Genomic DNA, 144,179 nt, shown 5'->3' with positions numbered 1-144,179 from the left:
GAACAACTAGTTAGGTTTTATATTCTTGATTTGAAAAATTTGAAATACCAGATTGAAATGGTACTCTTTAATTAGTATAATGAAATCACACACAACATCAAAGGCATTCCTGTGAAATCAGTATCCCATGCCTGAGGCAACGAAGCTCAAAATGTTTTTCCTCAGTAACGTTAAGCCTATTTTCGAAAGAGATGTAATGGGAATTCGAGTTTTAATACGAGAATATCTTGGAAATGACAAGAAGTAATGGGCAATATTTTCCAGTTCTTCGCGGCATTGGCAGAGGGGTGATATCATCAGACCAGCCCTGTGCAAGTAGAAGTTTGATGTGGAGACTTGGCATCGAAATCTGGTGATTGTCACTTCTGGTTGAGGAGATTGGCTCCACTGCAACTTCAATAGAAATTTTAGGTGCTTACTTTCCGTCCCCATGGTTATTTCTTCTATCTTATCTGAGAGCATGGCTAATCTTCTGTACCTGCTTGCGGTGAAGTATTCCACCACAGGCAGAATCTGAACTATTGGGAGATCAAGCGATGCACGAGCTAAGGCATCGGTCATTTCAGCTAACGTTAGCTCAGAGTGACCTGGCACCCATATTATTTCATTTACTTCAGCTGAGACGGAACAAAAAATCGTAACGTGGCGATGACACGAAAGCCCCACCATGGTGTTCTAGCAGCTAAGGTACTCGGCTGCTAACCCGCAGGTCGTGGAATCCGATCCCGGCTGTGCCAGCTGCATTATTGATGGAGGTGAAACTGCTGTAGGACCGTGTGCTCAAATTTGGGTGCATGTTTTGAAACACCAGGTGGTCCGAATTTTCGGAGCCCTTCACTCTGGCGTCTCTCATAATCATATGGCAGTTTTGGGACGTTAAGCCCCACATATAAATCAATCAATGGGATTGCACAAATTGTATCAGAAGCTACAAAAGTGTTGAATACCGAAAGAGAATCAGTAAATGCTCGTGCCATGCTCTCATCCATCGGAAGTTTTTGTAGCACCTTGATGACAGCCATAGGCTCAGGTTGAATTACCGGAATGAAATCGGGTAGCTTCACGGTGAATGACCAGCCAAGCGACTGGGAGACTATTTCAGGGCCTGCCCTTTGCTCATTCACAGAAGCATCTGTAGCTATTATGTTACGTGTCTGCGTATGCACTAGGAAATATACTGACCTGTTCTGCGCACTTCAAGCACAATTATTCATCATCGTAAAACACTGCATGAAAAATTTACACAAACTTCCTTGCAAATGTGTAGTGCATACCACATTTCTCCGAAGACTGACAAAGGATAACATAATGCAAGCCGGCCTACTACTCAATAATCACGACTATTATAGCATAGTGGTTACGCTGCAAGTGTACCTGCAGTAGTTACACAAAGAGCGTTGGAAAGAGCTCTGGTGCTGCTTTTCTAATTTTCGCTGACTATCCTGCGCTTTCGGCGCAGGCCTGGCGGTTTTTTATTCGTCCGAAATTCTCTTGATAATCTTAGCTTAATTACGTAGAAAGCCGTGCGATGGTCACATGCGCAATAATTTCCACTGTAGTGTTGCTTACTATACTTTATCAGAGAGCAAAAAACAGATGCTTTCCTTGGTGGTTTGGGAAAGGGGAAGGAATGGGTAGGCGCGTTCTACTTACAGCGAAATCTGTTGTCAGACCACAACACGGGCCACGTGCGTGCCGTAGTTTTCTGCCGCTGCCGCTGCTACCGGTGTCCGTAACCACTATCGCACGAATTAAGAAAAAAGGTGGTGAGTAAAGCAAAAACACAGTGGGCTTTGAACCCAGACCCTCTGAAAGCCAGACCAGCATTCTGCTACTGAACCACACTGGTGCTAGAAAGTGCTTTGCAAACTGGCCTTGGGCAAGCTCGACGTCGGGAAAACAATCGCGTGAATATCAGTGATAAAGCGTTTTAGAAGAGCAAAGGAACAATCAGATGTTACATAATGCGAATCACCCGCAGGGTGGATTGTCGAATGCTCCAACCATGTACAAAAGCTTGATCTTGTTCACATAATCACTGTGGCGCATACCAGCTGTGAGAAATTGTGGGGGTTACAAATGTTTCCACCATACTTCTTCATTATCGTCAAGCAGAGTGCAAAAAATGTTGCACAAAGTTTCTTGCAAGTGTGCAGCAGGTACCACGCTTCTCCGAAGAACGAAAATGAATGGAATGGTGAATGCCTGCGTACTACACAATCGATAATGGCGTAGTGGTTCCCTGCAAGTGTGTTTGATAGTTACCTGAAGAGTGTTCAAAAAGGCTTTGAAAGGCCGTTGTTCAAACTTTTGGTGTGACAGTGCTGCACGTTCCACGCAGGCCTGGCGGTTATTTCATAGACGACCACGAGGTCACTTCAAGAAGAAATGAGCGTTATGTTATGTTCTTCGAAAACATTGGTTACGAGCATTCTCATCGGAAAAGAAGAGCAAGCAGTCAAGGAACTTCACCAAATAAATAATAATACGGCGCTACTTATATCAACTCTCTCTTGCTATATAAGCACAGTGCCTTTATCGTGAATAAACTGACAATAAAGACACCTTAGCTAGAAGGTATACTCTGAAAGCACACCAAACAAACCTGTTTTAAGATACTTGCACAAGAACAGTGTCACGAAAGCGGCTGAGCCAGAGAAAGAGACACGAAATACAGGAGAACTCAAGACTACCTCGTGGTTTGTACAGCCTTACGCACGGGCAAGAAAATATCCAAAAAAAGTACTAAGCAAGTGGAATGGAGAAAGACTGATCATAACTGTGCGAACGCGTGGGACTGAGACAACGTTAGAAATATTCAGCAACCATCGAGTTGTATGGAAATGACTCTGTTCTGATAATATTCGTCCCACCCATCCTATAGCGAATTTGTGCCACTTTTGCCTGTTGACGCCGCTCTTTACCACTTGGGTCGTTTGTACCAATGTCCCTTGACGAATTCCTCTAGTATATCATCACCACTTTTCATACATGAATGCGGCAATAGATTTGTGCATATATGACGAAATTCCATGCGGTAGTACATGTATCTTGCTCAGGTAGTCACACATAACCTGGATCAGGAAGAGAAATACGCACGGAACAAATTAGTCTAAGGCTCATGCGTCGAACAGTATACCTGTTAAGCAGAAAGGAACTTCAGTATAGGTATGTTTTTTCAGAGCAATAAAGTGATCGTACTGTTCGAGATACATTATGAGTGCCAAGAAAATAAAACTCTATTTCGCAGAATGATGGTGAAAAGTCAGAAAATTTTGAGATGCACACTTTTCAACGAAACGTAACAAGGTTTGCTACGTGCTTTGTTTTGTTGAACAAAGCACGTAACAAAGTTGTTATGTTTTGTTAAAAATTGGGCACACTCTTAACAAAACGTAACAACTTTGTTAGGTCCTTTCTTCAACAAAACAAAGTAATTGCAGCATTTGCTGTCCCGACGTAAAAATTACCATGCGTAGCTAACGTGATGCCTCTGTGCAATTACATTAGATGTAGGATATGTTCATTGTTATCATACTTAGCGTGTCGGTGTTAGCAGAGGTGACTATCCGTGTTAGCTGGCGGGTTAGTAAATGCTACCATTCCTACTGGCCGTGCTGTACTATGCTGTAATTATTACAGCCCTGCGAAAAATTTGGGCACAATCTTTATTTTGCAATCGCAACCTGATACCACCAAATCATCCCTAACGTATAAGCAAGAGTAAGGTATAGAAGTTCAAGTCCAAAAGACAGATCAGATGCCAAAGTTTTGACTGCTTACAGTTGCGGCATCGAAGTGGTACCGAAGTATACTAACCACCGCTTGAGAGCCATATATGGCCTTAAAGCGCCTGTTAGCTTATTTCGCGCTGAAGCCTTGATAATCTTGTGTGTACGTATGTACGTGCGTATGCGCGCTTGATTGTGCGTGGAAGGGGGGGGGGTGCTCGCACTTTGGTCTGTATTTACTTGAAGAATACCCAGAAGTAATTACAGCTCATTGATTAGTGAAACAAGGGAATCCCAAGCCATATTACTTTTTTTATTTAAGCTTATGTTTTTGGCAGTTATTTGTGTGGGTGACGAAATTGGAAAGGCACACAGTAACCGACTAGATGTATAACTTTTGTTGAGCAGTTGCAGTTCAGTAGAGTTAAATAGTCGTCCTAAAAAGGTGGCAATTATCTTGGTTGTGAGCATACCAACTTTGTTTTACTATTTCTCTCACGTTAGGAACTACTAAAGTGGGTGTAATGACAGTAACGTTGTCACCTATATTTGGAACGTAAAGATTGGATGCGGTGACGCTAGGCGCTCAACGTTAGGTACGATATAACCCCGACGCACGGGCACTCAGACGTTCTGTAGACAAGGGGATATATTCCGGGAAAGCGTTCGAGTGCTGTTACACGTGACAAAAGAGTAGAACTCCCTGTCATCAAAAAGTTCTCATAAAAGGAAATGCCATAACTTTTTTTTAACAAGACAGCCGAGAGCACACAGTGTACAGAATAAATCAATTAAAGGAAACGTTTCAGGATGCTAAGGTGACCTGTGACAATTTTTTTTTGCCTTGGGAAAATGTTTTCATTTGCAGCAGTAATGTGATTTAGAGAGCAGTGAAGGTTTCCTCTTGGTAAATGTGTACTCTCAAACACTCACATTCTATCATTAGCGCTGCTATGTTGGTGTTGGCAGTGATATGATGTGTTGTCGCACACACTCGTTGTGCGCCGTCGGGCGCGTGCTGCTTCTGTGTTCGGTGTGTGTTGTTATGATCGGGCCTGCAAATCGGGACCTACATGGACACCTCACCTACCAAATAATGCGGGATTCTAAAGTGCATACAAATGCACTGCACGGGACGCTCATCAACGTGCCTGCAGTATACGCTCTCGGCGTTCCACAAAAAAAAAACGGTTGGTGAGAAGTGCGTTCCAGGACCAGTATGTATAGAGCACGATGAGAGAGCACTGGGCTCTCTCTGGCCTTCTGCTGTGCACATTTGTTTGCTATTGTAGCGCGAAAGCGCCTCTGTGTGTTCTTTATAGACATTCCTAGAAATTAGTGCGCGCCCTCCTACGGGGGCTGCAAAGCAATATGGAAAACCAGAGCGCCGGCGGAATGTCGTCTACTTGCGGAAGTGTTGGCTGACCCCGTTTCCCACAGCGCCCGGGCGTACGAACGATTTGTTGAGGAAATGTCACACGTCTTATCCCAGTTTCAATCTGCACTCACAGAAGAGGCACCACGCAGAGCAATATGCAGTCAGGAAACACTAGTTTGCTTGCTTTATTATTGACTTGGTAAATTGCTGTCATACTCGCAAAAAGACCCGCTGAGTTGAAAATTTTTCTTTTTTCTTGACTTTCGCAGCGAGTCGTCCGTGCATCGTTGATCGTAGTTCCGGGTAGTGGAAGCTTTTGTCATTTGTTTTATTGTCTGTGTGACCGTACAGCTTCATTATTATTACTTTATGTCGTAGACTGTCACTCCTGATACGCTTCCGCGCAATACGCAGTGCAAGACCATGCACTTCGCGAACGATAATGTGAAAATTCCACTCCTATAAATGAGTTCGAGACCCTCAGTGCTGTGTATATTTGAATACCGATTGCCTGTATCAAATGTTGCGTGTGAGAAAGTTTGAACTTGGGACGCTGAGAGTAGTAAAAAGCAACTAACAGTACGTCTATAGAGCGGATAATTCGCGTGCAGTGTTTTCTTTTAAACAGCGTAAAACCTGCTGTCTCTGCGTGATTCCTGTTTCCACGACTGTGAGTTGGAAGGAAACAAACTTAAGAATTTTGAACCTGACTGCGCAAAAGGTCATGAATAGTTAACAACTGGAAGAAATATACAACGGAATGAACATCAATGTGCATAATTCACAAAATATTTCATTTTACTGTTTAAGCTCCCGTGATCTCTTGTTTCATTAAAGTTTATGATTATGTAAATTTAGCAAGTTGTCGTTTGTATACATCTGCCTCTCCAAGCTGCTCAAAACATACAACCATTATTCTCACTTTGCCAAAAAGTCTAAGGACAAAACATTTCAAGGACTCGCCTAATGCGTACTCAGAAGAAAAAATTGTGCATCATGAACATTCGCCCCACCGCGGTGGTCTAGTGGCTAAGGTACTCGGCTGCTGACCCGCAGGTCGCGGGTTCAAATCAAGGCTGCGGCGGCTGCATTTCCGATGGAGGCGGAAATGTTGTAGGCCCGTGTGCTCAGATTTGGGTGCACGTTAAAGAACCCCAGGTGGTCGAAATTTCCGGAGCTCTCCACTACGGCATCTCTCATAATCATATGGTGGTTTTGGGACGTTAAACCCCACAAATCAATCAATAAACATTCTTACGGTGCTAATAAGCACTCGCTATCTGGGCACAGATGGTTTAAGCCAGGAAACCCTGCTGTGGAAGGCTGTTAATGGTCAAATTACTTTAAAAGCAATGTTTAAAGCCTCATTCAGTGTGGGAAAGGTATAGACGGCCACAACAACACTTACATAGGCTGACAATGTGAAAGAAACTGACAGCGAGTGTAGCTTTTGTATCAAAAATCATGAAACTACAACTAGTGCTCTTTGCCTTGTCAGAGGAAAAGAGAGAGAGAGATAAATGCGCGAAGCAAGAACAGTTGAGGCTTCTGGGTTTATGGTCAATAAAAAGCAGATGAGATTAAACATTACCACGAAGTAAACAGTAAAATAACCACTACGTAACATAGCGAAAAAAAAAAACTCGCAGGGTTTCTCATGCAGTAACCCAAGGTGACCTGAAGGCGACAGCTGTCTGTTTTTGTTTGTTCAGTCAATTTATTGGTCCTCCCACCCCCCTGCGAATGTTTCTGCACCTAAATTGGCTTTGCACTGATTAATGACTGGAGGCATTCCAAACTTTCATCCCCTCACCTGGTTCTGCTTGGACGCCAAAGCACCCAACAGTCAATGTTTTTAGGCGAAAACCTTAGATGCTTCATCAAACGTGAAACTCGACCGTTTGCGTCCCGCGTCGGCGACGTAGAGTGATCGAAAAGAACCACTCCGTGATGACAACATATATGACGTCAGACATCACCGAAAATTGTGACGCCATCAAAACGTAACGTGACTTCACGAGATCACGTCATCGCATGACATCCGAGCTTTGTACAATGTGTTGTTATCATAGAGACAATGCAAAATCAGTTTCGCACTGCCTCCCTTTTTGGAGTCAGTGCAAACAACGTTAGGTACAGCAAGCTTTCAAAGGCCGGGGGGTACAAAAGGGGCCCTGGCCCCCTTCAAGTCACACCGGCACCTGCCCACGCCCAAGCTACACCAGTGCTTTCCCCCAGCCGCGACGCAACACGGGTTCGCACCAACAGTAAAACCCTGCGGACAGTCATAGACTGGCGGGTAGGGTCATTACAACGACTGAAAAGAAAGATAAGATGGCCTTCTCCATCAAATCACCTTTGGCGGTTGAATATGATACCCTGTGAGTTTATACCGAGGTGTTTAAGCCTCTTTCCTAATAAATTCGTGTAGGTTAATGAAGGGTAAGCTGTAAGTGTAAAATCCCAGCCCCGTAATCATAGTGAAGACATGGATAACAAAGGTCAAACTTAGCTGCATCACCACAAACATCGAAGCCATGAAGTAGCACCAAGAAATGAACAAATAATTTAAGTGTTGGAGTTTCACGTCACAAATTCATCATGCGATTAGGAGAGACGCTGTAGTGGAGGGCTCCATAAATTGAAGCGCACCGTCCTAAAGCATTTCCGTCACCATCGAAAATATAGCCGCCGAAGCTGGCATGCAACCCCACAAATCGCGGGCTAGCAGCCTTGTGCCTTAGCCACAAGCTTACCGTGGCGGGTAAGTAATCAATGAAATGTCCAGTGACGTAATATAACATCCTAGAACCGAGCAAGTGTGTCCGCCGTTTTTCTTATTCGGCATGTTCAGTGATAATTATGGTTATTTGCGACAATAAACACAGTCTAGTAAGCGTGAATGAAAGTCAGACTGATCATAAGAAGCGTTTCTTCACAATAGCAGCGCCTAACACCAGCCAAAACCACTCACGGTGCGCGATGAAAGCAGGCGAAGGCGGGAAAGCGTCATCTGCTCTGACCGCCGGTGCTCCGCTCTCCCATAATGCCCCAGCGCCAATCCACCATGGAAGGTGCGGCACTGCAATTCCTGGAAAGGTCCATTGAAACTGTCGAATCTTTGATGGTGCCTTCTTTTACCTTCACAGTGTTTATCTGATTCTGAAGACATCCGAAAGCAGCGAACCCACTCGCTCACCATAAAAAGATTTGCCTCCGTGGTGCATTATTTGGCCACTACCTCCCATTTGCATACGTCAGTGAACTCGCGGCCCTCAGTCCCTAGCGGCTGTGAAGCAACTGACCACGCTGGCGGCCAGAACTGCAACGCAGCAGAGGGTGCTAAGAATCTCTGGGTTCGGACAGGCTGCCATTGGAACCTCAATTTGGCAACGTTTAACATTATAACCTTATCTAGGGAGGCCAGTCTAGCTGTACTATTTGAGGAGCTAGTGGGTGTTAATGGAGTGTAATAGCACTCAGTGAGGTTAGGAGGTCAGATGAGGCCTATAGAGTGCTATCAAATGGGCACGTTCTTTGCTATCGTGGCGGCTCACAGAAGAGAACTGGCCGTTGGGTTCCTCATCAACAAAAATATAGCTGGCAACATGAAGGGATACTTTAGTATTAATTAAAGGGCAGGAGGTGTCGTAGTTCAACTCAATAAGAGATAGAAGATGAAGGTGGTAAAGGCTTATGCGCCTACATTCATTAATGATGCGTCAGTTGAAAGCTTCTGTGAAATAGTGGAATGAACAAGGAATATGGTAAAAACACCGTATTCTGTGCTGATGGGCAACTTCTATGCCAAGGTAGGGAAGAAGCATGCTGGAGACCAGGCAATAGGAGAATAGGGCAACGGCCCTAAAAATGCCAGAGGAGAGCTATTAGTAGAATTCGCAGAACGTAATTCTTAACGTATTTTGAACACCTTCTACTGAAAACGAGGGAACCGTAAGTGGACATGGAAGAGCCCTAATAGAGAGAGTAAGAACAAAATAGACTTTACAATGAATGCAAAAGCAGGCATTGTTCAGAATGTAGAAGTGCTTGGTAAGGTACGATGCAGTGACCACAGAATGTTACGCTTTCGAATTCACCTAGTCTTGAGGAAGCAACGAAAGAAGCTGATACCCAAGACGCCAATAAATGAGCTAGCATTGAGAGGGAAAGTACATGAATTTACAGTCTCGCTTCAGGACAAGTACTCGGCCTCTATTGATGAAACCAGCCTTAGCGTTGACGCAATGAATGATAGTCTGTCGATTATCATTGCGGAGTGGGTTGCAGTAGATGTTGGAGGTACGCTGGTGAGACAGGATACTGGGAAGCTGTCCTAGGAGACAAAGAATCCAATTAAGAAACTTCAAAGAATGAAAGCCTTAAGTACGACAAGCAAAATAGACTTTGCAGAAATGTCGAAGGAAAATAGGGTGAAAAGAACAGCAGGAACGCTAACCAGAGTCTATAGCCACCAGGTTTGCTACCCTGCACAAGGGAGGGGAATTGGGGAGATGAAAGATAGAGAGAATAGAGGGAAGAGAGATAAACAAAGCACCTTGAATAGCACTTGTGCACACACTCAGTCTAAGTTGATTACTAGCCATAAAGTAACCGATGTGAGAAAAGGTATAACATGCAGAAAATTGAACACGCTCTGAAGATTGGAGTAAGCGTCAAAGCAGTGAAGAGGCAACTTGGGATAGGCAAAAGTCAAATGTATGTAGTAAGGGACAAGGTAGGCAAAATAACTACCTATATGGATAGGATAGTTGGAATAGCGGAGGAGTTTTACAGAAATCTGTAAGCACGTGGACAACCAATACCTTACTATAAGAACCAGCAGTAAGCCAGATGCCATGTCACCAGCAATGATACAAGACGTCAGAAAAGCCTTGGAGAGCTTGCGAAAAAGCAATGGTGCTGGGGAGGATCAGGTAATATGACATCTGCTGAAAGACAGAGGACAGATTGTATTAGAAAAACTATCCACTCTGTTTACGAAGTGTCTCCTGACGGGACGAGTACTAAAATCTTGGAAAATGGCTAACATCCTCTAAATGCAGAGGAAAGGAGATGAGAAGGACTTGAAGAATTACAGACTGATAAGCTTGCTCTCCACCGTAGACAAGCTACTAACAAAGATAACTACTATCAGAATTAAGACAACATTAAAACTCAATGAACCAATGGAACAAGTAGGATTTCAAACAGGCTACTCAACAGTCACCCACATTTATACAATCCACCAGGTAATACAAAAATGCTCAGAATACAGCGAACCGCTAACATAGCCTTCATAGATTACGAGACGGTGTTTCATTCAGTAGAAATATCAGTAGTAATGCAGACACTGCGAAATCAGGGGGTTGAAGAAGAAAAAATAACTATCCTGGATAAAATCTACAGGGGATCAAGTGCCACCATAGTGCTTCATAAAGAAAGCAACACAATATCATTCAAGAAAAGTGTAAGGCAGTGGTATACAATCTCCCCAACGCAATTTACGGCGTCTGTACAGAACGTGTTAAGAGGCCTCGAATGAAAAAAGTTAGGAATAAGAGTTATTGAAGAGTAGCTTAGTAACCTTCGCTTCGCTGATGACATTGCATTGCTGAGTAACTCAGGAGAGGAATTACAACTTATGATTACGGAGCTAGACAAGGAGAGCAGAAAGGTATGCCTTAAATATAATCTGCAGAAAATGAAAGTAATGTACAAGAAGCTCGGAAAAGAAATACGCTCCGGGATAGGTGTGAAATTGTAAAAGATGACGTCTACTTAGGACAAAAAGTAACCGCGGAGCCGAACCAAAAGCTTGAAGTAACTAGAAAAATAAAAATTGAGTGTAGCACATTTGGCAAGCACTCTCATATCACGACTGGTAGATTGCTACTATCCATCAAGGGGAATGTATGTAACAGCTGCATCATGCCGGTACTTAGCTACAGAGCAGAAACCTGGAGACTTACAAAGAGGTTACAGCCCAAATTGAGGACTATGCTGCAAGCGATTTTAAGGAAAACAGTACATGTAACCTGAAGAGGCAAGAAGAGAGCAGAGTTGATCAGGGAACAAGCTAGGGTTAGTGATATCATAGTTGAAATCAAGAAGAAGAAATCGACATGGGCCAGGCATGAAGCGCGTAGGCAGAATAACCGCAGGTCACTAAGGGTTACTGACTGGATCGCAAGACAAGGCAAGCGGGTTAGGAGGACACAGAAAGTTAGGCTGACAGATGAGATTAGGAAGTTTGCGGGTATAAAATGGCAAAACCAAGCACAGGACTGAGTTGACTGGTGAAACATGGAAGAGGCCTTTATCCTGCAATGAACGTAGTCAGAATTAGGATGATGATGATGATGATGATGATGATGATGATGATGATGATTATAAGCTGAGCGTTCTAGAATTGGCCAGCGAAAATTCCTTCCCTCATAGTGGTTTGCGGTGTCCACAAAAAATATTTTTTGGCTGTCTTTTAGTGAAATTTGCGTTCCTTGAAAATTTTATCCAGTTTTCGATATTTTTTGTTTGTCTTCGTGGCATTCTGTTTCAGCCTCTTTTCAAGTTACTTCATATGTAGCCCAATGTCTCAAAAAAGAGGTATGCTACATTTTATATTCCAGCCTTCACACAGTCAATGACAAGCAAACGGCTACGATAACTGGCAGCAGATTTCATTGTTTCGAAAGTGATTTCGCGTATAGAGAAGTATGATAAGCACGTCATGGTTATTCTACGAGGCACCAAAACGATAATCGGTGGATTATTGCGAAAATCACTCTGGTTCATCGTTGATTAGGCTCCTTCTCATTGGTAAGAACAAACCTCCAGAGCCACTACGATATTCTCCTGTCACGCGTACTTTAATATTACCATTCACTAATCTAAACAGGTCGAATCAGACGATACCAAGTGCACAAGATATTGCGTGTGACTGTCCTCGTTTATTGCACATAGCAGGAAACCTTGAACATTTCCGCTTTAGCATTTTTGGAGCTTCACTGTAGTACACCTGCTTAACTGAAAGGGAGGCGTTTGAAAACTTGCCCCGTATGTGCATGTTTCACTGCAAATGTTGTCGAAAGACAATATTTGCGTGTGTATGGAGTTAACAAAACGTTTATTTGGTGTTCTGTGCGAAACATCGTTGAATGGTATTCTGAAAGCACTACGTTAGAGAGTCTCGGTCCGTGCAGCGAAGGTGAAAGAGCGCGTCGAGGCACGTTAGACACGAGCGCTATCTGGCAGTTATCTTCGAAAACGAAGGAAGGCATGCGCGTCCATGGAAAAAGATGCGTGCCTGTGTCGGAGGCGATAAAATGTACAAAGCAAGGTCACAGGCAGGTGCCACCATCGTGTCGTCTTAGCAAAGCGTTGGAAACACTTGCCTTTTTGAGCATTGCGTTGCACTGTCAGCGCAGCGTGATAAACGCTACACTCCTTAGGATCACTTATGTGTAGCTTATGTAGTATAAACACACACGCAAAATATTGTCGTGTTGTTATGGTACCTCAGATATCAGCAATAATTGCTTTTTAATTGACAATAGCGCAAGTATGAAGGCTAAAACTTGAGCAATGTTGGTGGGTGCTGCGGAAGACGTTGGCCACTTGGGGTATCGTTTGGTGGCGTTTTTGGTACTGTTACGGTGGACAAAGAGACAAATGTACGGATAGACAGACTGAAATATTGGTGTCGAAGGTCCCAAGAAAGACTATTATCTTTAAAAACCTCAATGTATCGGCCAAGTGAAGCCAGTGGCATGTAGGGAGCTTTGTGTCCGGGCTGCGTCCGGGCCTTCAGATGCTGCACCCATCGATACGACGAGAGGGCACCGCTGGCGTAGGTAAACTAAACCCAAACGAAGCCTTTTTTTTCGACGATTTTATATGTAACACTTCAGAACAGTAAGCATAAAAAACCGCTTCTTTTATTTTAGGCATCCAGAAGCATGCACAGTGCGGACGGATAGAAAATTGGAAAGTGACGCCATTAAGGTGGCAGTGCGGATAAGAAAACAGTCGCACCGCACTGCTCGTGAAAGATACACGGATATGTTGTTACCAATGAAAGAAAGTTTACTTAATGCTGTCCTCAAGGTATCACAAAATTTTCAGCTACATAAGTACAGAGAAGTTAAATGTATACCTTACTTACACCAGCGAAAATTTCGTGCAGTTCGACGTGCATATCGGCCAGCACTGGACAGCTTCTGTGCTCCACGCATCTGCGTTGGGGCTATGCGTAGTACATATCTTGTATGAACATCAACGCTGATGCAGTGGTATCCTTCACTGCTTTACATGCTGAAACGTTGCTTACGTGGTCTTTATATTAATAAACATCTATCGAGTGATTTGCATAAAAAAGATTTATTGCTGCAAGCTTGTGTGATTAGTGTTGTCATTTCTCTCGGCCTGTATGCGGCATCACAACTTACTAAAGTAAGTATGCAAGATACCTATGAGCTTGCAGCAAGCAGTTTACAGCAATTTACTATAGAGAAACGAGAGAAATTTAGAAAGGGGGTTGCTGCAGCGAGCCGGCGCGTCCATGACATAAAGTCAGACGACGATGGTGTCGGTGGTATGCGAAATGCAAGCTGGCTATAAACACCTTTGTGCTTCTGAAAACCATTTTATTATGCACAGCAATAAATTATAAGAACAATATTCATAGTTGTTATTTTTTCAAAAAATATAATTGGGAGTAAAAGGTGGTTAAAACCTTTTTAAATATAAGTAAAATAGTAGAATTTCATTCTTTGTACAACAACCGACAAAACCCAGACAGCGCCATCATCGCATGCAGTCTTTGTCCCCATTGGCACTATGGGTATGTCCCTCCCTTGGCCAAGTTTCAAGAAGTTTCAAGTAACATCGAACTTAGAAGGCTAGTTTATTAATAAGTAAAAGAACTTGTTATTGGGCTAGTTGATACAACACTTCAAAAACACTATTGTGAGCGCAAAGACACGATACACTCACCCACACACACCAAGGCATCAAACACGCAGAGTTCTTTTAAAAAATGTGAAGCATTTCTAAGCGAACTTCGACAACTTTTACCATAGATGTCTATCATCTATTTATTAAGCCGCCCATGACATTTACCTTTCCTAGCTGTTTCCATATTGGTATCTATACCAAAATTGGTATGCGAAACCATGACGTTCCACGAGCATAACTGAGTAGTCATAAGATAAAATCTAGACATTTGTATTATGAATTTCATGATTTACATTTCATGGTCTTGCTGCTCTTGCGGTCGTTTCACTCACATGACATATTGAAAAACTGGTATGGTAATACATGACTGCATGGTGCAATAATTGCAGATCCTAACGTGGAAATCAAGACATGAATGTCATGTAAAACGTGACAACATGCAACGCTCATGATGCGCTCACCACCGTTTCGTTACCTTCGGGCGTACCAAACTTGATATAATGTGACGTGAATGAACGACGAAGTAAAACGACACGTCCGAAAATGATAATCATAATATTCATGCCGTATAAAACGTGACCACATGCTGCGCTGATAACGCGCTCACCGCCGTTTTGCTTGCTTCACATATACCAAATTTGGCATTACGTGACGTGAATGGACGACGTACTCAAATGCCAAGTGCAAGCATGATAATCATGACATGCGTGTCATGTAAAACATGACTGCGTGCTACGCTCATAGCGTGCTATCGACCATTTATCTTGCTCCACATATACGAAATTTCGTATCACGTGACGCGATTACAGGACAATGATGAATGACACGTCCAAACATGATATTCATGATATGCGTGTCATGTAAAGCATAACTATATGTTACAATTATTGCGTGCGAGCAGCTGTTTTGCTAGCTCCCCATATACCAAATTTACGATGACGTGACGTGAGTAGACGATGAGGGTAAATGACACGTCCAAACATAATGACCCGGATATGCATGTCATATAAAACAGGACTACCTGCTACTCTCTTAGCGTGCTCGCGGCCATTTCGGTGACTTCACATATACCAAATTTGATATTACGTGATGTGATATGACGGCGAACAGCATTGCCAGGCGCAAAGATCAGAACCATCATATGGAAGTCATGTGTGGCATAATTTACGAGCACCTCGTAATGTTGTGCTGATTTTAAAGTGACATATAAATCTTCGTCATTCGGGCTTCGCACAACATCGATTCCCACTATACGTGGGATCTGCCAATTTTTTTTTGAAATATTCATTGAAACGATGCTCAGGAACGAAAATTGTTCGTTAGTTCGTTCTTGAGTTACAGTGATGTCTGGTAAATGGCATGCGGTGAAGCCACACTCCAGGAGCTCTTGGTTCAATATCCTCCCAGAGGTGTGCGATGCTATAGTGAGTACTATATCAATGTTACTTAGAATCAGAGTGGCTTTAACGAGCAGTGAAGTGCGGATTACTAAATATAGGAAAAGTTACGGCGGATAACAGGGTTATTACAGTTTAGATTGGTTTTATGGAAGGTGAGCGATATAGAACACTATATAAATGCTATGTGTGTCTTTCTGCACTTCCAATAGTAATCCCTAACTATACCGACATGGGTATCAAACAAAAGGAAACCGCGAGTGCTCTGCGATGGCACGTGTTTCGCAGACATCTGGTCACGTCAATAAGTCACGTGACTTTGTGCATCTCCCAACAGTCAATGGTAGGTCCCCAACCATGTCGACATGAATATCAAACGAACGGGCTTCGAAGCACCCTTTCGAGAGTACGTGCGTAGTGCACATCACACATCGTTGAAAAGTGAGTCCCGTGACCACGTGCAACTTTGTTAACTCCCGTGAGTAATGCAATTGAGTTCTGAAGTTACCCGCAAACTTTTCCTTCAGATAAATTATGAAGAATTTTTTGTGGCTTCGTGCTACAAATGGATGGTTGTCTTCTTTCTCTTTCTTAATTCGATGCGTAATTTCAAACAATGCCACCATTCGCATCAAAGAAAGATCGTGATATTTTGCGATGGCCCGTGTTTCATGTATGCTAAGTCACGTGACTTCATGCATCTCGCACCATTCTATGGGTGGTTGCCAGTCATTCTACACAGATATAAACCAACAAGCTTCGAAGCACCTCTTGGGTAGTATATGCGTCGCACACGTCCTACACCAGCAAAAGTGAGTCACGTGACTATGCGCAACTTTGTGCATACTCATGGGTGAGTTCCAAATATGCCGACAGGAGTGTGAAACTAAAGGAGATCGCGCGTGCTTTTCAATAGCACGTGTTTCTCTGATGTCACGTCACGTAAGTGACGTGAATTTGTGCACCTTACACCATTGTATGGGTGGTTCCTAACCATAATAATCAATCAATCAATCAATCAAACAATCAAAATTTTTGATGTTCAAGATTTTGTACATAAGGTCAAAAAAGGAAGAACTGTAGAAAAAGTCCAACGTTCATCAGATTGACATAGCTCCGTTTCCTCATGCAGCCAATGGTGGCTTTGTTCTTAGTTAAAATAGTAAAAAGCATGGTACACGTACAGCATAGTGAAGTAGAATAGTTCATAGAAGTTCATTTGCACGCGAATACTATTGGAATAAAGATGTAATGAATAAATTTAATAATAAGCAAGTATAAACTGCAGAATACAACTGAAAGACGCATTTATATAACGTAGAAAGAAAGTGCAATACCAGAAGCATACGATCGAATGTTGCCCACATTTGTTTTATGTTGTTCTGAGATTCTATCAGGTTTTATGTTGTTTCTTATGCTGATAACCTGCTATAAGAATAGGTTTAGCATTTTAGTTTTGTTTAGTGTTAAAACATTAACATTTTGTTTGTTGAAATAGGTAATTAGAGAGTGCAGTGAGTGACAAAGATGCTTTTTTTCATAAAGAGTGCGAGACAAAAAATTCACCACGCAGCCTGACAGCAATATAAATATATGCACTTTTATTTTCTTGAATATCGACGAGCACTACATATAAAACCAGCTTTTATAGCATATCATTCTTGCTTCTTTGTAGTGTTTTTAATTTGCATATATCACGAGATTTTATAACTTGAAATCCCCGAAAAAGTTCTTCTGCATGTTCGGAGAAAAGAACATTTGATATGTCTCGAATCGCTCTCTTTTGAAGTGTTTGAAGCATCTGTATGTTTTGCGCAGTAGTGTTATTCTATATAAGTGAGCAATAACTGACGTGTGGATGAAAAATAGCATAATAAATGAGACGTTTAATTCGAGATGGTACTACGCTTCGATAGCGATACAAGACACCGACAAGTTTTTGTACTTTCGAATAAACAGTGCCAACATGGATATCAAACGAAGAGGCTTCGAAGCCCCTCTTCGACAGTATGAGCGTTGCGCATGCCAGATATTGACGAAAATTGAGTCACGTGACATTGTGTAACTTTCAATACCCACATCCGTTACTTTCAACAGTGCCGTCACTCGCATCAAATGAAGCACTATTGCGGGTTCTCTGCGATGACACCTGTTACGCGTATGTCTGCTCAGGTGATTTTGTGCATCTTGCACTAGTATAAGGGTGGTCATTAAGCATTCCACATGAACATGAAACGAACGGGCTTCGGAGCACCACTTCGGTAGTACAAGCGTCGTGCACGTCTGACATCGATGAAAAATGATTCACGTGACCTTGCATAACTTTGTGAATATACATGGGTAATTCCCATCAATGCCAACATGGGTATCAAACGAAAAGAGATCGAGAGTGTTGTGCGATGACACGTGTTTCTCATTTGCTAGGTGACGTGAGTAAGTGACGTGACTTCTTCACTCTTGCGTCAGTCAATGGGTGGTCCACAATCATATCGACATGGATATCAAACGAACGGGCTTCGAAGCACCTCCGCGAAAGTATGTGCGTCGTGCTCCCTAGACCGCGATGAAAAGCGAGTCGCGTGACTATGTGTAACTTCGAAAAAAATCCATGACTAAGTTCTGACAGGACCGACTTCAGTATCAAACGCAAGGAAATAACGAGTGCTTTGCGATTGCACGTGTTTCGCCGACATCAGGTCGCGTAAGTTCATGAGTTGTTCCTAAGCATATAAACCTGAATTTCAAATAAATAAGCTCAGAAGCAGCTATTCGATAGTACGGGCGTTGCGTGCGTCATACGTTGACAGAAAACTAGTCACGTGACTATGTGAAACTTTCTTAGCCTGCATGAGTATTCTGCAACTTTGCCAACATGGGTATGAAACGAAAAAAAGATCGTGAATTCTTCCTGATGACGTGTGCTTCGCGTACATCGGGTCACGTGAGTAGGTCACTTGGCTTCTTCTATCTTTTACCAGTTAATGCGATGTTCCTGATCATATTGTCACGGGGTCGTGACGTGGCCGAAGACAGGAGACTTCATGTTGGGATTTAACTGTTTATTTGGGCGAACCTGTGCCCGGTAAACAGAAAGTCCAATTACAGCAGCGGTCTCGCACAGATAGCAGTCTCAGACTGATAGCGGCGAACGGAGCGTCGGCCTTCGATCAAAAAACTGACAAGCGGCGAAGCGCGTCGGCATTTATACTCTTGCCGCCGAATGTTCTAGCGTTATTGCTGGCGGTGGCGTAGGTTCCAGAACAATCTGTACCGTTCGCACAGTGGGCGTGATCTTATCGAAATGATCTACTACAGTCCGGAACCTTCTAGAAAACTGCAGGCGCGGTTTGCGCTGAGAATCGTGCGGTGTTTTCGAACGATAACAAAAACTTTGGAATTGGAACGTGGCATTGCCCCCCTCTGAAAAAAAGGCATCGTCCCGATGCTTTAACTAAAGATGAAAGTACAATAATATTGCAAGAAAGTACAATGAATAAATTACGATAAAACAATAATACACAAAAAAAACACTAGGTCAGTTTGTTAACGCGCATGAAACGGCTTGAGGCGCGTGACATGGACGACTTCAGGTCGCGATCGGCGTCGTTGAGAGTTCGTGATGCCGTCGGGGACAACCTCGTAATCAAGTGGGCCGAGCCGTCGAACCACCCTGTACGGTCCGAAGTACCGTCGCAGAAGCTTTTCACTTAGTCCACGTCGGCGTATCGGCGTCCACACCCAAACACGTTCACCGGGCTGGTATTCCACGAAGCGTCGTCGAAGGTTGTAACGGTGGCTGTCGGTCGTCTGTTGATTCTTGATACGGAGACGCGCAAGTTGCCGGGCTTCTTCGGCGCGTTGAAGGTACTCGCTCACATCGAGGTTTTCTTCGTCGGTGACGTTGGGTAACATGGCATCGAGCGTCGTTGCCGGGCTCCTTCCGTAGACCAATTTGTATGGCGATATCTGCGTCGTCTCCTGCACTGCCGTGTTGTATGCGAAGGTCACATACGGAAGAATGGCGTCCCACGTCTTGTGTTCGACATCGACGTACATTGACAGCATGTCGGCGATCGTCTTGTTAAGCCGCTCGGTGAGGCCGTTGGTCTGTGGGTGGTACGCTGTCGTCCGGCGGTGGTTTGTTTGGCTGTATGCCAAGATTGCTTGAGTTAAGTCGGCAGTGAATGCCGTTCCTCTGTCGGTGATAAGGACCTCTGGGGCGCCGTGACGTAGGACGATATTTTCGACGAAGAATTTAGCTACTTCGGATGCACTGCCTTTTGGCAGGGCTTTTGTCTCGGCGTAGCGGGTGAGGTAGTCGGTAGCTACCACGATCCACTTGTTTCCGAAAGCCGACGTCGGGAACGGCCCCAGTAGGTCCATACCAATCTGCTGGAAAGGTCGGCAAGGTGGATCAATTGGCTGCAGAAGTCCCGCTGGCCTTGTCGGCGGTGTCTTGCGTCGCTGACAGTCCCGGCATGTTCTCACATAACGAGTGACGTCGGTGGTAAGACGTGGCCAGTAGTACCTTTCTTGTATCCTCGCGAGCGTGCGAGAAACACCGAGGTGCCCTGCCGTCGGATCGTCGTGAAGGGCCTGCAGGAGTTCTGGTCGCAGAGCTGAAGGCACCACAAGAAGGTACTTAGCTCGAAGCGGTGAAAAGTTTTTCTTTTGTAGAAGACCGTTTCGTAGAAAGAACGACGCAAGTGCGCGCTTGAATATCTTCGGGACTTCGGCGGTCCTGCCTTCGAGGTATTCTATTAGGGCCTTAAGTTCCGGGTCGGCCCTCTGTCGTTCAGCGAAGTCGTCGGTAGTTATCGTTCCTAAGAAGTAGTCGTCATCCGGGTCGTCGGGTAGCGGTTGGTCGACAGGCGCACGAGAGAGACAGTCGGCGTCGGAGTGTTTTTTGCCGGACTTGTAAATGACAGTGATGTCATATTCTTGAAGTCTCAGGCTCCATCGTGCGAGGCGACCTGAGGGGTCCTTCAAGGTGGCTAGCCAACACAATGCGTGGTGGTCACTCACAACTTTGAAGGGCCTGCCGTAGAGGTAGGGGCGAAATTTCGTCGTAGCCCAGATGATGGCGAGGCACTCCTTTTCTGTTGTGGAATAATTTGCTTCTGCTTTGGGCCAGAGTATTGTCGGTGGTGCGGTGACGTGCGGCGGCTGGGCGACGTCGAACGCGAAGGGCTTCGTGGTGTCCACCGAGTTCCTGTCAGGTAGTCGGCGATGTCACGTGGTCGTTCTCCTGGCTGCGGACGTGGTGCATCGACGGCGAAGCCACGCAGTCCCATCTGTCGGTACTGGCAACGGCGGTAAGTGTGCCCGGCCTCGCCGCAGTGGTAGCACAGTGGGCGGTGGTCAGGGGTGCGCCAAACGTCGGTTTTCCTCGGCGCACTGCGCTGGCCCGCTGGTGAACGGTAGGTCGTCGGTGGGGGTGGTGGCGGCGGTGGTGTCTGGCGACGGAAGTGCGACGGGGCGGCGTTTTGGCGTGGACGGGGAGGAGCGTTGTGGCGCACTGCAGCGGCGTAGCTCATAGTTTCAGGCTCGGGCAGCGGTGTATGGGGAATTCGAAGTGATTGCCGAACTTCTTCTCGCACAATGTCGGCAATCGAATCCACTTGAGGTTGCGCCGAAGGCAACAGTTTGCGCAGCTCTTCCCGCACGATCGCTCGGATCGTTTCACGCAGGTTTTCGGAGTCACTGGTTTGAGCAGCAGCGCATTCTGGAGTCAGGCGACGATTATACTGTCTGGTGCGCATGTCAAGGGTTTTTTCGATGGTGGTCGCCTCGGATACAAATTCTTGGACGGTGTTTGGTGGATTCCTCATTAGTCCCGCGAAGAGCTCCTGTTTGACCCCTCGCATGAGGAAACGAACTTTCTTCTCCTCAGGCATGTCTGGGTCAGCGTGACGAAATAGGCGGGTCATCTCCTCTGTGAAAATTCCAACCTTCTCATTCGGTAGCTGAACCCGGGTCTCTAGTTGAGCAGCGGCCCTTTCTTTGCGAGCGACGCTCGCGAACGTTTGCAGAAATGCGCCGCAGAAGACATCCCACGTTCGGAGCGTGGACTCACGATTCTCTAGCCAGGTCCTTGCGGTGTCTTCCAGGTAGAAGTACACACGCCGGAGCTTTTCTTCGTTGTCCCAGTGGTTGAGGGCGGCCACACGGTCGTATGTTTCTAACCAAGACTCCGGGTCTTCGAACGATGACCCATGGAAAATTGGTGGTTCCCTGGGTTGATGCATGACCATCGTGGGCAGAGATGCGGCGGTTGTCATTGTCGCTGCAGTCGCGGTCATGGCCTTGGTCTTCCGCGCCTTGTCTTCTAGAATCCCGTACTCCGGTGGTAGCCCTTGCTGTCGGCGGCTTGTTCGCTGCTCCTGGTTTGCGTCGGTGTCTTCTCCGCGACGTGGGCTGGAGGTGCTGCTTCGTTCATGTACCGGACGCCCCCGTCAAGCCGTGTACCCAGCACCTCCACCAAATGTCACGGGGTCGTGACGTGGCCGAAGACAGGAGACTTCTTGTTGGGATTTAACTGTTTATTTGGGCGAACCTGTGCCCGGTAAACAGAAAGTCCAATTACAGCAGCGGTCTCGCACAGATAGCAGTCTCAGACTGATAGCGGCGAACGGAGCGTCGGCCTTCGATCAAAAAACTGACAAGCGGCGAAGCGCGTCGGCATTTATACTCTTGCCGCCGAATGTTCTAGCGTTATTGCTGGCGGTGGCGTAGGTTCCAGAACAATCTGTACCGTTCGCACAGTGGGCGTGATCTTATCGAAATGATCTACTACAGTCCGGAACCTTCTAGAAAACTGCAGGCGCGGTTTGCGCTGAGAATCGTGCGGTGTTTTCGAACGATAACAAAAACTTTGGAATTGGAACGTGGCAATATCGACCTGCATATCAAACGATAGGGTTTCGAAGCAGCTCTTCGATAGCACGTGTGTCGCGCAAGTCACGTCCTTAGAAGCTCGCTATTTGGCACAATAAAGATAATAATTTATTGTTCAACAGAACTGATCAAAACAACAGACAAATACTTAAACAAAGAGTTGGATACATTGCATATTTATTCTACTTGAATCATTTTGTTTGAAAGTGAAACTAATAAATGAGGATGAAAATTCACCTAATAAATGCGAAACATCTTTAGCGAGCTCGTGTATCAATCAATCAATCAATCTCTCTTTCTCTCTCTCTCTCTCTCTCTCTCTCTATATATATATATATATATATATATATATATATATATATATATGTGTGTGTGTGTGTGTGTCTGTGTGTGTGTGTGGGCACGCGTGTGTGTGTGTGTGTCGGGGAAGGAAGCGCAAGCGAAAAAGCACGACGTACGACGAAACACTTTCAATAATCACATACGTTTCGGCTGGTGGGCCAGCCTTCGTCAGTGACACACTGACGAAGGCTGGCCCACCAGCCGGAACGAATGTGATCATTACAAGTGTTTCGTTGTACGTCGCGCTTTCTCGGTTTATATATATATATATATATATATATATATATATATATATATATATATATATATATATATATATATATATATATATATATATATATATATATTATATATATATAATTTTTTGAGATAGATATCTAACTGGCAAAATGCCAAGGAATGTACAGGGGAAGTAATTAGAACCAATGGAAAGTAAAATAAGAAGAAAGGAAAGTGGGTGAAAAAATAACTAGCCGTGAGCAGGAATCAATGGTCTACCACTGAGCTATTACGACGGCTATTCCCCTAGCCACTTTATTGGGTTTATATGTGAATTTACACGTGGGAGTGTCAGTCAGCGCCACCTGTAGCCATGGCGGCGAGTGTGGTACACTCTCTTTATGAGCCTGTATGGAGTCATGTAGCACGTGAATCGTGTAGCACGTCATGTAGCACGTGTGCACGCGAGCTGGCAGCTGACCAATAGTCCCTCGTATACAACCTAACGGCACCAAGTCTGCCAGTACGGGACCCTCGTTAATAATTAATTGAAAGAAGTGTATAACTAAGGGCTCGTTTTTCTGTGTTCTGACACGTTTTAATCAGATCTAACAGACAATAATGCCAAGGAATGCATAGAGGAAGGTATTAGAACTAATGTAATGTAAAATAAGAAGAATGAAAAGTGGGTGAAAAAACAACTTCCCGTGAGCAGGAATTGAGCCTACGACCTCCGAATAACTCGTTCCATACTCTACCAGTGAGGTATCACGGCTTCTATTCCCCAAGCCACTTTATTATGTTTACATGTGAATTTAACCGTGAAAGTGTCAATGAGCGCCACTTGTAGCCATGGCGGCGAGTGTGCATAATCAATATATAAATATGTATATTTCCGTCTACAATTTTTTACCTCTCCTCGCCCTCTTGATACCGGGAACTGTACGAAAAATTTATATGACATGGCTGCTTGTCGAACAAAAGTGGCAAGCCCTAACGTGGAAATAATGACAAGCATGTAATGTATATCCATGCCCGCATGCCACGCTCAAGATGCGCTCACAGCTATTTCGCTAGATTCAAATATACCCAATTTGGTATTACGTGACGTGAATGAGGAATGATAGGACTGGTGCGATAATGATAATCATGACAAGCGTGTCATACAAGAACATAACTTCGCTAATTGGTGTTCCTGGGATTGAAGAAGCCCGTCGCCTAGCTTCAACTAATGCCCACAACGAGTGTGACTGCTAAGAAATTTCACGGTTGTTTGACAACGCTCGTCTGCTGATTCACTAAGATCTTCTAAAGCAGCATCTCGATCAGCGTGTAGCAAGCCGATCGTTTCCTACTGGCGTTCATGGTCGTGAATGTAGTCGTCGTGACAGACCCCTATTATACAAGCTTAGAGTCGGTTTTGTGTCTGTGCGAACGATTATGCCGTCAAAGACGTGCTGGTAGTTCAATAAGTACGTCGTTTAGCTCCTGTGAGACACTAAAACACGTCAATTTAGAGTGCCCTCAATTCGTTGTTTAGCGAGCACTACTCAAAAAGGTTAATGGACTCATTGGACTTAAATGCACGATCTTTGACAATTTCTTGTTCTCAGTAGGATGTGCTTCTAGGTGTGACCAGGCCCACTGAGTCAGTTTACCTTTCCCACCGAATGCAGACTTGGCATCACGTTTATAACACCTTTCATGTGTCTCTTTACTCTTTTTTGCGTGTTTTTTTTCTTCAGTTTTTCAATTTCTTCTCTATCTTTCCTCGATGCTCCCCCCCTCTTTTTGAAGAAACAGGCATTGTGCCCTTATAGATGGCAGTTTTCAGCCTGCTTTCCCACCCCTATTTTCACTGTCGTCATGTTTTCTATACAATCAAATCAAATGAATAAATAAATAATACACGCCACGCTCACGGTGTGCTCATGATCGTTTTCCTAGCTTCACATATACATAATTTTAACTTACGTGACGTGAATGGATGACGAATGCAAATGACACGTCTAAACATGATAATTATTATATGAGTGTAATTCAAAACATGAGTACATGCTACACCCATAGCATGCTCTTCGCCGTTTCGCTAGCTTCACATATACCAAATTTGGCATTACGAGACGTGAATAGATGACGAAGATAACGAAACATGATCATGATGACATGTGTTTCACGTGAAACATGAATACTTGACATGCTCATGATGTGTTCGGAGTCGTTTCGCTAGCTTCCTATAACCAAAATTTGCTATTCCGTGACGCGAACGGACGACAAAGGTATATGACTTGTGCAAACATTATAATCATGATATGCATGCGATGTAAAAACATCACTACATGCCATTCTGCTCGCAGCGATTTGGCTAGCTTGACACATATGAAGTTTGGTATTACGTGACGCGAACAGACGACGAAGGTAAATGACACGTCTAAACAAGATAATTATGACAAGCGTGTCATGTGAAACATGAGCACATGCTACGCTTATAGGGCGCTCGAGGCTGTTTTTCTAGCTTCACATATACCTATTCCGGTGTCACGTACCTGGCGTGAATGGATGATGAAGGTGTATGACTGGTGCAAACACAATAATCGTGGGATGTGTGTAATATAAGGACAAGACTACATACCACTCTAATGATGCCCTCGTGGCCGTTTCGCTAGCTTCAAATATACTATAACATGTATTACGTAATGTGAATAGTCGAAGAACACTGATACCAGGCACAAGCATGATAATCATGATATGCAGTTATGTACAGCATAATTTACATTCCTGCCACTGCTGGTGCTGGTACTGCAAACGTTAAAGGTGCCGTCGTTACGCGACTATAGGCATTTCCGGTGGAGGCGAAAATGTTGTAGGCCTGTGTGCTCAGATTTGGGTGCACGTTAAAGAACCCCAGGTGGTCGAAATTTCCGGAGCCCTCCACTACGGCGTTTCTCATCATCAAATGGTGGTTTTGGGACGTTGATTGATTGATATGTGGGGTTTAACGTCCCAAAACCACTATATGATTATGAGAGACGCCGTAGTGGAGGGCTCCGGAAATTTAGACCACCTGGGGTTCTTTAACGTGCACCCAAATCTGAGCACACGGGCCTACAACATTTCCGCCTCCATCGGAAATGCAGCCGCCGCAGCCGGGATTTGAACCCGCGCCCTGCGGGTCCGCAGCCGAGTGCCTTAGCCACTAGACCACCGCGGCGGGGCTGGTTTTGGGACGTTAAACCCCACATATCAGTCATGAAATCAACGTGACTATAGGCAACATACTTGCATATTCGCATCATAACGCTGTGCTAATTTTAAAGTGACCCATCAAACTTCCCCAGTCGTGCCTTGCATATCATCAATTACTATTGTACGTGGATTCTGCCGGTTTTTTTCCGTCGGCTGGACGTGTACCCGCAAACTTAAAAATACAGATTCGATGCATTAGCAATTGAACTCTCCGTGTGGGCTTTCGCTCGTCCACATTGCATGCTATTTATGATACCTGGAAGTGTTCTCTAGCACCCTACACTACCCTACAAGCACTTGTTCATTTGCTTTGATGTACCGATGTGGTTATTCGGGCTGGTGTGTACATGATCAACGAAGCGAAAGACATTGCAGAAGACGGGGCAGTGAAACAGATGGATAAAGCACTGTCCCAAGTTTTGCGCTGTTTATCGCTCTGTTGGTGGACCCAGGGACCGTGCATAGAGTTGGCCCTTGGGGAAGTTCCCCAATACAGCATTTGGGGATACTATGATTTGGTTTCCGAAGGACATTTTTATAACGAATATACCATGCAATTCGTTATTGTATAAATCCATCTGGATAGATTGAGCCCTTTTAGTACGCTCTTGTAACTAATAATGATCGTATGTTAAGATGGCTTTGGTAGAAGCGACATTTGAGGAAGAAATTGCTGTTTACTTAAAATTACTGAAATGAGTACACTCGTTGATCTATAAGTTCTGTTTGGTTGGCAGCACTCAGTGACAAAAGTTGTTTCACCGAGCTAGACTACCCTTCGCATGACGCTGCAGTTCAGGACAGTGACTGCGAAAAAAAAAGTGTTCAGAAAAGTTTGTCTGAAGACTAGGTGGAACACATTGTAAGTAAAGGTTGCGCTTCAACGTTAAAGACGAAAAAAGTTAACTAACACAGACAAGTTCTTTAACAAAGACAAAGAAATATTCACGACTTCACCGGGCATCGCGAAGAAACAGCATCGGCGGACGATGCTCAAGGAGGCTGCTGGAAGCTCCATGCAGCAAGTGCACCGCCAGGACTGTGGGTCTTATGACGAGCACACCTTTTATATCGTAGACGCTGTGCTAAACGGCAACGACATGTGAAGGACAGTCTAGCTTCGTGAAACAGCTCGTCTCACTTAGTGCTGCCAACCTAGCAGTAAGCCCTGATATATCAACGAGTGTACTTATTTGAGATCGTTTTTCATGCTCGCGTCTTCATATCACATCCCGCCGCAAATGTTCTTATTGTTGGTTGAAGAAGCTTTTGTTCTGATGTATAGTTTTGTTTATTTTTGTCTGTTTGTCGGCAGACACTACAGACTGAGTAATATTTTAATGTGAAATACGCACTCTTGCCATGACTACCAAAGACAGCTTGTAGTATCTCATAAATAAATACAAAAAGAACATATTTATATAAGCAGGTATTATTTGCTCGAACTTTCGCGTCTAATTAAGCCTACCCAATATTGACTATCAGTAGTTCCGATGAGTGCACTTTCAAAAGGCCATGTCGATTCAGATGTATTTAAACATTAAAATATTAGTTTGAACATTCTACAAATGTCCATCCGAAACCAAGATAGTAGTCACAAGTGCCGTAATGGTGAAATTCCAAAAAGCCCACTGCGTGCATGGTAGCGGTGTACATCCACAAAGCGAGAAACACGCCCCGCCGCGGTCGTCTAGTGACTAAAGTACTCGGCTGCTGATCCGCAGGTCGCGGGATCAAATTCCGGCTGGGGCGGCTGCATTTCAGATGGAGGCAGAAATGTTTTAGGCCCGTGTGCTCACATTTGGGGGCACGTTAACGAATTCCAGGTTGTCGAAATTTGCGGAGCCCTTCACTACGGCGTCTCTCATAATATTATGGTGGTTTTGGGACGGTAAACCCCACATAGCAATCAATAGAGCGAGAAACACCACAAAACACAGGACAGTGATTCATCCACCTCCGTCAAGGTCCTGTGCTTTGTGCAGTCTTCCACTTTGTTGATCATGGGCCTCGCATAAGCACTTAGGCCATCAAAGCAAGTGAAAGTGAAGAAGTACTTGTTGGGCAATATAAGTGTGCTAGCTAACACTCCCATGTATGTATAAATAGCATGCAGTGTGGACGAATGTAAGTAATCTCATATAGTTCAACTGGAAATGCATCAAATCTGTGTTGCTAAGTTTCCGGGTAGAATTACAGACAAGAAAATAGGTGAATAGGCGTTAACCTTAGCTTCTTTAGTTTGGAATAACATTTTGCAAGTACAATTTAGAAGGTAGCGTATTCTATTCTTTCTTGAAATACTTTGTATGTTCCTTTCTTCAGTTCCATCAAACAACAAGGTGTTGCGATTATCGTACCAAACAACGAGCTTCTAAAGACGTGGTATCCAGCGGAGTTGCACTATCAAAGAGCTGCTTTGATGATTGTTCGTTTGATATCCAGGTCGAAAGTGTCACGTGGGCGTGACGTGGCCGAAAGCAGAAGACTGGGCGTTTGTATGAAACTGTTTATTTGGGCTAACTGAAGCCCGGTAAACAGAAAATTGTATTACAGTAGCAGACCTACAGTGCTTGATGATGATTGATTGATATGTGGGGTTTAACGTCCCAAAACCACTATATGATTATGAGAGGCGCCGTAGTGGAGGGCTCCGGAAATTTAGACCACCTGGGGTTCTTTAACGTGCACCCAAATCTAAGCACACGGGCCTACAACATTTCCGCCTCCATGGACCTACAGTGCTAGCAGCGAACTGAGCATCGGCCGTCGATCAACTGACAAGCAGTGAAGCTCGTCGATATTTATAAGCGTGTCGTCGAATATTAAACGCTATCGCTAACTTCCATGTATGTTCCAGAATAATCTGTGATGTTCGCGAAGTGGGCGTGATCTTAACGAGATCGATAACTGGGGTTTAACGTCCCAAAACCACCATATGATTATGAGAGACGCCGTAGTGGAGGACTCCGGAAATTTCGACCACCTGGGGCTCTTTAACGTGAACCCAAATCTGAGCACACGGGCCTACAACATTTCCGCCTCCATCGGAAATGCAGCCGCCGCAGCCGGGATTCGAACCCGTGACCTGCGCATCTTAACGAGATCATCACCTACAGTCTCGAAGCCTTTTGAACACTGCAGGCGTGGTTTGCGCTGATTATCACGTACAGTGTAACGGGCCCTTAACAAAACTTGAGTGAAGAAAGTGGCAGTACCTCCCTCTGAAAAAGACATCGTTCCGATGCTTAAAACAAATTACGGAAGAAAGACGCATGCCGAAAATAACAATAAAGCAAGAAAGTACAATAAATAGGTAACACCAAAGAACCCCAATAACAGAGAAACAACAAATATTACATGTAGTCAATAGGTTTGTTAACGCGCACAAAATAGTTTGAGGTGCACGACATGGATGACTTCAGGTCGTGCACCACGTCGTTGAGTGTTCGTGGTGTTGTCGGGGACAACCTCGTAGCCGAGCGCACCGAGACGTTGAGCTACCCTGCACGGTTCGAAGTACCATCGAAGAAGTTTTATCACTCAGTCTTCGTCGGCATATCAGCGTCTATACCTAAACGCGGTCACCGGCCTGGTATTCTATGAAGCTTCGTCGAAGATTGTAAAGGCAGCTTTCGGTCGTCTGCTGATTCTTGATGCGCAGGCGGGTAAGTTGATGAGCTTCTTGAGCGCGCTGAAGGTAGATGGAAATGTCGAGGCTTTCTTCATCAGCGATGCTTGGGAGCATGCCGTCAAGCGTCGTTGCCATTTTTCTTCCGTAGACCAATTTGTATTAAGACACCTGCGTCATCTCCTGCACCACCGTGTTGTGTGTGAAGGTCGAATACAAATGGATCGTGTCCCACATCTTGCGTTCGACGTCGACGTACATGCCCTGCATGTTTGCGATGGTCTTGTTTAGCCACCGGTGATGCCAATGGTCTGTGGGTAGTACGCTTTCATCCGGTGCTGGCTTGTCTAGCTGTATGCCAAGATCGCCTGATCGCCTCTGGGGCACCATGACGTAGTACGATGTTTTCTACGAAGAACGTAAGCACTTCGTATGCACTGTCTTTGGGCAGGGCTTTTGTCTCGGTGTAGTGGTCTAAAGTAGTCTGTAGCTACGACGTTCCACTTGTTTCCGACATCTGACGCCGGGAACGGCCCCGGCAAGTCCATGCAGATCTGCTGGAATGGTCGCTGAAGTGGTTCAATGGGCTGCAGAAATCCCGCTGGCCTTGTCGGCGCTGTCTTGCGTCGCGGGTAGTTCAGGTATGTACTCACGTATTGAGTGACGTCGGTGGTAACACGTCGCCAGTATTACCTTTCTTATTTCCTCATGAGCGTGCGGGAAACATTAAGGTGTCTTGCCCTCTGATCGTCGTGCAGGTCCTAGTGTAGTTCTGGTCGCAGAGCTGAAGGCCGCCCAACAAGGTACTTGGCTCGAAGCAGTGAGAAGTTCTACTTTTGGTAAAGAGTTCACATCAAGATTGACGCAAGTGCGCGTTTGAATACCTTCGGAATAGCGGCGGTCCTGTCCTCAAAATATTCTACTAGGTCACTAAGTTGCGGGTCGGCTCTCTGTCATTCAGCGAAGTCGTCGGCAGTTATCGTTCCTAAGAAGCAGTCGTCATCCAGGCAATCGTGTAGTGGTGGACCGACAGGGGCATGAGAGAGGCAGTCGGCGTTGGAGTTCTTTCTGCTGGGCTTCTAAACAACGATGATTTCAAATTCCCGCAGCCGCAGACTCCTCTGTGCAAGGCGACCTTAAGGGCTCTGAGGTAGCTCGCCAACTGAAGGCGCGGTGGTCACTCACAAATTTGAATGGCCTGCCATAGAGCCTGGGGGGGGGGGGGCAAAATATCGACGTAGCCCAGATGATGGCAACGCACTCCTTTTTCATTGTGGAATAATCGGCATCTGCTGTGGAATGCGACCAGCTAACGTAACTAATAACCCTTTCCAGTCCTTCAGTCCTCTGCACAAGAATGGCACCGAATCATTCACTGCTTGTGTCGGTGTGTATTTTTGTGTCGGTGAATTCGTGAACATACGCAAGTAACGGGAACGTCTGTAGGTGCTGTTTTAGTTCTTGATTTGCTTCCTACTGTCACAATTTCCACTTGAGCTCTACGTCGGTCCTGCTGAGGTTTGTGAGTGGATCGGCAGTGTGGGCGAAGTTTTTGACAAACGGCCTGTAGTAGACGCACAGGCCGAAAAATCGACGCACTGCCTTCTTGGTTATGGGCGACCAGAAGTCAGCGATGGCAGCTGTTTTCCTGGGGTTGGGACATACTCCAGACTTGTGATCCCGTGTCCTAAGAACAAGAGCTCTTAGTATGCCAATCGACACTTTTCTGGCTTCAGAGGTAATCCGGAGGTCTTGAAGGCGCCAGAGACGCTCGTCGAAGTTGTAAACCTGACGACGTCATTTAAGTAAACAATATCACACTGCCATTTTAATCTTGCCAGTACTGTATCCATAACGCGTTGAAAAGTGGCAGGCGCCGAGCAAAGACCGAGGAGCAGGACCTTAAACTCGAAAGGGCCGTCTGTTGTTATAAATAATGTTTTTTCTCGCTCTCTTTCGTCGACTTCAATTTGCCAATAGCCAGTCTTGAGGTCAACCGACGAAAAGTAGTTCGCGTTATGCAGCCCGTCCAGCGCATCGTCGAGCCACGGGAGAGGATACATGTCCTTTACGTGATTTTGTTCAGGCGGCGATAATCGACGCAGAAACATAGGGTTCTATCCTTCTTCACCACAGCGAACGCCCACGGGCTATTGGACGGTGGATAATGCCATCGCATTACATTTCGTCGACTTGCCATTTTACGGCTTCGCGTTCTCTAGTCGAAACCCAGTACATACTGTGGGGGAGTGGTGTGGCATTTTCTTCCGTTATGATGCGACGTTTCGCGAATAGGTTCTGCTGAACATTTGATGACGATGAAAGCAACTTTTGTATTGCTGAAGCAGGGTCTTGAGATGTTCTTGTTGTGGTTTGGAAGGCTCGGATTGACGTTGAAAGCTGATGAAGAGGCTTGGTCCTTGTGTGCAGGTTTCGCAGAATCGGTGAGGGCCAAAGTATTGGTGGCTTCAACATTTTCTTCAATGTATGCGAACATTGTGTTTTTTTCACGTACTTATGCTCGTTGCTGAAATTCGTGAGCAAAACTGTTGCTTCGCTTCCCCGCAGCTCGGCGAATCTTTTTGTGACGCAAATATTGCGGATGACCAACAAATGCCTGATGCCTTTAACAACGCATTCAAGGTCATGTGATCTTAGAGTGTCGACTGAAATAATGACACTAAAGCTAAGCAGAATGGTGGCTTGTTCTTCCAGCACATTCGAGGCGTGTTTCCCTGACGGCATGTGCAGTGGTAGTGCTTTTTTGTTGATAACTTTGTTATGAGGTCTATGACCACACCATGGAGGCACAAGAAGTTTATGCCAACGATGGCATCTCTAGAGTAACGCCGTAGGACAAGGAAGCTTTCGGAGTAAATATATCTCTTAATGGTGACATTCCCAGTGCATATTTCTGCCGGTGTTACTAGATGACTTCAAGCAGTGCGGAATTTGGGGCCTTCCCAAGCTGTCCTAACTTGCTTCAACTTCGCAGCGAACAATCCACTGATGAAGGAAGAGTCGGCTCTAGTATCGACGAGAGCGGTGACGTTGTGGCCGTCGATGAGAACGTCGAAGTCGCTAGTTTATCACTTTGCGTTGGAGTTGGGTCATGGCATTTAATCATGGCTACGTCGGTTTGCTGCGCTTTTTCCATGTGGCGTACTCTGGTATTCTGCTCGCCAAGATTCCACTTGATTGATTGATATGTGGGGTTTAACGTCCCAAAACCACCATATAATTTTAAGAGATGCCGTAGTGGAGGGCTCCGGAAATTTTGACCACCAGGGGTTCTTTCACGTGCGCCCAAATCTGAGCACACAGGCCTGAAACATTTTCGCCTCCATCCGAAATGCAATAATTGATTTGTGGGATTTAACGTCCAAAAACTACGGTGTGATTATAAGAAACGCCATAGTGGAGGGCTCCAGAAATTTCCACCACCTGGAGTTCTTTAACGTGCACCCAAGTTTGAGCACACGGGCCTACAACATTTCCGCCTCCATTGGAAATCAGCCGCCACAGCCAGGATTTGATGCCGCGACCTGCCCGCGATCCTCCCCGCGAGATAAGGGTGTGCGAGGGAGCGTCAGCCCCTGCCTATATGCGGGGCAAAGTACGCGTGGAGGATGAGAGCGCGTATCGCCGTGCGATGTGGGGACGCGCGCTCACAGCGCCATCTTGCTGGTAATGCTGAAAACACGATGATTCTCCCTAAGTCTCGTCAGCACAGGCAACTGATATAAATAGCGTGCTGTTTGAACGTTAAAAGACGTTCTCCTCGGTGGCTCAGTGGTTAACGCCTCGCATTCATGACGCAGAGGTCCCACGTTAAATTCCACGTGCCGTAGTCTTTTTATAAATTTTCATGTGTTTTCATATATATATATATATATATATATATATATATATATATATATATATATATATATATATATATATATATATATATATATATATATATATATATATATATATATATATATATATATATATATATATGAACGTGTTTATGTAATGGCTATCGCAATATAAGCAGCTCCACCAGGTGTCAGGAGGTCGTGACGTGGCCGAAGGCAGGAGACTGGTGGTTAAGATCACAATGTTTATTTGGGCGTACCTTTGTCCACTAAACGAAAAATCATATTACAATAGCAGACTTCCACTGATAGCGACGAACGGAGCGTCGGTTGTCGAACAGCTGAGAAGCGGTGAAGCGAGTGAGCAATTATACGTGTGTCCTTGAATACTCTAGCGCCACTGCTAGCGGCCACGTAAGTTCCAAAATAATGTATATTGTTCCCGAAGTGGGTGTGATCTTAACGAATGAATCTACTGCAGTCCGGAAGTTTCTGTAACACTAGTCACATGGTGTTTTGGGACGTTAAACCCCACATATCAATCAAGCTTCTCGAACACTGCGGGCGCTTTTTGCGCTGAGACTTACGTACACTGTAATGGGGAGATAGCAATGCTTGAGGAATAAACGGGGCGATATGGTTAAGGACGTAGTGGAGGGCTCTGGAAATTTTGACCAGCTGAAGTTCTTTAACGTTCTGCAGAATCTAGCACGCGGGCCTACAGCCTTTTCGCCTCCGTCAAAAGTGCAGCCGCCGCAGCCGGGATTTGATCCGGCAACCTGTGAGCAAGCAGCCGAGTACCTTATGTACTAGACCACCACGGCGAGACTCGTTTGATACCAGACCTATTTATAGGGACGAAGTTGCACATAGTCACGTGACTCGGTTTTCGTCGACGTCTGGCGTACGCCACACACATACGAACGGGCTTCGAAGAGAAGCTTCAAAGCCCGTTTGTTTAATATTTATGTCGGTGGTTGGGGACCATATGTAGACTGGTGCAAGATAAACGATGTCACGTGATACTCACCTGGCCTTACATCCGCGAAAGACGTGTCATCGCAAAGAACTCGCCAATTCTTTCGTTTGACACTCATTTTGGCATAGTTGAGAATTGCTCATGAAGGGGTACGAAGTTTCACATATTCACGTGACTCACTTTTCTCGATGTCGCACGTGCGGAACGCACATACTATTGAAGAGGGGCTTCGAAGTTTGTTCGTTTGAAATCCATGAAGATACGGTTGCGGACTACCCATGAACTGTTGAAAGATTCACGAAGTCACATGACTTACTCACGTGAGCCGATGTCTATGAAACGCGTGCCATCGCAAAGCACTTGCAATCTGCTTTCATTTGATACCCATGTCGGCATAGTTAATAAATATAATGAAGATGAAGACAGTCGCACATTGCGTTTATATAGGATAATTTATATGGTAGTCTATATCACCTACCTTCCATAGACTACCCTTTACACGAATACCCCGTTATTCCACCTTTTCCTAGCTTGTATTTTATACTCCACACTTTATTACACATTAAGCCACTTCGATTTCAAGTAACATTGATGTGTTGCTCAACATGGCATCGCACACCTCTGGGAGGATTAGAACCACGGGCCCATGGAGTGTGGCTTCACCGCATGCTCTTGGCCAAACATCAGTGTAACTAAAAAAAACCAACGAAGAAGCTTTGTTTCGCACATTTTATTCTTCAATAACCCTATAAATTCAAAACTTCAATGTTATTTGACACTTCTTGAAACTTGGCTGATATATTGAGATATAATTATTTTAAAACGTCTGCCTTTCAAATATGGTAGTGTGCTGCAGCAAAGGTCTAAAAAAAGCTGAAGGGCAAATGTCCACGATTTCCGGATATGCTATAAAAATAGGTGGAATTTTTCGGAAGCCTTAATTTCTTAAAATTTTTCGCCATTTAGCAGATTCGAGGAAGCCTAAGGTAACTTTAACTGGTGGTGAATGGTAACGCGAATTGCAAGCGACCTTGACATAGTTTTCAGCTGGCAAGGCTGAAAAGCCACGATTTACGACTCAGTTATCGGTAAAACACCAATGTAGCCTGTCTTTTTGCCCTATTTTGCAACATGTCTTTATTTTTTCTTGCTGCGCTAGACCATTCGATAAAGTTATCCACTAACTCAATTTGTTATTCCAGATAAGGCTAGAACCTGAAGCACAGCTTCTAAACGAGAAAATAACGGCTGTCATCTTTTTTATAAACATACTGTGTTCGCTTTTTTATCAAGAGGGGGCAGGCGATACGCATAAGTTTGACGCAAACCTTTTTTTTTTCACAAGAAGTTTAAAAAATGAAAGCGATGAAGCAAAGTTGTTATGTCCTGTTTCTTTGCATAGCATGGAGCTGTATTTCATATCCTCTTTTTTTCTCATGTTATTACTTTTACGCTGATCACTGGCTCGTGCAGCGCTATAAGCTCCTCTTCCTGCTTCAATATTGGCTGCTGGTTGTGACGCATAATAACAAACCTGTGCAATACGAGCATTCTGTTTTGTTTTGAAGCGAGTTGGATGAACGCCTACATACTTTTTGCTATTGAACAAAAAGCCAGCGGGTATGCAACGCTATGAAATCATCATATAGCCATATAATTTCGATTGGGAGCACTAACCTGTTACCTGTCACCAGCAATAAACTATTTCCAACTGATCGCTGTAGGAGTCTACTCGAAGAGTAATTATTGACAGCAAAATTGGGTACAGCAAAGGTGCCAGGTAATAGAAAACCATTCCTGGAAACTTAGAGTGGAAGTGGGGAACACTTCTAGAAAAAGGCCAAAGCTCTAACAGTCCTCTGCTACGGACTGAAGCTTAAAAAAAGAAAACTCACCAGACCTTTTTTATCTTCGTTTCTTTTTTTTCTGTATTTTTTAAGAAAGAACTGTCGGTTATTCAGTCATCTGTCGGCTTTTGTAATAGTTCTGACGTCTCGAGTGGCAAGAACCAGCTCGCATGATTCTCGTGCAAGAACTTTACAGCCCGCAAACGCGGGCCGTAAAGCTTCGATAACGTAGAGCGGATAAGCGGTACCACACATGCTAGTGAACGCACCGTGATCGGCTCACAGGTGCAGTGGCGCGCAGAGCATTGAAAAAGCTGTGTGCGCGTGGTGGGCGGCTCCCGAGACCGAAGCGCCACGCGGCGGAGCGTACCCCACTGCCGGCGCCCCGGTCCGCGAGCCGCGGAGTTGCGCCCGGAGCTTTCACGAGGTTCGCAGCTCCGTCGAGGTGCTCCGGTCTTCGCAGCGCTCCTGCACAGTTGCCTCCTCCTAAAGTTTGTTCGACCCGAACTTCCCCGGCGCGCACTGCACGCGTTGCTTGCGGGAGCCGCTACTTTAGCCGAAGTTTCGGTGTGTTCAGGGTGGCATCGTGGCTGACCAATAATCACAGCAATCGTTGCCGTGGACTGCGTAAATCTGGACTTTGTCATTGAATTTATTATTATATTCCGGCGGAACATACATAGCGGTCATCTCGATCTTGTGCGAATGTTGGAAAGCTCGTATCAAGCTCCGGGGTGTCCAAGGTAAGAACAAAACAGTTTTAAAATTTTTTTCTCGACTGGCAAACTTTCCTGCCGCTAAAACAAGAAGTGTTATATGTCTGTCTTTTTTTGGAAGGATCAGAATATATTTCGATCTGCTGATAGCGTTATGTGTGTCCAGAGTAGAAATGGCGAGCATGATATATGCATGTCGTTTCCTCTGGCGGTACATGATTTTATTTTTTAACGTTTTATTTTACTGGCTAGCTTTTGATGTAATGACGCACTTATTCATTTTTATTAGTGTTTGGTTTAAGACTTTGTCGTTCTGTACAATCCCTTACGTTGCTACTCTCATATATCTCAGTTGCAAGAATTTTTGTTTGTATAGATGCTTTACATATCATATGCCTTCTGCTACTTGGTTTTCATACTCTTGTTTACTCAGTACCGGCATAATATTCTCCAAATATGACGAAGACGTTGTACACCTCTAAAGACACGTTGAATCAAATACTTGAAATAGTACATTATCTCACATCTGTAATGTACATAATAAATTAATACGGTGGTATTTTGTACATTTACACATTGTACTGAACATCTAAATTCAACGCGTCTAAATGCGTGCAAGCTGAATCAAATTTACATTCGTACACTAAGAAAGTAGTTTTCTAGGTGCTTGGTAACTGCGGTGTCATTTACTGTCGCACATTTTGAAGCCCTGTACTTTGGCCGAATATAGCTTAAATTTAGTCTAACCCTTTCTGCTAATTGTTACTTCACGCGTTTGATGCTTCGTTATTATTTAGTTTGTTCCAAGTAAATTTCTTCAGGAATAAAATATCAGCTTTTTTTCATTCTACATTTGCAAAACATTGTAAAACTGTTATGAGAACGCAGCAGAGTGCACAGTTTCGTGCTCTTCTAGTCAAAGCACATCCATGCAAGTCCAGGTTCGTGGTTCAAGCGTTCATGGTACGCATGACGTCAAGTACTGAGCACAAAAAATAGCACCCCAATGTTAGCATAAGAAATCAAGTTGTCCGCTATTAGTTTCTCACGCAAGGCATATTCAAAAACAAGAAAAGTGTGCCATGATTCAAAATATTCGCGTTGCCATTCGTTCCTTCAACTAAATTCGCATTAGTGTTTATATATGAGCGTTATAACTTTCAGCAGGAAGAGTTATTCTCATGCATTAAAATGAGAGTATTTTTTTTGCAAGCACGCATCTCTGAACATCCATATTAATATATTGATTTTCTCGCTCTACGAAAAGGTCTACATCTATGAAAGCTTTTTTTTTTCATTTTGAAAAGAATCGTACGCTAAGTGATTTTCTAGAGCAAATAAAATTATCATTATTGCAGTCTCTTGTGCGAATTAGAAGGGTACTCATAGAGAAACGTTCACACTACGTGAGTTGTTAGAACGCCATTTAAAACAAAAAAGAAATACCGGACTTTCTTATTTGCTATATTGTGATAATTCTTTGCTGGATAACAACAGATGCCTACTTATAGGTGCTAAAACTTCTTATAAACTGGTCACGTGCATCTGTTATCAACATTACACGGTAGCATCAGAGTCGTACACCAGCAGCTTTTTTTTTTTGGCCTTTTTAGGAAAGCCAAAATGTCTTTATTTTCTTTATGTATTTATTATTACACATTTGTTAATTTTTCTTTTATTTATTTATTTTAGCAATTTATTTATTTACAGGGTTCCTGTTGGCTACAGAACGACTCGATAAGTCGGAATGGGTTACATAAAAGTAAATATAACACACTGAGAATGTCCGCAAATCAATTGCGGAAATTATAGTAATGCCGCGAACACACAAATTTAAGCGCCGTAAAAAAGAATAATAGAACTTATGGCATGTAATCGCACGTAATACATATGTGAATGCGTACTATTGTCACATTACAGCCAGAAAAAAATGAGGCAACGTCACCGAAGGTGATATAGTGGTACGGCATGCTGCAGGCTCTCTAGATTCACTAACAATGAGGTTACCGTCTCTGCATCCACAACCTCACCAGAGAGCCGATTCCACTCACGTACAGGTCGGTTTATCAACATGCTAATTACAAGCTTTTGTCTCTGAATAGAGAACTACTTCAAGACGGTGGCTCCCAAAGCATTCACCGAACCCTCCGCATTAGCCACGCATTCAATTATTCAGAAAATTTAAAGAAAAAAATTCTGTTCTCTATTTACTCAGCTCAAGCAGTTACCAGTCTTCATCAAAAGACGTTTAGGTCTATCAATCAATGCCACTTAATTGTCTGCTTATTATGACGTTCCAAGTCGTTACATTTTCAAGTTTTGCCCTTTAGAACAAAGCATCTTTCGTAGTGACTCGTCTGTTAGATTTAGTTATATAATTAAAAAGTAATTCTTGTTGTTTTGAAGTTACATCTTAAGCAGAAAAACTCTGGTGGACTTGGGTGCAACGCTGCGACTATCGTACACGTTTTCTTTTTTTAAGCACTTCAAACTTGATTAGTACGTATATCGGGAGGTTCATTTTTTGCACCGTTTTTTCTAATATATTAGCAGTGAGGCCTACAGCATGACTGCACCCGCAACCTCAAAATAGTCAACGTGCTAGATGAGCATGTAAACCAGATGTCTGTCAATACTAGGAAGAAAACAAAGACAGAAGGCAGGGTAATCAACCTGAAAATATATGTGGGGTGTCCTACGCTGGTGGATTGGGAAAGATGAACAGAAGGATGAAAAATAAAATAACAGAAAAATGTTGGGTAAATTGGTGCACGCAAGTGGAATGCATTACTTAACCATACGAGTTCACGCAGGTCGATCAAGCTCAAAAAGCATGACATTGTTTGGTTCACTGCCTGGACGGTGGAGATAAGATTAGGACTGTGTTCTACAGTAGCAGCAGTACCAAAAAAGTATAGCCTACAGTCCAGTTGTCGCAACGCTCATAGAGAAGTGATGCATTTTTCTATTCAAATGACAGGCAGTGATATAATAAGTTTTCGATAGTTTCTTCATTGCCACAAGCCACGCGTGCTACATAGTAGCGTCTGTGTTTCTGATGAGCGCACACCGTCCTCCGGGCCACTCTGAGCTTAAACCGACACTCACCAATACTAGTAAATGCATTACCGGAGCTGGATGGTCATTAAAAATGCTTTTATGAACGAAACACTAAGGAAATTCTGTCTCTAAATTACTTTCCTCTTAGATTCAGGCTAATGAGTGCACCACGCGATTATCACTCACAATGATTGGCGGTGGCAAGAAAAAAAGTGAACAAAAGTTATATTCTAGCATAAACAATACCAGTTCAATCAATGTACTTGTGCAGTGCCACTCGCTTTGCGAAGGGCCTTCACCTAAATTTCGATTCCCCAAGCATGCTTTGTAATACAAACAGGCCGTGAGGAGTTCACCGTATAGCTTATAACGTACCGGGAGTCGTACGTTTGCAGTGTTGGTCGTGACTGATGCTTCGGGCTGCTCTAGAGTGCGAACCAATAGGCCATCCTGGCCGAATCAATAGGACTCAGTCTGTAAGTGATGTTTCCTAATAACTGGTGGCTTTCGCTATTGTTATGACCCGCGTCGAACTTCGCCGACACTACCTTGAATGAACACTTGTTGCGCAATCTTTTATTCTTTCAATGCGAACAATTTTATACAACTTACTGAAGGTGGAGTACTATTCACAAAAACTTGATACTTCATGAATGATCCTAAAAGCTAATTTCAGCCAATTCTGATGATACTCATATTAGCAGAATCGACCGGCCATTGTGAAATGTCATTCCCAAACAAGATCTTTTGAATTCAACAACTGATTTCTTTGCGTAATTTAACAAAGAAAAGGCCAGGGTGCAAGAACAATGCGAAGACAGGAAGCACGCACAGGACTATACATACGTATCTTCGCAGCGGACTTCCCGAAACTTCACAGTCCCAGCTTAATAAACTCTGTTATATCTTCAGCAATAAATGGCACAGTCCTTCCTTGCTGTTCAGCGTAATGCCACCACTGTAGCTAGTCCTTAAGCTACTGGGCTAACGACCCTAAAAGCACAAGTTTGATCCTGACGGCGGTGGTCGCATCTTGATGCATGCAAAAGGCTAGAAGCCAATGTACTGGGCCATGTCAGTGCACGTCAAAAAACCCCATGTGGTAAAAACTATCCGGAGGCTTCCATTACAGTGCTTCTCATAATCTGAGACCTTTTGTGACGATAAACCCCAGAGAAACATGTTGAGCTTAAAACACATTACAGTTGTGATTACAATGAATTATAATCAGGTCGCAAGGAGAGGTGGTGCGGGATGGTTTCATTCAGGTAGGTATTTTTTTGTGCAATTGCACCAATTTTTAGAGACCCTTAATATCCTCCTAAAATGCCAATAACGAACGAGTTTTTCTCTCCAGACGTTCTCCGTCTTTTCGGTGCCATTCGTGACGCCAGTAGTCTATTCACATGCCGCCACAAGAAAATAGGCTCTCTATGTGTTCATATACAAGGAATATGAGCTGTGAATTGTCATCAACCCTGCTTCGCAGTGCAGTCACACGCCCGTTGTGTCATGTATCGCAAGACTAACGTGCACGATCAACCGATTCGACTTCACTAAGTTTTGTGAATTCCTCTCCGTGCATGCCTAGATAACAGCGCGTAGCCGAAAATTGTCAAATACCGACATGCTTTGCGCTGACATTCTTCTCGCGTTTTATGAAGACATATCAAACGAGTAGAATATTACCTCTGTAGGAAGGATGGTGAAGGTAAAAAAAGACTCACACTTTTGTCCTTCAGGTCGGTGTGGTATAAGGGCCCTTTAACATATGCTCGGCACAGTTGCCGATCTGAGCATGCGTATGTATCATGGGATCACGAGAGTCAGCGATGGAAGGTCTGATATTGTAAAAGCAAGAGCATAGCCACTAACTTGGGGTACTGCTTTTGAAAAAAAAAATCCTTAACCATTGTACGCCACATTGCGCTCAACAGAACATCGAAGCTTTGCCTTTTAAATTTTTTATCAAACTGCTTTCTTCCATCTCTATTTTTGGTGGCCTTGCCTTTTTAATTTTTTATCAAACTTTTTATTTCCATCAATATTTTTGGTGACCTTCTTTATTTTTCATTTTTTCACTTCCATTTTTCTTTCAATTCGTAAGCTTTTGTTTGCGAATTTATTTAATTTCTGTTCATTTCTTTCTTCGTTCCTCTGTAAGGCACCCGTATAAGAAATAAAATATTGTGTTTAGACTGTTGAATAATTTAATTTCACTCCCCCCCTCCTCGTCGCTTTATGAATCCCTATCATTCATTTCGCTCTTTCACCGATCGAAACAGACTGCTTGTTGTCAGTACAAGTGCCGTACTGCATACATGTACAGTCGGCCAAATCTTTAGATATCTTGTATGAGTGGCCGTTTTCTCAGTGCACCTTTGACATATGGCTGAAGTAAGTTCTGATGAATAAAGGCCAAGAATATGCCCACCAAGCATATGTCAACGAATAATTTTTTTAAACTAAGTTTCATGAGATGGCGCTGACAAACAAGAAGGTGACCGCTGCGTACTATAGCTAAAGTTTTGACCGACTGTACGTACATACATACAAATTAGACTGTGCTCTACGTTACTGTCTTTGCCAACCATGTAATAGTAATCATATTACAACAATATTTGCAAGCAATATTTCGGCCTAGAGATGGCATGGGTGGTGTGAATGAGGGGAAACGAGCACGGCAGCATGTTGCAAAAGAAAAAAGTGCTATTATTTGTGATTTATAAGTTGCCCCTCTGCGTGCCTAAATATTTCTGCTCACAGAGGGTTCATCATCCAGTGACCGGGAACTCGACACCTAAGCTCCACAAGAACGACATCAAACGCCAACACCAATATAAGGTGAGTTTATCAGTCATCAACATTGTCGTGCGTTGTCTGATTTAGATGTGTGTCTCTTTTTGTTATTCTTAGGGAAACCATCGCCAAAATTACTGGTCATCGGAAAAGACAAGCGAGTGACAACTCGCTTTTCTTTTTCGATTCTAGCTACGTGACGTCCGAGAGATCGAGTGACGCTGATGGTATACGTGTCTTGCCCCTAATGATAAGGGCACACGCACACGCGCCCGCACACGATAGCTTTTGCGTCACCCCCCATTTTAGGAGAGGGGAATACGGTTGTTGGCAAGAATTTTCAAATATGCCGTGAAATTGCGTGAGATGTAAGCTCTAAAGCTGTAAAAAGCTCGGCACGTGGTACACCTCTTCCACTGGTAGCATTTTTTTTTTTCAATCCCCGCCTCAGTCGTCTAGTGGCTAAGGTACTCGGCTGCTCACCCACAGGCCGCGGGATCGAATCCCGGCTGCGGCGGCTGCATTTTAGATGGAGGCGGACATATTGTAGGCCCGTGTGCTCAAATTTAAGAGCACAATAAAGAACCCCAGGTGGTCGAAATTTCCGGAGCCTTCCACTACAGCGTCTCTCATAATCATATGGTGATTTTGGGATGGTAAACCCCACATATCAATCATTATTATCAATCATCATTTTTTCAAGCTGCAAAGATACTGCTTGGAACGTCGTAGTAAACATAGCAAGCATTTCCTTTGTCTCATTACATGGATGTAGACTTTCTTCATGTTCTTCGTGCGGTAAACCGTGGCACGTCATCGGACACTACAGAACTATTATTTATATTTAGCGTATTATATTGGTGTATTATTTAGTTCGTCATTCTTTATTGAAGCGCAAGTATCAAATGACTCATTGAGCAAAAATGTCGGCGCCTGCCCAGCAAAATGACGCCTAAATTCTCATTGAAAGTGACGCAACGTCATGTGCGTGCTTTGAGAAACCTGAGTGGGCAGAATGACAACACCGGCTGTCGCACCAAGTGCTACGTAGGTCTCTTGTCGCGACGCCGCCTCGTCCTCGCTCTCGAAGGGCTGAGTTATCGAGGCCTCCTTTGTACAGGCATGCTCTAGTTCGTGTTATAACTTCGCCGCGGTAATCACTTCAAAGAAAAGCGACGTATATGTAAACAATAAATTTGAAAGGGAAAGTGTAAGTGTAGCGTAGCAGGCCTCACAGAAACATTATGCCACTTTGGCACCATTAAAAATGTGTACGCCGGGCTTCACAATTAAAATATTGTTCCAAGTTGGATAATGGGCTCAAACAGATTATACAGGCTTTTTATATAAAACGCAGACGATATTTCGCACTCTCTACATGTCTTCCTTTCTCTCAATCCAACACACAATAGTGTACTTGGCTGCGGTGCATCCGCCGCTTTTAGAAGCCGCTGCTGCTTTCGCATAATCTGCACACCAGGCGCCTGCTGCCTTGTGGCTCGTGAATTCAATCAGACATCATTGGATGCAAAGCAGCTCTTTGACACAAATGTGTAACACTGTATGTGCTCGCATTAGAATTTGGAGCGGTGCCAAATAGGTCACGCCGGAGCTGCGCGTTGACGTCACACTTCCCTCGCACGCTTCGCCAGCAGTTGTGCGCTGACGTCACTGTCATCCTCACCCGCAGCACGCTCACCGCAGCGCCGGCAGCTGTCGGCTTCTTCGCCCACTCGCAACACACTTCTTGTTAGATTGACCCTCTGCACCGCCCGCAACGCTTAACCGCACGTCGAGTCGTAAAACTCTTCCGGCTTGTTTATCTTCGATGAAATTTACATGAAATCCAACCCACCTTCCAAGTCTTTGCGTTTTAAAAAGCGTTTACTTGAGTAAACGCTACACCGAGTTTGCCTTCACATCATTCTTTCAGCATCCACGTCGACGCCCGTTTCAACCGGGTCTACGCCGCGCGCACCGCTGCTGCTTCGCATCCCATCAGTGTTTCCTTCAGGGAAATGGCCCATATTTTTTCGCACTTAGAACTCATAGTTGCTTAAATGCCCTCGCACTCCTTGTTTTGAGGGTGCGTGTGAGTGGGACTTAAATTTGAGCATAGGCTGGTGTAACATATTGCTCAGTAGTGACATAAGTGGAGTTGCCATTTATTCGTTTTTTTCTGCGAATAAGGCTTGAAAAGCGCATATGTTACTTACATTGTAATAGCTTGTATCGAATATATGTTATTTCTCGTCCCTTCATTCATTTTTACTTGCCAAAAAACGTTCAACATGTTGATTCGATCACTGTAGATGAGGTCAATTGCCGACGTTTGGGCATATTGATTCAATCGTTCATCAATTTACGCTAAGTAAGGTAAATAACAAAGTGCACAAGTGTTCTGGTAATCGTAATACGTAATCGTACACCGGCTGAAATATTGTTCAACATGATGTAGAGCAGCATGCACGTCTTAATTTTATCATGTACCATGATGCCAGCGAACTCAACCTCGCGCATGATTCGGTGGTGACAGTACATAACTGAATTTGTATTTAGATTTCAAAATATTGATACATTAGGGGCAGTAAAAGTCATGCTTTTTAATGATTTTTTTTGAACGTGGCAAAAAAAAAATGTGCAGGACGTTGTGATCTCTCACTGAGGTTTCATTAACGCTTCTGCGGGACTGGTTTTTTTTTTAAAGACGATCGTCTTTCTTGCGGAACTTCGATAAAAAAATTTTAGTCTGTCTGTCTGTCTGTCTGTCTGTCTGTCTGTCTGTCTGTCTGTCTGTCTGTCTGTCTGTCTGTCTGGCTGGCTGGCTGGCTGGCTGGCTGGCTGTCTGCCTGTCTGTACGATTGTCTGTTTGTCCACTCTTAACGGCACCGGGTGCTTGAAACGGCGGACCCCATCTGCAGCGCCCACCAATGTTCCTCAAGGTTTAGCGTTCATACTTATGCAATTATCAATTAAAAGACAATTATTGCGCATGTCCGAGGCACCATAACATCGCGTATATGTTCTGAATGTGCGTCTTTTATTAGAAAAGGCATACATAAGTAATATTAAAAACCGTAGTGCTTATCACGCTGCACTGACCATGCAACCCTTGCACGAAAAGGCGAGTGTTTCCAACGCTTTGCTAAGACAAGCAACGCTTTGCTAAGAAGAGACGGTGCTGGAACCTACCCTTCGCCTTGCGTTCTAGACCTTACCATCTCTGAGACGGGCGCGCACAACCGTCTCAGAGCCACGCGCTCCGTTTTCCGAAAAAACTGCCACATGGCGCTCATGTCTCACGTGTGACGTGACTTGATGCGTTCGTTCGCCTCCGCTGCGCACTCGAGGCACTCTAACGCAGCATCTCCAGAATACCATTCACCGATATTCTTGTGCAGAACATCAAATAAATGTTTTGATCACTCTCTCCACACGCAATACTGTCGTCTTTAGACGATATTTGCAGATTAACGAGCAGATAGGGGGCTAATGTTTTTTATGTTTTTATTTCTTCTCTTCTCTTGTGTTTCTTACATTTATTTTTTTCTGTCTCTTATTTTGCTATCTATTTCTGTTAGTTTCTGTTGTCTGTGTTTTTATGTCTTTATTTGCTTTCTTTTTTATCTTTCTGTCTCTTTCTATAATTTTGGCTTCTTTTTCTTCTATCTTTCACTTTCTTTGCATTCTACTTCTTTCTTACTATCTGCTTTACGCGCTATTTTTTGTTTGAAAGTTGCGCATACTGTACACGGTAGTCGAGCTTGCGAGCTTGTCCAATTTCTGTGGGGCTTTCCAGATTTCCCTGGCGCGCATAACACTTGCATTACTGTGCACAAACTACCGACAGCTTTAATAGCTTTTCTGTAAAAGGAATGAACAGAGTGCGTAGCGGTTCATGATGATGACAGTTTTCCAAGACGTAGCACGTGTTACAGAGAGCCTCAATAGCCTCGCTGTTAAATACTAGGAGCCCTTGAATTTTAGGAACAATGGGGGCAAGCGAAGCTTTTCACATGCGTGCCCCAGAAACCATCAACAGTGTACCTGTTGAAGGCCGTAATTACACCGCCGTTGCTGTCGGCGTTGTAGTTTGCTTATCCTGATGGGTATGTGCCACAGAGATCGGCAAGCTCCACATGCGTGAAGTCATCAGCTCTCCGGAAGGCATACAAACAAACAGACAAAATTACAGACAGACAGACAAATTCACAAACAGACAGACAGACAGACAGACAGACAGGCAGACAGATAGATAGATAGATAGATAGATAGATAGATAGATAGATAGATAGATAGATAGATAGATAAATAAATAGATAGATAGATAGATAGATAGATAGATAGATAGATAGATAGATAGATAGATAGATAGATAGATAGATAGATAGATAGATAGATAGATAGATAGATAGAAAAACGAAGTCGAAACATTCTGTGTTCTGTTGTTGATGCTCGATTAACCACCTCTTCGTGCAATAAGCTCTCCTTAATTATAATATTGAGAAACTGTACAATACATGAGTTGTAAGACTTGTTCGGTGAATTTCGATAGAAATACCGGACTTCCGTGAAGGCAAATTATTCCAAAACTACTACGGAGCAAAATTAAGAAAGGAAATAGCAGTATGGCGCCACTAGCACCACTATTTAACTAGTCTTCGCAATGCTAAGTCAGTGAAGCTGCTGACACTAAACTGATCGCTAAGGTTTCAACCGTTTCGTCTCCACCGAAATGCCTCCCCCACGGCTGGCATCGAACCCCTGACCTTTGGCTCAGCAGCAAAACACTGTAGTCACTGATAAATCAGGGTGGACAACACAAAAAGTAGGTGGCGGGAGAAGAAGGAAGAGCTATTTTTTGTTGTCACCTTTTCGTAGTGTTGTATATTTTGTGTTGAACAATTGAGACGCAGTATACCGCTTGGCTTGTAATTATAAAGCGCCAACAGTGAAAACTGCCTACCATTCACTTTGTGAGTTTATCTCGACAAAATGAACTCCCTAGATATAATGGCACTCTTTTAATTACCGGTACAATCGTGTCTGCCGGCTGGTTGTATCTATTCCACTCTCATGTCAATGAACGTTATGCAGTGCCAGTGGAAAAGCGAGCGTGTTGTGTGGCGAAATCTTGGCTTCATTTTAAAGAGTCATGTTGTATGCTCAAATATTTACATCTCCGTTGTAAGAAATAACAACAAAAATGAGTTCCACATTCTTGCAGGTTTCGCTAAACAGATTGAAGCCTTCTTTTTTGTGAAAGCTTCAGGTGGGCATTTTTTTTTGCGCTTTGATAATGCGACAGTAAAATTAAGTGTACTTTTAGACCATTCAGAATGACATACTTACATCAGCACATGTTAGAATGAGGTAAGATTTCTAGGTGTCAGATTTATATATCTTGGTTACACTATCGCATAAGATAAATCGTGGCAATCGGTAGCCCACTCCATCCATACTGTCAAAACATATCCGAATAATAAACAAGCAACTGTTTATACGTTAGATGTCTTGCATTAAAATTGGCAAATGTCGAGTATGTTGCAAATACCTTAGACTTCTACAATTTTTGTAGGGGTTTTTTTGTCCCTAATGAACAGTATGATTATCAGGAATGCTGCTGTAGGCAGATGAGAAAATTTCGACAATTCGGATTTTTTAACGTGCACCCAAATGTAATCCCACCGGACTAAACAGTTTTAGCTTCTGGAGAAAATGTGGCTGTCACGACTGGCATCGATCCCGAGAACTCCAGGTTAACACATGAGCACCGCAATCACTAAAACACCATGGTAGGTGTAGCTCAGGTTTGCTTGAAAGGACAGACACGCTGATCACAAGAAAATGTAAATATGGTATTTTGACACTTTAGAACCCAAACCCAGAGCCTTCTTCACAATCCTCAGATTTCTAGGCAATCTCATGTGCAAGTGGTCTATGTTACGAGAACATGCAACTGAAGTCTTCAAATAAAGAAAGGGCGCTTCTAGTGTGGCACATTTTCTATCAGTTAGCGTGAATACGTGTAAGTCAATTGTCAATTGCCCATTCTGACTTACATGCAAATGGTTTTACTAATTGTGATAAGACTGAGTAGTGGTAGACGGCTAATTGTCACGTGACGTGTGCACTCTGTGCCACGTGGCGGCTGCTTGCAGGCGCCACCACGTAACCGCAATGCCTGGACGTTCTGTGCTATATCTTAGGGGAAATACGGTAGGGTATATACGAAGAAATCACCTGACTCTGGTGCTGCACTGAATGACATCACTTTAGGCAAATCTCGAAAACACGTTTTGGGTCTTCTGCAGAAGTAAGTTGCATAAAGAGTTCATTATGTAGAAGATATCATGACCTACCATCACGTGTAATGTGTGTAAAGCAGCGGATGTATCCGGTAAAATACCCATAAGTGTGTGAAAAAAATGAAGGCCCCGAATCTTCACGATTAGGGAAGGCCAATCACCTAGAATTTCCACCAAAGGCAGTCGCATGTGCCTCCGATAGTGTGATTCCTCCCATATAGCCACAAGCGCCCTTTTCCGAGTGTTCTCCATATTCAACGAAGAAGTAGTTCTTGACACTACTAATAATCGATCAGCATACAGATAATGTACGGAAGAACGCGCATCGGCCCTGATTACGACTTTCACTCGCCCCCTCCTCCTCCTCCTCCTTTATGCTGGGGGGTTTCTACCATTACACCAAAATTACGATATGGTTCTGGTCGTCAAAAACAGTGCGAACATGCCATCGTGGTGCACCGTTTTTGCTTTTAGACGCGTAAAAGCTACCTTTACCCCCCTCCACGCAATGAGAGAGATACGTCGTCTATTCGCTTTTTTTTTTTTGTCGAAACACAACCTTACACTTCAGCTCAAACTGCTGGAATTTCCCTCAGTTTACGCTTTTGGCATTGACGTTATCTCTGTGGATGCTAAAACAATTGCGCGCTTCAATCTTTAGGCTTACAGAATTGTGTTTGTAATAGACATTGTGCTTCAATAAATTCGCACATGCGTTCAGCCACTGCGCGTCGTGGTTTTTCTGCAACAGTGAAGGGTCAGATCATCATCTACTGCGACTGTCTCATCATCCAACGTGTGCTTTTTTATATACTCGTCGATTCTCCCATTGCTTTTTCTTCATCAATTTCGGCCTTTTTTATTCTTTAGTATTGTTTAGTACTTGAGTACATCTGTGAAGACATCCCACAAAACTCCAATGCAACCAATTAAAACAATACTTCCATTTCATTTGATTCTGTTTCAAAGTTTTAATTTACAGATATACATCAGGCCGCATGGCGCTAGAATAGTGGGAATGCAAAAAAGGTGGATAAAAAGCGATAATAATAACAAAACTTAAAAAATGAAAACAACTAGCAAAAAAGGCAAGGCAATTAACTATGTTTGAGTACAGGTACATGTCCTGAAACATGGAAACAAGTTATCAATTGAACTAAACGAAACTAAATCAATTAACACCAACACTGTAAAAAAAAAACCACTTTTGAGTCCGTGTCAGCCCCACTGAAAGAGTTCTTACACTCATATAGGTATTAGGCGTACATATTTACGTAGCAATAGAAATTAGACGTTATTTTATTAGAGAGAGTCATATAACAATAATGATAATAATAACGATATAATTAATTGTAGGACTTATACTTTCCACAACAACGATATGATTGTGAGAGACACCGCAGTAGGGAGCTGCGGCCATTTCGACCACCTGGAGTTCTTTAACGTGCACCCAAATTTAAGTACATAGTCCTACAACATTTTCAACTTCATTGAAAATTCGGCTGCCGCGGCCAGGATTTACTAGGCACAAAAAACGCGATAGAAACAAAAGAGAAGCATATACACTCCTGTCTATGAGACGTGGGCTAGCTTTCAATACTTTTTCAGTGAGACTAACGCCGTGCAAAGCTTACTAACATGCCCATACGTCCGACTGTCATGGTTTGCTTTCTGTGATTTCTAGCCGCCACTATTTTTTTGAGCTGACGAGTCTAGAGAAAAAAAAAATGCCAGCTCATTAAGACGTCAAAGCCGCGCGCTTCGACGCTTGCCGGCCTGTATTTTGTTGTCATTTCGAACCACGCCGGTGCAGGAAAACTTGAATTCTGAAGGCATTAAGCAAACACGATGGGTTATTTTGCCTGAATACAGAAGAAGCATGCGGGATGACGGCAATGCGAAAAGAAGCGGAATGCAAGGATTCGCAGCCCGCTTTTTCTTCCCTTGGCGCATCACTTTGGCGGGATGGCTAAAGTCAAAGACGCCGATGTTCGCGCAAAAGGGAGGACAAAGCCGTATCAGAGAAGTCAGCCCTCTCACTGCGCTTGTGATCAGGTATGAGGACTAGTCTCTTTCTGAGCGCTGGTGCTCCATTCAATGTATCATTTTTATGCTTCATTTCATTGACGTTTTGCGCTACTTATTTATTCAGCTAGTTAATTTGTTATGGCATCGTTACTAAGCGCTTAGGTTTCGAGCGGAAGGAAGTGCCGCTCTATGAAATGTTTTTAGGAGCAAATATGTCTGAGAAAAAGAATAACAAGCAAAAAATAAAACAAAATGTTTCCAACGTCATAGTTAGGCATCTTCAAGGCGGCGTCACTACAAAGAAGTTGTTAAAGTAATCTTGCCATTTTTTTCATAAGCCAGATTTTATTCCAGACCGTGAATGTTTCTCAATATAAACTCGCTATGTTTAAAGCACTTCATATTTGGACATGAGTTTTCTAGCTTTTTGTCATCTACTTTATTCTCATAGTTTTGTCATTTGCGCACTCTAATTTATTTTCCTAAGCGAGAAGAAACAAGTACATTTCATTTCTTTTTGTTGTGAGGCTTTATTGGCAGTGTGGGAGGTCGTTTTATTAATCTTGTCACGTTTCATATAACAAATCGAGCTCAACACTTACACCAATTTCATTTTCTTGCAATGGAAAGCAGTTGAGCGGTTTGCTTCGTAAACCAGCTCGTCTTGTAAGTTCCACAATGACGCATTAAGTTGATTGTTTACAACCCCCTCCCTCTGCCCTCATTCCACGCATAAAAAACTATTTATACAGTCTTCTACAATACGTCGAATCTGTTGGTGGATTCCTTCTACTGATACATCGTATTCTGGTGTACGGTTGTCAGCTTTATGCGTGATGACCCAACCACCCTTAGTTCAATTTTAATGGTTTTGACACATCAGCCCTATGTTCTACAAACCATCTTTCAATTTTCCTCATTGTTCTTGGTACCCTGATGTGCGCGAAGTGTAGAATAACAGCGGCATTCAGGGTAAATATCCCGAATTGTGAATGTTGCCTTCATATTTGTTCATGAGGCATTTTGAGGAACACAAACGTTAGGTAAATCACGCAATAAGGAAATTTTAGTTTTGCGAATAAGGGCAATAGTTACATTAGGTTTTAATAAAGTACTGAGTTGCCATCTGTGGACATGTCGAAAGATTCTATGCGAACGGTTACTTCTTCAAGCGTTCAAAAAAATAAAAAGAAGGTGTTAGTATATTGCCACTGCCCATATCCGAATCATCAAAGTACTAAGCTTCAAGTCCCCAAGTTCACTTTCATCATTTGGCAGCTAAACATCGTCACTACTTATAGATGTATATTTCATCCCCAAACGGCTCACGAGATTTTACAACAATCTATGTTAACCAGGCCCTAGTGGCTGCTAACAGTCAGCTTGTAACACTGTTTTAAAAGATCGCTTCACATTATACATATAAACATACAGGGTGTCTTTTCAATTTAAAAAGACAAACATTTCACTGCAAGGGTTACGCAATCGATAAGATAGCTACAAACTGTTAGGTTATGCGGGGCAAGGCTAGCAGCTAGTTCCTTAGGATCCTATCTCGCATAACTCCCCAAAACTCATGAGTTATAAAATACGGCTGCTTGAGGGAATATGGTTTACTACTGCACCTTTTTTGTATTGCTGCTCGAGCGACCTATTCCACTCTCTAATGGTGTGCCGCTTTATGCTCCTTCACCCAACGTAAGACGGGCTATGTGTCACCTCTGCTTGCGTGTCCATCCGTGACAGGCCATGCACGCAGAGCGATGTTCGAGAGTTTTAGTGCTGGGTACACAAGCTCTTGGGGCGTTGCGGGCTTGGGGGCGCGCTGCGTTGCGTACCCAACCCATACCCAACTGGAATGCCTTATAGAGGCGCGCAGACAAACGCAAGCGCACACAAACACAAGCTGCACGAAGGTCACACGCGCTCTTAGCGCCATAGCGTCTTGTAACGTAAGTATTGTTTAATTATGTTTACGATTTAAAATGTTAAATTAAACTTGCATAGTGACATGAAGTGAACTAATTTCAATAAATCATTTTAAAATATTGTGACGGTCATGAACACGGAACAAAAAAAAAACTTTTTCGTATGCGCCACACTTGCGACTGAAGCCGGCACCATCGATGCCAAGCAATCGAGACGGCCGGTCGTAGTCCGACAAGCGCGACGACAGAGCAACGGTGTAACGTGTAACTTTGTGTACCTTTTAGCTTGTACGTATGCTTCTTTACGTTAACATGTTACCGGATACCAGTTTGCGTTTACCGTCCTACCAGAACGTACCTCTACCAACGTTTTGAGCTCGTCATACGTAAACATGTATGCCTTTACGTTTTCGCAAACCATAAATGGTGATGCCAACTGCATTTAAATTGCATTTACCTTCCATAGGCATGAATCACCGTTGCGGCGAAATCACGAGATTTTTATCGCAAAAATAGAAAAATACAAGGTTGCTGTAACGATAGTGTCGACATCTTGTGATACTTCGTGCAACCACAGTCATGAACATGTTGGCTTACGCGTAATGCTTTTGAGGTGAAAATGACGAAAAACGTTACTCATTTGTCAAAACGCTGCTGCGCGGTTTTCGCACCTGCCGTACAATGCACAATGTTTCTGCGATAACAATGTTGTGATTGTCTGGTTCAGTATGGCCGCGCTAGATGGCGCCACCTGTTCAGCTGGTCGGGGGCTGGTATATTATTAGTTTCTATGTTCCAGGCCAATCTAGCTGTGGTAATCCGGCTGAAACAATGTATACGCTATTGGTGCTCGCACTTTGCTCATTTTAACTCGACGGCTATAGTAGTCGCAGTGCGGATACCGTGAGTTCCTGCGAAGGTGTACCTTACAAGGCGGACGATTCATGCTGTCCGAGATTTGGCGCCTTTGTGCCATAATATTTGTATAGTGGCTATTTACTATAATAAACGTGCATTTTTAAATCTTATAAGTGAAAGTGGGGGTGCTGGCCAGCCTAGCAGTGAAGGTTGGTGACTTCACGGGCAACATTATGCGCTAGCATGTGCGCGAGGGCAGCTTATATCCGTTAGGAGGCCAGTTATGGCAGCGTTGTTTATGGCCACGTGGACGCATCGCCCCATCGCCCCTTCACCCCAGCGATCTTGCGATGCATCTGTTTGGGGTCTCGCGCATGCGCAATACCACCGCCCTAACGTCCTGGGTACGCAAGCCGCTTGGGTACCCAGCACTAAAACTCCCTGTTATAGCGTGCACCCTTCTTGCAACAAGGATGGCTGGCTCATTTCATTTGTGCTTCAACCGAGTTCGTCTCCAGCGCTCGTGCGCTTTTAATAATGCGTCGAACACACTAGGCGCGGGACGATGTAACAGAAACACGACGGCGACAGTAACGGAAAAACATCACAGCATATCCACGGCGTGATCGATGACGAGGTGGCGAAGCTCCGGAGGGAATCATCGGTAAACCGTGAATCTACCGTATTTAGTTCGTGCTATCTACCCGGCTGCAGAATTTAGGTGCCTTCTTGCATTTGTAACATTAACCACCACCACCTTCCGACGACTTCTAGCGCGCGCGCCAACAGCGAGCGAATTTCATTACAACGCTCCCCCTAGCGTATATCGCCGAACTATTGCCTTCAAACAATGGCACACGCCATATGTGACATCATTCATATTATACCATCTCGCATCTTTTATTATCAACTACAAGTACCACCATCCAATTTTAAATTTATCAACTACAAGCATCATCAACTACAAGTCGACCGTCAACCCGTCCGCGCGACCATCCTTGCGTCCATCAATGTGTCTGTTCGTCTGTCCATGCGTCCATCTGTGCGTCCGTTCATAAGTCCGTTCATCCATCTGTCTGCTGTTCGTGCGTCCACCTGTCCTTACGTCCACGCATGTATCCATCCGTCCGTCTGTCTGTCTGTCTGTCTGTCTGTCTGTCTGTCTGTCTGTCTGTCTGTCTGTCTGTCTGTCTGTCTTTCCATGCGTCCTTCTAGTGAACACTTCAAGTACCGTCATCTCCCATCTCACATCCCCTGTGGCACATTCCCGCTTTAGAGCGGGTATGGGCCACCGGTGGCTCCCTACTACTACATACATACAAGGGATGGACACACCCACGCCTTAAGGAGCTTCGCCCTTAAAAAACCCACTGGCACTGTCCATATATTTGCTGTCGCAATAAAAACACTTGATATCAGTACTCAAAAACAGCCATTCGACTACCCCCAGACCACATAGTATATTGCACTGTCCTATGTTAAAATTTAATTATGTAGTGCTGCTGGAATCTGTCCTCTTTTGCACTCGATCCTAATCAGGATCTGCGGTATTTCGCAAGATCAATGAAGAAGCTATCAGACGTCCCATTTGTAGCCCCAAAAGAAAAGGAAGAAAAGCAAAGAGAAAGAAAGTGGTAGCACGAAACTCTAAAAAAAAAACTCATACAGATGGCTTAGAAAGTAAATGTTTCTTGAACTTATTTCCCTAATCAGTGACTATGTGTTTCAAGCTACTGCTCATCATCCCCTCACTCTTCCAACTGAGTTCTTTCTCAATAGTTCAACCGGTTAAATGATAACTACAGTAAGGTGCTGTTCAGTGCTCCTTAATTCCATACCAAGATGATTTTTTCGGGAACTGTGAAGCTTCCTGATTCCGCATAATTTGCGTTGCAACTTTTTGCAAAAAAGGTTGGATACCAACATTCTTGTTGTATAATTTAAATCAACAGTACTATCGTGAGTCGAATTATTTATCTCATGCATTAGTGTACTAGAGCTCACTCTGTTTCACCCATATGAATACTATGTACGCGCATGGCTGAACCTCTTAAAATGCGTTAAAAAGAACTCCTGTGCGTCTTAGGTTGAAGCTTTCTCCCTTAGCTTACATGCTGGATGCCCCAAATATTGATTATCTTACATAGATCCAAGCTAACACTGACCAGCTGCTCAGAAGAAAGGCTCTCCAGACATATCATATCGGGCAAGGGCCATGTGTTGAGCTCTACAAGAGTAAACGTTCTGAAAAGCCCAAGAAAGAGGCACGTTGGCGTTGATTAGTGGTCAAGATGGCAATCCTTCGTTTTTTCTCGTCTTTGTGTTGCGATAGCAGTTATGTGGGCACTATACAGGCGCATTTCACCATCACCTTCGAGATCGGCTGTCGCCGTGAGGTTCTATATTAAATCCAAGGGTGATAACGTTTGCCAGTGCACCGTACGTTGTGTGTTAGAGTGAAAGGTTGTGAGGGCAGCCGATGGTCACGACTGAGGCGGAGATGAAAGGGGTCGGCCGTCTCCGGCACGCGAAAAACCCCTGCTTTTGGAGGGCGTTTGCAAAGGGTGCTAATGGCTTTTGCAGAAACTGTGAACTTTGATCGGCCTAGCAATCAACGTTCCTATCTTGACATAGATCAGCAGAGAGCTCAAACATCTGAAACTGCTGTGTTCATTGCTGTTTGTGCTGAAGCAATAGGCAGCTTATTTAAGGGCCGGGTTTTGTTACGCCAGCGTTTTGTGTAGTTAGGCCAGGTCACGGAGCAAGAAGACAAGAGGGCGAACTCCGTGCTGGCGGCAGAGCGGGCGCGGGCCGCTTTAATGTCACTCTGGGAGAGGAGGTTGGGTAGCGTTCACGCAGCGGTCCTAGCGGCGACGCAGAGAACTATTTGTTTTCCACCACGGGAGGAGAGTGCGCGCACCCGTGGTCTCCGACGGTGCCCTAGTAAAACCGGGTTGTCGTCTGCTACATCTGCCATTCGCTGATCTACCATGTTACTGGATGCAGCCATTAAAATTTTAAATGCAAATGCATTTCTTAGTCGGGCATGTCAGGCGTGTCTCAGTGTATACGCACCGCCAGGTGTTATCACTCCACTCTCAATCCCTTTTCCATAGCAACAGCCATGGGTGCGCGGTTATCTACGCCCCTAGAAACTGGAGCAGGTGGGGCGGGCACAGTAGGAGGAGTGCGCTCTGGTTTGTGAGGGCGCTCGCATCGCGGGAGCTTGGTGTAGCTCCCACGTGCGTGAAGAAAGTGTAGGAGAGGGTAGCAGCAATGCTCAGCAGCTGCTTTTCTCACCATTCACTTTCTCTCCTCCCTGCCCCCCACTCCCGTCCACTCGATCGTACCATACATAAATGGAGTGATGCGCGCGCCTCACTATCTACCATTCGCAGGCCGATGAACGTTTAAGTAAATGGTTACGGTACAAATCCTAGTTTTGTCATTAATTTAAGCCAATAGAATACATACGCCGTGTACTCTCGGCACAAAAGATGCAGTCGAATTCTTCACAATTCTCTTCGGGGAGGTGGGAGCAATATTCCACAAGCGTGGTTTTCCAAAGTAATTAAGTAGAGCACCTTAAGGCCAACTTATATATATATATATATATATATATATATATATATATATATGTGTGTGTGTGTGTGTGTGTGTGTGTGTGTGTGTGTGTGTGTGAGTGTGTGTGTGTGTGTGTGTGTGTGTGCTGAATCAAATGCTATTTTCACAACGAAAGGAAGTAAGTGGCAGAATTAAAAAACAGATGATCTGCAATTGTAGCTTGTCGCGTGCCTAAAATCATTCATTCTGTAGCTTGAGGATAGATTTTGCATGTTCTTCGATATAACAGTGCCATGCAAAACGACTGCGCGGCGAAAAAGAGGGACATTTTAGAAGAACGTTGGAGCCGAAGGCAACAGCTGATTCACCAAAAGAGCGGAGTAGCCACTTGCTTCGAGCTGTGAATCAATACTTCGTAGAAAAAAAAAGAGAAAGTTCGAACTTTCAATGTCCGTCTACCCAAGAACGGCAGAAAGAATAGGTGAGGGCTATATGAAGAGGAGCTCGACAATTGAAAGGAAGCGACTACGTCTAGAAAAATTATTTTCGTAGCGGAACGGTCAGCAGGCACGACATTAGGCTAGGTTAAAATTTCGAGAGACCCGTGACCAGCCAAGGTTCTGGTGGCTCCCTGACGCGACATCTTACGTTTTTGAACGAATGGTTTACTTACTCGTGCCCAGAAAAGAAGCCAAGAACTGGCCGGAATATCACTTAAATCACCTATAAAAACTGCGCCAAACGATTGAAGGTAAAGGATGCTCGACACGAGTCAAAAGTCCTAAGCAAACGTTTTGGCAGCATTCGAACTTCCAGGTGAGCTACGTATCAAAAAATCTGTTATTTTAAGCTTTAGGTGTCCTATTTTTGTAGCTTGGCATGAACAAATGGTTCTCACTAAGTTCCAACATAAAACAAGGTTTAGAACAGCACAGCAACATGAGAAAAACGTTTTCTTGTTTTTCTTTGAACTTTTATTTTTTTTGTCTGAGATGATCCTCGGCTTGTTTTTTTCTTAATTAGCGCATATTCTATGCTATGTTCCCGAAAATCATCTATCTATCCTCACACTCGAAGGTGAAAGAGTGAAAGCGAGCCTGTTTAGCACTTGTGGACCGCTTCGTGAAACTATCGCGGTATGCTCTCTCTCCCAAGGCACTCTGGCTAGCTTACCGAAAACACGTCGTAACGTTTTGCCGTCTCGTTTAGCGAGTTATCTGAGCTATGCATTGATACACTGAGCAGTGAGCGTAAACATTCAAGCAGACGACAAGAGTCGGCCCCAAAATTCTCGCGTCTTCTTCTCTGGCGTGGCAATTCGGCCGCCGTTCTGTAGGTTGCTCTGTCATGAAGTTGACTAATGGTAATAGGAATGCAGCGGTGATGAAAAACAGGGCACTGTGGAATTACAATAGGTATGATGTTGTGGAAGGAATATGAAAAGGGGTCATGCTTCCTGGTGTGACGTTCGGCAATGCGGTCTTGTGCATGAGATCAGAAGATCAAGCAAGATCAGAAATTAAGCAACGTGGAAAAGTAAGGCTTGCCTTAGGAGCTCACGGGAATACACCAAATCATGGAGTGCAAGGTGATATGGGAGGGACATCATTTGAGGGCAGGGAAGCTAGCACAAAGATAAAATTTGAGAAGCGATTGAGAGAAATGGGAGAGAAGCGTTGGGCTAGGAAGGTTTTCAGCTACTTGTACATGAAGAATGTCGATACAAAATGAAGGAAGCGAACCAGAAAATTGACTGGTAAATACTTAGAAAACAGCAGGGGGTCAAACCAAAAAGAATTATCGGTTAAAAGAAGGTGAAGGAAGCTGAGACGAATATGTGGAGAATTGGCATGACTAAGAAGTCCGCACTAGAGATCTATCGGACTTTTATGCGGGCAATTGCCAAGGAAAAGATCTATGTTAATCATAGATCATAGATCTTTTCATAGATTTATGATCTATGAAAAGATCTATGATAAATATTTATGATGGTAGTTCTCTACTGCTTGAGGCCAGGGCGGGATTATTGCGAACCAAGACATAACGGGCTAAATACGAAGGGGTAGACACGGTATGGAGTGCGTGTGGTGAGGAAGAGGAAGCTGCCGAACACTTGATAATGTTCTGTAAAGGGTTTCACCCTATAGGTGAGGTGGAAGGCGCAGAGTTTTTCAAATTACTGGGGTTCAGGGACAGGGAGGGCAAAATAGACTTTAAGCAGGCCGAATTAACTAGAAAGAGGTTATCTTATCGGTGGCTAAAGTCAAGACACGAGTGAAAATTAAACCCTTCACTGCAAAGTACGAGTCCTCAACATCACTATTTAAAGGAAAAAAAATCTAGTTTTTGGTTCACTAAGTATTACAACTTGGTGGCCTTAGCCATCGTCCGATCTAAAGGGTACAGCCATATCAATCCATCTATCCATCCGCTGCTACCCAGGGTAACAAAATCGCCAGAGACTATTCAAATAGGTCATAAAGGTTCATGCCAAAAGTGGTTCATAAGCTCTTGCCAGCGACATCATCATGCGGACTTTCGAGTGCTGCTATTGAAGCGCCACTATGTGCGGAGAGAACAAGCACTAATTACCGAAAAACCAACTTTTTTACGATGACGAAGCAATAGCTATGTTTTATAAATGTCATTTTTTTTCTTCCAAGAATCTTATGCAGGTGTAATGAGCACAAAACATATGAAAGTTTTTTTATCATCACCAAAAAAAAAACCTTTTACGCCAATCTTTCAGAGTGCAACCCTTGCACTGCATGGAAAGGCACGTGCGTAAAATTTATCTGCGACGACATACCCCCTCACGTGTTTTAGTGTTCCGCACTTGCTCGCGTTCTGTATTGCACGCGATGTTGTACGGAGTGTTTTATCATTGGTGAACGTCGTCAGTGCAGTGTCCGACGGGCAGCGGTACAATGAGGATTACATATAATGCCGATTGCTTTTGTCGGTACCTGCGAAAACGATGTAGTGCGCAAGGGTACAGTATCAAGAAACGTATGCCAGGCGGCCTATGTATTTTAGATGAGAAATAAAGGCAATGGTGTAGAATAGAGTGCTCGCTGGCCTTTCATGCATCATTGTTCTTGCCGCCCGGTTTCGTGCTTGAACATGAAATGCCTACTAGTATTTGTATTATCAAGGATGTAATACCGAACTGATTTATCGCACTACAATACACAAGCCTGCATACGCACGCAACGTAATTTATCAGAACATAATGCAAAACATAGCTCATGCAAGGTCCGCAGACTTTTTCCGCCTATTACTGTTGTGTGCAATGCAATATATTTGAATTATTCTGATAATTGAACAAAGCTGAAATATACTTTCAGCGTAAGGAGGCTGTCTTTCTTTCTGTTAGAACTGAAGAACACAAGCATTGTGCGTGCTAAAAAACCTGCGTATGTGCGAAGCAAGCAAGCAATGTTGCACGTATGGCATGTACGCTGTTGGTTGCTTTAATCTGCTTGCGGAAGATTCCACGAACGCCGAATAGAGTTTCCTATAGCCGCGTACAACTTAGGAAGACAGAAGAGACACCGCCCAGATGACCGAAGCGCCACACCGATTCACTCGGCGATAAAGAAATAATCCCAGTCAAAAAGTTGTTACTGCTTCTAAAACGCGTATCACGATAAGCAACAATCCTCACACATCATTCTCGATGTGAGAAGTAGCGTAGAAACAAATTTCAGTGCTGGCATATATGAAATGAAACACTATTGTTGCCTGGTTATCATTGCCGAGCTCAAAACATTCATTTGGGCACCTAGAAGCTCAGCTATCTTATCACACTGCTGCTAACGATCAGTCGTTTGCGCGCTGAGCTGGAAACAACAACGGCAGCATGTTCTCCGTCACCAGGGTCACAAGCTGTCCGGCTCGCGAAGTCACCTGAACTGCACGCATATTGGTAGAGGCTCGTATGTATCCGCCTTTGAGGGGAAAGAGTCACTGCCTTCTTGATGATTGATATGTGGGGTTTAACGTCCCAGAACCACCCTATGATTATGAGAGACGCCGTAGTGGAGGGCTCCGGAAATTTCGACAACCTGGGGTTCTTTAACGTGCACGTCACTGCCTTCTAAAGTTGTACCCAACTATAGAATAAGTTTTCTTGTGCAGTCGAGGCAAACTACAATAGTATACGTTTAAACGTTACTATGTAGTCGTGAGTCAATATTGGATTAGCTGACGTTGACATTAAGTGCATTTGTGGAGGAAGAAGAACAGCTATTCGGGCTAGTTGATTAGAATCCATGGTGATAAGGGCTGCAGCGCGAACACGAAGGTGCTAGATGAAACGTGAAAACGAAAGGTGAGGCAAGGAATGCGTTTCTTCTAGCACCTTCGTGCTCGCGCTGCAGCCCTTATTACCATTTGTGGAGGAGTCTCTAAAGATCGCCTTAGCGCGAGTCCTTAACGATCAAGTGCCTATGAAAAGTAATTTGAAATCACATTTCTCGCTAGTGCCAACAAAACGACGTCACTTGCTTATAAGATATTGCGTCACCTCCGCTTTGTTTGTTGTTCCACCGGAAGTGTTTCCCTTCTTACAGAGGTGGCGCTAAGCCCTGTGAGCAGCTGATCCACGGCCATTTTCTTAAAGTATAGGCTTTTATGGAGCCTTTATCAGTTATAGCTACTGTGAAATGGTGGCGCAAAAAGGACCTGACTTTCCCCTTCTGTATATATTCTTCCTGCGTGGGCCAGGTCTCGACCTAAAGGAGTTGACTGCTATTCATACTTCCACAACACTCCACTTTGATGATATCACATTTACTGCTTCATCCTTCCATTTTCTTTTGTTTGTATCTTAGTGTCTCGGTTGCACGCTGCCCCTATCGCGACGTATAAAGCCGTGCTCTCGACCCACCGCGGTGGTCTAGTGGCTAAGGTACTCGGCCGCTGACCCGCAGGTCGCGGGATCAAATCCCGGCTCCAGTGGCTGCTTTAACGTGCTCAGATTTGGGTGCACGTCAAAGAACCCCAGGTGGTCGAAATTTTCGGAGCCCCCCACTATGGCGTCTCTCATAATCATATGGTGGTTTTGGGACGTTGAACGACACAAATCAAACAACCATCAAAGCCGTACTCTATGGAACACAAAATAGCGCGGCTCAATAGGGAACAGTATATACTTCGCGCATTTTGTGGGTGGTTCCTCGCCTTGTCCTAATATTGCGACCGGCTCCTGGCGCTTAGCAGCGCCCATATCGCTTGTCAAAAAAACCAGTCAGAAAGCAATCAACTCGAGTCTGCATCGATATTGTCATGATTTTGTTGGGAGATACAGCTTGAATAAAACAGTGTGTCCGCAATGACAAACTGCACGTGCTTACCAACGACCTTGCGGATACGAAAGAATACCGAGCTGAATTTGAATAATTGGGAGCACATAGAACCGCCAGACTTTGTACGCTTAGTACATGCGACACACGTCCTCGAATAGCTTACTAAGGGCTCTCTGGATGCAGCTATTCAAGCGTATACGCTTTCATTGTCCTGCATGTACCCCGTAAGCAAGTAAGCTTTAGTACAAAGCAATCTCTTAGTTTTTCAGCAATTTTTTTCTAACCAGATAATTAAACACGTTACATTAGCGCGCAATCAAATAACGTTGAGTGATGCAACCTACTGAGAATTTGTCGTGCCACATCTACTTCACCATCAAATCAGTGCGATGATTTCATATTGTATGTATTCAGCTTAAGAGTTACACACAATATGACCCGCTGACAAAAATGAGAGTAGTTTTTTTGTGTGTGCTTATTTTTGTTCACTTGGTTGCTATGCACTGCAAATATTTGTTTGGGCAAAATGAGCAGACGCCTGTTTTCCTCGGCCAAGCAAGAAGGACAAAATGACGCGCTCGGACACAAACGTTCGTAGGATCTAAGCAAGTAGCAGGCAAAAGCATATAGACCAACAGGCGCCCGTGATTTCGTCAAGTAGCGAAGACAAATCCTTACTCGCTCAGAGTAAGGCCACTCCAAAGTGCGAAACTTTTTTTGTAAGAGGAATAACTTCTCGGAAATGCAGAAAAAGTTGGGCAGCTCCACACTAGTGTTGCAAAGACTGAGGCAGTAGCAGAGCTGTCGGCCTTCCTCTCCACTTCACCTCCCTATTTCTTTCTATGGGTCTCTCTTTTTATCTTTTTCTTCCATTTTTCTCTCTTTAAGTCTCTTTCTCGCTCACTGTTTCAATCTTTCTCTCCATCTTTTTCTTCAAGTCGTTTGTTCTCTGTCTCCTCTCCTCATTTATCCTTCTCATCCTCAACTCTGTCTTCTTCCTCACTTCCCTTTGCCACACCCTTTCTATAGTTTATTCTGAAAGGCTATGCAGTGCTCTTCTGGCGTGTCAGATGGCTATTCACCTAAAGGATGTTAACGATGAACCCGACATTAGACAGGAGTGAAACCCCCTGTTCGTGAGGTACATAGCCTCGCCAACATATCTGCGCAGCACCTTATGACAAGCTCTGCCTAGAATATAAGACTTTACGTTAGCCTTCAAATTTCTCTATTAGCAAAGCCGGTATGCTTATTGTCACTATCTAACTGCACCTTGGTAAAACTATGCAATGCTGTGTGTCTTATTTTTTTATACGCATTCTGTTAAGTACCATAACCTAGACAAAAGTGCCACGATAGCTGCATTATTAGGAGGCTCAAGCTCAAATGGTGCGTACTTGGGTTCGAATTCTGCCTCGAGAAAATTTTTTTTTGCCCCACAATTTTTCATTTTCTGTATCTATGTCATTTTCTCTAACTTTGAAATTGCGGTCTCACTCATCTGAGTTATCGCATCACACACAGGAGAAATCGGCGTTTAAATAAATGATAGCTCGTGCAGGTGCAGCTTCAATATATTCAAAGTGCAAATGCGTTGTTACGCCTTGTGAGAACACTCGACATGCGAAAACCATATATTTCGACCATACTTCGAATGGGTCCTCCAGGCAACAACAGAAGGCACGAAGGTACCTGTACGTGATTTTTCAACCATACGGCTAAATTAGTGCAGCGCAAGCGTGCGCTGATACTTTGCAGAAGGCTGGCAGATTGAAGTTATTTCTAAGTTTTAAAAAATGTGACTTGTGCAAGCACCATTGAGGTATGGCTGCTCAAATAACACAACGTCCTTTATGCTCGCCGAAGCATGCGTTATATGCGGAAGTCAGGTTCGAAGTCAACAAGGGAAGGATCTGTTTTATTAGTTTTATTACGCGCTTTTTATGGGGCATACAAGAGTCAGCCATAGCATCACGCAAAAAATTAAATAAGACAGCGTGCTATCTCGCCTTTTATTTTCCCCGGCAAATAGGATAGGGATGAGCACCTGCAACACGACGCCGCTTTATTGCTTCCTGAAAGAACATCCCGAAATGCCTCAGGTAACTCGACACGAGCAGCCTTACTCCCAAATAAAAATTGTTGTCCACAGGGAAACAAAGCAGTAAAAAGAAAGAAACAACTAAGACGTCATACACGAATGAGATCGATGAGCCGAGCACACTAGCCACAGCCGGAAGAGGCCTGTACGTCATTAATAAAAACTGAAGCGCTAGAAATACTCGCTGAACCTTTGATACTGTCATGCATGCGCAACAACGTCACAGAGAGTGTAGGCGTGTGCTTCTGCTAAAATCTGTAGAGATGGTATGAAGCATAAAAATACACTATCCTACGTCTTTCGAACAAAGGAACAAATAGCATATCTGAAGAACATACGGGAATAGCGTCTGCACACTCTCTCTCTTCACTCTTTTCAGTGCAAACTATCGGGCTTGATTCAAAAATTAAGCTAGCGTATTTGTCACCAGTCGGTGTTAAAATATGGATTACCATACGCGTGACAATTTGATTCACATATAGTTCCTAGTCAGACCTGATCTGGACGTTTCAACTGTAACGGCGTTTTCCCGCTTGGTTCAACATGGTAAAATACGTCTTTCGTCGCATATTTAGGCTATTTCTGTATATACAAATGTTCTGTGTTCTTTGTTGCGTCGCGAAGCACATTTTAGATATGTTGGCACATTTTTACAGCTACACGTTTTGTGTGTTAGCTTGCCCTGCTAGCGGCGGTGTAGTCATTTTTGTAAACAGCTCACATAGAAGCAACGTTCCTTGTATAATGTCATGGAAAATAGAGAAATTGCTCGCGATATGACATTATGCTAAATGAAAAAGCTGTGGCACTTGTAGTCAGTAAATCGACTTGATATGAACGATGACTGACGTTAATATTTTGCCAAATGCACAGAGAAGGGCAGTGTACTGCAGAGTCACGACAAGTTGTTCTTAATGATGTTTTACGATCGTTACAAGCCAGTGTTGCACGCAACGGCGTCTCAAGGAACAACGTGAATGTCTGGAAAATAGTTCTTTTTGGGGAAAAACGGAGGAACACGACCGTTGTGGAACTGTAAGGGTAACACTTGATGGCTCGTTTACAGTGAGCCTTCTGGCCACCGAAAGCACGCCGAATCTAATTCAACGGCTGCGAGATCCGCTGAAAGTGTCCTCCGCTCCGTGTTGCTGTGCTTGCGATACTGCACTTTTTGTTATGATGTCTAAAAATGCAAAAACACACGCTGATATGCATATATGAGAGGCTAAACTTCGCCAAGTGAGGTGACACATGGAAAGAAAAGACGCTCGATGAAATAGGAAAGTTTATTAAACATCTGCTCCATAGAGGAATGACACACGCCACGGGCATTCACCAGTATTAAAGCGCCGACAGGCTCTTTCCGCAAAAAGCAAGTATTTTATCAGAAAAGTGTACGAGTTCACCTGTGTCTCACGAAAAACCAAGCAATGCTTCACCACATGGTACGATGAATGAAGCAGCAAAGCGGTTCTGGTCTTCCTTGTCTATGTTAATAGAAAAATTTTGGACATTTGCGTTTTATATCTTGTTTCTGGGTCATATATCTTCAATATGTATATTCAGAATTTTCTTTGTTCTGAATATTTTTTATATATTGTGTTTTTATTGCACTTTTTACGGGCTGGCAACAAAAAATTACTCCCTTTTGGGATATTTTATTCCAAAAAATATTGTTGCTCTGCAACGTATGTTTTTTTAAATACAATTTTGTTGTGTAAAGTGTTGTGTTCTGCAATGCCTGAAGTACTTTTGAGAGTGGAAAAAGGGTGTACTTTCGCGACATATAAAAATAACCATTTCAGCATGTTAACGAAACAGTTCATAAACTTGTGGTATTCTACATAGAATAACTTGAGGCATTAGATTTGCAAGTGATTGTTTTGTGCAGCATCAGGTACTTATGACTGATACCCATAGACGAGTTTGGAGTAGTAAAAAGAATGTTTCATTTATTAGGTGCTTGTATTTAAAGGTAGTAAGGGAAAGAGTGTTGAAGACTACAGACTGTGTGGAGATACGTGCTGGCATCGAGTGAAACGTCACAGGCTTTGTTTGTCATATCGATACATCTTCCTTCTTTTGGAATAGTTTAAGCGCAAAACAAAACAGAATAAAAATTGGATGATCGTTAGCTAGTTACGAGCACTGCACGAAGTTCTCACCATACGCTAGCTTCGCCCGGCCTTCTGTCTCACGTAGATCTTGTAATCTCTTGGGCTGCCATGTTCGTTTCACCTTGTGGCATCTGACCTCGGCCTGGGTCCTCGTTGTCAGACGCTTCAGCGGACGCATCCTCCTCAGAAGTACTATTAAATGGCTCTCTCATTGCCAACAGATGCTGTCAGTTCCATTGAATCACACTGCCCTTTTCTGTCTTTACCACGTAGGACCTAGGCCGTGCACGGCTGATTACTCTTCCCTTGGTTTCCCATGAGCCTCCCTGGACGCGTACGGTTAGCCCATTCTGCAAAGGTGGAAGATGTGTCCCCGTTAGCGTCGCCTGCTGATGCTTTTGTACCCGCTGGCTTGTTGTCTTGTTAAAGTCGGGCAATGGGGTGCGTTGTCGTCGACCTTGAAGCAGCTCGTCTGGGGATTGACTATCCTCAAGAGGACTGGATCTGTAATCCAGTAATCATTCTTTCCTTCGTTTTTTTTTCATTCTTTTAACAACTTGCACACCTTTTTCGGCCAAGTCCTTCGAGCGTGGAAATCTAGGACTTGAAATGGTGCGTTTGAAGTTGTATCTTGCGAATATCAAAAATTCTCGAGTAGTAAATAGAGGCATTCCGTCAGTGCAAACCTCGATTGGAATACCGTCGATTTCAACATCGCGCTCAACTTATCAATTACTGTAGCAGATGACGTGTCATGCAACAATTCTATACTTCTGCAAAATTTGACAGAGCGTCATATGCGCAGAGATAGGAGCTCCCGGCGTACTCAAACAGGTCTACGCAAACTTTGCACCACGCATGCTCTGGAACAGTGGTAATCGTAAGATGCTCAACTTGCTGTTTGTAGGAGTGATTTCTGCAAACTGCTCAAGTGCTCACGACGTTTTCAATATTAGCATTAATGCCTGGCCAGAAAACTACGAACCGAGAAACTACTTGGACCATGGCCTGAGATGCATCTCCAGAAAAAGGCAGTAATGTTCCTGACAGACTTTTTAGTGGAGACCGGACTGGACAAGCGCCTATGACAGACAGCCAGAGATGGGTATATATAAAATGTGGTCATGTATATACTGACAGTAGAATAGTAAGTTGTGCGTGTAAATAGTTTATGACTGTGAACTCGCGAAGAAAACTGTGTATTGGCATGATATTTGAACTGGTTTCAGTGTGTTTTGTTTTTTTTTTCTTTTCCGTATTGTTAATTTTTGGGTACCGTTCTGTATCATTATTTTATTTTTCGCTGCAGAACTTTGTGATATGGAGTAGCCGAGGCAATACGCACCTCAACCTCTCCACAGCAAAAAAGTTAAAACAGAACGAACTGAGCACGGGTTTTGCATTTGTTAAGCCCCATGTGTCCGTCGTGTATTGTTCTTAATATCTCTTGGTACATAATCCTCGGTATCACTACCTTGCATCCTTTGAACAGTATGCCGTTTACTACCGTTAATTCTTTGGCAACGGCCTTGAGCTCTCCACTTACCGGCTGCTTAATTCATAAGGATTCGACGACGCCCTTCAAGTAACTGTCTTTACTGGTTTCTTCTAACAACCGGGCTTGACTGGCTTCGATAACGAGTGACGCTTACTGCATGCACTTCCATATGTTCGTTGTCTTTGCCCGTGCCAGTGCTGTCGACTTGAGCCCGAGACAGCATGTCCGTCAGCACCAGCCTTTTTCCTGGAATGAAAATCAGGTAGAAATCACACTTGAGCAAGCGAAGAAAAAAGCGCTGCAGTCTGGGTGGCAGTTCTCTAATCGTCTTCTGAGCGATTGCTATTAGTGGACGGTGATCAGTTTCCGCGAACCATCTGTCGTCTGTATACAAAATGATGGAACCTTTTACACCCAAATAGTACAGCCATTGCTTCTTTTTCTATTTACAAGTATTTTTGATGGCTGTCTGCCAGCACCCGCGAAGCAGTGGCAACAGGCTTCCACGATTCCCCGTATCGTTGTAGCAAAGCTGACCGTATTCCCTCATGACCGTATTTCCGAGGTTATCGTATGTGTCTCGCTTGGGGTCGAAAGGTAACAACACAGGTTGCATGTTTAAGCAGGCGCACAACTCACTTCATTCTTTGGCATGATTTTCACTCCACTGAAATACAGTGTTCTTTATTAGGTGGCGCATCAGATTTTTTTTCAGCCATAGCTGGCAGAAACTTTCCGAAGTAATTGATGACGCCAAGCATTCACTGCACTCTTAGCCTGTCGGTTGGCACTGGCATGTCAAGCATTGATCTCATAGTCACGGGTTTTGGCTGGATGCCTTCTCTAAAGATACATCACCCAAGTATGAAATTTCTGCACCACTATTTCGTATTTTTCTGCATTAACCCAGCATTGCGCGCTGCTTCCAGGACAGCATTTAGCCTTCCATCATGTGTTTTTTTTTTCTTTGTGGGCACCCATATCAGAATATTATCTACGTAGATGTGCACTCCCGGTATGCCATCAAATATTTGGCTGATGGTTTTTTGGAAAACTTCCGAAGCTGAGGCAATTCCGAATGGCAGCCTCAAAAAGCTATAATGCCCCAAAGAAGTCGAAAACTTACAAATTCTAGGTGTTCGTCGTCTAGAGGTACTTGATAAAAGCCTGACTTAGCATCAAGTCGAGAAAAAATTTTCGCTCCTGCGATTTTAACCTCGATGTCTTCACGTCGCGGCATCTCGTAGTGCCCGCGCTTCAGGCATTGGTTAATTTTTCTGGGGTCCATGCGAACTCTTAGCTCGCCATTCTGCTTCCTTACAATCACTGAGGGACTCCCCCAGTCTGTCGGCTCCTCTGTTTTGGCGATGTTTGCTGCCTCGGGCATTCAGTTGAGCTCTCGACCTAATGGCTCTTGCAGGGAGAGTGGCACGCGTGGGGCCATCTGGATGACAGGTACAGAAACCTCCCGGAGCACCATCTTATATGGGTGTTAAAGGCGCTCCGTGCCTGTGAAAACTTCAGGAAATTTCTTAAACACTTGCTCGCAGCTACATGCAGCTATGGTGCTTATTGAACGCTGGAAAAGCCTCAAGGTCTCATTGGCGTGGAGCCCCAGAATTACCTGGCGTCTGTTATTCACACAAAAAAAATCGACACAGGCACACTTTTCGCCTACAGTGGCCATTGCTGTAACGATTCCAAGGGGCTTGATAATCCCATTAATATACGCAGGTAGTACCGAGAGGCTTCATTTGCATTCTTGTCTGAAGGTGTTCATATATGCTGTGTGGTTGAAGATTCGCTTGAGAACCTGTGTCCACCTTAAGCTCGACCACCTTGTTCTCCACTTGTGCTTGCACTACCCAGTCGTTCGTGTGGTTCACCCAGTTGACCAAGATGTTCAGAATGTCGAAGTCTTCGCTGTTTTAGGCTTCCGCTACTTGCTTGTTGCTGTTGCATTTAACGGCAAAGGGAACTCTACCACCGCAGCAGCGACAGATGCGTCCAAATGCCGGGCAGTTCCGAGTCGCGTGTTGTCGACCACACCTACGGCACTCGAACACTTCTGGGAGACCTTTGCCTGACGTTGCCCTTGCCGCGTCAATGCACCTTTTCTGTGTCCGGGCGTCACCGTCTGCTGTGCAAGCTTCCACGCTAGACATCACTTTCAGTGCGGCGACTTCTTTTTCTATTCCCCAGAGCTCGCTTCGGGCGGTGGACACATCAGCTGCCCTGCACACTTGCTCGGCTTTCGTCAACATCAGCTTGTTGTTGCGCAGCAGCTTCTCTCGCACTTTGGCATTGTTTGCTCCGAACACAATATGATCTGTTATCATTGACTCAGCCAGGGTGCTGAAATTGCATGACTTCACTAGCTTCCTGAGATCTCTAATGAACTGTTCATCTTGCTCACTTTGGGCTTGCAATCGCTGTCGAAAAACTTACTGTTCGTGAACCTCATTTAGCTGTGATGCGCAGTACTCATCGAAATTTTTATGACATTGCCATAATCTTGCTGGCTTTCGCCCTCAAGGAAGTCAAAGTTTTTGAATATTTCCAAACCGTCGTCACCGATCACGCTTGGGAGGAGAGCTGTCTTCGTGGTTTCTGCATGCATTTTTCCGTGTGGCGCTGCCACCGTTAGGAAACGCTCAGACTTTTGTTTGAACTGGCACCAGTTCCTGCTAATGTCACCCACAAGGCAAAGTTGTTATGGCGACTTCAGTAACTTTATGGCAGGACTTGGGTGGCTGGTCGCAGTTGCTTCTTCAGTTTGCAGCAGTGGGCTCGCGCAACCACTTCTGACACCATGTTTCATGAAGCGTCGGGTACTTATGAACGGTACACATAGACCAGTTCCGAGTAGCAAAAAGAATGCTTCATTTATTGAGTGCCTGCATTGAAAGATAGTAAGTGCAAGAGTGTTGAAGACTACAGAGTGTGCATGGCAATACGTGCCGGCATTGAGTGAAACGTCACAGGCTTTGATTGCCATATCGGTACAGTGACTAGGAAAACACCTATAAATAACGTAAAAAAGAAGGCATCTAGGACATGAAAAATTTATGTAATTCACTTTAGTTTCAGAAATGTACAACTCATTGACGAGGCCTATTTTGAACAACATGAGAGGAACGCACCACTCTATTCACTGAAAGAGTTAGCCTGGCTTCAGGAAATCATTTTTCTCATCGGATCACACATATGCCATGTGGTCGACTAAGCAAAAGATAAATAAATCTACATAGGATAGCAAACCTTTTTATGGGAATTTTAAAGACAATTAGAGAAATAAGGAATAGCAGAAACGTAGGGCGGTTACCTAACTGTGTCCAGTTTCCTACTCTACACATGGGAAGAGAAATGAGTAACTGAAAGAGGGAGAGAAAGCGAGGGAAAGAAAGAAGGAGAGTCACATCACGCATCACACACGGAGTCAAGGGTTTCACGGGCGGTCACTCAGTGCTGTTGCGTTTAAATACTGCAGCAGTGCTCGTAAGTCTTTCTGAGTTGATGTAATATTGTTAGCTTATGCTCCCAATTTTTTTTTACTTGATTAAAATGCCAACCATCGAGTCTACTCAAGGCACACTGGAAAGTCCGGCAACTTTGCTCAATTTGGGGACAGTGACACAAAAGATGGTCAATAGTCTCTACACAATTGAAGTTATCGCACTTGGATGAGTCTGCCATGTCAGTGCGATAGCTGAATGCGCAAGTGAACGCTACATCGACGCACTACCGACACAGCATTGTCGCATCACGTCGCGAGCTATTGGGTGACAATTGCATTCGGAGTAACTATCCGTGGTTCTGTGATGGATTATTGGAGTACAGCGGATAATTTCAGTGCGTAATCGTGGCACTGTGCGTCATGTGACGAAGTTCATTTGCAGCGTCGGAGTCCTATCTACTCAGCTTCAGCATTACTATCACCCTTAACTGGAAAACGTTTACACTCACGTACATATTCCAAAGAAGTTTTGTTCATACGCCATTTGAATATTTATAGATCAGAAGCAAGAATTATGTAGCGGTGTTTCCTAGCATCCCCTTTCCATCACGTTCAACAAATCCTTGATAAATATATCTTAGATAGTCACATCTTTCAAGAAAAATGACCTAATTGGTTTGCGAGCACTCATAACTTGTATTCGAAGGTACTATATCAAACGAAGCCAAGACCACCACTCAGTTCAGATATTGTTGTTATCAATTGCATTAACATCATGGTAAAAAATATAATTTTATGCTAACAAACTCATAATTCGACTCATTCGGACTCACTCAGACTCAGCTAAAATGTAGTGCGTGAGTCTGAGTGAGTCGAACTTACGATAATTTTGTGAGTCAGAATCCGAGTGTGTTCAAAGTACCAAATTAAGTCATGAGTGAGTCTGTGTGAGCTCTACTAGTTTTGCTGACCTATGCTTTTGACAAGGGTAGGAGAAGTGTGGGAGCTTCATCGTGGGCGCATCGGGCAGCGTCGTCGGCGAAGTGTTTACGATTGATCCCACTGTGACCCGGCAGTCATTGCAATACTATGTCAGGTCCTTGATTAGTGGCGGGGAGACAAATGCCTTTGTTTTGAGACACCACTTAACGGGTTGTAGTTTCCACATCGTAGGCTACGCACGCAGTGAAGGGGCGCCTTGGAGTCACAGAATATTACCACAAACATTGAATGAGATTTCTCTATGCCACTGTGTGTATGTGCCACTGTGAAACAGGAGAAGACAAGGAAATGAGAAAAAAGGACGCTGAGGTCAAGTTTCCAGCTCAACGTCCAGTGTTCCTATATACCTTGGTACTGTGTGTTGTCATATTATTATGAAAAAATACGGCCCATTTACAAGAAGTTTCTTGCATAACATTGAAGTTTCAATGCTGCTAGAACAGTGGTGAGCTCAGAGCAAGTAGATATCGTGACGTGTGAGGCCTTGAACTTTACGTTGGTTGATCGAACTGGAGCCACAAAGGCGTCCGTCTAACTTCCCGAGAATGAGCCATCCGTGTAAACAGCAATTCGGATAGCATACAGCATAGCCAAAATGTATATTAAGGTCTGCTTGAGGGCTTCAGATGACAGGCTAGTCTTTCAGGCCATGAAATAGTGATGGGCTTAAAATACCAAGACACTTGGAGCCATCACGTCTTCAAGAGGTACTTCAAACATGAATAAATAGAACATGCAGAAAAAGGCTGAATAATTGTTGCATTTCTCAAAAAAGAAATTACCAGTGCAACGTGAGTACGAATAAAATATTATTACAGATGCTCTTTTTGTTTTTTTCTTCTTTCTCCGCATGGGCGCTGCTAATTTTTTTTTGATACATATCAAAACTTTAGCCATTATCTACAAATACGCAACAGCTAACGTGCTTCTCAGAAACAAAGCAAAAACGAAGGTAGTTTCGTAAATACATTCATGAAGATTATCTCTGCCTTGACGGCTTGCAGATGACACCGTATTCGTCAGCTATATTGGCGACGAGCTGTAAAATTGCAAAAAACATGATTGAATGTGACAATTCACCAAAGAAAGTTGGGAGTAAGTTTGCAGGAGATTAAGATATTATTCTGAGGCTCATCAACAGAACAGCAGTACATGATTAACAACCAGACTGTAGAACCTGTGCAATCCCATGTGTGTCGAGGACAAGTATATAAGGCAACGCTGTCATGTAAATGTTATTTCCTAGAGAGGACAATGAGCTAGAGGACGTGAAGGTCATGTTCTCAAACTCTGACAGGCCACTTACTGCTATCCTAAAGCGAGCACTGTGCAACCGTTGCATTCTGCTTGTACTAATAATTTGGGAAGAAACTTGGACGATAATCAGGAAGCTCGAGAAGATAACGACCACGCAGCCTGCAACGAACAAAAAAAAACATCAACGATTCATTTGCCATGTGGAGGGCCATAGGCTGCACTCATCATTGTTTTAATGAGAGCCCAAGGACACGTAGTGTCTTTGCATAAAAAAATTGGGAGAAATCCTGTATATGACTTTCAGGAAATGCGGAAGCACTCCAATTTTCCACAACACAGTATTCTTGGAGAAATGGTGAACAGACTTGACAGAGAATTTATTGAGGCCTCTTCAATTATCACGAGCACAAAACGCAAATGCATGTCATCGGTCTCCATACCCAGATGATAATTAAATAATTAAATGATTATGCAAAATATGCAAATTAAATATGCTTGCGTGCGCGCGCGTGTGCGTATGCGTGTGTGTGTTCGTGTGTGTGTGCGCGTGTGCTAATAAATTAGCTTAAGACATATTATTCCGGCTACTTCTTTTTTTCGTACACGATATTTTTATATGCAACGCATTTCTTAGCGAACTTCTTTGATATTGAATCTATCTATCTATCTATCTATCTATCTATCTATCTATCTATCTATCTATCTATCTATCTATCTATCTATCTATCTATCTATCTATCTATCTATCTAGTGGCCTATGACTTTGAGTTCTTCTGGCAGTTTGGATATTCCGATATATACGAAAATTGGCATGGCATAACAAAACTGCATGGCGACCATAAGTGACTTGTCATAACATAAAAATTATGATGTGCATGACATGAATTTCATGATTTACTTGTCATGGTCTTGCTACTCTTGCGGTTGTTTCATTCACACTACATATTGCCAAACTAGTTTGGTATGACATCATTGCTTGAGGAAGATAGGTGACAGACCTTAACGTTGAACTTATGGCATGTATGTAAAGTAAACGTGACTACACGCCATGCTCATGGTGCACTCACTGTCGTTTAGCTAGCTCCACATATACCGAATTCGGTACTATGGGACGTGAACAGACGATGAAGGTATATAACTGGTGCAAACATGATAATCATGTTATGCGTGTCATGTAAGAACATGACTATATGCCACGCTCATGATACTCTCTTGGCCGTTTTGCTAACTTCGCATATACCAAATTTGGTATTGCGTGACGCGGACGGACGGCGAAAGTAAATTCCACGTCAAAACATTGGAATCATAACACACCTGTCATGTAAAACATGACTACATGCGGCGCTCATAGTGCGCTCGTTGCCGTTTCACTAGCTTCACATATGCAAAATTTGGTATTAAATGACGTGAATGAACAGCGAAGGTAAATCACATGTACAAACATGATAATCATGATATGTGGGTCATTTATAAGATCACTACATATTAAGCTTATAGCACGCTATTGGCTGTTTCAATAGCTTCACATACACCAAATTTGGTGTTAGTGACGTGAATGGACGACGAAGGTAAATGACACGTCCAAACATTGTAATCATGACATGCGTGTGATGTCTAGGCCCGTGTACTCGGATTTGTGTGCACGTTAAAGAACCCCAGGTGGTCGAAATTTCCGGAGCCCTCCACTATGGTGTCTCTCATAATCATATGGTGGTTTTGGGACGTTAAACCCCACATATCAATCAATGCGTGTGATGTCAGAACACGGCTACGCACCACGCTCAGTATGCGCTTGTGGCCGTTTTGCAAGCATCGCATATACAAAATTTGGTGTTACGTGACGTGAATGGACGACAAATGTAAATGGCACGTCTAAACGTTGTAATCACGACATGCATGTCATGTAAAGCATGCCTACATGTTACGCTCATAGCGCGTTCGCGGTCGTTGCGCTAGCTTCATATAAACCAAATTTGATATTAGGTGACGTTAATGAACGACGAACACAAATTCCAGGCCAAACATGATAATGATGACGCGGAAGTCATGTAAGGCAGAATTTACATCCAACTCAATGTTCTGCTGATTTTAAAGTGACGTATCAACCTTCCTAATTCGTGTTTCGCATAAAATTTATTATCACTGTACCTGGAATTCTCCTATTTTTTTCATCGTGAAGTTGTTAATAATCATAAAAGACAACAGATTTACACATGAATGCTTATTCACATGCCTAATCTATGTACTATATGAAAATTGGTATTCAAACAGGAAGCACGCACGATACGTGCACGCGTTGCAATAAAGTTCGTCAATAGAATCACACAACAGGTATTGCGTGCTTTTTCGCACTTTAAGCACAACTGTTCATGATCGCAGCAGAAACAAATTCTGCGTACGTGTGAAAGCAAAAAAAAAATGCAGGATAGCATTGATAGTAGGGCGAATTGGCATCTTCTAATTATTACAAAACGGTGCAGCGAAAAACCTAAAATACTGACAAAGGAGAAGACATGGTGGATATCTTCGTGTCTTCTTTTTCGTCAGTGTTTTGTACAGTTTTACAATAGTCCAACATGCGAAACCATGAGAAACAAGTGACCAGGTGTGCCGGTTAATAAATATTGATGTGAACAATAACATTATTCTGCATTATTATCTTTTTAATAATACAGATACCTCTAAAATTTGCCCAAATGCATGCGCGGCAATAACTTGAAAAGTTTCCGTTGGCCATTGATCGAAAATCTTGGGTGAATGATAGATGCCATGTATTTAACAATGAGTTGAGTTAAGTTGAGTTTGTTTACCACGTACAGTTGTACAGTAAATGGCTGGGACAGAGGAAAAAAGCTGTATAAAACAGCTTGACAAAGCCCAATATCCTCTGTTCTACAGAGTAAAATTTATGTTAATAAATTGCGTGCCAGTGCTAGTAGAGTAATACCGTTAAGCGTTATGAGGGTTTCCTCCTTTCTTGTTACAATCATCACTCTTCATTATTGTTGGCTTGCTCAATTTTTGTTTATCTATGTCTTTATTTATTTACTTATTAACTTTATATTCACTGCACTTCGAAGTGAAATGATGCTAGTGCACATGTATTTTGTCAAAATGAAATGCTTTTTGATACCTCTCTAAATTTTATCCGATTTACAATCAGACGTTCACAGTTATGATGTAGACTGAGCTCACGCAAAACAGGGTAAATGGAATTTGTTGGAAAAGGCCTTCCTCCTGCAGTTGACAGGAACTAAGATGATAATAATATTGATGTAATGGTCGTAGCACCCATGGCCATTATTAAATTTTAAAGAACAAACTTGTCTAGACAGCTCATGAGGAGACGACGTTCGAAACAGTGAGAATAAATACAAGAAGCTAATACGTTGGAGGATACTTCCAATTTTATTAGGCATAGTTTTGAGACGCGTTCTCTTTTATCTCTTTCTGTATATGTATACTACTCAAAATGCATGTCGTATAGACTGCTGTTCTCTTCCTGTGATGCCATGAGAGATCTCTATACTTTTTTTTTTCTGCATGTGTGTCGGTTGCACGATAGGACATTTTATTCACATAACTGGACGTTGAACGTCCAGTCCAAAGTGTACCACCGAAATTTTACGAAACTCTATATATAATAAACATACCAGACAGGAAAAAACTTGCTATTTCACAATCATTCCGGACATGTCTTGAGTGAATGTGCGTAAATGATGGGCCGGCGCGCGACCAACCGCGGCGTTCATGAGTTTTTGTCAGGAACAGCTCCAGCAAATTTGAGAACGCGGCACATCGTTGCGAAACTCTTCGATTCATCTCGTTCATGCCACCGGCAGAATTTCAGCTGAACAAAGGCAACTTCATCACTCAGCTAGCGCCTCCTCCGCTGCACCGAGCCACGTGTGAGCTAACAGAGCACCGCGAATGCTCGTGGCTGTCCATAACACATCACAGCTTCTTTCTTTCCTTCTTTCTTACTTTATTTATTTCTTTATTTATTTTTGCGCAAGTTATGTTCGCAATTTTTATTGTTCCTTCATGTCTTCTAAACAGAAAGCACTACATTTCCGACGAGCAAAAGACATATGCCTAACCGATGTAGGCGCTGAAGGAGATACCCTTTTCGTAGTAACGTAATTACCCTTGCGTACGCCCCGACTGGAGCACAGCATCTCGTTCACTAAAATAATCAAAGCTCTGAGGCATAAGAAGGCAGTTAAGTCTTTGCGAGCGCGAAAAGGGAGAACGTAGGGATGATGCTACGAATGCTTAACTTGTGTGCTTCAGTTCAGTTCATGCGTTTTGCCGGTTAGCACGGCTGCGCCCTCATTGTTCCAGTTGTATGAAATATTACTGATTCGCACAGCTTCGTCATCAACGTTCAAGTTGAATGAATCCCCTTGACAGTTAAAGGAACAAGTGTTAGAAAAACACCTACCAATAAAACATTAGTTCATACTCTTCAAGTCCCGTTATTTACTGGAATGTTACGGTTGTAGGTTGAATGCGGAACTCTGCGCTAACTTTAGCTGACCTGGTTCTGATTTAATTGTCTAGAGATGTCTACATTACCTTTCCAGCATGTAAGAACCTTGGCACTTTCTTAAAATTATATTGCGTCCCTCCAACTGCGATCAGCCTTCAAACGGTGCGAGAAGAAATTTAGTCTGCATTCATCAACCAAAAGCAGTGTAAATAGCGTGGTATCATTGCCAGATTGGAAGCAGTTGACATGTCATAAAAAAGTTCATTGGCGTTTTTAATGATATATGATGCAAAATATAAGTACTGCTGCTCAGAGGTTTAAATGGCGGTATATTTTGGCTAAACTATTTTATAATAAAATGAAAGTATTCTTTCGTAGCGATGACGTCTTTCTGCTTCGATTGTATCAACGTCAAGGCCCACTCGGCGATGGCGTTGAGGTATGATAATTCGTGATGGCGAATATGCTGAATCCCCTGTCGGAGTTGTATGAAATAGCGAAACTGGAGCGGACAGTGCGTTCTGCAGTACATTTTGTATTGATGCGTGGGCTGCAGTTCCACAGCAGTCTCCGTTAACAGACCTCTCCTGACGATTCACTTCGAGGCCAATTACGCTGTTGTTTGACGCACTTTTCTGGGATATTACTAATGTTTACCAAAGTGACTGGGGAGTGAGGACGCGCTGTCTATGAGCAGTCTACAGGAATTCAGTAGAGGTGGCGTCAAAGCTGACACCACCACCACAATAGACCGTCTTGCTTGTTTGCTATGCTCCGGTGTCGTTCTGTCTCAAGTGTCTCGACAGGAGCAGTTCAGTCGACGTAATGCCTTTCATGACTTTTTGGGGAGAGACGCAGCAAGTTGCCTGAAAGCTTGTCCCAGTGGCTGAACCCACGTGAGTGCCGTTGACTGCAGTACATCTGGATCACCAATTGCAACGACCCATCAGGACAGTGTGTTATTGCCAGGTGTCATAACGGGTGGTACCAAGAGTATGATTGGTTTCAATCAAGAAGCAGGAGCCAGCCCAGGGGGTTAGAATAATAGTGCTAAATGAAAAAAAATGAAAGACGCTCTGGGACTTGGGTTAACGGCTCATCCAGCTTGCTCACGGCTCTTGGCCGTGAGCAAGCTGGACTAATGGCTCATCCCGTTTGCTCGATGCTGAACTCTTACCTTGAACCCTTACTACCCTGAAATGTTCAAACTGCCATAGATCGCATGAGGCACCATAAAAAAATTTTTCGGCAGTGAATAAAAATAGAGCGTAATAAAACAGGTGATAAGAGATGGCTCAACACACAAAGAGGCCGCTGATACTCTCAGAAAACAAAACCGACGTTTCCGTCACAAGCGAAAGTCTAGAACTACTGCTGCCCAGTCTGGACCATCATCGCGATGTCATAATCAAGCAGACCACCCGCCTTATCTGTCCCGACAAAGCACTGCTCCACTCCACCACCACCATCACACCAACCAAGGTCTTACATTCGGAGAGCTAAAAAAGACTCAGAGCGGATGAAGGTGGTAGTGGATGTCGCGTGGCCGTCCTCGCCACCACAGCTGCGCGTCCAAAGAGGGACGACACAAGATTTCACTAAGGATCTCCGTGACAAAAAACTACGTGTCATCGCTGTGTTGAGGTCATTTATTAGCCCAATGCGCACACTCCTGACCGGAATTACAACCCCACCAGCTCAAAGCGCTCTGTAAGTTCTGCATACTATAGAGCTTATCCTTGCAAGCCTTCAGTAACATCATGAATTGAAGAGCACTTCATCTAAGACAGTCGAAGTCGCTCCGTACTCTGTGACTGTTCACACTTTTGTTTCTTAGTGGGAATGTGCGGTACACGCGCTGCTGGTCGTGATGTCATACTACTTTGTCTCTTTTCTTTCTTCCCTTCTCTATTCTTTTTCTCTTATTTCCCACTTCCCCCGTGTTGGGTAGAAAACCGTTTGCCACATGGTTAACCTGTCTGTCTTTCTTTTGTGTTTCTTTTCCTCTCTCTTAGGTTTTCACTATGTAAATGAGTGAACAAAAGTGTGAATAAACTTGCTTGTTTTCATTTTCCCAACTTGAGAGCATAAATTCCTGAACCCAGAGACTCATCCCCGTATTTTAGAACGCCCCTTCACTCACCGCTTCACCTTCACTTGATGGATGGATGGATGGATATGGCTGTACCCTTTAGATCGGGTGGTGGCTAGCGCCACCAAGCCGTAATACCTAATGAACCAAAACCTAGATTTATTTTTTCCCTTAAATAGTGAGTTTGAGGATTCGTACTTTGCAACGAAAGGTTCAATTTTCCCTCGTGCCTTGACTTTAGCCACCAATCAGATAACCTCCTTCTAGTTAATTCTATCCACTTAAAGTCTAGTTTTCCCTCACTGTCTCTAAACCCCAGTGTTTTGAAAAACTCTGCACCATCAACCTGAACTACAGGGTGAAGCCCTTTACAGAACATTATCAAGTGTTAGGCAGTTTCTTCTTCCTCTCCCCATGCACTGCATACCGTGTCTACCCCTTCGTATTTGTCCCGATATGTCTTTGTTCACAATACTCCCGTCCTGGCCTCAAACAGTAGAGAACTACCCCGAGTATTATCATAGATCGTTTCCTTGGCTATTTCCTGCTTAAAAGTTTGATAGATCTCTAGTGCGGACTTCTTAATCATGCCGATTCTCCACATATCGGTCTCAGCTTCCTTAACTTTCTGAACCGATAAATATTTTTGGTTTGGCCCCCTGCTGTTTTCCAAGTATTTACCAGTCAATTTTCTGGTTCACTTCCGCCATTTTGTATCGACATTCTTCATGTACAAGTAGCTGAATACCTTCCTTGCCCAACGCTCCTCCCCCATTTCTCTCAATCGCTTCTCAAATTTTGTCTTGCTGCTAGCTTCCCTGCCCTCAAATGATGTCCATCCCATGGCAATTTTGTCTTGTACTCCCTGATTTGGTGTATTCCCGTGAGCTCCTAAAACAAGCCTACCTATTCCACGTTGCTTAATTTCTAATCTTGCTTGAACTTCTGATCTCATGCACAAGACCAGATTGCCGAACGTCAGACCAGGAACCGTGACCCCTTTCCATATTCCTCTCACAAATCATACCTATTGTAATTCCACAGTGCCCTGTTTTTCATTACTGCTGCATTCCTGTTACCTTTAGTCGACACGTATTTTGCGTGTTGCCTTAGGTACTCGGCCCCATTGTTTATTCATACGGCCAGATATTTTTATTTATCTGTTATCTCTAGCGTGACCTCCTCTATTCTAAGCTCACTACCTTCATTGTCATTAAAAATTATGACTGCTGATTTTTCCCTACTGAATCTGAAATCTAACCTATCTCCCTCATTACCGCAGATGTCCACCAATCTCTGCAAATCTTCCTTTTTGTTGGCCATTAGCACTATATCATCTGCGTACATCAATGCTGGTAGTGCCTGTTCAATGAGTTTTCCTTGTTTGACCAAACAGAGATTGAAGCCCAGTCCACTTCCCTCTAATTTGGCCTCTAATCCTTGTAGGTACATCATGAATAACAAGAGTGACAGAGGACACCCCTGCCTAAGCCCCTGTTTCACCTCTGTGGGCTTAGATACCTGTTTTTTCCACTTTATAACTACCTTGTTAGTTTTATAGATCTCCTTTAAAAAATTAGTGACTACATCTTCCACGCTTAGTGTGTCCAGTATTCCCCACAATTCCTCTTGAACCACGCTATCATACGCTCCCTTGATATCAAAAAATGCTAGCCACAGGGGCCTGTGTTCCATTTCTGCTATTTCGATGCACTGCGTCAGTGAGCACAGATTGCCTTCCAACCTTCTCTGTTTCCGAAACCCATTCTGCAGTTCCCCCCGCACTCCCTCATCCTCTATTCATGCCTGCAGTCTTTCCTTTATAATCTGCATCGCCAGTCTGTAGACCACTCATGTCACTGTTATAGGACGGTAGTTGTTTATGTCAGCTTTGTCCCCCTTTCCTTTATAGATCATGCTCATCCTGCTAAGTTTCCAACCATCGGGAACTTCTCCATCGATTATTATTTTGCTCACTGCCTCTTTCAAAGCCTGCTTAGACTTCGGACCTAATGTCTTTATCAGCATAACTGGAATGCCATCTGGGCCTGTTGATGTACTACAAGAAACCCTTTTCTCAACCCTTTCCCACTCTTGTTGTGAAAATGGAGCCATTGCGCCACTTGATTCATCCTTGTCTATTGTGGTGCATAAAGCACTTCTGTGTTGAAATTTTTCTGTCACCCTTGTTCTTATATCTTCAATAGCTTCGTCCCCTTCTAGCCTAGCGCCTTGAGCTGTAGTTATAAACCTCTGCTCTAGGCTCGTCTCATTTCTTAGAGAGTTTACATGGTTCCAAAATTTCGCAGCTGCCTTTCTATCTTTTTTATGTACTTCTGCCAGCAACTGGGCTCCCTTTCTTCTAATCTTTTCATTGATCAGAAGGGATGCATCCCTTCTACAGCTCAGAAAGATTTCCTATTTTCTTTCAACATCATCTGTCGGTTCAACCCGCTGCTTAGCATGTCTTAGTTCCCTAGAAGCATCCTGACGTTTTGCTATGGCTCTCTTAACTTCCTCATCCCACCAACTTTTGGGTTTGTGTCTTCTTTTCCGGGGTGACTTGTCCCGTGCCTTAAGAAGCTCTAGCTCAAACTTTCTAATTAGATTCGGGCATAGTCCACACTGTTTTATTATCCTCAGGGCTTACTTTCTCAATTTGTTTAGTGGCTATTTCAATTTGCCTTTCTGAATAAAAATTTTCCTGTAGTTGCTCATCTTGTCTCCTTCCCAGTTTCACCGCTCTTGCAAAACTTAGCTTGATACGTTTGTGATCATTACCCAGACTTCTGGAGCCACCTTCATCTATGTGCATTCCCCTGAGCTTATCATACATCCTATGTGACATCAGTGCGTAATCTATCGTCGGCTGCAGCCTTCCTACCTCCCATGTTATTTGCCCTTCACACTTCTCGGTACTGTTGCAAATGATCAAATCCAGCCTTTCACACATATCCATGATCATTTTGCCTGTCGGGTCGGTATACCCATCTATATCTTCTATGTGTGCATTCATATCTCCTAGTATAATTATATTGCACTCTCCACCTAACTGCTGAATGTCCTTTGATATACACTCTACCATTGTCTGATTGTCCTTTCTGGCCTTTGCTCCCGTCCACAAGTAAACGAAACCAAGGAGTGTCATTTGCCCTGCCACTCTCCCTTTTAGCCAAAAATGTTCCTTGCACTCCTGCTTGACCTTTTGCCTGTCTGTACGTTTATGAATGAATGCCCCAACACCACCCCCCTTTCTGCTGCCTTCTGTTCTATTACAATATTCCCACGCGTAGTCCGCATTGTTAGGAGGTTGTTCCATGTCCCTGAGATGTGTTTCTACAAAACCGTATACCATCGGCCTCTCCTCCCTTAGCTATTCTTCTATTTCTTTCCACTTCAGCCTATTCCTACCGCCATGCATGTTAATATATCTATGACTGAAATGGCTCGGCGCTCGTGGCTGCGTGTATTTCTGCCCCGGACTCTACCTATCTTAGATACTGGTGCCACTTTGGAATCGTATCTGTCTATACCGCCTGTCAAAGAGTCTCCCTGGTTGTTTTCCTCGTTACTAGCTATCCTGCACCCCGAAGGACCCGCCTGCCTCCAAAAAAAGCTACTGCGCGTCCTGCAAGTCGCCAACCCACCTCATGACCTAGCCGCCCATCGAAGTGAATTCTGTCTCGTTGAAAACCACCCCACCTATGCACCTCTCTGTTTATTTCCACCACCTCAAAGCCTTTCTCTCGACTCATCCGCCATATCTCTTGGTTTGCGTTGACAATTGCTTTTTGCAGGTTGCTATAACGCACCGGTACCTCCGGTATTGTGCATATCGCTACCTGTAGCTCAGGAGAAGTGGCGCGCATGTCATCGACGACCTTCGCCAGTGTAGTTGCTAGTCCTGCTGTATCTTCATTTAGGACATTGTTTAAACCGCCTGATATTGTCACGAGGTTTCGTCTATCCGCTGTAGATTAGAGTTTTGCGCTCGCTTGCCTCATGACTGCTTCCAGCTTGCGTCCTGGGAACGCCCCTACTGCAACCCTCTTGTCACCTCTTACCATCTCTTTGATGGCTTCTGTGCATCGATTTAATTTCGAGTCGATTTAAATGGAGAAAGCTGATAAGAGCGCCATCTCTAGGCAGGGCAGGTCACTGCATATCAGTGATAATTTGCCGCTATTCTTGCGTAGCGCAGCGTCATTTTCAGCCGAGCAGAGGTGCAGTGCTCAACTCTTTCAAGTGAAGCGTGAAAGTCGAGTCGAGGAGGGTTTGTGAATACTGGGGTAAGTCAGGCTACCAAACAAAGTGTGCGTTCGACACAACCCTAACATTTTGTGAACTGACGTCAGTGGAGAGGCGGATATAAACAATGGCCTCAACAACGGACAGACCTCCACTCATGCAGCGCTGTGTTTCTTCCGTCACTCTTTGCTTCCTTCTGCGCCCTTCTCTCACTCTCTTCGCTGTCATTGTCATACACTCCCCGCTGCACTCTGCGTACACTATTCATGATCCACACTTATGGATCATGTGTTCTCAAGCTTGGTCACGCCACCGACGAAGCGTCCACTGATAGTTTTTAAAAAGCCAGGCTCAAAATTAGAAATGAATGGTGAAATCCTAGTTTGGTGGCACAGTTCTTGCAGGGCGTGAGATTATACGACAAGTGTGTATGTTACTCAGACTTCATTGGAAAGCATGAACTACGCCAAATACCTGTGTGATGGTCTCGGGCAATAAACAAGAGAGAATGGTGGAGGAAAACGCAATTTCGCACTTTCGGAGCTTAGAGCCAAGGCAAGCGCTCCCGAAATGCCTCCTTTTACCAAGTGCACCGAAACTATAGAAGTTCGCTAACTGGTTTGGCATAGGCTTTCCGCTGACAAGTAATAATGTATACCTCAGACGCTACCCCTCCTATTGCCGCTGCTATTCCAGTCGAAAGAAATTCGGGATACCAGTTGTCATCCACGATTGCCACTGCTTGAGATTTGATAGACAGAGCGTCATAGATTCACTTTGTTGAGACGGCCAAGACATCAACCCGCTTCGCTTGCGCCACGAAAATAAGACCTTGCGTAGAGCGTCTATTGACAGTAGCTTCTTAACATTCACCGCCCTCGTTACACGAAAGCACCACCTCTGTCGAATTCTTCAAGTCTGAGAACAGCACTGCAACAAGAACCACCAAGAAAAAGCAGGCTGTAATGTTATAAGAATAAATACTATAGGAGCTTGTTCCTTTAGCAAACGTGGCTGCTGCAGCGAGCAAAGTGATTATTGTGCTTCAAATGGCTTCGACGCAAACTTGGTGATGTAAGCATATCCCGTAGAAAACTGTGGGCTATCTATTGAACCCTCTTTTCGAGATAAGCACGCCATCACAGGGAACCACGCCTTGTTAGTCAAAATACGGACGCCCTTGGCTCCTATATCCATGCTGATCTACAAAAATGTACCCTTTATTGTGTGTCTTTTGACCCTTCGTACCATCTCTTGAGTGATAGTAATAAACCCTCTGTCCCACTAAAGCACCCGCAGAATGTGCGTGCACCAGTAGATCTCCAGTATAACGTTCCAGTTCACGTTAACCAATAGAAATCAGTAAATGAGCCTTTAGGAGGAAAACCCTGCATAGACCAGGAATATGCGCGCTGCAGCTTTCACAATCATTCTGCGTATTCGAGGCAGGCGTGAAGTCTTTAGTGCGAGCTGATTCAAGGGAAGAACTATATTTCATTCAACTTCATGGGTAAGGAGAGAAGCTACACGATTTCTCTCAGTGGCACTCGTGCAGAGTGCGTGAAGATATTGCATTCGATTTACAGTAACTTAGACAAAGGAGTCTAGGTTACTCACCGGAGTGTCCCATAAATGAAGCTCACCTGAGCAACCCAGAAAAAAAACGTGTAGATTGTGTGCTTTCACTCTAGACATCTAGTCACCAGTGATCCACTATACAGCAATTCAGTCATAAAAAAGGGTCATTTACGGCAAAGAAAGCCATATCGCTGGCTTGAAAACATCAATGTAGCGGGCTTATGCAAACACGTTGAGGGACTGAGGAAGCTCGACTGACAACAGAAGTAAACGAAATTGTTGTTGGGCTAGTTGGTTGCTCATGTTTTTAGTGATTAGAACGCAAACACATGGCACAGCTGCAGAGGCCTGCTTTATACACAGCATTGCATAGGTGATGGAAAAAGAGGCGACTTCGAGGTAGCGAATTCCCCGTCGAGTGCGCCAAGTCACTATCTCGCTATATACGGTGACCCCCCAACCGTAGATGATATAGAAAAAGCTTCCCCATCCAATATTTTTAAAGAAAGCAAACAGGGTTGTCCCAACCTCTTATTTGCAAGTTCATAAATTGCGATTCATCCTCATTTGGCAACTCAATAGTTAACTTGAATCGCCCCGCCGCGGTGGTCTAGTGGCTAAGGTACTCGGCTGCTGACCCGCAGGTCGCGGGTTCGAATCCCGGCTGCGGCGGCTGCATTTCGAATGGAGGCGGAAATGTTGTAGGCCCGTGTGCTCAGATTTGGGTTCACGTTAAAGAACCCCAGGTGGTCGAAATTTCCGGAGCCCTCCACTACGGCGTCTCTCATAATCATATGGTGGTTTTGGGACGTTAAACCCCACATATCAATCAATTAGTTAACTTGAATCAATAAGCGTACACTCGGAACACTTACAAATAGAAAATCAGTATTCTTCGCAATACTACAACTTCTGTAGTAAACCTCATATGTAAATTAAACTTGCTGCCTTCACCCTTCAGGACTTCCTCGATCAGTCATATGACGATTTTCTGGTCCTTTACAATGTAGGCTGTAGCACTAACAGACTGTGATATCTATTTCCAATATCGTTGCGAACAGTGTTGATAATATGGTACCCAAGGTTGTGAAACGCATTCGTAAAACCAACCCTTAGACTACTCGAGGAATATTTCATGTCAAAAGAAAACTAAAACGAAGACAGAAGTCTTATTCGAGAAATAGTACCCACCCCTGAAAACAAAAATCTGCACTGCACCAAGAATTGAAATGACTCATGACTGAGTGTAAGGAAAAAATTCACAATTTGATTCTAGAAAAATTCTTGAATGAAGCCACTTCCAACTTTTGGCGCTATGCAAACCCTCTGTCAAGTTCTAGCAAACTGTTAGAGGGATGTACACAGCAACGTGTTGATGACTTTGACACATCTTGTGCTTCTGTTTTCCCGAAAGGTAATTGTTAGTTGTCTCACCTTTCCACTACATCATCTCTGCAGCCAATTCATAATGTTGAAAAATCCCTGACCTAGATGATGTACCAAATTAGTAATTGTACAGATACGCTGAGTGGACATTCTGTTTTCTTACTAAAATATTCCAGTCATCAGTTAGCAATGGTTCATTTCGAACTGTATTAATGTGCACTAAAGTCACACCTGTTCACAAAAGTAGTTCTCATATAAAGTGAAGAATTATCGTTCTATCTCGCTTGTTCGCACATGCTCAAAATTACTGGAAAATATAATTAGCAAACATCTGTCTGTCTTGCTCTATACATATAGTATGCTCTTACAAATCAGCATGTATTTCACCAAGGCTGATCAATGTCAACTCAGTTACTTGAACTTGTTCATGATATTTTAGAAGCAATAAATTCGCTTAGTGAGATTGATGTGGTGTTTATGAACTTCTCGAAAGCATTTGATAAATGGTTCAATGCAAAAATGTTATTTAAAATGACAAAACATTTCAAAATAGATTTCTCACAACATGGTTTCTATGTTATCTCACTTCTAGGCAGCAGTTTTATCAAACAAGTGATAGGATTGTCTAGACTAGCTGCAGTAAATTCTGTTGTTTCGCAGAGAAAAGCATTGCGGCGCATTTTATTTTTATTGTTCATAAATGATCCACCAAACTATGTTAGTGTCCCAATGACATTGTTCGCTGACAGTTTTGTTCTTTAGAGCACTAATGAAACTCAACAAGATCAAATCATTTAGACAGCTTTAAAAAATATCAATTGGTGTTGAGACTGGCAAATGACCTTGAATAAAAAAATGTTTATATATCTATAAAGAGAGAGAAAAAGTCACTGCCTTCTGGCTACCAGACCTATGACCTCTTGCCTAAACGTGTAGAAAAAGACAATTATCTCGGAATACTGTTTATGCCTGATCTACGGTGGAATTCGCATTTCGACCATGTCTCATTGAAGGCTACTAAGGCATTGTTCAGTCTCGGGCGTAACCTTTACCGGTGTCCTTTTGATATAAAGTGTCTAGACAGGCCAATCTTTGAGTATTCCGAAATTGTAGGGCCCCCGTATACCCAAAGAGACTGTGCCCCACCGCAGTGGTTTAATGGCTAAGGTACTCGGTGGCTGACCCGCAGATCGTGGGATCTACTCCCGGCGGTGGCGGTTACAATTTCGATGGAGGCGAAAATGCTGTAGGCCCATGTGCTCAGATTATGGTGCACGGTAAAGAACTTCAGGAGGCCAAAATTTCTAAAGTCCTCCACTACGGCGTCTCTCATAATCATATGCTGGTTTTGGGACGTTAAACCCCACATATCAATCAATCAATCAATCACCATCAAACGGCAATAAAATAGCTAGGATACAATGACTTAGAGCTAGAACTATTTATAATAAATATTGCCGTCAATATTCTTCTACTGGGCTGTGTGTCAAAACGCGTCTGGAAAGTTTGGAAGTTGGAACTAAGATTGAGAGACTAAAATTGCTCTTCAAGTTAACTTACAATCAGTTCAAACTAAATCGTGCAGCTTCCTTTCAGCTTTTCATGCAGAAACATTCAGGACATCGCCATAATATGTACATTATATCCCTTGCTTCTCGTATTGACTGCTTTGGGCTCTGTTACGTCCACCGTGCTATCAGAAAAGGGAATGTGCTCAAATGGGCCAGTCACGTGTGTCTCGATGGAACTGAACGTCTGAATCTAAATTTAGATCATGTACAAGATTTCAAAGAGGTGTTTTCCGCTAACCTAATTTGAAGAAAGTCTAAGAGGGCTTTTTCATGCATAACCTCGTGGCTACTTATAGCTTTTATTCTGCATTAATGCTTTAAAGTGTCACGTAATGCTGTCTCCATTTTTTTCTTTGCTTTCAAACACGATGCACCAAATTTTGCTCTTTATGTGTCCTATTTAGTGAGCTTTCGTCATTATTTTTGTATATTTTGGTTGTTTCGTGTAATCGACCGTACAAGATAACCTCAGATTTTTGCATCAAATGTTGCCTTGAAATTACTTGTACCTTTCATCCTGTAACGGCCCTCTTGAGGACTAGCAGTAATAATGAATGAATGAATGAATGAATGAATGAATGAATGAATGAAACTCAGTAATTCTATATTATATTTTATAATTCTGCCTACAAAACTACAGAATATGCTTTTAAGAGCATTAGCCAGCTTCTTTCAATCTGGTACAACGACCGCTACGTATAAACAAACTTTTCTTTCCAATCTGGACCTCTACTACAAGGACAACTCTTCCAAAAATAATTTGATTAGAGATTTACCGACGATTTTTGGTTCCAAATAAAAAATATATGCTTAAGTCTTTACGAGGACAAGATTCTTGAAAACAAGGAGTTCTAACCGTATATGTTACCTATTTGCACTACTCACTACCAGTTGATAGCGTTTGTCAAATTGTACCATGTTTATGAGAATGATCAAACGGAATTTATGAAGAACGGAACTTCAACTGCATCGATTTCGGAAGCAACAATTTACTGGATGCACCATAAACACTTAGCCGACCGGCAACAATTGACCTTCGACCAGCAGAGTGGAATTTTAATCAATTAAAAAACTCCTTGGCTTCAGCCCTTTAGAAGCTCTTTTGTTGGGCTATAGTGCCGTATCTTAAGCACAAAATTTGTTGATACTGTGGCGTAGAACAGTGTCGACACGAGTCGTGGGCAAGGCTTCAACACTCTAGTCACAGCTCATAACCCCCCTTGCAAAACAGTTTTGTCTTCACGAACAACACAAGATACACTCTGTCTTAAGTTCATGCTTAGTTTCTTACCCACTCCCGCAACAGCCTTTTCGCCGCCCGTATAACCGAAGTTCTTCTGCGTGTCACATTGTCTTTCGTTAAACACCACCAGTCATGGCTTTCTAGTCCATACGTCACCCCAGTCCGACGACTCTTGTGGTGTACACTTGTGCGCTTCCCGCACTAAGCGGCCAGCGTGTGCACCCAAGGCACTTACCAGAACCTTGTTTTCTTTTTTCTATCGGAAGTCACTGGTGGCTTGCCAGTGAGAGCACAGCCGATGCCGGCCTCTAGATAGAACGCGTCACCGGGCACCAAGTGACAAGCACGAGCACGTCATACACACTTGTGACGTCGCCGTTTCTTCTTCTTCTCACTTTTTTCTTCTACTTTTGCGATTGTTGTTTTTAACCAAGCATGCACTTAGAGAGCCGAGCACGTTGTAATGCGTGCAGTCGTGTTCAGTGCTACGGTGAACACAGCAGCCTTTTCTGTGCACAGCTTTGAACTAAAGCGGAAACCGTCAAATAGACTAAAGCAGCAGCAGCTGCTGCTTCTCCAAGTGGTTCATCTGCTTGCTACAGCTTGTAGCTTTACCGCGGACATGTCCCCCGAGAAATAAAGCCGAAGCGACGGTGCTGGTGTCGGTCATTCCCGACAACGTAGTCCTCTTGGCGCTTTCACTGTTTATGTCGCTTGGTGGATTGCCTTTCCGCGTAAAACATCGGGGCACGTGTACAAGCGCCTGCATCACGGCTATTTGCAAATGCCAGCGGTGATGTTCCCGCACACCCATGGGTCGAGCGACGTGCGGCTGCTGTAACACTTCTTGTTTTATTCGCTTTCTTTCCAGTTTCATAGGAAACTAAACTTAAAAGAGAAAGGCAAGGCCATTCCTCGCTTAATTAGGCACCGCCAACGCGAAGGTATAAAGCTGTAAATAGTCGTTACGGTATGTCACCTCTTTTATTGTGTGTGTGTGTGTGTGTGTGTGTGTGTCTTTCTCTTTTATACTCACAGGGTCAGTGGTTCGTTTGATTTTATTTTATTGAAAAGAGTTCGCAGCCTTGCCATTAGCACATCACAGTTTTGCTATCCTTTCCTTCTACAACAAATCAGGCGTGTAATGTATTGGCGGAATCGTACATGCGGCAAAGTGAAAGAAGGGTGCTAAATGCAGTGATCATAGATCAAGTGATTGTGTTAATGAGTGCGTAAAAATTTAGCAAAATCAAAACAACTAAACAGCTGCGAAAATACTTGTTATATAAGCATATTTGTTATCCTGTTTTTTCTGATATCTTACGCCGTACGTCCACCCAAAATAGGATTCCCAACGTTTGAGAACGGCTGAAGCATCAGTCTTACGAATCTCTGAAAGCTGTCGCTTATATATGACCAACGCACACGCGCAATCAATAGACAAATGTTTGTACCAACCAAATTAGGACAAGTCTCATAAGAAGACACTGTATCTTTTTTTTTCAAACTCAAAGCCTGTAAGGCAAAGTGCTTATATTGTGCGGGCCGTCCAACTACCTCAAGAAAATTAAAATAATGATAATATTTTTTTCGCTTTGCGCTGTCACTCAAAACACAAGGATATAACCATCAAAGAGCTGCTTTCTTGGAGGACCGTTTCAGATTTTGTATGAATGTGCTTTTAAATACAGGGGCGGTGCATTCGGCGTACGTTTGTTTTTCTCTGTGGCTAATGTAGTCTCTGTATTCTATTAGTGTAACCTTATCAATACCTCCTTCTTTTCACCTTTTGAGATCAAAAAGCATTTTCACAAGTAAAAAGAAACGCCATTACTTATTTCATTGTTTCTCAGTTGCTTACGGAAGTAAGCGGACTAATAATAGTCAACCAAAAGGCGAAAATTAGGGTGAATATATGGTTTGAGCGGCCACTGAGGCACAAAGGTCCCTGTAGAATATAAGCGATACAATCCCGTGCGTTACTGTCAGAACCTATCAGTATTATTTAAACAGAGCCCTTTCTTAATTTTTCTCCCTAATTCGTTGAATTCCCAATATTTTACCTGTGCTTTTTTATCCTCGCTATCAACAGCACAAGAGACCGTAATGTACGTGCATGCAACTTTGAACATTTTTCCTTCATTTCCTCGGCCTTGACAAAAACCCCTACCATGCACCGTCTCTTTTTCCCGGCTTTAATACCTCTAATCGAACCCCAGCTATAGTCCCAATGCTTACCGTGAGTGTCTTTAAAAAAAGCATACCATACTCGCAAGTGTCTTCAAAAACGCCTTGTATCTTCCTTTTTAGAGGTATAATTATTAAACTACATTGTTATACCTAATTTCTATCAAGAAAAAAGACCTAGCTGATTATTAACACGACTGCAAATAATACCATCATGGTAGTGTTGTCGTAATAGCATTTGTTCTTCACTGCGTTTCAGTTGGGAGAGCCAATAATGTAGTCAACGCTTATCGTGCAGATATGGTGAATCGATATAGCATGGTGCTGTGCCTGACGATTGCCATAACCTGCAAAAATGATACATCTTCGAGCATACGCGCATCACGCGTCGTTCCACTGTTATCGTATTCTTGCATGTTTAAGTACAGCACCGCACACTTGTCTAATTATACTCATCTAAACTATTATTCAGCTGCATTTACGCAGAACAAAGCATAACAAGAATCCGGCCTTAGTATAGGTACTATATTATGCGTTCAAGCGTCAACAGAACTTCACCCAATGGTATCCCTTCGTATACATACAGCTGCATTTACGCAGAACAAAGCATAACAAGGATCCGGACTTAATATTATGCGGTCAAGCGTCAACAGAACTTCACCCAATGGTATCCCTTCGTATACATAAGCCACGGTGATGGAGTGATCACCTATGACTCGTTTCTTTGCCCACACAAACATGTTCAACTATTCAGCATCCTGAGCCTGTCAATGCCCTGACGATGACGATGCCGTCAATTTAAAAACAATGTGCGCGCCCCAGTCAGTACTGAATGTATCACAGCAAAACTGTCTGAGGCTTTGCACAAGGGGAGCCTGAAAAAACAGCAAATCTCTCCCAGCGAATGCCAAACCATGTGAATGCACATGTCTAATTTCCTGCTGCGAAACAATATTTTGGCAAAATTTTACTTTGGCACATAAATAACAATGCAGCGATCATGTAGTTCCTGTGACGAAATAAGGAAAATCGGGAAGAACAATGCAGCTAAGCTTCATATTTTATCATTGAAAACCTGTCAACTCGACCAAGCTTCTTATTTTCTTCAATTAGAGCCAGACATTATACTAACAATAACAATTTATTCTTTCCGTATCACCATCCTTCCCTTGCTTCTCACCCCCACCAAATTCTGCGTTATTTTTTCTGTGGACACTGCGCTCAAATACGAGTGATCGAGCTCTAAAGCTTCGAACCGACACATTTATAAATTACGTATGACGGCGCGAACGTGCAAGAAGCGACCCGCGAGCTGGTTTGTTGATAGCAGCTCGCAGAAAGGTGACTCGCTCACAGACCGCCAACTGCAATTAGTTTCCCCCCTTAATTAAAGAGAACTCACATTTTCCGTGAGGGCATACAATATTCAGAAAAAAAGCAAGAGAAAGAAGAAGAAAATTCTGAAATTTGTGAGCAATAAATGGCTAAAAGCCTGATCGTTTACATAATACACTAATCTTGTATCTCTTGTGTAAAGCATGAGAACAAATAAAGGTTGCTTCGGCTCAGTTCTCTGAGCTTAAGCCTCAGTTCTTCTTTCCTTTCGTAACAAAAGTCGGCATTAAACCTTTTTTTTCACTTTCTTTTTCAGTTCTGAATATATGGCACCCTTCAAAGTGATCCATTGCCATGTGCGAATTTTTTCTGTTTATTTCTTGCTTGTTTGTGTTTGTTCTTCGAAAGTTGCTTGCGGTCAGGTACTAACGGTCACCTGCTTAAAATACCTCTCACCATGCGGAATTTGGCCTTCCAAGAACTGAAGTCCCGTACATCTTTTACGTACAAAATTTTCCTGAGCTAGTGAGACAGCCTCAAGGCATGAAATTGGCAGAGGCAGAAATCGGTCGGCGTAGCACCCTCTCGCCGCACTTGCCTACGTACAAAACATGGTCTCAAGGATGACATATCGTGCGATGGACGCAGACTTGTGATAATGGCAAGAGAAGGATGAGGGGTAGGGGGGATGTCGGAGGACGTGGTGAAAACGAGAAAACTACGACACATAGGACTTACTGCACTGTGCGCAGTGAAGGGAACAAAAGTTGTTTTACCAGACTGACAATAGCGTTCCCGAAGGGCGCGCATGCACCCCAGGAGATTTGCCACAAAAAAAGCTTTTCGTCACCAAATGCATACTTTTTGACCCGGAGAAACTGAGGTTTCCCACAGACGCACGTTGGAAACGCGCGCTCGTGCGTGCACAAACACAGTCGCACTCAGCGGCTGTCCGTTTTGTTTGTTATGAAGACAAGTCGTTTTTCTTCCTCCCTGCTGGGCGCAATCGAAAACCCGTGAGCAGTAGTAATGTGCTCTTGCATTCTTTTGAGTTCGTTTTTAAATAAATGGCAAACGTTCCACGTCTTTTGTCGCAACCCTTGGGACCAGAGAACAAGACATGATTCAATGGCGGGCATGCCGAAGCTTTCGTGCCTTGTAAGCAAAAGCAGCGCATTCGCACTGTCGACATCTAAGCGGGCGACAAATGTCAAATGGCTCGTGACGATTGTTTTGGCGATGCGAGCAATGGCCCATTACGCGGATCGAGATTCCGAACTCTCGACTGCACTACGGTGAAGTGCACTGATGGTCAATGTATGCGGAAGGGATAAACATTATGAAATTAGCAAGAAAAAGCGTGGCTGACAGGAGGAGAGAGGAGATCGTGAGGGGACTTGGTTCAGGTCGCTCGCGCTAGTTGAAAACAGCTTTTCCTGGTGCCTCGTTGACGAGACGAGCTAGCTGCAGTCACTTCGCTAGGCCGCGGTCCCTCATCAGCCCGACTAGGCGATAAATAGATAGCGCGCCTGCCATTCACCGTAGCACTCCATCGCAAAAAAGCGACTCAGTGACCTTGTCGCAGGACAACCTTGGTCCTCGGCTTGTAGCTCTGCGTAGGTCCTCGGTCCCACGCAGAGCTCCTCGGTCCCGAAACACAGGGACCGAGGAGCTTTCTTTATATTGTGCTTTAGGTGACCGGCATTCTCAAAGCACGCAATTAATATATGAACGGTTTGTCGCTGCGTGACTCGCGTACGCCGAATGTAAGCCGAGAGTTCACTACCATATTTCAGGCGCAGCCATTTGCCCTATATGTTTAATTTCTTCAACTCTATTGAGGCAATCATAAGTGACTCTGTAGCGCTCACGACAAATGTGCCAGTTTGGTACTCATAGCTGTGAATAAATTGGCCTAATTCTTACCGAACGACCTATTTTGTCAACTCAGATTAAGCGACCTCACGTCCCATGTAAAACCCTGTGGCATTAAAGAAAAACGTTTCCGCTTAAGTAAAAACCATGCCGAAGTTTCGACGGGCACCTGTATATGTATATGTCCTTGGAAATATTATCAACTGATGGCGTTAGTGGTTTTCGTATATTAAGAAATTCCCAGTATACCCAAGGAGTGAATGATGATGAGTGAAGCAAAGCGTCAATCTATCATTGCAATGCGTGCTGTAGTGGGATAGAAGTGGACAGACAGACAGACAGACAGACAGACAGACAGACAGACAGACAGACAGACAGACAGACAGACAGACAGACAGACAGACAGACAGACAGACAGACAGACAGACAGACAGGCAGGCAGGCAGGCAGGCAGGCAGGCAGGCAGGCAGGCAGGCAGGCAGGCAGAGAGACAGATGGTTGAACGCTTCACCCCACTCACCATTATTAACTCTGTTAATATGCTACGAAATTCTTACGCATGTACACTACGCTTAAAATCGTACACAAATGTTGCTCTAGACAGCTAAGAAAAGTTTCCGACCTGCTTGCTTTTGACTGCCTTGCGACATGGTTTCTCTTTATATAAAAAAATTATTGCCATCTGTCGCTAAAGGGAGCCAAGTGTAGATGCGAAACAACGGGCGCTAAAGCTTACGCTGGCGACGGCGTTGCGCAGGAGAGAAACCTGAAGAGGTGCCAAGCAGGCAGTGGGTAACCGGTTTCCTACTGGAAGGTGCTAATCATTGCTAATGAGCTTCGAGAGACAGAAGCCTCCTATTTGACACAGAGACCTGCTGTCCACTCTTAGTCAATGCGTGTACCGCCGATTTTATTGTGTAAAAAGACATAGTAGAAACCTCCCACTGCCACGAAACCTTAGAGGTCAAGATCCTCCCCTCAAGACCCCTTCCTGATGATCATAAATGTCGGCACGCGCGCCTCACTGTTGCTAAAGACTGCAGCTAATTTCGTATAACGGGCCGTTTGCAAGTACATATGTCCGCCTCAGTGGACCAGAGGTTACGGTCCTCGGTTACTGACACGAAGGTCACGGGTTCGATCCCGCCACCAACTTTCGCATTTCGATAGAGGCGAAATGGTACAAGCTCGTATTGTGTGCGATGTCGGTGCATGTTTAAAAACACCAGATGGTCGAAATTTTTAGAGCATTCTGTTACAGCGTCTCTTATAATCATATCTTGCTTTTGGGACAACGAACCCCAGATAATATGTTACTGCAAGTATAGAGCGCCCCTTCCAAGTAGAGCGCGCTATTACGCGGTCTCATCGCAAAATATCGCTTTCTATTCGCTTGTGCGTGTGCGTGGAACACAGAAAATTAAAATACAGCAAAATATGGTTTCAATAAAGCTTACTACTCTTTGCTGCACGTTAACGCTAAGACAGCAGCTATAATAATGATCCTTTAATTTGTCCTATATGAGAGATCGTAAAAACCGACGCACGGTGCAAGCGACAACGGTTCGCTGAAAAGCGTCGTCACCGCTCGCCTCCTCCTCCTTCTCCTCCTCCTCCTCTCTCTCTCTTTCTATATATATATATATATATATATATATATTAAATATATATATATATATATATATCCGTTAAATCAGGGTTCAATGCTATTCGTCACGCACGCTCCCGTATTGCCTGCCATTGCTCACAATAGCACAGTAACGGCAACAATGCCAGAGAAGAGGAGACCTATTCTTAAAGGAATAATCTTAAACCAATGTATAGTTGAAACACGAGCACGCAACTTAAAGAGGGACCGAGGAAGACCAGGGCGAAAATATTATATTAGATTTTACGTTCAAAAACCAAGGTAGGATTATGACAGACGCCGTAATGGAGGACTCCGGAAATCAGGACCATCTTGTTTCTTTGACGTGCACTGATTGGACAGTACACGATCCTGTACACCATTTTGTCTCCATCGAAATGCAAGCATCGTAGCCGATATTCAACCTCTGACCTTAGGGTTTACATCCGAGCACCATAGCCACTGAGCCAGCGCGGCGGAAAGAATATTACGAAGAAAAGTGCTTTATTTCGCCCCTGTTAAACTACACACCCGTATTACAAGTAGCCTGAATCACGAACTCATCCGATGAGCCACTTTGCTAATGTAGAGTGAGGCCTTGTAAACTGCATGACATTTAGCAGGGAAACTTTTATATATATGCATAGAAAATTATGCAAATCTTCAAGTCCGAGCTAGCTTACCATATTCTGCAGATAGTATCAGTATGCAGTGCGTTACCTACGTGACTGCTTACAAGTCGTTCACGTACACTCTGTATATCAGTCAGCAAAATTGCTTGGCCCGCCATAGTAGCTTGGAAATCAGGAGATCTTCCGTCTCAACGATCTTATCGATTTCTCAGCAAGCCTGTGAGCTCACAGTCTCCCCTCCGAGTGCCATCACGAGGTCATGTGCTCGACCCTACGCTTCCTTTGTTATTATACGTTTTCTAACGTCTTCGCTTCGGGCCTGTCTCGTCTTCCTCGCCCGTAAATTTATGTGTTAGTTCAGATGGCGAGCATACTTACGTATGAAAAGGCCTCTGCTGCCTCCTTCCTGGGAGATTATGCTTTGCCGGCGCCCACTACTTCACCATGCTTCCGGTAGTCGTTTCCGTGATGGCTTTATATTTAAGCAACTGGTGTTACTACTGAGGATGTAACGCCTTCCCGTATAATAGAGCACAGTGAAAATTCCAAGCTCAATGACCAAAATAAAATCAATAATTGCATAATTTTGGATCCCCTCTTGCTTCCCTCGTCATCCCAAAGCGATATCTATAGAGCCAGCTGTTTCCCAAATTTTTGCGTGCGTACGTCTAGGATATAGGCTATAGATACTCCACTAGATCATATCTTTCATATTGATAGAGTCAGCTCTGTTTAGATGATTAAAGATTGCCCTAAAATCTGAGTTATTGGATTTGCAAGTGAACTTGGATGCACTCTTTTTCGAACGATAATAATCGTGGCTATGAGGGTGCCGGGCAAGAGCGTTTGACTGACTGTTTTTTTTTTACTTGATGTAAGGAAAACCTCTGTGGAACTTCTAGATTCATTATTGATTGACATTGATGTAAATTCGGATGTACTATTTGTCGACATGTGACACTTTGTACAGAAAACCGCAATAACTCTTGCTGTCAAGCTAATCTTCGGCATTTACTACTTGGCTGTAGTCTCAATCTTACTCTCTGGGTTTTCCACGATCATGTATATATCGGTTGAAAAACCAGAACAAACAAATACGGTCTTAGGGTCAGAAAATGTTCCAGTCATGTCTTCGCATGATACAATCTATACTTACCGTGCACATAACGCTTAGCAACCTAAGATAGGTCACGTGTTCAACTTGAACGATTGAATCTACTGTGCTAATTGTTCGGCCTTGGTGCATATGATACTGCAGCCAACTTGAAAAGAGGTGCATATACTTTTACCAAATAGGCGAATTTACAAGAAAAGTGCGCTATACCTCCAGAAGAAAAAAAAAGGAACGCTAAGCTTTCGTGCCTGGTGAACGTCAGCCAACGTATTGATTAAAGAATCACTGCAATCAAAGCCTAGAAAAATAGTTCAATATATCCTGTCTTTCCTGCATCTTTTTTCCAAACATTGCTCAATAGAATATACAAATGGTATTTCAAAGGTAACGCTATAGATGAAGCGGAAGCTTACGTGATTTCAGTAAATATGCTCAATACGTAACACCCCACCTTTGGGTAAAATTGGCAAACGGCTTTTGCATCTGCCCATGAAGAACGTACGTGTTTACTTGTTTTCATATTTTACTTGATAATTGGTGGCAATGTGTATTCAACTTGCCTGAGTGTGCTAAGTGTGTTATATTTGAGAATTTTATAATAATAAGAATTCAAGCGAGTCTTTACTCTCATAAACCCATTTGTTTTGAGGGCACAGAGGTATAAAAAACGGGAACCTGTAGTTTTCTTCAATAGTTGTAACTTTACACACATCTAGCACGATGTCTTGTAACAAAATGGACCATATGCGCTGTCCGTGTTAACTCCGAAAATTGTAGTATTGGGCATGTTGGTATACCATGATTACTATTCTTACCAGCTCAGAAACCAAAGAAAGAGCGCCTAATTTCAACTGTTCATTTTCTACATCACGAGTTGAAATTGTAAAGCACGTTCTTGAATAGCGGTTGTGCGAGTGTGCAACTGTTCATAGGGCGAAGTCTTTCACTGAAAATAAGCCATTGGAAGTTAGCACTCTTTTTTCCTTACCAGTGTCTCCTCTTGGCTATTGCGCTGCCAAAATTTGCAGTCAATTTAGGCTCATGTTCCATTATTCTAATAAAACTATTCGCTTAGTACTGACCGACCATCTGCTGTAGCACAAGAACGGTTTCAATTGAAGTACGGAATTAAAAGCTTCTTGCGTTACAATTCGCAAAGTGACGTCAACACAATGTTGACATCACTCACGCACGAATGCACTGCCACTTACCGGTCGCTACCAGATCATCGGAAAAAGCGTCTGCGGGAGACAGACCTCGGTACGACTTTTCGTCTTCCAGCTAAAATCAGCCAAAGACATGCTAATATACTGCATTGGATTCACCTGGGCATCGCCTTCTTTCGTCACTACACCCACCTAATCAGCCGTGCGGACAGCCTGATTTGTGAGATCTGCCAAGGGCGCGAAACTTTAGCTCACATATTTTGTGACTGCCCATTACACGTGGCGCAAGGAAAAATTCCAACTTCAACGTTCGCAAGCATCGGACGAACGCCATTGAGTGAAAGCCACATACTGTCAGCAATGGACGACCAAACAGTGTAAAAAACTGCTACAAAGGCTATTTTAGACTTTATCAAAAGCACTGGACTAGATACTAGACTGTAGGCTACTATGCTAAGTGGCTACTGTACATACGCACCACCTCTTCTTGTCCCATCATCCTTCATCTCTCTTTCCTTCCCCCTTCCCTTATCCCCTGTGTAGAGCAGTAGGCTAGAGCGAACTAGCTTAGGCCGACATCTCTGCCTTCTAATAAATTCTCATTCATTCACATTTTCAATTGAAAATTTTGATCATATTCTTACTTGTTTTTTACTAAAAGGAAGATAGATTGCAGTGACGAGTAAAGTGATGAAAAAGTAGAAAACTTTGAGGCGAGCGAAGAATTGAAGTTAGCCGCACGTACTCTTCCATAATAAGTGTATCGATGAAAATCGATTAGTTCCTGCTTCTTTCATCTATATGCGTTGTATAAATAAATAAAAACACTACAACAAAAAAGATTGCGTTCGACATTCTTAACTGCCAACAAAAAAAATAAATAATCTTCGTGCAATTGCACTCCCCCAAATATTTTTACTACAGCTAAACTGCACACAACTCTGTCAGATCACTGTTTTTTTAGCGAGAAGAGGTTCTTCAAAGCAAGTATTATATAGCTACAAAAATCGTTGGTTGAATATGCATCAGTTAACAGCGGTGGACAGTGGCTACTCAACAACAATAGGCATTTTTATTTTGAAATGTTGCTATGCGGGTGTCGCAAGAGGGAAATGCACTTTACACTATTTTAAAACCTTCGCTCAAATGCAAGAAAGTTTACTAAGAAAAACCACCTCGTTCTACTGTGATTAAGAAACTGTGACACGTAGAGAGGACTAAGCGTTTGCCACCCGATTTTTCTTATTACTACAATACATTCGTGTCACCGGACTTACCGCCAGTGCTCGTGCCTCATCTCGCGAGGCACGTGTGTTGGCGACCGGCCGTTGGCTGCTGAACTGGTTCGTGAATACGCATTGGATTCCTAAACAGGCCAGCGCATGTCTTGCGCCATGACACGACGGCATTGGAAATGACGCATAATACGCCTTCGGAGCTGTGTGTGAGCCTGCTGACCTAACCGGATGAAAGGATAATTTCTGTCGTTAAATATAATCCACAGGTGTTCTTTTCAAAGCGATTTTAGTTGCTTTTCTCTCCTGTAGCGCTATTCTACAAGATTGTGATTGCGGTGCAGATATAAATAAGTTTACCATGCGGTGAACGGAGAGAAAGAGAAGGGGAAGAAACGCGACTACACTACTAGTTTAAGTAGCGGAGAAAGCCTCTTCACACTTTTTATATTCTTTGGTACTTTCATTAGGATGTGACCGAATTGGGTAGTGGTAACATTCTGGGTTTTTATTTAAATGTTTTGGTAATAATTACCTTCAGCAGTGATGCATGTCGTGAGACTGTAAACTATTTTTTTATTTATTTTGATGCTGTTTTCTGGGACGCTCAACAGAAGCACTACTTCATGAATTTGTCAAAAATGAACTGTCTGTTTCTTGAAAATTTTTAGTTAAAGTGTTCGTATGCCCATCTGTTCTTTTACGAACTATATAGCTAATCTGAAACAAAAAAGTGTAGCCCGTTAAAGGGGCCCTGCCACGCTTTTCTAAGTAATCATCGAAGGACGTCGTTAGAGAGTTGTGTGTCTCATAAAACCACCGCTACAATAACTTTTTTCAATCCGTTCAATACCAGTAGAGTTACAGCCATTTCCCGCACGCTTTAAGCTGCCTCTAAACCAGCGAGGAAAGGAAATTTAGTTGTGGTGTGGCAGTTGTGCAACTTACAACGAACACGTAGCTGTGATAATTTTCTGAAATGGTACACAGTAATAACGAAGTTACACGCGTTTGATCAAGCAAAACACACTGTATCTCATTTTACTCTTTATTTGGTAATAATCTGTGTGTTGGCCCGTCTCACGTGATCAAGTGTTCTTACTCACTGTGTGCAGAGGAAAAGCAGCAAGGGTGGGTCTAGTAGGGGATAAGCCAATGACATGTTGGCATCACGGCGAATGCTGAGGCGATGAGGAATGCTGAAAAGCACAAAGCAGGTATTGTTTTACGACATTTGTGGCCCGGCCGCGACTTGCAGCGGTGCCGCATTTGGCATTGTTGATCGTGACTGCATTTCGAGCTCGATGAGCACGTGTACTTAAAATGTAAAAATATATATCTCGGAGGTGGTTTAGGGGTTCTTTAAACGTTTCCCTTCCCGTACCAGATGAGCACAGAAAGCTATGCCAAGTGATGAGGGGGAATGAACAAAGAAGCAAGAAGTGTCATAACCGTGAGTGCTTTTCTTCATCCTTTGTTTCTTTGAACACGTGACTTAATTTGAATGTAATCGTGACAGCGCACGCGGGCACCTCGCGGCTTCACGTGGCGGCCGCGGCAACTATGCAGCTCACGTTGCTCAAATCAGTCATTGGACGTGGACTTTGGGTTGATGGAGCGTGCATTTGGGTTGAGGTCAGCTTAAGTTGTGAAAAAAGGAAAGATGTTTAGCCGATTTTGTGAAATAATTCTAAGCTTCACACCACGTGCTGCGCTTAAATATTAGACTCGCGTGTTTTCGAGAGCGTCGACTACCAAGTAGCAGCGTTTTCTGGCCATACCGGAAACGTTTTGCAGAGACCCTTTAGTAGTTTCCTTGTACTGTCAAGGTGCTATTTTGATTCTCATAACAACGCCCTTGAATGTGCTTTTACTGTTGTTATGCTATTTCTTCTTCCAGAACCTCCAAAAACACTCATGGAGATATACATGCATATGTACTATTTCTTGCACATTCAATAAGAAGCCGGTGTTATATTTGTGTGCCAACATCTCTTCCGGCACGTCCGCTAATGCTATGCCCAGACATTTAGCAACAAAGTCTCGAAAAAAGTCTTGAAGAGTGAATAATAGTTCGGAAATATGCAGTACTCTGGGCGAACATTTTCGCAAGCACGTAACAGAAATGCTCTGAGTAATGGCAGTGAGGAATTCAAACAAGTGTTTTTTTACCAATATAAAACAAAGAGAACAATACCAATGGTAATTAGGACCAAGCTGGGGAAGTTCGCAGCAGGCACACGCATGCATTAGTTGAACTCCTGTGACACAGCCAAAAAGTATTTGAAAAGTCACAATTCTTTTCATATTTCTATGAGACTCTCGGCATGCTCCTTACCACCGCCGTTTTTCACTAGCACGAGTTACTACAAAACTGTTTTTAACGTACATTAACCTCCGCCGGTTCCCACATACACATTCTAATATATACAATATTCTCAAATCTCACTGCCTTTTTTTTCTTTAAAGCGGGTGTGTCGCAGCAGTGTCGCCATCGCCCATTTCTTTCTCGTTATCACTTCAGCTATTGTTTTTGTTCTAGTCTCACCTGGCAGAAAGAAAAAAAATACCATGTGCTTCTTCATACATACGTTTTCTTCAGCAGTTGAAGGGGAGTAAAGGTACATTTAGGCACCGTAATATTTCCACGACAGAGCTTCAAAGGACTTAGATATAGCTTTATACGATGCTGCTGTAGCGAAGCTTCCAGCACTTCTTACAAGATCGTCGGCTTTCAAGTTAACACACATCGGTTCAGCCGAGCTTATGCGGTGATGTTTAACGCAGGATGCGACGTAAGACTAGCTCATAAATGGCCCCTTCTTTTCGCAAGATGACTGAGCCTCTACCATATGTCTTGTTTGTCAGTCTTGTCATTCGTGAGAATTCAATGCGCATGGTCTTATCTCTTTCACGCACGAGTGTGCGTGCTTATGTATACACACGCGCATGCAAATGCAATAAGTATGTGTGTGTGTGTGTACATGTGTTTGTGCGTATGTGTGTGCCCATGTGCGTGCAAGTACGTGCATATGCATCTATAAGTTGACATGTTTTAGAACCCTCCTCGGTGGGCTAGTGGTTATCGTGCATGACCCCGCAGGGCGGGGGATTGAATGCCGGTTATGGTGGCCGCTTTCTGAATGGGTCGAGCTAAAACGCTCCAAGCGCACGTACTTCGATTCGGGCTCACGTCAAAGAACCCCAGTTGGTCAAACTTTTCGGAGTCCTACACTGGGGCGTATCTCATAATATTATGGTGGTTTTGCGACATTAAACGCAAATAACTGGCTTACATGATTTAGACGCAGGAGAACTGTGAACTGCTTGGATCGGGAGCCTACGTCATAGGCGCATTCATCGTTTAGGAACATAGCACCGGCATGACTCTATCTTTTGAAATTGTGTTTAGAAGCGCAACCACTTTTTGTATGTTTCCTTCTTGTAGAGAGTAAAAAAATACATGTTCGTGACCATTCTCCTTCACCTTTTTAATACCTAACTATACCTTAACCGTTTGAAAAAAAACCGCATGCGTGGATATTTACTCCATGTAGTATATTCAAGAATAAACAAACGAAAAGACAGGTTTTTTGCAACCTACATAATACTGGTGTTCGAGACTATCGATTCGTCGTTTTTGATATGAAGTTCTTGATACCGAGAGAATGGCTTCGAAAGAAGAAAAAGAAAGTCTATCATCGTGTCTCCACACGCAATTTTCTCTATTTGACATTATATTTTCATTGTCCCATCTGTTCGTTCGTTATACGGCTTGCACAGGAAATACGTTCACGGAGCTTCTTCCTTTGCCCTCTGAAATTGACTTCCATGATGTTATCCATAAACACAACTGCGCGTCGTCGGGCGTACCAAAAGCGGCAGATCAACACCCTTTCAGCTGTCCGTTCATATTATTCCTGAATAGCGAGCATGTTTGCCTTCCTCCTATCACCCAGATCAGTGCGCTCGTGAGGACGCCAACGATACCTCCATCAAAACCACGTCAGGCACCTCTCAGGCACTACTCAATTGCATGGAGTCAGATCCTGCTGTGCAAACAAAAGCAACCTCTGTTTGCTCTTTCCAACAGACAGCACGGCACCATTCTGGGACTACTTTGCTCCGGCGTTCGGAGAGAAAATGCCTCAATTATGGTTCACGTTGCCTTTTTTTTTATATTGCCACCCACGGTTATTTCGTCGTCTCTCTTACTTGCAGCAAGGTTTGAGCCTGTATCCAAGGTACCTTCATGAGCAGCCGCACCGGCATAATATTGCGATTGCATAATTTTAGCACTCACAGTTGGTTCCGTGAGATCGGATTTCAGAATTATGTTTCTCGCACCGCTTATATAGAGCATCTTCGTTTGCTTCATTTTTCTAAAGTGTAGTCGATTGAGCATCTTACTTTTCCTTGCCTTTATGCTCAATGTTTGGTACCATTGGTGCGTTTTAAATATTCAAATGGCAAAATTGGAGAATTGGTCATGCGAACAAAGAAGAAAACAAAGAATGAAATAAATAAACCTTCCTTTCGTGGAAGTAGACAGCTGTAGACGCCATTTAGAATAACGCGAGGAAGGGAACAGAGTCAGTTGTTCAGGTACTGGTTATTGTATCATATACGTATACAGTTGCGTGTGTCCTTGGTAAATGTTCTATACAGTCACTGTTGCTCGAGATGGGCGAGGCCTCTTACACCCCTCTACATTGGAAACGTGTACTAGTACACTTATACCACCAAAAGGGAGAACGCCTTTTGTGCTTCATCGTTATAATAGAGCACATCTCCAAAGGTACTCATGTCGTCGCGTGGCAGGTGCTGGATCTCTTTTGCAAGAAAGATGACCAACTCTAAGTGATCTGGCGTATATCTGCACCTCTGCATATTTCCTGGCAGTGTGGCCATCGAGGCGAAATGCTTTAAGTTACTTGTCTGGTTCTGATTCATTTCTCAAGTACATGCACTCTGTAGGCTGTATTGACCATACTCTTGCTCACAAATATCACTTGCTGACGCTATGTCCTATCACACGCTACACCAGCATCTGTGTTGAGCGACAAAAATAAATAAAAAAAGAGAGCAAGAGGTAGCATTACGTAACTTCGATCACAGGATGTATTCAAAAAGCGTCTTGTATACCTAGAATTGCCAAACTCTACCTGCGATCCTTACTTTTAAGCAATCGCACAGTTAGGCATGTCAGCAAAGGGTGCTAGCCAATGATAAAGACTGCTTGCGCCTGACAAGCTTCGTGCAATATGGCAATGTGTTTACTTGCACCATTAACGTCTTGCGGAGTCTCGAAAGTAAGGAGCAGCCAAGATACTGTGTAGGGCAAACAATTAAAATAGCGCCACAAGCGCATTCGTACCCTCGACGAGTGCAGAGCAAGAACAAAAAAAAAGTGAAATTAAAGCTTCTCTCACCTGCATTTCGCTGAAGTGAGTCCGAGTATACGAGCACAACCATTCCACAGCTGTTCGGAGAAGGCAATGACACCCGGTCTTCATCGTAAACACAAGTCATGTTTGACAGCATTTTAGCTGAACGATTGACTGCGTTAACTGTTCACTGAGTAGCACAATTAGCGGAGGCAGCGAACAAATCAATGAGAGAACTCAGAAATGAAAAGCTTGGCCGAAGTAACAAGTATTTTCTTTCTTAAATAATATTTCTCACTGCTATGTCCATTTAATTAACTTCTGAAGTTACCAAGAGCTGTTGTTTGTCCTTACTAGCAGAGCAAAAAACTTGTCTCTTTTTTTTTGCAATATAAGCGAGACTTAAACCTTGTAATGTAAAAGCTCCGCTTCTGGGATGAAAAGCGGGATTAGCTGGACGTATTTGTTTTCATTTTATTTGCTGACACAACGGCTCATTTGAGGCTTAAGCGCTAAGATTGCTAATGAGTTTACCCTCAGAAATGCAAATAAAGTTTCGCACTGTTAGCTTTTCGGTTGTGTCACCCTTCGCGTGTGACAGGACAGGAGTCTGTGACAGAAGTCTGTGAAGGCACTGATAGTATGTCAGCAGCTCGTCCGATTCTTCGGTCACTTTACAACTGCAACGTTTCAGAAAGATTTGTCACTAAATCCTTTAGGTGTAACTTAGTTTACTACGGGTGCACTTACGTGCAATTGACCTCTTATGTGTTGTTTGAATTTTCGCGTTGTGCGTACGTAGGTTAGTATCAATTGTGACTGTAGTTTTTTTTATAACAACTTCAGTACATGAATAGCTAAGCCTCAATGTTTTTTTTTTTCAAAAAGCTATTTCGTTCAACGACTGGCACTGAATGCCTATACTTTATTGTTCATAAAACCTGCTCTATGCAACAATGATTCTGTAATGGTCATTGGCTCATCTATTTTTCTCACCTTTGTGCTTGGAGCTTCAAACTTCATGGGGCTTGATTTGAAGCGCTTTATCGGCCTGTTCTGAGAAAAGTTACACCGCAGGACGTCAAGACTGTGCTCATTAAATAATTTTGTTACCTAGTTGTTACTTTGCATTGCAATATTTCGTTCAACACAAAATACCTCAATTGTTACCGACATTTAGACCAATCCGTGTACAAGACCTATTAATCATTCTAAGAGATGAATAACCACCATGCTTTCTACCCTTATAGACACAAGTGCCACCAGATTATCCTGTCGTAAATATTTCGGGAACATATACGGAAGACATCACCATGTAGTTCGACACTTTCACCTCACCTGATTTAAACGCGGTAGAGACGGCCACTTTTTGAAAGTTTTCTCATTGAGTTAGATGATGGGGGTCTATGAAATACTCGCGTAGCAAGGCATACAAGGTCACCCGAATCTATTGACAGTTTCTTTTACGCAGAAAATTATCTTCTGAACTATTTCATGCACGAAAAAAAATTGCAGATATCTTTCATTTCTCAGTTTGTGTATGGAGGTTCATCTCACATCGAGAAATTCAAACCTGAAATACCTATACCGTTCATCCAATTTTCTGGCCCAACATGCTCACTCATAAGCAATTGAAAGATTTAAGTACTCTGTTACAAAACAATGAATTAATGAATAAAGAAACAAGTTGTCAAAAAAACAAAGCGAGACAGAGATCCATTTCTTTAGGAGTTGCGTTTTCCGGGTCTGCGTAATCAAACGAAAGCAATCAATGGCGGATGCGAAGAGCGCGAGACGTTTAAATTGAACGCGAATGATTGCTCGCGCGTGGCCTGCCTGATAAATTCTTCTTTTCTTCATTTTCTACGACAATCAAAGTGTCTCGCATTGTCTTGAAAGAGAACTGTCGCTCACCCATCGAAGTGCTTTCGCGTTGTCTTGAAGGAAGCAAAAGAAAAAAAATCGCTAGAATGGTTGCTCGGCGAATTGGAACCATTTTTATCATTCCTTCTTTCTTTTCGTTAGATACTACGCAAGTACGTATTGCGAAATTCTAAAGACTGTTGTATGTCAGAGCTCGCGTCTTTGTCTCTCATTTTCTGAACCTCTGCCTTTTTGTTCTGTTATTTTTTATGTCAAAAAATTTTCGCTCAAGTTCTCGTAAATGCCATTGAATCTTTGAACTAACAAGTTGTGTCTCTCTCAAGCCCCGCCTAACTGGTACCAACTGGTGCACTGGCCGCCGCCCCTTCGTTCCCATTCTCCCCGTGAGAGATCTGTTGTTTTTTTCACGCAACAAAATTTTCGCATCATTGAGACACACCGTGTACAGAAAATATCATTTGTTGTGCACTAGTGTAGTTGACTATTCGCTATACAGACAAACATCCGGTTTGTGTGAAGGTGCAGAGAGTATTGTTAATACATAACAACCATTAAAATTTTGTAATGAACGAGGGCAATGCTGGTCTGAAGGCAAGAATAAATGAACGCGGTAATTGTAAAGAACATCACGATGTTAATTTCAAAGCAATTGAAAATTTCAGCGCAGAGCCTACTTTCTCGAGGGGAGAATCGTCGTTAGGGACAATCTAAATTCAGCAGCGTGTGACACACAATTGTTGGTCCACACGCTTTTATTCTATGTTAAGAATGGTGTGCAAAATACACTGCCCCACCATCTCCCTCCCCTTCTTTCTTTTTCTATTTTTGTAGCTTGTGTTCAAAAACATTGCGCTTCAGCGTGCTGTGTAACAAAGCTAGGAATTAACGAATAATGGGGCGCAGCTGCACGAAAGTTTACACGCAGGGTTAACTTTCAGAGTCTTATTCTTCCGTAACTTGCGATGAACCCAGGTAGTTCCTATTAACCAGATGGTTGTCTGGAATACATTGTTCGTTAAAATGAGATTTTTCTCTTTATTATTGAAGATTTTCGTGTCAATCGTAGTAAAAGAATGACGGCTATGAAACGCTTCACCCACATTTGTGTGGGAATAGCACAAGCTCTCCTAACGAGGAAATCGATGTTGTCACCCACACTGTTGCGAAAGCTGGAATTCACTGCAATTTGTAGGCACGCCGCAACACTTCCAACGACGTTGGCGTGTGAAAAGTGGTTGTTCCTGTTTATAACTGCTACTAAAGTTCTCTCAGAAACATTAGGAATAAACGGGGAAACATAATTCGATGGGAAGTTTTAACGTAACCAAACTGCTCAAAGAGTTTTCAGCATGGATGAAGAAACTATGAACCATCTCCCTACCCTGAAGCAACCCTGTTTGGATGCAAAGCAGCAGTGGTGCGCACAGCGTTGACCAGGTTTTAAACAGGCGTCCACGCGAATGCTGGAAGAGCGGTTTGAAGCGAGACTCGGTGTAGCGTTTACTCAAGTAAACATTTGTTTGAACCGCAAAGACATGGGAGGCGGGATGCTTTGAAGACGATTGCGCTCGGCTTCCTTGGTTTGCGTCTCGTCGATGTTAGCCGCGCGCCATTTGCATTCTCGAACGCGCACCTCGTCGGTGTCGCTGGTCTTCCACTGCCTATGCTTGCGTTCGGCTTTCTTGGCTCACGCCTCGTCGGTGTTCATGTCACCATTCGCGAACGCGATCGGCTTCGCTAGCCCTCGCAAGGCCGGCTACAGCCGGGAAACGTACGCTCACGCTAGCGGGAAGGATTCATCGACGGCGTCTTGCCCGTTGGCGCGATCGTGCAGCAAGCAGCGGAGCGCTGTCCACGTTGCCGGCGCCACGAGATTCTAGAGGCAGCGCAGAGGGCGCACACGCTGGCTCGCGGTTTCCTCTTGCCGACAGATGACAAAATGTGGCGCGGATAAGATGACGCCCAAGTGAGGAGTGGGCTCGAGCGTTGCGAGTGGTGGAGAGGTTGAAGAGAGTAAGAGGTGACACACGGTGAGCGCGCGGCAGGCGACGGAGAAATACGTCACCGCGCACTGCTAGGAGAGCATGAGCTACTTCGCAACGCTCCAACACCTGCGGCGAGGGGAGCAGTGCGGATGGAGGGACAGCATTACGCACGCTAGGCAAGAAGCTGCATCGCATCTAAAAAAGAGAGGAGGGATCTTTGATTGATATGTGGGGTTTAACGTCCCAAAACTACCATATAATTATGAGGGACGCCGTAGAGGAGGGCTCCGAAAATTTTGACCCCCTGGGGTTTTTTAACGTGCACCCAAATCTGACTACACGGGCCTACAACATTTCAGCCTCCACCGAAATGCAGCCGCCACAGCCGGGATTCGATGCCGCAACCTGCGGGTCAGCAGCCGAGTACCTTAGCAACTAGACCACCGCGGTGGGGCAGAGGGAACTTTATGCCACGCGATTGAAACCAAGTGAAGACCATTATGTCGGCGCAGCACGTCATCAAAACGTCAAAGCTTGTGGCAGGTTTTAGTAATCTCCGTGGTCTTCCGTTTTCAAACCTCCTGCGTGAGGCAGCCAGCCTGCGCCGAAGAAGCGCGTTTCACTTAAAAGCTACCGCGTGCCTTGCGCCGAGGTTTCGGCAAGTTTCGTCGCTTACATCATCATCATCATCATCACCAGCCTGACTACGTCCACTGCATGACAAAGGCATCTCCCATGTTCCACCAGTTAACCCAGTCCTGTGCTTGCTGCTGCCAATTTATACCCGCAAACTTCTTAATCTCATCTGCCCACCTAACCTTCTCTCTCCCTCTAACGCGCTTCCCTCCTTTAGGAATTCAATTAGTTACCCTTAATGACCAGCGGTTATTCTGTCTACGCGCTACATGCCCGGCCCATGTCCTATTCCTCTTCTTGATTTCAACTATGATATCATTAACCCCCGTTTGTTCCCTAATGCACTCTGCTCTCCTCTTGTCTCTCAAGGTTACACCTACCAATTTTCTTTCCATTGCTCGCTGCGTCGTCCTCAATTTAAGCTGAACCCTCTTTTTAAGTCTCCAGGTTTCTGCTCCGTAGCTAAGTACCGGCAAGATACAGCTGTTATATACCTTCCTCTTGAGAGATAGTGGCAATCTACCTGTCATGATTTGAGAGTGTTTGCCAAATGTGCTCCACCCCATTCTCACTCTTCTAGTTACTTCAATCTCATGGTTCAGCTCCGCGGTTATTACCTGCCCTAAGTAGACATAGTCTTTTACAACTCGAAGTGCACTATTACCTATCTCGAAGCGCTGCTCTTTTCCGAGGTTTTTGTACATTACTTTCCTTTCCTGCAGATTAAAATTAAGACCCACCTTTCTGCTGTCTTTGTCTAACTCCGTAATCATAAGCTGCGATTCATCCCCTAAGTTACTCAGCAATGCAATGTCATCAGCAAAGTGCAGGTTACTAAGGTACTCTCCATTACCTCTTCCCTAACTGTTCCCATTCTAGGCTTCTGAAAACCTCCTGTAAGCACGCGGTAAATGGCATCGGGGAGATTGTGTCTTCCTGCCTTACACCCTTCTTGATTGGTATTTTCTTGTTTTCTTCATGAAGCACTATGGTAGCAGTTTATCCCCTGTAGATTTCTTCCAGGATGTTTATATATACTTCATCAATGCCCTGATTTCGCAGTGTCTGCATGACGGCTGATATTTCTTCTGAATCCAACGCCTTCTCGTAATCTATGAAGGCTATGCATAGTGGTTGGTTATATTCTGAGCATTTCTCTATTACCTGATTGATAGTATAAATGTGGTCGATTGTTGAGTAGCCTGTTCGAAATCCTGCTTGTTCCTTTGGTAGATTGAATTCTAGTGTTTGTGTACTCTGTTAGCAATTACCTTTGTAAATAGCTTGTATACTACAGAGAGCAAGCTGATTGGCCTGTAATTCTTCAAGTTCTTGTCATCTCCTTTTTTGTGTATTAAGATGATGTTGGCGTTCTTCCAAGACTCTGGTAATCTTCCCGTCAGGAGACACCTCGTAAACAGGGTGGCTAGTTTTTCTAACACAATTTGTCCTCGATCTTTCAGCAGATCTGATGTTACGTGATCCTCACCAGCAGCTTTGCCTCTTTGCATGCTCTCCAATGCTTTTCTAACTTCTTCTATCATTACTGGTGGGGTGTCATCTGGGTTACTGCTAGTTCTTATAGTATTAAAGTCGTGGTTGTGATGGCTACTGTACAGATCTCTGTAAAACTCCTCCGCTATACTACCTATCCTATCCATATTGGTAGCTATTTTGTCTTCTTTGTCCCTTAGTGCACACATCCGATTTTGCCTATCCCAAGTTTCCTCTTCACTGCTTTGACGTTTCCATCGTTTTTCAGAGCGGGTTCAATTCTCTCCACGTTATACCTTCTTACATCGCATACCTTACGCCTAATAATCAACTTTGAAAGCACTGCCTGTTCGCTTTTGTCTGTTGCGCTTGAGGCTTTCATGATTTCACGCTTCTTGATAAGATTCTTCGTTTCCTGGGAAAGCTTACCAGTGTCCTGTCTAACCAGCCTGCCTCCAACTTCCACTGCACACTCCGTAATGATACTCGCCAGATTATCCTTCATTGTATCTACGCTAAGGTTGGTTTCCCACTAAGAGCCGAGTACCTGTTCTGACGCGAGACTCTGAATTCCTGTACTTTCCCTCAGTACTTTTCCTCTCACAAAGGCAGGCTGCGTGACATATTGTTCTCTCTTTTATTTTTCTTCCCCCATGGTTTTTAGGTACATGCTGACGTACTCCTCCGAATAGTTGTAACCTCCCCCCACCTATATTTTTAACACGCACGTGAACCCGCGTACATCATGGTTTATGCTTTTAATGGAAGAACAAAGCTAAAAAACAGACGAGGACTAAGGAAGAGCCGACACAGGCGCTAGTCCTCGTCTATATTTAGCGCTGTTTTACCATTACATTGTGCAAGGGCGCAGAGAGAATTGTTAATAAATAACAATTATAAAAAATAATATATTGAACGAGAGTAATGACGCCACGAACTATGGACCACCAACTAGCCCGAATTTTTCTTCTAGTACGCCAGAGTTCTCTAGTTTTCGTGCTCCACCTCCACTGGAATGCCCCACCCCCCTTACCCGCGGCTGGCCATCCTCTTCAAAACCACATCTACGACCACGCACTAAGTCTTTGTGCCGACTGCTATAAAGTAAATAAAGTACTATGGAGTCTTGGTTTGGAAGACCTTTATTAGGCCCGAAGAACCGGCAGCCGACAGCTGAGATGATCGGACCAAGATGATGATGCCACGTGACAACGATGAGGATGCATGAGCAACACATGATAATGATGATAATGTACAGATGAAGAGGATTGGTATACCAAATGCCCACACTAATTCCCCCCACGTGAAAGCGGCCAGCCTGGCCGCGGCAAGTCAAGGGGACAAAGAACGTCGCATAAAGGGCTTCATACGGGAGACATGGACGACCTCAGTAGTTCGATAACGGCGATCAGCTGGGGCTACAAGTGGCGTCACAGGATAATTCACTGGTGAAGTTTCTTCAAGAACTGTGTACGGCCCGATAAACCGTGGCTGGAATTTGTCGCACAAACCAGGTGTGCGAATAGGCGTCAAAAGAAGCACTTCGTCTCCAAGTTGAAAGGATACAGCACGATGGGATTCATCATAAACCAGCTTTCTGTCTTGCTGTCGGGCTTCAGTGTTTATACGAGCACGTTGGCGGCTCTCTGCGAGCCGTAAAATGTATTCCTCTGAAGAGGATGGAGATGAATTCACATGGCAGGTAAAGAAAGAGACGTCCAGGAGAGAAGTAGGGGAGCGTCCATAAACTAGGTAAAATGGTGAGTAGCCGGTTGTCCGCTGAATAGCCGTATTGTAGGCGAAAGTGACGAATGGTAGGACTACATCCCAGTTCTTGTGGTCTGGTTGAATGTAGGCGGCGATCATGTCAGAAAGAGTGCGGTGAAATCGCTCAGTGAGGCCGTTAGTTTGGGGATGATAACTAGAGGCAGTCTTGTGAGTTGTGCCAGAAGCGCGAAGAAGTTCGTTCACTAGTTGTGAAAGGAAGGCCCTTCCACGGTCACTGAGCAATACACGTGGAGCACCATGACGCAGTATAATGGCTCGGAGGATGAAATCGGCAATTTCAGAAGCTGAACCGGTAGTGACGGATGCCGTCTCGGCGTAGCGCGTCAAATGGTCAACGGCTGTTACTATCCATCGGTTTCCAGCAGCACTGACTGGAAGGGGGCCATAAAGATCGATGCCTACAACTTCGAAGGGTGTGGCTGGGCACGGAAGAGGCTGTAGTGTACCGGCTGGAGCAGATGTGGGTAGTTTTCTAGATTGACAGGTAGTGCAGGACCCAACGTATCGAGCTACACTAGTGGTAATACCTGGCCAATAAAACCGACTTCGAAGGCGATCGTAGGTTTTATGATAACCAAGGTGACCTGCCGTCGGATGGTCATGAAGTGCTCGGAGGACTTCGGACCGAAGCGATCGGGGTAGAACGGGAACCCAGCGCTGACTGTCAGGATGGTAAATTTTGCGGTACAGCACCGAGTTGTCCAGCTTAAACTGCGAGAGTTGGCGACGGAGCCTCGCATTAGGTGGACGGGAACTGCCAGTGAGGTAGCCTATATTACGTCGACAGTATGGTTCAGCCAGCTGTCGAGAAGAAAAATCGTGCGGATCGTCCGAAGGCAGCTGGTCCATAGAGGCGAGAGAGGAAACCGCCGTAGACGTGGTCTCCGAGGGCGTGTTGTGCAAAGTGATTGCGGAAACGCTGAGGGGAGCCGCTGGTAGTGGGCAGCGAGAGAGAGCATCGGCGTCGCTATGCTTTCTGCCACACTTGTATACGATGTCAAAATCATATTCTTGTAGGCGTAGAATCCAGCGGCCGAGGCGTCCCGACAAGTTCTTGAGTGTCGAAAGCCAACATAAAGCATGGTGGTCGGTCACGATGGTGAAATGGCGGCCACGAAGATAGGGACGAAATTTCTGCACTGACCAAACGATGGCGAGGCACTCCTTCTCGGTGATCGTGTAGTTCCTCTCCGCTGCGGAGATGACGCGGCTGGCGTACGCAACGACTCGCTCTCGCGAAGAGTTGTCGCGCTGGAGGAGCACGGCTCCTAAACCGTGGCCGCTAGCGTCTGTATGGAGGAAGGTCGGTGCACCATCGTGAAAGTGAGAAAGTACAGGATCGGTCGTGAGGGCACTCTTCAATTTGTCGAAAGCCGATTCACATTCCTGAGACCACTGAAAGGGCGTACCAGAAGCAAGTAGCTTATGTAGTGGTGCGGCTATGGAGGCAAAGTTTTGTATGAATCGCCGAAAGTAAGAGGCGAGACCAAGGAAACTTCGCAAATCTTTCGGCTTGTGAGGGCGAGGGAATCGAAGCACCGCAGCAGTTTTCTCAGGGTCTGGACGAATTCCGTCCTTGCTCACAACATGACCAAGGACCTTGATAGATCTGCTGGCGAAATGGCACTTCTTGGTGTTAATTTGAAGACCAGCGCCCGCAAGGCAAGTCAGGACCTCATCCAAGCGTTGCAGATGTTGAGGAAACGTCGATGAAAATACAACAATGTCATCGAGGTAACATAGGCAAGTCTTCCATTTCAGGCCACGCAGTACGGTGTCAATCAAGCGCTCAAAAATTGCGGGCGCATTGCATAGACCAAACGGCATAACATTGAATTCGTATAGGCCGTCCGGGGTTGCAAACGCAGTTTTTTCTTTGTCCTCTTCGTGCATGGGGATTTGCCAATAGCCGGAACGCAAGTCGAGGCTTGAAAAGAATTCAGCACCTTGTAAAGAATCGAGGGCGTCGTCGATACGTGGCATGGGGTATACGTCCTTCCTAGTGATCTTATTGAGTGCTCGGTAATCGACGCAAAATCGTACGGAACCGTCTTTTTTACGCACCAAAACCACTGGAGACGACCAAGGACTGGTTGAGGGTCGGATTATCTCCCGTTGCAGCATATCGTCTACGTTTTCTTCAATGATTTTTCGTTCGGCTAGGGAGACGCGGTACGGACGACGATGCACAATGGATGTTCCGTCGGTCTGAATACGATGTGCTGTAGCAGTTGTCTGACCCAGGCTGGATGAATGAACGTCAAAAGAGTTTGCATGCTTTTGCAACAAATCAAGCAGCTGCTGCTTCTGCGAGTCTGTCAAGTCCTTGTTGATGGCTGCTGTAAAGGCCGAGGAAGCAGCATGATCTCCAGGATGGCCTTTAGAGGAGGCAGGGGTAAGAGGCACGACGCACACAGGCTCCAGATCGGCAACGCAGGCGACAGTAGTGCCCCGCGGCAGTAAAATTTTATCTGGTGTGGTGTTCGTAGCAGCGAGGACAGCTGATCCATCGTTGAAGCGAGCCACACCTGATGCGAGAGCTATGCCTTTATTAAGGCAACGGGGCGATGGAGTGACCAAAATGTCACCACAGTCGACGTCGTTGGACAAAACTGTGACTAATTGATGTTCGTTCGGGGGTAACTCGATGTCTACAGCAGCGATGAGTCGAAGTGGCCTGTAGGTTTCGTCACTAAGCAAGTGGTCTGTGTCAGTAAGATGGACGACACGTGTTGCACAACAAATAGCCGCGGAAGCAGACGAAAGTCCCAGCCTAAAATGAGTTCGTGGGAGCACGGGGATAGCACAGCGAATTGTATGTGATGAAGAATGTCGTCGATTAGCACACGGGCAGTACAGAGAGCGGAAGGGCGAATCATCGTTCCCTGGGCTGTAACCAGTGTTGGTCCATCATAAGGCGTCGTGACTTTTCGAAGACGGGTACACAAATCAGCACGAATAATAGAAAACCCAGCCCCAGTGTCCACCAAAGCATCAACGTCTACTCCCTCAACTGAGACTGCAATCATATTGTAAGGGCGCGCTGGAGGAATTGGAGTACTGTGTAGGAATGCAGTTTGTCCTCCAAAAACTGCATTGCTTAGTTTTCCGGACGCCGATCAGAAGCGAGGGAAGCAGGCTGAAGAGGAGAAGAGGAGCGACGGTTGGGCGATGGTGAACGGCGTCTGGTTGATCGAAGACTACTGCGCAGTTCACCGGATGCTGGCGGAGATGGAGACCGACGCGGCGGTGACGAATAACGACGGCCCTGGTACAAGGCTCCTGCGATATAGTCTCGTTCGCGTATGTCGTACCCTCGGCGCTCATCTTGCTGGCGCTTGCGGCAAAAGCGTGAAATGTGACCACGATAGCCGCAATAATAGCACGTAGGGCGAGTCGATCAATAAGGAGGGTGGTAGCTTGTGTTAGATGCACCGGGAGAGAGAGCAGTGAGAGGGACAGATGATGGCTCAGGCGGTGGGGATGCAAAGCTCGTGGGAAAGCTTCTGGGAGGTGCGGCAGCAACCGACGCGTACGTTCGTGGTGGCGACGTCGAGCTGACGGTGCCTGATGGTGCGCCGACGGCATGCGAGAACGATGGGAGAGTACGATCGACAGTGGGCTGCAGGTGGGCCATATGGGTCATGGACGTAAGCTCCTCCCTGATGACATCCCGCAATGACGTTGAAGAAGGCTGAATGGTACATACTGAAGGTAGTGTGAATCCAATTGATTCTAATTCTTCGCGTATTATCACCCTTATCGTTTCTCGTAGGTTTGGATCAGTCGTAATACGGGCCGCGTCACTGTCCGGTTGTAGGCGCATCGACTCAAGTTCTTCGAGGCGCTGACAGGTTGTCGCAACGTCAGCAACGGTAGCCGGATTCTGGATTGCAAGGGCATTGAATGCGACGGGTCCAATGCCCTTAAGAAGCTGGCGTACCTTGTCTGACTTTGTCATTGGGGTGTCAACCCGGCGGCAAAGTGAAAGGACATCCTCGATGTAGGATGTATACGACTCCCCGATGTGCTGTTTCCGAGTCGCAAGAGCTTTCCTTGCGAGAGCTGAACGGACAGCCGGTGTGCCAAAGACATGGCGAAGCTGATCTTTGAAGGCTGACCAGTCGGGGATGTCGATGAAGTGGTTGAGGAACCACGTCTTCGCGACACCCGTGAGGTAGAATGACACGTAAGCGAGTTTGTAGGTGTTATCCCACCGGTTAGCAGCGCCGACCCGTTCGAAATCGTCCAGCCATTCCTCCACATCTTCCCCGCGCATACCAGCGAAGGGATGGGGCTCACGCTGGAGGCTGTTAATGACGTGAAAAGGCGCGGCACTCGGTGGCGGAGTGGGAACGGCTGCAGCACCGACCTCTTCTTGGTGCGACATATTTCCGGACACCTGGCCCAAGGGGCGACTTGAACGTAGCTCCAGGGGGTAGAGTGGTCGAGAGGATGGCGGGGGATCCAACAGCACGCTCCACCACGTATGGAGTCTTGGTTTGGAAGACCTTTATTAGGCCCGAAGAACCGGCAGCCGACAGCTGAGATGATCGGACCAAGATGATGATGCCACGTGACAACGATGAGGATGCATGAGCAACACATGATAATGATGATAATGTACAGATGAAGAGGATTGGTATACTAAATGCCCACAGTACCTTAAATAAATAAACATAAAAGATACCTATAGGCAGAAACTCAACGTTCAACATCCAATGCATAGATGCGCATGCTTTAAAGCAAAAGCTCATAAAGTACTCATAAGGTATAAAAAGTAACCATCGGCATCCTTACAAGAGATGCGAAAACGCGTCATCGCATCATGTCGTCACCACATGACGCCATCATCCCGTCACAACACCATCTGACTGAAATATACGTCGTCATATGACATCGTCGCTCTGTCACTGTTTGGCCATTTTTTCCGACGCTGCAAAACAACGTGAAGTACAAAACGTTTCTAATGCCTCCTATCGCGAAAGCAGTGGGAAACCACGTTGGATTCAGAACTAAGGATGTGGGATCAGCGTAATCGTCGATGAAGAAGGTCTACGCCAGCGTATAGTCTTAGGAAAGTGCATACGTGATCGCGGGACTTTTCAAGCGAAGTTTTCATTGTCTGACCTGTCAAGCTGGTGATATCAGTGTTCCATAAACCCTTCTCACACACAACTGATAAAAATAAATCTAAACAAACTGTATACCCATGGCTCGAAATTTAACCGGGGTCCCCAAGCTTCAAAAGCGAGTGTCTTGATAACTAGGTCACTAGGCCCAATCTGAACTGACTGGAAGCATACGAATGCGTTTTACAGAGAATGCAAAAAACCCTTCAGAAGCAGAGCGCTCCAATGAAATATTTCGTGTACGATCACTAAAATCTATCTACTGGACAAAGCGTGAAGTTCCAATAAATATCGCTCATTTGAGGGAAATTCCGACTTCAAGGATATTAAAGTCCCAACCCGCGTTTCAGTGGTCGCATGTTGAACCTTTCGTTGGGCCTTCCTACAGGCATACGAAAGCAGGAAAGAACATAAAAGACGCCATGCCGACTGACCCCGAAAACAGCTTTCTGGGGACGGCCAGTACCTATAATAAAATAAGAGGAGAGAGCAATGCAGAAATATAGAGAATGAAGGAATGAATGAAAAAAAGAAAGAGAAAGGAAAAAGAGAGAAGGAAAGAAAGAGAGAGAGAAAAGAAAAAGTACGTCAGGCACTGCCACCTCCAAGTTCGGTTCTCCTCATTTGCCCGATAGGGGAAGGGTCACCTGAATTTTTTAGGCACTGGCTCCCACCAGATTATCCGAGAAATCTAATCATGCACCATCCTCTTTACAATACTTCCCTCTCTGTCTTCCTCCCCAAATTATTTCCCTGGAGAGCAGGATCAGAACTAAACTCAAGATTGGCTCAGCATTAACTTGCGATAGTGCGTTTAGTGTGTACACGTATAATAGCTATGACTCATTTAAAAAAACACATACACTACTTGAAACTGAGCGCTAAACCACTGCCTGCGTACTCGAAAAAGATATTTGCTAGCCAGTTCATTAGTCATCCTGTGCCGAGTTAAATCTCTCGAAGCTTTATGCCAGCGACCAAAATAAGCACATGCGCGTATCACGATCTAATTTTAGGAGACATAAAATTCAGAAGCATTATTCGAGATGCATTGCAATCGTTTGCTGGGTTAGCCTCTGTAGACGAAGCGTATTTGATGAAGCGCGCTGGTGGCACCTTTGAATATGGGCAATTTCATCACTGATGCCTTGATAAGCGATATTTATATGAAAGTAAATACGGTTTAATGAAAGCAGCTAAGCGCATTTCTTGAGGTATACCTTCCTTCTTCCTTTTACGCATATACAGAATTTATTGGCCTCCTGCAAGTGTTCCTGACAGAACAAACACTTGCTCGAAGTGAATTACAACGTATTCAGACTTTTAAACACACAGCTTTTCTTAGCTAACAGCACACATTTTGGGCTTTTCTATCTATGTAGCTGGGTATCCATCTAACCTCCTAGGACTAGACGCTCTCGTGATCGCCTCCCTCAATAGGGGTAGCCAAAATGTGTGATCAAAATTTCCGAGTGGTAATGACATGAATAACGAGTAAGTGGCGACGCGTGCATTGTCTAACCTTTTCGTCTAGACATGTATGGCACGTACGTGCGCGTATATTCTACAGGCCGTGATCGGCAGGTATGCGCAACACATGATAGTCAGTGTATATCTACCTAGGAATGGAGAGAACAGGCATTGGTAATTTAAGGGCGAAAGCGTGGACACGGCCGGGCTAGACTGCACCTGCGAGCGCTTGTTTTTTTGCGGCCTTCTCAGCTGTCGAGAATACAATGGGAGAGTTTCTGAGTATGTTTCATCACCCGTTGGTGGTAGTGGCGCAGCGATTCTGCCATTGCATCTTCCACGCCGCGCACATTGCACGGGGGAGATTATGTGGTTCTGAAGGCAGAAAAAAAGATAAAAATGAGCCCCGTAACTGTCTGCATCAGAGTGCGTCCCCTCAACAGTAGCTCACAAGGGAGGGGGGTATGGAAATATTAAAATGATAGGGACAAATGTATAGAGTTAGAGAGAGGGAAGGAGAGCACATTTGATGGTGGAGAGCTGTACTTCGGGCTTTTACATTTACACACTTTTCAATAAACTTAAGCTCGATGCACCTAGCGCAAATAAGAAGTCAAAACGAACCATTTATGTGCCTTCAACTATTAGGCAACTTGTTTTTCAACGCATGGTGAGTAGAGAAGCGCGCCCGAACTCATGCGTTCGCGCGCTGTATGGAGCGGCGGAAGATGGCAGGGTGGCAGCGCCCCTCTAAAAGGAGTGGCGAGAAGCATGTACTACATCCGTTGCGAAGGCCGTAAGAAGGGAGCGTGCTGGTGCAGTCTAGCCCAGCCGTGGCAAAGAGAAAAAAATTGCATCAGCTCTCGCTAAAGCGAACCACGTGTAGATGTGAGGCACTGGGCGCTAACGCTTACACTGGCGATGGCTTTGACACTGCCGCTCATTACGGCGTCGAGCAGGAGAGGAACCTGGGGAGGCGCAAAACACGAAATGATGGACCAGTGTTCTCCACTTGAACATGGCAATCGCTGGTAAAGGGCAATAAGAAGCATACGACGCCTATTCGGCACATGCTTTGAGTTAACGCGCACACTGCGCATGTTTATTGTTCAGCAACGCACAGGCGAAATCTCCCACCAGCACTACCTTAGAGTTCAAGATCCAGTGCCCACATATACGGGGGGGGGGGGGCAGTGAACGGTTGTGCAGCGCGAGCCGTTGGTATTTCAAACGCGAATGCATTTTTAGTCGGGCTATGTCAAACATCCAGCGTTGTCCACAGCGTCCTCGGCTCTGCTCTCACTCTCCGCTTTCACTTCCTCTCCCACAGCAACAGCTGCGGGTGCGCGCACTTATCCTCGCCCCTTGCAAGCGGAGCATGTGGCATGCGAGAGGGTAGGAGAAGGTAGGCGCCGTGTTTCGCCAATCCTTCTGTCACCCTTCGCTATCTCTTTCCTCAATGCACCCCACTGTCCCATCCGCTCGCGCATCTCTCTTGGCCGTTCGCTGGCTGGGTGCCTCGCAAGAACATCTAAAAATATAAGCTCGAGACGCCGCTGTGAAATGCCCACGCTGAGCCACGGTTGCTGTTTATTTTGTTCACTCTATAGTATTTTTTAATCATGCACGCCACTTACTAGAGCTGAAAACACATACTGCGTTTCTGGCGACAGAAAAATACCAACTGTGGTGAACGACATTATTGGTTGCACCGTGTACAAAAAAAGAGAAAATATTATTCTTCTAGCACAGGGTTCTCAATTGCGGAACGCCGTTATTGACGTTACAAAATGCATTCGCAATTCCTCATGATTCTATTCGGAATGTTGGGGGCATTTTTTGAATCATGAAACTCGCCAGCAGGCAATGCCTGCGTCGGCATTGTGAGGTGAGAGAAAGAAGAAGCTTAGGAATGAAGGGAGAGGGGTGCCCATGCGCAACATGGGTGTAAACGTCTCGGGGAGGGATGCCTATAGAAGAGCGGGTAGAGCGAGCGTAGACTAGCAGACTCTGCCCGCGTCGGCGTTGCAAGGTGAGAGAGAAGGAGAGAATAAGGAAGAGGGCTGGTAGGCGCAAAGGGGTGTAAATGCCGTAGGGAGGGGTACATAGAGAATGGAGAGGGGGAGCGAGACAGTAAAGCAGCAGACGCTGCCTGCGTCGGCATTGCGAGGCGAGAGCGGGGAACGTAGGTGAGTAGGGGAGGGGACTCGCATGCTCACTAGGGGTGGTCCCGCTGCACATAGGATGGAGCTCGACCATGAGACGCTCCACTTCTAAAACAAGCCTCGACAGCGTTGATAAGACCAATGCAAATAATAAATATCAGTGCGACACGATAAATCGAGCCCAAGCATTCTCCATGGCAATTAAGCATTCTACCACAGTCATGCTAGAAATCAGAACGGCTTTGGGAATAGGCCCTATGTGGGAGTATTGATGGTGAAAGATCAATTAAGGTTCCAGTTATGGCACTGCAATTTTGTAAACATTACATGTGTACTGCTAAAACACAGGTGTGACGTCAGGTAATGATAATTTCAATTAAGTGCCACCCACTGAAATTCGTGTATGTAGCTCTATCTAGGGCGGCCCTGCTCGCAACCCCAAGTGCTGCATACCAGCTTACTGCTTTTAATGTTGGTAATAGCCATGTTGCTGTGGCACCATTTACCCATTAAAGACCACGAGAAAAGTACTGGTAGGATTTTATTGAGATTTTCCACATTTAATTAAATGCAATAAGCAACAACACATGCACATTTACATAGAGTATTATGTATTTTTGCAGAAGTTCTAACCCTGTGTTTTAGAAAGTGTGGTGGTCCCTCGATATAGTAAAAGGAAAGCTGGTGAGATGCAAGGATTGAGAGTATGCTGGTTCCTTGCCAAACGAATACCAAGCTCATCTTAGCCCATAGGCTTATTGCAGCACCGCTGCATTATGAGAAGTGTACCGTGGCGCTTCTTGCAACACTATTTCAATGCATTTTTGGCATACTTGCATTGTTTTCTAAGCATTGTGAAAATGCCGACATGAATGTAGTGTATTAAAAATCTCAGTGGACGTTAGGGATCTCCTCAGCCTTCTTTTAGATGCAACAACGTCAAGTCAGGGTCCTGCTAATATGTGATTGAAGGACAATACCCAATGCGTTGGGGGTCTGCTTATACAGTGCAATTGTAGACCCCGTATGGGTTGTCTGCGGCCACTTCTACCACCTGGGTAAACGTGCACCTGTACCACTTTGTCTCGGAGATGAAATATCTGTAGTTATTTGCAGCATGATCGTAGATCTCAACCCCTTCCGTGCCACTGTTACAGCTGCTGATGAGAATTGGCAATGGCATTTCGTTTTTTCTTTGTTTTTCTAAGTGGATGACCAAGTGGTTACGAACATAGAAACTGCTGTGTTGTCGTTTAGCAACATAGAAACTATGCTTTTGTCTTTAGGCGTTACGAACAAATTTTTTTTTCTGGTATCAACACATAAACTCTATTCACCACGTTCCTTTCGTTCCATATTTTTTTATTATTGATGAAGTGAATCTGTCGTAGCTTCAACATTCACTTCCCTCTTCTAAGTGTCTATGTTAGGGTCAGAAGCGACCATGAAAACCTCAACGCACTTTTGCATATTGACAGCGGCATCTGTCGCAGCCTCGTGGGTCTCAGATAACCGAAAAAATGGCAGCATATCCACGGAGTGAACTTGAACTAGTATAGCGCATTACGGGCAAGAAGAAACGGCCGAGCAGACCGACACAATAGCACAGAACACTAACTTCCCACGGAACTTTATTGTCAAACTGCATCAAATATGTAGACCGGCGCAAGCATACAAAACCACCCTAACGCAAAGACAAGATAACACACAACATCGCACCGTCACATATCACAGATTCATAGGCGGTTATCCTGATTCATAGGCGGTTATCCACGGAGTGAATGATGGAGAGTGGGGTGAAGCATCCGTCAGTCCATTCGTTCTTGCCCCCGTCCGTCCATGCGTCCGTCTGTGTGACCGTCCGTGCACCCATTCGCCCGTCCGTGCGTGCGTCTGTTCGTGCGTCCGCCCGTCCATCTGTGCGTCCGTCCCTGCGTCCATCCGTCGGTGCAGCCATCCGTGAGTCCGTTCATACATCAGTTGGCGTGTCCGTTCGTCCATCTATCCAACACTTCAAGTACCACCATCTCGCGTCTCTTCATCATATTGTAACAGCGAACTGTGATAAAATAGTTTTATTTACAGGAGGAACTGCATATGCGAAATATATTGTAATTCCGCATATGCACCACCATCCAGCGGACATTCCAAGGACTAAACGAGAGGTGGCACACGCGCTCTTTCTTACGGCTTGCGCTTCGTGTCTACTTCCCACCTTTAACCACCTCGAGTTCATGGTACATACTAGCTCACAATATTCATGGCACTGCTGCCCAATGCTCGTTAAAGCTTTCTAAAACCAAGGAGGTTATGTCCAGCGAGTATTACGTAGCAACCCTTGCTTGTCAGATAGTGCTCAATGTACATGCCAATGGCTGCTAAGGGGGGAATGAGAGACAGGAGAAATCGGCTTTTAGTTAGCGCGCACGCTGCGAATTTTTTCAACAATGCACAGAAGAAATCTCTCACCGGCACAACCTTGGAGGTCAAAATGTAAGTTTGGTTACACGCTACGACTACTACTACGACTATGAGGGACGAACGGGTGCCGCTATAAGGAGCTTCGCCCCTAAAACAACATTTTTTAAAGACAATAGCTCGTTCAGGCACCACACAACATTAGCTACGGACGTGCTCCCACGAAATTATATTGTACTATAAACAATAGGCCTGCAGGGAAGGCTGCAGGGAAGGCTGCAGGGAAGGCTTCCCAGGCCTGCAGGGAAGGCTAAGGACCGTCACAGCGAAAGCTATACGATAGGCCTTTGAGGGCCTTTTCTAAACATTCATTTGGTAACTGCGTGAAGCTCACTTTCTGTGCACTCACTACGCCATTAATATTTATAAATTCTGTGTAGTAGACCAGCGTTCGCTGGGTGATTTTTCGTTATTCGTCTGAAAAGCGCTGTATGCGCTTAACACTTGCAAGCAATTTTGTGCCAATTCTTCATGCAGTGGCTGACAATGATGAGGAATTCTGGCTGAAGTGTACGCGCCACAGTTAATAGGTGATCAGAAACAAGCTTTTGTAATGGGGTAGAGCATTGCATGACCCAACCATAACGCTATTCGCATTGTGGAACGCCTCGTTGTTCTTCTGGTGTTCTAAAACGCTTCGTTACTCATATTACCACGATTCCCTTCCCAACATCAAGTCTGACTAAGACAAGTTCGCGAACAAGTCCCGAGCTCCGGCGTGGCTCAGTGTTTTAATACTGGACTGGCATGCAGCGGACTCTGGTTCGAGCCTCACTGTGCTCTTGTTACTAGGACATTTGCGGCGGCGGATATGTACGGCGCCGCACGTGACCGAAGATTTGATCTCATAACAGTTTTCGTTTTAAAAAATGCGCCGAAAGTTTATTACGCCTCCAAGCAAAACTATGCACTCCATGCTCTATTGGCAGAACTCAGGGATTATTTTGTTCTTGCTGAACCACAAGCAGTCTGTTTTTCAACGTATAATAAGGGAAACAAACAAACTTTACAAAAGGAGCACTGACCACGTGCGTTTGACGGGCTCTCGTTTTCGTACGTTTAAAAACTCGTAGAAACGAAACAATAGAACAGAATCATTATGAAAAGTTAGAATTATCTTGCTGCAACCCTTAGTATCTTAAATTTCAACTATATATTTCAGAATATTGTGTTATACGTCTTTTATTGTGAAATATTGAAGTGTGCTCTGTAAAGGGCACTGGTCTTTAATGGGTAAGCAACTCTAGACATACGTTGATATATAACATATGTAAATGTTCAACACATCTTTATTTTTGCGCTAAAAAAAGACAAACTTAGACAAGAGAGGCACCTTTTCTGTCTTCTTACATTCAATCAATTTTTCAGCGCAAACATCACGGTGTTCTGTAATCACCAACTCGCACAACACATGCTTATTATGGTCAACACACTTCTGTGCCTACGAATTTGTACGTATTTTTGGCGTCGTTTCATAGTGCAGCACTGAAAAAGAAGTACACCACAGTCACCTTCCCTCCGCATGTTTAGCGTACCATCAATTCCTATGGCAGGTGGGATGTGCCTAATTTTTATGTTGGTTCTAGCTGCAGAAAAAACGCGGGTAGTAACAACCTTTATAATGTTCGAGCACGTGTGCCGAAAGAGAAAAAAAAGGTACATTATTTAGAGCGGTGCGAAACACCTTAGGCATAAACTTTTCTACAACGTAGCTTGAGACGCCCCTGATCATTTCGAGTGGAAAGGCAGACGCGCAAAATTTCTTTGGTTTTTTTCCTCCTTGTGTACTTCTTCCTTTTCATTTCATACTTTTCGACACGAGCGCAAAAAGCCAGTATCAAACGTCACAATCTTACTTTTCGTTAATAAAATCACTTGGCATAGAGCAATATATATATATATATATATATATATATATATATATATATATATATATATATATATATATATATATATATATATATATATATATTATAAATTTTTGACTAGAGATTATTAACTGCACGATTAGTAAGCAACAAGCTGCATGGGATTAATTGGTTGACTGCGCACCGCACGAAAGCGAGATAACAAAAAGAAGCAGATGTGCCTCTGGGCCCTACCGTGAATTTCGACATAGTGACACGTGTTCGCGATGCTCTTTTAAAGTTCGCACACGTGATGAAAAACCAGCTATCCCGGAGTAAAGCGAAATAAAACAAATTGATGATTCTACGAGAGATCGAAATGGTTTCGAAAGTTGATATTTTAGATTTTATTCACTATTTTATATTTTGTGCAGATACCATCCGGTTGCCTGAAAGTGAACTTCGCTTTTTAGGGGCGAAGGTCCTTATAGCGGCACCCGTTCGTCTCTCGTCGTAGTCGTAGTGCGTGATCAGTTTTGCGTTTTGACCTGCAAGGTGGTGCCGGTGGGAGATTTCTTCTGTGTGCTGTTGAACAACAAAAAATTCGCAACGTGCGCGTTAACTAAAAGCCGAATTCTCCTGTCTCTCATTTCCCATTAGCAGCCATTGGCATGTACATTGAGCACTATCTGGCAAGAAATGGTTGCTACGTTATACTCGCTGGGCGTAACCTCCTTGGTTTTAGAAAGGTTTAGTGAGCGTTGGGCCGTAGTGCCTTGAATACAGTGAACTAATATATACCATGAACTTGAGGTGGTTAAATGTGTGAACTAGACACGAAGCGCCAGCCGTAAAAAAGTGTGCGTGTGCCACCTCTATGTTATTCCTTGGAATGTTCGCTGAATGGCGGTGCTTCTATATGCATAGTATATATTGAAAAGATGCAAAATGGGGGCACTTAGAGTGTTGACTAGATGGATGAATGGACACACAGACAGATGCATGGACGGACGCAGCAGCGGATGCATGGACGAACGCAGGGACGGACGCACGGATGGACTTTCGAACAAACGAAGAGATGCATGCACGGACGGGCAGATGGACGCACAGACGGTCACAAAGACGGACGCATGGACGGTCGGAAGCAATAACGAACGAACGGAAGCATGCTTCGCCCCACTCTCCATCATTCATCCCGTGGATATGCTGCCATTTTTTTTCTTAAGTGCATAATTTATTAGAAAAGAAAAATTGATTGAGTGATCTGTGGGGCTTAATGCCTCAAACCCACCATATATTTATGATAGATGCCGTAGTAGAGGGCTCCGGGAATTTGGATCACCTGGGGTTCTTTAACGTGCCCAAAATCCGAGCACACGGGCCTGCAGCCTTTTCGCCTGCATCGAAAATGCAGCCCCAGCAGCCAAAATTTGATCCCGCGACTTGCGAGTCAGCAGCCTTAGCCACTAGACCAACACGGTAGGGCGGAAGAAATATCGAACTTATTCTGCCCGGAGGGAGCAATTCCGTTCCTTGCTATTCTCGAAAGTTAACGACGATATGAAAACACAAATAGTAAATAAGAAGGCGATCTTGTTTTTACATAAATGTGCAAGCAGTAAGAGTGAAGGAGCATTGGTTGAAGCATGTGGGCTGTAGCAAACTGTTATTTAAGAACATCTGAAAAAGCGACTTTTTTTTTCAATTTGCTGTGTTTAAGATTTTTTTTCTCCTAAGCTAAATCTGCCAGTTTCTCATAACTTCATGACCTATTGAAAGATGTTTACGATAGTACCTGTCACAATCATCGCTCTACCTCAAGCAAATATCTTTTTAAATGGCCTCAATTTTTCAATTTTGACGACAGTTAAGCCTACTGAAAAAAAATTTAAAATACCTCCTTTTAAATCTTTCCAAAAGTCACAAAAAAAGGCTCTCGCAAACCATAAAAAATAATATGAATTAACGTGTTGCATTATTTCATTTGCAGCGAGAATATTACGGATACGAGTCCAAGCTTTTACAGGATCGTCTAAGGCAATAAACACATGGAAAATTGGCCTAATAAAGTGAGATTGAGCTTCTTAGTCGTTTGAACTTGACCATATCTACAGAGGAGAAGCATTTTTGGCCATTTGAGGCATGCATTTCTCTAAAGAAGCATTTCTGGTGCACCTCGCTCAGCTTTAATGCCGGAAATTCAATACACAGTGACGCAAACACAGGCCATCCATACGTATTTATAGAGAAGACAATGCATTAAAATGCTCCAACGCGAGCATAGGACCTTGATAGGTAGAACAAGAACACTTGAATTGACCTCTTCCCCTCTTCCCTCTCAAGCTGAGGAATGAGTTGAACGAAAGGCATGTTGCGTTTAAAACGCTCATGTTTTTTTTTTCCATCACTCACAGTAGTTGTTGACACCCACAAAACACGACCATGATTTGTATCACTAGATAAACTGCCTTAAACGTAGCGACAACATAGGCCTGCAACACATGGCAACAATATGCACTAGATCTTAAAATATTGAATTGCTTCTAGGTCGTCTGCTTTGTATAGACCATTTTGGAATTCTTTAGTCATATGGCTATCTGCGCCACCATTTCAGATGTCGGCTTAACCACACCCCAGCTTGCTGCTCTTAAGTGGCAGAGTGAGGTTACTCTTAAGTGGCAGAGTGAGCATTACTAACCTATGTTCCGTTATTATTGCAAACTTTTACCGTTTCCAACGGTTGAAACTTTATGATATTAAACAATGCCTCCAAAAGGGGGCACGCATTCAACTGTGAAGCGGACAACCAGCAAGTGCGAATTATAAACCACCATCCGGGTTTCTGAGTAAGACGCCCACAGCAGTGTTACTTAGTTTCGATATTCGTTATGCTTCGGTTGTCTCTTTCGCAGTCTATTCCCTTTTAAGTGCACTGAACTGAAACGTTAAAAATGGATGACTGGCAAAGCTGTCTCATAGGAAAACGTCAGTAACCAAAGTGCCCATAAATTGGGAATCTATATCAACCCACTACTTTAAAGAGAAAATTCAGGTGTTTTAGAACGGCGTGGTTAACGGTAATCCACGTTTACTAAAACTGCTTTATTCTGTAAAAATGGTCACGTTGCAGAAGCTCAAGCCCAATTTTAGGGCAATAGGGCGTGTGTTTATTGCCTTAGTGCATCCTCGAAAAGCTGGGACTCGTACCCGTATTATTCTTGCTGCAAATTAAATGATGCAGCATGTTTCTTTATAGCATTTTTCTGTGATAAGCGAAGGACTTTTGTAAAATTCCAAAAAATTCAGGATGCGATTTTTAAATAATATTTTTATTAAGCTTAGCTGTCGCTGATATTGAAAGTTTGAGGCTATTTCTTAAAATATCTATTTGTGGTACAGCAGCGGTATTGACAGACAATATGGTGAACACTATTGTAATAGCTCACAAAGTTATGAAGCACTGGCTCAGTTACCTAAACAAAAAACTAAATGCAGCAACTTTTAAAGAATGATGCCTGCAGACATTTTTCGAAAGCAGTTTTCTCCAGCCCAACGAATTTAAACAATGCTGCTGCACTCTTCATTACGAGTACATTTATATTAAAAAAAGATAGTTTTTGTAACGTTAATGTTTGTGTTTTTTGTTGTTGTTAAATTTCGAGAAAAACAATGAACGAAATAGGTCCCTTCGTACAAAAAAATGTTCGATAGTATTTTTCATTCTAAATTATGCAGTTATTAAAAAGTGAAGCTAACTTTCGGAATATAGGGTGGTATGTGCACAAAATATTATATGCTCAATCAAATCTAAAGTACCAGCTTTCAGACCAGTGTCAATCTCTCGTAAAGTCACCCAAATAAATTTTCTTTAATTTACTAAGGATGCTTCAAGTGCACCGATACAACGAATTTGAATAAAACAATCTTGAAGAGAGTTTAGGACAGTGCACATTTTTGTTAGCTTGCACAGATCGTTGCAATGCTGAAGTCACTGATAAGCTTTTTTATCCTGGAATACTTTCTCAAGAAAAAAATGTTTACGGCTAGGTCATGTCTCGTTTTTAAACGGCGATGTCTATTTACATAAGTCACATCAATTGCCCAAGTTCAACTCGGATTAGGTCCGGCTGATTTGCCCTCAATACCATTTATTCATACAGAGTGGCTCCTCTATCAAGCCAGTCATTACACCTTCTAAGGGCGAGTGGCGCTGGTGAACGTGTGCGTAGAAAGTGATATCATACTGCGGGCACTCCCCTCTAAACATCGAGGTCGACAAAGCAATCCTGGCTAACGTAGATATCCTCCGGATGATGAACGAGGCAAAGTACCTATTCACTTGCGCGTGGGCATTGATCCCAGTAATACGCTCGTTTATTATAGTATTTTTGTGCTGTAGATCTCATGTTCATTTTACATGCACAGAATACGCCAATCAAATGCCAGAGTCACACTGGTCTGAGCATTTCAGAATGGGCAAGCACAGGTCCCACGGTTTGCTTTATCACAAACCGACGCGCAGAGAAGGCATTATTTACCCACTGCACGAATGAAATCGAACCGGCTTGTAGAATTGCCAGAAAAAGGACAAAATGCGTCATTCTCCGAAGTATTCAGCACTCAGCGTGCCTTCTTATATAGGACTTCACACTCTGGGCAGGTACCGCATAAGCCGTGTGGAGCTTACATCATCCAAAAGTGCATGCGTTCGCCCCCAGATCACTTGCACACCTCCTATATTGACAGAACCTACATCTGTCTATAAATAAATATTCCACTCATACCAGCTCAACCGGGGCAGTGATCACCCCATTAGGGCATGACTAAGCCTGCACATCGACCAGTTCGGAGCTTGATGCCATGATGGCTAATCAATCCACAGTGTTCTGCGATGCAAAGGTGGCTTACAACGTATTCTATTACTCCATCACAGAGCCTAAGAACACTTAGTATATGATAGACCATAAAAACGCGCAATAACGTGAGGGAAAAAGGACGCGATGTCATGTTTTGGTGGTTGCCAGGTCACAGCGCTGTCCCCGGCAACGACCTTGCTGATGAAGCTGCCAGAAAAGCACACAAATGAAGGGACGTTGTTTCTATGTTTTTATCAAGGATGGACGCCGCTCAACACTTAAGCGAGGTAGCGCCCATTATGGAACTGCAGAAGTGGAAAACAACTCAGTTTACTCACCACCGACTCATTTTTTTATAGGCCCACCACGTCGACTGTGCCTGGCACCTGCAAGGCATATGCCAGGGAAATGTACAGTTAAGAAGCGTGGAAACTTGGGCAAGTTGTTAGGACATAAATGAGCTGCTTTCTGTTTCCGTAGTACTGACATAACTACTTCTAAGTTGCGTTGTTCGTATATTCAAGTATATTCAAAGATACAGTGCTGTGTCGTCTGCACCTAGATGCAGCATTCACCAACGTATACTCGTCTGATATTGAAGTTGCCGGTCACACAGAGTGCAACAAAACGAATGTGTTGTCAACGTGACTATTAAACAACTCTTTTAGTATGTTTTTAACAAAATTTTTCGACCTTGGGACTATACGCATCACAGTTGCGAAATGCAGTGAAAGCAGTGCTGAAACTTCTAAAAGCCAGTGGACTTATTGAGCGTCTGTGATGTGAAACACCAAACTGTTACATTGTAGGTGGTGACAGCAGTGGCCTTTCTCTTCGAATCTGCAAGTTTTTTCCGCTGCAGGGTAGCGTACCTGCCTCAGCCCCTGTTGTCCTCTCTTCTTTTTGCAGCAATGCTGTATATAACTACGCCAATCAATGATAACTTTTCATCATTCGTGGTTTTAAGTCCCAAAAGCGTCATATGATTATGAGGGATGCCGTAGTGGAAGGCTCCGAAAATATTTACCATTTGGTGTTTCTTAACGTGCACTCACATCACACAGTACACGGGCCTCTAAAATTCCGCTTCCATGAAATGTGATTGCCACAGCCGGCAGTGTGACTGTCATCTTTCGATCCACAGCCGACCACCGTAGCCGCTGCACCACAGCGGCGGGTATCAAGACCATTTGTAACTCAGCGAACTACGTACTCATCTATGGGCCCCTAGTATGTATGTGCTACAAAAATCAGTTAGAGTCTTCTATCACCACTGGTCGGCTAAATTAAACTCCAGAAAGCAAAAAAGAAAGAAAGAAATCTATAAAAAGTAATTATTGACCTGTAATACGTCCCAGAAACATGAATTACAAATTCACAAATCCTACGTATCGAAGGAATCGATGTTATGCGAAGATTTCAGAAGCAAGATGACTGAATTTTTCATTGAGCAAAATGTTAAGAAATGACCTGAAATCAGTCTACAAATGATGTCTGTATACACACATGTTGAACAGTCACATATGCTTTATTTATTCAATTGTTTACAGTTGCGTAACGATACCGGTAGCTACTTAGGTATGACCACGGCTACTAATTAAAAAGGCATGTCAATTGTTTTTTTTTTGCGTCGGTGAGCATGACCTCCGAGATTAGGTAGTTGGGCGCCGCTGGCTGATCTCGGAGGCAATGTGGTGAGAACGCTAGCTCTTGCTCTCTCCGCCGCAGCGCTGAACAACGGCAAAGAAAAACCGCTCGAACAGGTGGCCACCCGGCTGCACTCGATCGTTTCAGTGGTCAGTATAGTCGCCGAGCTCCTTTTAGGGGTGGAGTATCTTAAAGCGTGGGTCTGTACATACTCCTATGTATAGAGTAGTAGTACGTAGCCATCGGTGGCACATCCCCACTCTAGAAAGGGTATGTGCCAAAGGGGCTGTGAGATGGCTGATGGCGGTACTTGGAGCGTTCACTATAGATGGACGCATAGACGGACGAACGAATAGACAGACAGACTAGCAGACGGACGGACGCGTGGACGTACAGATGGACGAACAGACGAATGAATGGACTCAAGGACGGGCACATGGACAGACGGACAGATGGTTGAGCGGATGGACGGAAGCAAGAACGAATGGACAGACGGAAGCAGGATGGGCTGACGGATGCTTCGCCCCACTCATCATCGTCCACTCGGTGGATTTGCTGTGACTTTTTTTCCTGTGATTGCATATCGGCTATTTATGAAGGATCAACGTCAAATGAGAGCCAACAATGAAGCGCGCACCACCAGTGCTGTTAACATTATAGTGCGCGCCGTCCTGTCATCACCACCTACAGATGAGCACGCCCGGAGTGCCAGCGCTGCGTGATCTACAGTTATGTTCGGTATTCGCATGGTTATAGCGATGGCCAGCGTGTACGTGCGAAGCGCTTTTCGTAGTGTCGCTTGCAATTCTTCGCTTCTATTTTAGCGCTACATTGCAACCTGCTTATCGGCACGATAAAAAGAAAAGATATATCTAATCGCTTTCTGGTATATTTTAGAAAATCGGCTTTATTTGTTCAGCAGCACTGCTTTTACTTTGCCAACACCGTCATTTCTTGTTTTGTTTTTGGGGATCCAGCCACAAACCTGAAAATGCCGAGTGTTTTTTTTTTGAAGAGAAATAACGCATTGTTCTCTCGACTGGCACGACGTGACTCGGCGTCAAGTGACCGACTATATGAATAATGCTTTGTGTGCAATATAATTGCCAGGCGTTCTCGGAAGAAGGACGCCTCTGCGACCTTTTCCGTGGTCACATGCAGCGGGTGACAAACAGGGCGAAGGACCTGCTTATCAAACAAGCAGCAAAAGAGTCACCGTTCATCACGGCTCGAGAGATCAAAGGCAACCTAAACTTGTCCACAAGCAATACAACAATCAGATGCCGACAGCACGAAATGCTGAAGTGCAGCGCCGCAACACCAATTGAGTCCAGACGCCGCAAGCGCTACGATGCGTGCTTAAGTGGAGTGTCGCAACTACACCAACCACAACCGATAGGCACACCCATGCCGGCAACCGCAGCACCGGCGAGCAATTCACCGCGATGCGCAGTTTGCCAATCAAATGCATGAATGTTACAAAAGTTTATCTTCGTTTTTTTCTGTTTTTTTTTTCTTCCGGAGGAACAAAACTGGTCGGGAAAAATCACAGCATATCAAGTGAATGAGGATGAGTGGGGCAGAGCATCCATCGTCCATCCGCCGTTCTGTCCATCCGTCGGTCCATCCGTGCTTTCATCCATCTGTGCGCCCGTCCTTGTGTAGGCCCGTGCGTCCATCCATGCGTCCGTTCATGTGTCCATTCGTTCATCCATCCATCCATCCTACCAAGTATCTGTCCTTCCGTCTGTGCGTCTGTTTGTCTTTCCTTGCGGTCCATCCATCCGTCCGTCCGTCTATACGTCTGTCTGTATATCTCTCCGTGCGTGCGTCCGTCCGTCCGTGCACGCGTTCATGCGTTCGCTCGCATTCGAGAATGCAGACGGCGCACGGGTAACACCGACGACACGTGAGCCAAGGAGGCGAAGTGCAAGCGTCTTCAACGCGTCCACTGCTCTGCTTCGTCCATGCCTCTTTTGTCCATGCCGCAAGTACGGCAACGATCTAGACTGAGGGAGGCACTCGTTCCTCCCGCACTCAGGCAAAGTGCACGCAGCAACCAACCGGAGAGTAGCGGCACTTTGGAGAGTAGCGGCAGAATAACGCCATCTAGAAAATGAGTCGAGAATGCCTTGTTTTCTTTCTCGTTCCTTCTTCTCTCGGGTACGCGTAACGCGTGACAAGGTTAACCCAAGAGGAGCTTCACCCGTAAAATCACACTTCTGTTGGGTGGTGCTGTGCACCAGCTAGACAACGCGGATGTTTTTTTTTTTTTTTTTTTTTTGATGTCAACCTTGTAATCAGTGTATTTTGTTCATGTAAATGTACCCCACTCCTGCAATAGCCCTGTATTGGGCTGCAGTATTTGAAAATAAATAAATAAATAAATAAATAAATGTGTGGGCCTCTCTGCGCTGGTGACTGGACGGTGCGCACTTTGCTGATTTGAATGCTTGTGGCACGCGCTCTGTTGTTCGGCTTTCATTTGACGCTATTGTACAAGACATGCAATATGAAATGCGAGTATCTATATTTTACGGTTACTGCTATTAAACACGAGCAGGTTTTTTCCCCGTGAAGACAGACTTACCAGCATGTAGCGCAGCACCGTGGGCAAAGATGAATGAATTATTTAGTGTAAAACTTTTCTCAACTATCTTTTTTTTCTTTCTGCAGGAAACAGAAGCGGTCCACTGCTATTTTTCAAAGTTCTCAGTCATTCGAACGCTTCATCGTTTGTTATCCGCATGGACGACTACCTCTTCGCGGGGGCTTTTTCAGGGATGTGTGATTACTTTCTGTTCATCAAAATAAAGTAACGTGGCAGGAATAACTACTATTTATATTATTGTAAATCTACTCTGTGACTACACCGCATTACAAGTCTCATTTTTAATTGATGTCAGAATAAAACGGTAATTGTCGGCCTTGAACTATATGCTCTACAGAATAGAAGTAAATGCAAGTGTCTTGCCTATAGATAGTGCACAAAAACAGCAAGTTGGATGATCTGGCGCAAACGCATATATTAAAAAAAAAGTCACAGCATATCCATGGAATGAATGATGATGAGTGGAGCGAAGCGTCCATTAATCCGTCCGTACGTGCGCCCGTTCACGCGTCCGTTCAAGTGTCCGTCCGCGCGTCAGTTCATCCGTACGTGCGCTCGTTCATGCGTCCGTAAATGCGTGTGTACATGCGTATGTACGTCCGTTCGGCCGTGAGTTAGTCTGTCTGTCCGTCTCCTTGTCTGACTGTCCGTCGATGCGTCCGTCCGTCCATAATGTGCACACTTCAAGTACCGCTATCTCGCTTCATTTTATCATATATTCATCATACACAAGTTCCGCTACCCACCGGACAATCCAAGAACTAAACAAGAGTATGTGCCACATTTCTGCTGTCAGTGCTTCAACACAGAGAGCGTGATAATGACTACGTTTTTCGGAGCATGTGGACATGCGGATATGTGCTGGAGGGCGTGTATGTGCCACTGGTGTGAGGGTAGCCACCTACGACTACAACAGCTACATACCTCAGAGGATGCACAGACCCACGCTTTAAGGAGCTTCGCCCTTAAAACAGCGCAGAGGAAAAATGAACATAAGAAAAGGTGGGAAATCACACAGCGCAGCACACACCGAACTGGAGGTTTATTTAGTTTCAACTCCCACGCTTTAACGCGGTCTTTCATGGCCGTGGTCCAGTCCGAAGAATCCTTTCACGTTTGACATCGTTCTGCTGATCACCCTTTCTTTTTCAGCCCTTCACTGCACACTAGTGATTTACAACTCCTCTGCTCTTGCAAAACAGTTGCCATTGCATATTAAAAGACAGTGACATGGCTATATACGAAAACACTTAACACTCACGCAGTGAGTCCAAGTTTATCATTTTAAAGTCTGTTCATGCAACACAGAATTTGAAAATAAAAACACATGTGTTCACGGGATTGAAATCTCCATACAAATAATGAAATCTAATACAAATAAAGGTCACTAAAAGTTGTCAGAGGTGATCATTTCTCCCTCGAGCCGTCTCTTGAATGATCCACTGTTTTGTTCACCCTTCGACATGGCAGGAGCAGGCGACACATGAACAACTGTTCTACCTTTCAACGAAAGCGCGTTTAGCTTGTACGCTGGATAACCTAGAACGGTCTTAGGGCACGGCACCTTGCCTTGCACATTGAAGTTGTCTTGCTGAAAGTGAACGTCCTACTCAAAAGAGAACGACGGAAATGTCTAACTTCACAGTCATCGATCTGCATCATGGCACACAGAAGATATTAGACATCGTTGTTGTAGTGAAATGATCAATCATTTGAAGAACTCACTGGTAGAGCTAATGAAAACGAAAAAGCACACCTTTTCTTCGTTACCGTTCAGCGCGCTCTGGCGAGGAGGACAAAAATAAAATATGACACTATAGCACTCACTTTCTACTAAACCTAACGGATGGCCAAAATTGAGAAAACGACATACAGAGTACGAAAATAACTACAAGATGTACGCCTCACCTTTACGTCCCAATTTTAACCAATGTGTGACTTATATTGTTGGTTTACACATTCTGCGTAGGGACGCATTCGCGGTACTCTCGATGTGATTTTCTTCTGTTTTCTTTCTTCAAAGTCCAATTGCAAAAGAGCGCTAATTAATTTGTGAGCTAGTCACTTTGTCCCCGTTGTCAGTGCGCACTTCTTATACCAACTCACCTGGTTTTCAGCTTTGTGCTTGACACCTTTTCTATACTTCTGTGCCATAAGCAAGCGCATGGCTGCTTCTTTCAAGAGCGTTTGCTTTCTCTCGCCCGAGCCATCGCCCCGAGCTCTCGCTTACGAGCGGCTGTGCATAGTTTACTAAGGGAACTTAAGGTTTACCGATGTGCAGCGTTTTAGTGACATCATCTCAAAAGCCCGCATGTCACGCGTTTTCCCACTGAAAACGAGTCCATCCGGCAGGCCCAGTGTTGAATCCATTACCATAAAAAGTAACTAAGTACGTTACTCGTTACACCCACAAAAAAGGAAAGCGTTACCGTCCTACGTTAGCAACAAAAAAGTATAACGCGTTACCATTGCAGTTACCGAAAAAAAAGTAATGGACGTTACTTCTGCCGTTACTCAGAAGTGATAAATATCAATCATTTTGTTTTTTCAGCAGGAACCCTCAGTAAGAATATTTTTAGGATCACATTTATTTTCCCCACAAAACTTCTAAGCGAAAGGATGATTTTACCCCGAATGTTGATTGGACTAGAATTGTTTGTACAAATGCACTGAACCTTTCCAATGTCATACAGCTTATAGTTAGTTGCATATATAGATGCATGCGATGGCTTTGAACTCTAGAACATGGTGAAGCTATTTGTCTCAACGTCACATCATGCACAATAAGAGATTCGATTATGAACGCCTTAACATGAGTTTTCATAAACTAGCCCAATTATCCGTTCTCGTTAGGATAAACGCTCTCCGATAATGACGCCTCACTGGATTCTCATCAAATTTACGGTAATTTTTTCAGCGTCCTTCTCCTGGCGAAATAAACGCGCGAAAGTGTACTAGTAAAGAAGTGTTTTAATGAACTAGTCATCTGGTAATATGTCTGTGTATAAACATTCTTGTTGATTTTAACCAGTTTACTTAGGCGAAAATTGGAAGCGCTTATATGAAGGTGTTCAAGATCAGCCTCGCCCGCCCAGGGGATATTTAATTAGAAACGTTAATAAGAATGCAGTCTTCCATTGCAGCACGGGCTACGTTTTGCATGCCAACAAATTACACACTCATGATGCGGTCGGCAAGAAGGTTGCGAATACAATCGTCAACTTACGTGGAACGAGACCTATTGGGGCGCAAAAGCACTTCATCAACTTTTTACGCCTTCTCAGCAGAAAAAGATCTATAAGACCTTTTTCGATGAGAAAAGGATCACTTCTTGTCTGGACTGTTGGGCGGAGGTACAAATGCTGCCGTTGTGGTGCTGTCAGTCCTATGGGGCGCACTGCGGCAGCCGCAGCAATCCCAATGAATAGTCAGAAAGCCGTCGGTCTTGTTCCGAACATTATTGTCGTGCTCTCAAAGACGGTCATTGAGACACCTGCCTGTCTGGCCTATATGGCAGCGTACACAAGAAAAATAGACTCTGTAACCACCTCCCCCCCCCCCCCCCCGCCACACACTTTCCAAAAACCGATTACGATGTCTTACCTGGCATCTAACTTAGCGTCTCGTGACCAGACTGCTCTTCTGTGAGAGCGAGGTTAACTGGTGTGGAACCGAAAAACCCACATAGGAACCAACGTGCTGGCCGATCTTTTTCAACCTGTGTGGAGAAAGTCAATGTTTGTAAGAAATTACCCCAACTTTTTCGCGTCTGCCCATGCTCTCTTGTACGCCATTATCTGCAGCACGTCGAACGTGCCCCTGAACTCTGTAGATGCTTTCGGCCACAACAACCAGCAACGTCTCAAGATAGCCAGCTTTTCCACGCAAAAAATCGGCGTGTGCGAAAATACCCCTTTCACTACCAAATTCCTCAAACTAAATTTCGTCTATGCTTTCTTTGTCAATGCCTGGTAGGTGACAGCGGTCCAACGCTCGAACGAAAAATTCGTCGGGGAGAGTTCTGGGAATGTGGAACCTTTGGAATGAAAAAGTATTAACGAGAGTACGAAAAAGTGTTAACGAGAGTACGCTACCCGTTACAGTTCCAAAATTTTGATGAGTACGTTACTAAGTTAGCTAAAAAAAGTAATGCGTTACCGGTAACGACGTTGCTTGTAACACATTAACGCCAACAGTGGGCAGGCTGCACCTCTTTTAGGTGCAAAGCGTCTTATAGTCGAGTTGGATTCGCTGTGTGGCGTGACCACTTTTACTGCACATGTGCGCCCCATTCTCTATATCTCCAACCTTCCGCTCTCCCACCTCGCCCCACCTACGCAGACCATGTCTGCTAGCCTACGCTGGCTCTCCCACAGAGTTTCCTAAAATTTCCCAGAGGGAACTCAAGCGCTGCGATCATTCAGCAACTATGAAAATTATGGGTATATTACAGATTTGCCTAGTCTTAGTGCTTGCGGGCGGTGAATGAAGTTGTGGCTTGGTTTATTGTTGTGTTTTAGTTTTCTTTTGAGGGAAACAACAAACTGCTTTTCCCTACGTGACCCGATTTGAAGTGGTAAAACCTGAAAGATTAACGTAGTGAAGCGTAACTGCCGAAAATATGTCGACTGCTGTTTCGTGACAAAGCAGCTTCAAGCCATGCGAAGGCAGAAAGATTGTTAGGTATGAAGACTAAGCAAATTTATGTCATACACTTAATTTCCATGCTCGCTGAAGCACTATTCGTTGCAGTTTCTATGTACAATAGGGTCATAGTTCCCTCTAGTGCATAATAAAGAAATTCTATCCGCAAACCCTCTCTCTCCTCTAGGCATCTCTCCCCATGGCGTTTGTACAACCATTACGCGTGCACGTCCCCTTCACTTCTATTCTCTCCTACGCTTCCCAATTTCTCGCCTCGTAACACCGACGCAAGCAGCGTCTCCTAGAGCGCTTCCTGATTGCATAAACTGAAAGCTGGCGCTTCACAAAGGTTCACTGACCTCCCCGTATATGTGGGCAATAAATCTGGACTTCCAAGGTAGTGCCGGTGGGATATTTCTCCTGGGTGTTCTTGAACATTATACTTCACAGTATGCACGTTAACTAAAAGCCGGCTGTAGGTCTCTGTGTCCTATCAGAGTCTTTTATCTCTGATTGCCTATTAGCAGTGATGAGCATGTTCCAGCAGGAAATACTGGTCTATCACGACATGCTTTGCGCCTACCCAGGTTTCTCTCCTGTGCAAATCTGCAATGCGCACTAGCGTCAATTCCGCCTTCAGTGTAAGCGTTAGCACCCACTGCTTCGCATTTATAGCACTGTAAAAAAATTACTCCGAAAGTCGGAGTAAAACGCTTGTCCTCTAGCGACCCCCCTATTCGGAGTAATTTCTGCTTCGGACCTCAAGAGCAAAGTGTTTACTGCGGCTGACCAGAGCAATCGCGTGGCACATCCCGGAGCATTTTTAACCACTATCGAACCAGATGAGTGCTTTCCGGGAAACCTCCCTGCCCTTCTTAATACCATATATCTCTCTTTCTTTCTTTCACTCCTGTCAGCTGGAGTAATTGCGTGGCGCCGCAAGAACATTTTTTTACCGACCTTTCGCTCCAGCTGGCCGGAGTGATTACATGGAATGTCCAAGGCATCTTTCGCGGGTTTTTCACTCCGGCTATCCGAAGCTTTCACGGGGAACTTCCGGAGTGTTTTACGAATGTCCTTACTTCGTCCGGAAAGAATTTCAGTGAGATGTATCAGTAATTTTTAAAAGTATTTTCTGCGTTTAATTATTCTATGCTGATCGTGTAACGCGTCACTGAGATGAAGGAATTGTCAATTCTGATGCAAGGACGGCAGAGTCCTTGCATCCGGAGTATTTTAAGAATGTCCTTACTTCGTCTGGAAAGAATTTCAGTGAGATGTATCAGTAATTTTTAAAAGTATTTTCTTCTGCGTTTAATTATTCTATGCTGATTGTGTAACGCGTCACTGAGATGAAGGAATTCTCAATTCTGATGCAAGGACTGCAGAGTTACGGATCTCTAGCAGATGGAATTCAAGAAAACACTTCAGTTCTTATCCTTTGATTTATTCAAAATAAACTGCCTTTTCTGGTTGATTACCCAGCATTTGGAAAAAGAAGACGAGAAAACAGACATACTAAAAGCCACTATATATAAAACACGAAATAAGAAGTGTGGCAGGTTGGGCTAGTTCTGTTCGTCACAAAAAGAGAGATCATCAGAAATCAACAGCACTCAACTTCCAAGCGCAGCGCTTTGAAATGAAGACCAGAATGCTGCAGAACAATGCACAACAAACGAAGAAAGAGTGGCAACTGAGAACAACGGTTCACCATCCCTGAAGGACCACTCATCAGCTTCATTTACAACGCAAGGGTTCAGCTCATTGCTTCCTGCATAGTTTAGCAACATTACACATGAGAACTGAAAGTCGTGCTAGAGGCACAAAATTTGAGGACACTGAAGCAATGGGTACTCGTTAAATCTTGTACAGTCTGTGAGTGCACGA

At 44.1% G+C, this 144,179-nt stretch overlaps 1 long non-coding RNA gene across 1 annotated transcript; it reads left to right on the top strand.

Moving 5' to 3' along the window:
* Nucleotides 1-36,871: 36,871 nt before the first annotated feature.
* On the top strand, nt 36,872-137,846 carry LOC142776054 (uncharacterized). The gene is made up of 3 exons (XR_012887263.1): nt 36,872-37,225; nt 43,025-43,102; nt 137,711-137,846. It is a non-coding gene; the product is annotated as an uncharacterized LOC142776054 (long non-coding RNA).
* Nucleotides 137,847-144,179: the final 6,333 nt, after the last annotated feature.

This window comes from Rhipicephalus microplus, chromosome X (assembly GCF_043290135.1).
Source record: "Rhipicephalus microplus isolate Deutch F79 chromosome X, USDA_Rmic, whole genome shotgun sequence".
Lineage (NCBI taxonomy): Eukaryota > Metazoa > Arthropoda > Arachnida > Ixodida > Ixodidae > Rhipicephalus > Rhipicephalus microplus.
This window is presented reverse-complemented; position numbering and strand designations above follow the sequence as displayed.